Raw genomic sequence first — 144,179 nt, forward strand, 5'->3', positions numbered from 1 at the left:
GTACAAAACTAAAAATGTATAATGTGCAAAGAAATAAATAACTTAAAAAGTAAAGTACTTTAAATTAGCAATTTTAAAAAACAAATCTTTCTTTAATTATAAAGTCTAAATTAATAAAATTTTTATATCCATAACAATTTTTAAACTTTGGTGTGCAAATTATCAATAAATATATTTAAGTATTTTTTTCTCATTATTTAAAGAGAAGTTAAAGCAAACATGCACAATAAAAAAATTGAAAACTGCAAATCATTATTTTACAATAAAAGTGGACACATGCAAATATTCCAGGAATATTACAGATTATTTAGTTGGCATTTAAAGATCATTAAAATCATGCATCCTTTTCGAGCCATTTAAAGTGACCAATCATTTTCATTGTGTTAAAGAATTATGTTGTATTTGAACAGATTTGACGACCATTAAATTTCAAATTAAAAAAATATTGTTAACATTTTAAGAATTAAAAAGAAAAGTTATTTTAATAATATGAAGATGGCTACCTATTAAAGAAAATCAACTTACAAATTTCTTCTGCAATTAAATTTTATTTGGTGTTAAACTTAACTTAAGGTTAACTTAAGTTAAGGTGTTGGTCTTGATAATACAAGAATATGCTTCATAAATAATTCATATGCTAATAAAAGATTATCAAAGTAATAAATTAAAAATTATTTTAAGCAAGCAAAATTATTTAGATTGAAGTTTTATAAACAAACACATTTTGACTGTAAGAAACATCATTATTTATCTAACCTGGGGCTCCTTAAACTTTTCATATTTATAATCTCCTCCATGAATAAGAATTTTTTTCACGACTCCAAAGAAAACAAAACAGTTATATGATAAATAAAAAGAAATTATATTTAGTTGATGAATAACTAATCAAAAGTCTCAACTCAATATAGTTTTTCTTTACATTTACTTTCAAGTATCAAAGAATCTAGCAACTATACATAGTTTATTTAGAACTCCATTATTCAGATGCATGATTCCAGCTGGAGTAAAGACCCAAAGTTAAAAAAGCTCTAATATAACAAAAAAAAAAAAAAAAAAAAAAAAAGATTATATTATTAACAATAATCTAAGTTTAATTGTTAAAACATTTCATCAAAAACAATGCACAAATAGATCATTACTTTTAAGTTACAATAAAAAAATTGAGCTCTTGTGCAATTTGCAATTACCCTATTTGAATTTTAATTAAAATAATTTGAAATAAAGAAGATTTTATAATACATTATATATCTCTGCAGTGTCATTATATAACTCTATTAACATATAACACATGATTGAGCACCTTATGTAAATACTGATGGAATCAAATTTAAGCTTTTTAACTCGCATTAGCTTTGAAAAAAAATAAAAATACTGGAACTGATTTTGTGCAAAACTAGGATTAAATTTTTATCACTGATTTTCAGGACGAGTAATATTATACTATAAAAATAAAAACTTTCTTTCAATGAATTAAAAAAATTTTTTTAAAGCAATCTACAAAATAATCTGTATCACATCAAAATTTCTAAAAGAAAAAATAATTAATCATATTGTCACAAATACATAATTCAGCTTGATAGTCAGTAGTATTTTGTAGATACAAGTACAATAACTCCAATAATTATTTAAAATTAACCCTACAGATGCCTTTTCTCGGATAAACCAAACTGTGTACTATTTTGATGTTTTTTTTATTTAGACATTTAAAAGAAATATTTACAGAAATGACTAAAATTAGATAAATTTTTCAGAAAAAAAAAAAAAAAAAATGAAACTGCAGAATTACAATTTTTACTTCTCAAAGCAAAGAAATGGGTCTCTATTAACAATATATTAAAATAAATTTTGCTTCAATAACTTAAGTGCCAGCAATGAATTCAATAGAAAAACAAAAAATTTGTATTCAATTTGTCAATTAATAAAATTAATATTTATATATAACTTTTTGTCATTTAATAATGCATGAATTATCAAGACCCTGTATGAAACTTAAGGTAGAAATATATTTCTTAAAAACTGTTAATAATACATAAATCTACCTCAAGAAACAAAAGCAGTTCAAGAATTTGATGATTTCCTTTTCCTAAATTTTTTAAAATATACAAAACAGGGAATCAACAACTTTTTATGAATAGGTAAAAAATATTTAAAAAATCTTGATGATAAAACAAAAAATGGTAAAGGGAGCATTGCAATTAACATAGCTCAATTTGATATAACATTGATTGGCAACACTGATTGAAAAGATTGTCAAGTGATGATGGGGAGCAAGATTACATTTAACAAATCACAATAAATCACATCAACCACAAATAACTAAACCACAAATGTAACATATGGCACTATTAACAACAAACATTAATTTTTCAAAACAATGAAACATAATAAAACTACAACGAAGAAATCAACTTCTCAAATCCAAACAAAATACAAATTACAATTAAATTGTTCAAGATATAATTACAAAATAAAATATACGAGTTCAACAGGAAGTTTCCGATTTTCCCCTAGTCTCTCAAAAATCACAGTGTTAATATAATACTAAAACATTCTTAAAAAAAAAAAAAAAAAAAAAAAAGCAATTTGAATAAATTTAATTATTAATAATATTCTTAAATTTTATTAAGTACTTGAAAAGTAAGCACATTTTATCTTGTATACAACATATCTTACTATTTTAACATGTGATTCTTTTTGGAAAATAATTATTGAGGATACAAATAAAAATCAGGAAAAATAACACAAACATCTAAAATAAAACTCATTATAGGAAAAACAAAAAAACATTACCACAAATGGGCTAAATAATATATGTCAAAATTTCCAAGTTGTTAAAGAAAAATTTAGCCATTCAATTTTATTTGGAAGAATTCCTTAAATAATTAAGAACCTCTCCCCCTTTTTCAGAAAACTGCTTGACAAAAAAAGTACAGCTATCATTTTTCATTCCAAAAAAGAAAAGAAAAGAATATAAATATAGAAGACTTTATCTCTAATACACAGCTGCAACTGAGTAACTCTCCACTGTTTTAAGCCCAATAAACATGAATAAAATACACTAAAAATGCTGAGAAATTTGTAAAACAACTTTCAGATATCTGGATCTCCACCCTTAACAGCATTCTTAATCCCAGCTAAAATTAATGCTTAACAGATTTATGGATAATTGAATTCATATTTTGTTAAACTATATCTAGTAGTCACTTTCTAAATTCTAATAAAAATGTATTCACATTTGCATTTTTACAGAAGTTTTCTGATAAGACCTTAGAATCACAAGGGATCTTGACAGTGATGTTAAAAATGTTTGAACCACCCCCAAATTAATATCTGTCCTAAATAGATGGGGGGGGGGGGAATGCATTTTTACTCAGGAAGAGTTTCTTTAATTTATTTATCAGCATAGATGGGAAAGTAAACTTATATTTAATAAGCAATTTTGAATAGCAAAAACTGCTTAACTTTTAAATGAATAACTAAATGTAATGATCATTATCAGAAACATAGTATGGGATGGGTCAAAATGTTATAAATGCTCCAAGCAATAAACATTAGGAAGGATTGGGGGGGGGGGAGTGAAAATCAAATAAATAGTGAATAAATAAATATCATGCTCCAGTTGCTTTTCAAACTAACTTCTATTGCATACCTAAACACTAAAAAAATACAATAAAAACTATATAAAAACTGCTATTTTCTTTTTATGTTACAATTTTTGTAAACAAATATAATGATGTTGCAATGAACTACATTATTTAAAAAAATAAAGAACCATAAATTTTTTTTAATTATATTTTTACTTGTCTGAATTTTTTTAAAGGGAAAATAAAAACCAAAAAAACATTTTTTTTTCTTTTTGCATTTAAATATTCATGTTAAATTAATTAATAAAAGATTATAAAAAATAAATATTTCTATTTAAAAAAAAAATTCTGCAAATATGAGCATGAAGATATTTAAAAAAATAAAAGTATGAAGCATTTTTCCATACACAAATTATTTAATGTTTCGGAATGTTTACGATAATAATAAAAAATAATAATAATACAAAAAAAATAATAACATCTACCAAGATATTCTGAATACATTTGTATACAATTTTCTCTGAATGTGAGATTAGAAGCCCAGAGGAAATAAACTTATTTCACAAAAGCTGCACTTCAAATGTCAAAAGTTACTAGCATTTCAGATCAGAACAAATATCAACAAAAGTCATTTTTAGCACGGGGATCTTTGAAAGATACAAACATTACCTTATTGATATTAATTAAAAATTGTTTACAGCATAGTCTAATAAAACAGCTACATTGTCACTACAGAGCAAATTTGAGTTATCATTTTGAAAGCTTTAAGACTTTTTTAAACCCTTGTTTGAGAACAGTATATAAAAAGAGATATCTTAAGCATCTTTCCTTTCAATAATGGCATGTCTTAAAAAAATGAATATGCAGAATATCATAGATCATGATCAATATATAGTATTTTTCTTACATCATGCAGATAAATTATTATGATGTGAAACTTAAATCCATTCATATGATTGATACTTTTAATTTAATTATTAAAATAACAAGAAAAAAGCTTGTAAACATTTTTTTATGTGTTTAAAGATATGAAATGATTTCAAATGCTAATATGAAGCTGTAATTAAATTATAATGAAAACAGATAACTTGTAAGTAAAATGATGATATATAACACATCAAAAGACAAAAAACTTTACTGAAGGTAAACCCCTTTTGAAAATATCTACTTTCTAAAATTAGACAATCTGAAAATAACAAAAAACATTAATTATACAGAGAAAATTAATGTTTTATTATGTTATTTCAATTTTTCTCCTCTTATAAAATAAATGAAGACTAGACTTAATAACAGAATTTTCAAACAACAAGACTAGCATTGTAAAATATTTTTGAGTATTTAGAAATGACAGGTATTAAATTATAAAACAGTCTTTTACAAGAAATTGTCCATAAAGAATTCCCATTTATATTTAAAAACAGGGGGAAAAAACATTCTTTTAAGGAAAATTCTCTAATAATTTATCACATCTCTCTCAAGACAGTATAATAAGGAAGCTTTATTTTGAAAGAATAATTAAAAACTATTTAAAGTTAACATTCTCAGAATCAATATTAGCATCTTTTCACAAAAAGCTATAATTTTTTTAAAAAATTAATTTTGCTTTAACATGCATGTATAAAGAGGACAATTCATTTAAGTCTGGAAATATATTCTGGACTATTAATTTTAAATAAAAATTTGCTTTAAGAACAGTATATCAAATGTATTTTTAAAATGGCATTACAAAGTATTTTGCATGTCTAAAGAAGTTATTTTCATCAAATATAAAACAAACTGACAATAAAACTTCAACAGTGCTCATATATTAAGTAAATTATATATATTTAAATAATTCAGAAATGCATTCACAATTTTAAAGAATTTGAAATTATAGAAAAATTTTTACCACCAAAAAAAAAAAAAAAAAAAAAAAAAAACAGTAATAAATTTTAAAAAATGTAAATAAAAACGCATAAATAATATTTTTCATATGAATGGATCTAAAAATGTTCTGCACAATTTACTTCAAGTATAAAAGAAAACAACACACTACATCTAATCAAAGGAAATATATCCATGTCACTTTTAAAGAAAATAAACTTTTTTTCTAGTTCATTAAAAAATTAATTTTTCTTTTAAGTACAGTTTATTATTACATCGTTTCAGATCAAAATTTTCCAGAAAACACTAATGCTACCAGTTACAAGCATTAACAAATTCTACAGATCATAATAATTTGTTAATAAAATAAACTTTTACTGCTTTGTAAAACAAAAAAGTGGGAATAAAAATTACTAGACTAGCGTATTGAGATCTACAAAAGCAAGAAATAGTTATATCATACACCAACCCTAAAACTAGCAAGCCTTAAAATTAAAATAAAATAATAATAAATCAGAAGTTGAAAATTTTAGTAAAATATTGAAATGATTACAAGAACCATATATTTTCTATCAATACCATGAAGCAACAATGAAAATATGTCTACATACACCAAATGATTTTTTAAAAACTATTATAATTAATATGTCTTTGAGAAGTAACATAAAATAAAGAAAATGTAGGTGAAACCATTCTAGTTATCATCGAAGCATAAACTAAGGGATGGTGTATCTTGAGTATTCAAAATAAATATGGGAAAATAATGCAAAAGTCCACTACTATGCAGGACACCTTTCGTATTGAAAGGCTTCAAAATTAACAATGAATACTCGGCAATTAAAAGCCTGGGTTTTCCTAATGAATTATTTGTTCACAGTTCAACAGGAATCCACACAGGCATGACATACATCACATTCTAGGTACTAAAACAACTAGTAAGTATACAAATCAAAGTGTTGTACATCGTTGTAGAAGCTCTGTTATAAATTTCTGAAAAGGAAAACAAATAAAAATCAATATCCTATCTTTTAAGGAAATGCAATATTAATTCAAGATGAAATTTAACAGAAAGATGAAAAGTAACTTTTTTCAGGTTTTAATTTAAAGATAATCCAGCCTGATAAATAGATTTAAATTTTTAAAAGATTGATATGCATCAAATGTTAGTCTTCCAATATATAATTATTTATTATCACAATATCTCTAATATATAATTTGTTTCATTTTTTTATATATAAATTTATGCATTTGATATTCGTAAATGTAAGAAGATAAAATTTTCAAACTGTACACTAAATAAATATTTTGAATATATATTTTTTGTCATATCAATAAGACTTAAATTTTAATCAGTATTTATTTTTCTTTAAATGAAATTTCATGGGCACATACAAAGAATATGATGGGCAAAAATAAATAAATAATAAAAAAAATGAAGCAACTATTCTAATTATGCAGAAAGTATAGAGAACAGCCACTCCTCTTAAAGTATGTAACACTAAATGTCATATAAAAATTGATGAATAACTATAAGTTTTTTAAATATCATTATTCATTAAAAAAGCATATAAATTTTGCAAAAAATTGGCTAAAACTCTTTCATACCCTTTTAATAGCTAGGGAGGGAAGGAATGAAAATTAAAAAAAAATATGAAGATAAATCAAATTACAAGAAAAAAATTTTTAATCCTCATATTGCATTTTCCCTACAAATTCCTCTTAATTTATAATCTAAAACAAATGTTAAATACAATTTACTGTTTTAAATATACATAATTTGTCTCTAATCTTCTAGAAAAATAGAATAAACTACAGTAGTTTAATTTATTAAAAAGAACGACTGATATGAAAATGGTAAAATTTTTTATCTAGGCAAATAAATAAATAAAAAAGCAAATAAAAAAATTAAGAAGTAAAATTTTTAATTTCTGCTTCATAATTAGAGATAACCATTTTATTTGAAATACAGAAAGGATGAATTTATTTATATGTTATCTTAATTCTATTAGTATGGCAATTTTTATTACTATAAATCTGACACTGAAAGAGGTCTCCATCAAAGGAAGAGTCAGAGAACAGTCTTCTTTCAGATTTACATGCAATACTCCGACAATAAGCTTCCAAATAAGGAAAAGTAAAATATGCTCAGAATAACGTAATATTTCCAATTTGCAAATACATTTGGGAGTTTTCTGCAACTGTACATCAAATTTCATGTGCTTAATGAGATATTTAATATAAAAATTCCATTAAAATCTTATTATAATGCTCTTAAGCAATAGGTAACAACATTCAAAACTTCTTAGTTAAAGAAATTGATATAACTTAAATACATAGATAATAGCCAATTAAAAAAATGCAACTAACTTCAACAGCTTCTTCTGATTGCTTGACACCAACTAATTTATTCTGCAATAAAATTAAAATAAAATGAAGTTCAGACATTTCAAATTAAACCACATGATTACTAATATTAATACAATATATAAGTGGCAGTTCTTAATTTTTTTCAAATTTAGCAATTATTTAAAGTTAATTAATGAACATCATAGTACATAATATTAAAAAAAACATTTGCATAATTTAGTGAATATCAGAAAAATTGAAATATTCTATGCATGAAATTCTCTTTTTCTATCTTTAGTTAATGCTCATTAAATACTACCAAGGTTTCTGATCATAATTTGACAAGAAGAACTTGTAGATTATCTGAAAGATGAAAATTTTTTGCTTGACAATAAAGAAATCATCTTTGTGATTTAAGGCTAAAGTGCCTCCACTATTTAACAACCTACATTACATATATATATATATATACACTAATAGTTGAAAAGTTCAGTTTAATCAACAAGATATTTAAAATAGACAACTGATTTTCACTTTATTCTTTGAATATTAGATGCAAAGCTAATGTACACATATGAAAGATAAATATGTATTACTGATAATACATCATAGTATATAAGAAATTTGGTTCAGTTTTTCAATAAATTATTAGTGCGATATTTTACATAGGTGAAAAGCTTCTCAATAGGACTTTCAAAAGTATTTTCTAAGAAAAAATAGGGAGACTTTTATGGTGGGCTTGATTGTAACCTTTATTTAATGAGAAATAAATTTTATACACTGCATAGCATTTAAATTTTCAATATATATACTAATATTATCTATATAGTTAATCTTTGAATGCTCATTTAAAGAAAAAGAACAAGAACAAAATTTGAGAAAAAGAATAAAAACATTTCAAAAATTCCAGATTTGTGTGAATTAAAAAAAAAATGTGGAATTTCAAACCACAATCAACATGCAATCATCTAGATACATAGAAAATATTTAAGGAAGGATAATATCAAGGTAAGAAGAAAAAACCTGCTAAAACTTTTATTCTGAAATAAAAACAATATAGCTTACTCTTAACCAATCTCGCCTTGCTGACTCAGCTTCAATATCTAGCAGTTCATCTAAATCTATTTCAACTTCATAACTATTAGAGTCCTCCTGCAAAATACAACATAGATTAAGAAGTAGAATAGAAAAGTTATATATATATATATATATAGAAAAGATTTTCACACACACACACACACACAAGGAATTTTAATATATTTAATATATATTTAATACTTGCAATTTTAAAGCAGTTGATAAATATGAGAATAACCTTCATTGTTTCAGAACCACTATTTTGATTTAAAAATTATTTTAATATTTCTGAAATTTTGGCCTAAATATCTCAGAATGTAAATGTAATTTTTCAAAATTTTATAATCTCTTCTATGTATTTAGTACAGCTACAAATGTTATATTATTTTAAAAATTAATAATTCTTAATTTTATTTCAGAAAAATATTTCTTCCAGTTTTGAAATCAATTTGTTAGCAAAACAACCTTTATCATTAATTAATATTTTTTTATAAGAAATTTCACGCCTTTCAAACAGAATTTATCTTACTTTAACTTCACTTCTTTAATAATAAAATATCTATAAACAAAATAGAAAAATATATATATTTTTAAATTACACTAAAATCAATCAACACTAAACATTAAGAATATGTAGTATGAAGGGGGGAAAAAAAAACCATGGATGATGATGATGATGATATCTTGCTCAACAAATTTCTTTTCTCTAGATTCACAGTTGCTTTTTAGCCTTGAAAGGGGAAAAAATGCGTTGAATGATCAAGATTGTTAATGTTTCTAGGTTAAACATGCTTATAATTGTTTCCACATTTAATATGATTGCATAACATGTCTGAATGCCAACTGTTCCAAATTGCAATCAAAACTCTTGGAACAAACACTTAAAAGAATATTAAAAGATACAAAAAAATAAATAAATAAAAATAAGATGAGTTGATTTTGAAGATATTTTAAATATAAATTCTATAATAAAAGAATTTATATTTAAAATATCACTAAAGCAAACTGTTAATAATAGTAATAATAATTTCTTACATTAAATGATAAAATAAACCCTACACTTTTCCCCTTGAACAGAAGGGAAAGGAGTTAAATAATGAAAAAAAGTTAAAGAACTTTTTCCCATTTACTTCAAAAACAGAGACAAATAATTGAAAAAGAATTTCCAACATAAAAAGTTTTTACAATTTTAGCAACTTAGTTATTTGATATCAAAATAAAATTTACTTTACAATCTGCACTCCCATTTTGGAAAAGAAACTGGCCCCAAACCATCTAGCAGGTATACAAGTTATTTAACTAGATCATGCTGGTTTTGAAGCCATAGGCTTCATTATCTATATAAAAACTAAGATTTTAAAATGACAATCAAAAGTCTCTCCCCTCCCCCCAAAAAAATTAGTAAGTAAAATTACAATTCTTACAGAACTGTCATATAGAATTTGCAGTTGATCGTACATCCACATTTCAACACGCAGTCGCTTTTTAATTAAGCTCATTTGGTGCTGTCCATATTTTGCTGTCAGATACTTTTTCTTCCTTTCATGGATTTCTTCATTTTCCAGATCAAAATTGACATGCAACATTGATTTCGGAGGACTCTGTCCAGGTTGTATGTTTTTGACATCCGAGGCAGCTGCCTTACTTGGGAAATTTTGGGGAATACTACACTCCATCTGAAATATTTTACATGCTATACTAAAAGATAATAGAAAAATTATGAAATACATTATAAAAAGTAAAAATTTCAGCTTTAAGAAAAAAAGTAATTTACATAAAAATTAATGAAACACCTATATATTAAAAATATTAATTTTGTGAATACAAGTTTTATTAATCTTGCATTATTCCTGCACATCATTTCAAAATATTTATTAATGAAATGTAGGCTATTAATATAGTGGAAAATTGTTCTATAAACCACACCTTTATTTCGCTTTTGAATTGTTAGGCAAAACGTTTTACCTTTAAGGCAATTTCATAATTATTTGTTAAATAACTTTAACCAGGAATATGAGCACCATCCTCTTAACATCAATGTCAAGACAGAAAAAACGATCATAAGAATGAATTCAAATGTTGTTTAATATTTTCATAAAGGGATTATTCTTAAATGCCAGCTGAAATTTTTTTTTAAGGAGTATGAGTTTTTGCAAGATACAGTAGCTCAATATTACACAAGTTATAGTTATTAGATCTAAAAAGTAAAATAAAAATAAAAAATTTGTACAAATCAGATGTTCGAATAAGTATTATTTAAATTTACGTGATTAGAAAAAGAAATTAACAAATGTGAATAAACTGAATTAATTACATATTATATATATATATATATATATATAAACTTTTTTTAAATTTATGCTTTCAATTTACAACTAGAAGTTTTACAGTCTGAACATTATTACTCTTTTGTTCAACGAAACTCTAAAAAATATCAACAATTTTTTTATAAACTTAATTTGGGATATTCTCAGTTCAAAACATAAAATATCTGTCTCTAGTTTTCTCTTACCATGATTTGGCATACAACTGTGAATATAACTAAACATATTTTTTTGTTGATAATGCATATAAATAATTTAAAAAGACCATTTAAAAATATTAATCTAATCATTTATTTCATTAAATAACTCATCATCTATTAAAGAATGGGACGATTAAGCAAATTGATGTTTTGATGCTATATTTGGCAAATTTTGGCTCTTTAATAATTAATTAATAAGTATCAAAATAAATTATAACCCTGTTCCTATTTTAAATGTTATATGCATTCAGTAAATATCTTAATGTGTGATGAGCACTTTCACTTTAATATGATGAGCACTTTCCAATTAAAAATGGTATTCAAATACTAGAGAGTATCTATTGACATTATCACAACAAAAAAAAAAGGGGGGGGGGGGGAGTTAAATATTTAGAAAGTTAGATGCAGAAACTGGCCTAATTTAAATTTTTAATAAAACAGAATATGGATAAAAATATTCAGAGTAATTTCATAAACTTGACTTTTAAGGCTGAGTATAATAGCAAAATTTCTTAAAGACAGCAAAAGAAAGGGATTCTTGTTGCAGTACAGTATGACTTTGAAAGTAAGAGAAGGAGATAGCAATGTACTTTACAACTTTAAAATGAAAGATTTGCTATGATAATTTTTAAATACTTTTTCAGTGGCTTTGTTTTTTGGCAACTGTATTTTATTTTCACTTCTGGGGTTGATCAGCATTTTCTTGATATAACATTTGAAATTATCTTAGGTAGAGACCTGAACTAAAACATGTTTTTTTCCCATGAAACATGCATTTTAAATGTAATCAGCATTGCTTCAAAGGAAAATATTATAAGATGAATTTAGAGACTTTTCTTTTTGTTGTTGTAAATAAATTAAATACTAAATACAAAATATGATTCCAAAGCTAAACTGAACTGCTTATCAAAAAAAAAATAAAAAAAAAAAAAAAAAAAATACATGTTTAATTACATAAAAGTAAATAATGAAAATTATAGCAATACATTCCTACACAAAGAAAAAACATTTTACTTGCAGTTTATTCTTAATTTTAAGAAACTGCTTATTATAAAATAATGTAGCATATAACTTTTTGTTTACAAAGAATATCTTTTTTTTCCCAAGTGTATTTAAATTCCATGCACTTTATTAATATTATATTTCATGCTACATCAATATTTGTTTTTAAGTAACTGTATGCACAGACATATTAATAACTGGTAAAGAAGGCAATTATCTAGAGGCTTCAATGTCTTTTTTCTGTAATTTTTGACGACTTACAATTTTTTTCAGTTTAAATTTTAATACTTTAACTGGACATATTTCTAATAAAATTAATTTGTTTAATTTTTTTTTTTTAAGTTATTTTTTGGTTTCATGATTTATGAAAATGATTGATTTAATAATTTATAATTAATATTTGATTAAAAGTTATAATTCTAATATTAAAATATTGAGGGAGATTTAATAGATTTTCTATGCATACAAATACCAGAAGAGAACTATTAAAATCTTTATATTTTCATTTCAATCCAATCAAAAGTTACTAGACACTTAAATTGTTCTGGAAATATTTGTATTGAAATAAAATAAAGTAGCTGCATAAAAAAGTCAGGAATTCCAGATTTAATTTTAAGCATTTATGAAAGATAATATAAATCCTCTGCTAGTAAAAATGCATGTATTTAATAAGAAATGCTAATCATTTAGAGTGCCAGCTTTATTTTTTAAAAGTGTTTTGCTAACTACTTTTCAGTGTAATATTATCGCAATGAAATCTTATGCATTAAATTCTAAGTAAACCATACCTAATCTTACTTCGATTAAATTAATTGTCTTAAATCTGGTGATTACCAACGTATTAGTAAATTTTTTTTGTTATAATTCAGTTATTGATTGTTTACAAAACTGAGCATATTTTTCAAAAATACTACACTGTAATGAGTAATTGAAATTCACAGAAAAAAAATCACCATAAATTGTAAGAATTCGCAATAGAATTGGAAAACGTTACTAGTAATTTATGTTAAAAACCATTCAAACTATGTTAGGAATAAAAATAATATTCCATTTTTGTGAGCACAATATATTAATATTAAAACATTCACAGATATTTTAATCTACAAAATAGTAGAGGATTGGTATCTGTGTTATGCGCAAAGAAAAAGGAATATTTTTATAAAGAAACTATCAACAATTAGGATCCTTTTGTATGATATATAAACTGTTACATTTTATCAAAATTGACGAGTTAGAAGAATAACAAAATAAAATTCACAATGATTGTTCAAGCTTTATAAGAATTAAATTTACAGCTTCAATAATGCTTGGCAAATTTATTTAATTACAAATACGATTGAAAAATTCATAACATTTTGTTTAATCTGCTAAATAACTGTACAGCAGTTATACTATTTGCAATTTATTTAATGTTATAAAATTTAATTCAATACTTTCTCCTACGGAATTAGTAAACTAATGTTTCAGGAAAAAAAAAAAAAAGCGATAAAAAGCTTTTTCTAGGTTTCGGACGCGGTAAAACAGCATAAAAAGCAATCTGGTTACGACGGAGTGGACAGATGACCAATTATCAATACGGGTGGTCGAAATCGAAGAGGTTATTTTCAACAATCGTCTTTAAAGGAAGGGAAAATCTTCTAGCTTTTCTCACTGAATGCCCGCATTCAAAGCACTTTTCTGAGTTTGGGTTCCCGAAGCTTAAAGGTTAAATAAAGCCGAAATAAATGAAATTCACAAAAAGTAAAAAGATAACAAAACGGCACAGCTGTTTCACCTATTCAGGCATTCTTAAGATATCAAGTTTTGATCTTTAAAATAAAAAAAAAATCTAGTTATATAAGACATTTCTTCAAGACAGCAAAGAAATCATATACCGGATGTCCGCAGACAACAATTACTTTACCGAACAATAGAAAACACACCCCATGAAAAATAGACACTCGCTGTAAAAGTGTTGTATTTTAAGTATCAAAAAAATGACAAATAAAAGACAGATAGTGTGAAGTAAAAGCGAACTTACTTTACTTGTTGTGTCTTCTGTCTAAAATGCAAATACTATGGACTAAAGATCTAAAAGTTTACAACCGCCTTTCTTTAGCAGAATACAAAAACAAGTTTCTACTTTGGGTGAGAATTGTTGAGTTGTAGGTAGAAAACTGATATCCAGCAAATTAGTTGTTAAAATTTTACAAGTACTATTTAAAAAAATAGAGAAATAAGTTAAATTCTTTTAGTGTTTTCCCTCACAGAATAACCAAGCAATAAATGATAAAAGATATACATTCCATAAGAAGCTCCTTTTTTTTTTCAACAGAAATATGATTATTTTTTAATCTGGAGTCCTTTAAGCAATGTCATTTGTTTGAGATAAATCAACGCAAAACTTAAAACAAATAAGAGTCAGAATTCAAATTCAAAAAAAAAAAAAAAAAAACTCCTTTTAAGGAATGTCCTCTATCTAAGAACAAAAATCAGACTATAAATGCATGATACTGATCAAGATTTAAGATATGGCTGATACTAGTTAGTGATGAATAAAAATATGGGCTATTAGATACAATATCAAGAAATATTTCTTCGAGATAAATATTATAAACTGTAAATTAACTGTTCTTTGATTTTAGCTTTGTTGAAATATTTACTATTTTTATCTATCTAAAAAATTGTATCTATCTAATATATCTTAAAAATTTAAACAATCATTGGGGAAAATCGGGATGAAACTGTTGTGTTGCATGCAAGTGTCAAGGCTCTCCGATGACCGATTCCAACATTGTTTAAAAAAGAGGAAAACATAATATAAGATTACATTCGAAGTTGTGTAATGTCCTTATACTAAATTTGAAGTCAATCATGAATAAGAAGTAGATTCAATTTACATCAAAGTATTGGTATCTATATTCTAATAAGAGGATGCAGAGCATTTTCATGCAACACATTTTCAATTACTTCGAAATCTTATTCATTTATTTCTCAAAATTTTCTTTCTGTCCTTCCTTTTATTTCTCTTGTTATCATTCAGTTATTTAGATAAATTATTTTTATATAATGGGAGAAATTTTGGAGAATGTTTTTAACTTCCAGGGTAGCTAGAAATGAAACAAAAAAAAATTGTGAGTTATTTTTCTTTTAATATAGTAGAATCAACAGTCAACAATAATAATTTAATACTGCTGAAATGCAGAAAATTGAACTTATAATTTTTAATTTAATAATTTTCGTTTGATAAACATTGACAGTCTTTTACAGCAAAAATTTCTAATTAATTTTGAAGTATAACAAGCCATTTTCGACGACCAATTGTTTGCCCATTATATTAATTAATAGGATTAATTTAAATCATGTCAACAGATTGTGATGAATTATATCTGAATACAACAATCTAAAGTAGTATCTTTAATTATATTTGCGCAATAAACATAAAGCATTCTTTTGATTAGCAATTTTTGCAGAATGTTTCCTTTTAACACAGATGCCCAACAACTTATAAAATTTTCAATATGTTTTTTACAAATTTTCTATTGTTTCTCAACTCTTACAAAATTTTTACGATATCGTAATAATATTGCTGGACATTCAAAATATTGAACAGCATCATAGAGATAGCGTATAGTATCTCGTGTTAATAAGGGTGAAATTAAGTATCAAATAGCTATAGCGAAAGATACAATAATTGATCATCGGAAGGAAGGATCTGCCAATGTTTTATTTTGAAATATCTCTCAAAAAAGAGGGAGGGACGATTATAGATAGTGTATCTAGGGGTCATGAGCTCTTTTCATGCTGATCTACAATTTTCCTGATTATTCTAAATATATTAGGAAATGAATTGTTGAAATCGGAACCGCTAACCGGAGTGTGTCAAAATTGTATTTTTCGATGACAGGTAGGGTACCATTAATAATGTATCTAAGATCCTTGAGTTTTCATATGAAATAAAAATTAATAATTTCGATACAATTTTTGTGATTGAGGCACAACTCTGTTGTATCTTCCCCCAAATATGATACAAAATGAAATAGCGTTATTTATATTTCTCTAGAAATTTGATGGTATTGGTGGGTAGATAGATAATGTATCTAAAGGTCATGAGCTATCATGTGAAACAAAAGCTAGGAAAAGTAGACCGAATGGCACTGAGGGATTGGCACTTTGATTTTCCTGATAATTCTAAAATTATGGATTATTCTTTTCTTATACAGACACTATAAAATCTTAATGGAATCAAATGATTTTGAGTATACGTGTTGTATGTGACAAAATTCTTAACTGAGAATGAATAATTATTCCGATTAGAATAACCATATGAAATTTTTCCATGTAGGGTTTCAATATTTTTCGTATTTTATTCATACTGCACTCTTAATGCTCCTATAATAAAATTTATTATTTTATATAATTGTTTTCTCCCTTATCATTAAATACGTCAAATAACAAGGCTTTTTTTTTTTTTTTTTTTACTTTGTAAAACAGATTGTGCAATACTTCACCTTTTCACTTATATTACACGTTATTATGTTTGTTCATTCTGAATTTTTATACTCCAGACAAAAATCATTTTAATTTTTATCATCGTTGTCGATTTCGCATGCAATTATAATTTTGTCATTTGAATGTCTCTGAAATTGATTGCAGTGTAATTTTTTATTTTTTAATAAAGTCCGTCCACATTTATACTAAATCTGATAGAGACCACATAAGCTCTAAAAACGGAGAGGTGATGTGATGTCAAAGATGTTAAATACAAGTGCTTGCAATAGCTGCAAAACTTAAAGAACTAGATAAATAAAAGTTGGTATGTATATTTGGAATCTAAAGTGTAGATCGTTTTTCAGTTTTGAAACAATCTATTTAAAGGGACAATGGACTTTGAAATAAGAAAAAATGGAGAAAAACGCATAATTTTATTTTTATCGTTTTATCACTAAAGTATATGTTTATATTCAAATAAAATTGTGTTCTAAAATGCATTGTCAATGAAATAAATATTTGAAATATTAAGAGGGAAAAGAGTACATCTTAATGACTTTTCTCAAAATGATATTGTAATTACATTTAAATATCTTTGAAGCATTCCAGGTGTCTTAATTTTTGAAGAAATTAAATAAAATTAATAATAAAGATTTCGGTCAAGCATTAAAAGAAAATGGGGTATGCATTTCATGTTTCCAGATTTTTTTTAGATAGTTATAAGTCAATATTAGTTCTGAAAAACATAAAATTTTGACGAAAATTCAGTAAGGGTGCATAAAAAAACTTCTAAAAAATTAGCATTTAATTGGAATTACAAAATTATACACAGTTTTGCTCCAAATAAATTTACATTATATAATAAGAAAAAAAATAATAGAAAAAATTAAAAACTAAGTCGCCTGGAATATTTTGAAATTTTAAAAAATTATATATCTTTTAAATTTTTTTCTGAAATAATATATTTTGTTTCAAAGTGCTTTTTTAAGAAATTTGACGTATTTATATCTTAATATATATAAATTACGTGTCACGTTGTTTGTCCGCGATGGACTCTTAAACTACTTAATCGATTTTAATCAAATTTGCACACCGTGTGCAGTTTGATCTAACTTAAAAGATAGTATAGTCCTTTTTTTGAATTTTTAATTAGAATTTTAATTATTAATTAAAAACTAATTTTCCTGCCAAAAAAATCTTTTCATTTTCCCCACCGCCAAATGAGTACGGCTTCAGTTTTTTTTCCTAACAGTCATGAGGGTAGGCTTAAGATTTTTTGGCTGATTATTTGAAACGATTCTATTTATTTTCTTAATGTTTGATGCATTTAAAATTAAGCATTGTTAATTAATCGATCTTTCAGATTCATTCTTAAGTACTTTTGAATTAAAATAAAACAGAATAAAGGAAATTAAAAATTTCTAATCTGCATAGCGTTACCACAACTGGCGTAGAAAAACTCACGCATTTGCGTTACGTTTCGAGTCCGAATGTTCGAATTATTTATGATCCTATCCGAAAACGTTTCTCAGGAATAAGATATCATTTTCCACAATCATTTTTTAATGCATACAATAAATTTGATACGTTGCAACGGATAAAGTATCACGATCTTATGTTTGAATTTTGTATTACTGTGCAAGGTGGCAATTCTCAGAAATAAGATATTTTATTTGAAAATGATTAATTAAAAACGTTTTAACGGATCACTGATTAATATAACATACTAAAATTCTGCTTTTTTTTTTTTTTTTTAATTATAAAGAAGTTTGGAAAAATACTTGGAGGTGCACACGGATAATTATTACTTTTCGTTTTGAATGAATTCCGATTCTTTATCTGACTGTTTACTAAGAAAAATGTACGGCAATAACATTTGTTACCTTCATTGAATTTTCAATTAAATGATTTTATTTCTTTTGTTAAGGATATCGTAAAAAAGGTAAGTGAACGAGCCAATAATAAGTTCCTCTAATCGGATAATAAAAAAATATTAACTCATTTGTATGTTAAATGAAATTTAATCTTTTTTTTATATATAAATTATTGAAGATATGATAATAAAAAATGGTTACAATAATCGTTTCAGTTTTTCATTTCTTTACTAATAAACTGCATGTACGTATCGAGTTATGTCAGCTATCATCAACTCAGCTATCATTCACTTCAGCTACAATGCTTATCATTATTTAATAAAAGTTTCTGAAACTGATTTCATTTTGTAAATTAATTTTGAATTATTGCAACAGACAAATATATCAATGACGGAATAAATCTCATGACAACTTCATGTGTTTAATATAGAACTTTTTTTTTTTTTTTTTAATCTTTTCTTTAAGCTGAGGAAGCCAGAATCTGTATCACTGAAGTTAGAGGATTTATTATACATCATAAAGGGTTTATACTAAGAAGGAAGGTATTAAGAAGGAACAAATTATTTGTTCATTATTTAACAGTCACAATTATCTGTTATCTCCAAGCGATTCTAACAAATGGCGGTATCTGTTGACTGGATTGAGTAAGTATTCTAACAGATGGCGCTGTGTTAAAAGTACCAACGTTTCACATAAGCTACAATTTAATGTCATAACCACCACCTGCTGCTGAGGCTAAAGTATAAGTTAAATTTATTTCGTAGTAAACGCAATACAGTGAAATTCAATTGTTCTTACTTTTTCAATTTTTGGTATTAGCATAGCCGTCCACGTGTTATTTAGACTGAAGTATAAATTGAATTCATATTATAGTAAAAGTAATACAGTGGAATTCTTCTTGCTTTTTAATTATTAGTGCTTCATTGTTCAACAATCTAATAAAATATATACATCTAAGTATTATCACATAGTTATACTATTATACATTTGCTATACATCAAATCACACTGTATGATATATGTATTTTGATGGTTATGAGGTACTTAAGGCTTCAGGATCAAAAGTTAATTAATATATATATATATATGAAAAAGTGGTACAAAGCTTCTCAGACTTTTTCAATAATTGTACAAATATTTTTTTTTCATTATTTTTATTCAACCTCTATTAAAAATTATTTTGCACTCCTTATTTCAATGTGTTATAATAGCACGTTTTTCACTTTTTTTTTAATATTTGAACATTTAAATTATTATTTTCAGTCGAATGCAATCATAATTTGGGATGAGTGCACACTGGCTCACAAATATTCACTCGAAGCATTGCATAGAACTATGCAAGATTTAAACGGCAATGATAAACTTTTCGGTGGTGCTATCTTACTTTTGTCTAGTGATTTCCGTCAGACCTTACCGGTTATACCTCGCTCTACTTTCGCGGATGAGGTTAATGCATGTTTAAAACAATCATTCTTATGGCGAAGTGTTGAAACACTTCGATTGGCCATAAACATGCGCATACAATTGCAAAATGATCCATCAGCACAAATATTTTCTGAACAATTACTAGATATTGGAAACGGTAAAATAGAACTGCAACCAAATACGCAATGCATTAAACTTTCAGACAATTTCTGCACTGTTCTTCAGGGAAAAAATGAATTGATTCAGAGTATTTTTCCGGATATACAGAGTAATTACTTGAATCATAACTGGCTCAGTGATCGGCTATTTTGGCAGCCAAAAATGTTGATGTTAACGAAATTAACTTCCAAATACAACAGTTGTTACCAGGCGATCTGATGTCTTTTAAATCAATCGATACTGTTGATGAAAATGGTAGTATAAATTTTCCAATTGAATTTTTAAATTCACTAGATATACCTGGAATGCCACCTCATAACCTTCGATTAAAGATTAGTTCACCTATTATTCTCCTGCGTAATTTGAATCCACCTCGATTATGCAACGGTACGCGTTTGGTCATCAAAAAGATCACCGCAAATATACTTGAAGCTACCATTTTAACCGGAAAGTTTAAAGTAGAAGTGATCCTGTTGCCACGTGTTCCGATGATACCATCAGAATCTACGATACCCTTCAAAAGGTTACAGTTTCCAATTCGTTTAGCTTTTGCCATGTCTATAAATAAGTCTCAAGGCCAAACAATGTCCATTTGTGGTTTAGATTTGGAAAGTCCATGTTTTCCTCATGGGCAACTATATGTTGCATGTTTACGTGTAGGAAAACCGTCAAATCTATTTGTGTTAGCTAAAGACAGGTTAACCAAAAATATTGTGCACCGAACGGTGCTAAATTAAATTGAAATTAAAAGTATTTATAATTCAAAATAATAAACATTATTGTCAAAGATTTAAAACTATCTGCCCTACCTACCTCATTTATAAGTTTAAGTGTTACGTGTTTTTACTAACAACTTTGTAATGCACTCATTTGTTACAAACTTGAATACAAAAAATAAAGAAATTTAAATTTATTTTTTTTGTATTGATTTTTGCTCAGTATCAACGATAGTAGAAAATCAATCATGGAGGTCCCCATGTTTTTTTACAAATGGCATCTGTGTAAAAAAGCATGGTGGTCCCCATGACTGGTGTTCTCCTACCGTTTCCCTTGAATAGTTTACTACAATGTAATATAACAAAAACCTTTTAGCCACAGCAACACGTGGCCGGGTCTGCTAGTTTTAATATACATGCAGAGAAAATTTCATAACCCTAAGTGAATAATTCACAACAGTGTCTGATAGCATCCACCGTCCGCTTAAAAGTTGATCGTCTGTCGATTTGTACATTCACATGCATGTAAACGCAATAACACAAAAATGCAATTTTTTAGATATACAAAATTTAGTATGCGATCTGATTACTGGAATTATAAAAAAAATTTTCTTTACATAAAATTTGTCTAAGGGGCTGATAGTTTGTCGGTCTGTACTTTAATATGAACGTAAACGCAATTATTCAAAAACTCAACTGTTTAATAAATGAGATTTTCTATGTGATGCTGTTGCTAAAATTGTTAAAAAAATGACTTAAAATTTTGGTTTGAAGTCGGTCGACAAGGAGGCGTCCAAAATACTTGTTCGATTTTCTACACTACATTACAATACTCACACGTAAGACTGAAAATGAAAAATATAACGGATTTCGGACCCAGTCACAAAAATCCATAATAAGAATTCGTCATCGTACAACGCCACACAAAACCTGTCATTCTAATTAATGTAAAAATCGAGGGAAGAACTTTCTTGCTGTCTTATTTCGTAGCTTTGATGCTTTCTGGCAACAACTTATGAAAACTGTTATTTGAAAAAAGAAACTGCTAATTACACTATCTGAAAATTCAAACAGAAAATAATCATTGAGAAATTCTAATCTGACTGTCTTTCTTTTCTCTTTCATCCCTTTCCTTGTAAGTTCAAAAATTTGTTTTCAATTAGTTTCAATAATGCATTTAAAAATAAATGATTTTAATATTTCCACCGGGCAGCGTGTTTCAATAAATCATGAATAAAAATTCATATTCCTATACACACATTAAATATCTATAAAACGCTAACATTTGCGGCATAAAAATCGCTCTTATTACATATCGTCGAATGACAGCAGACATATAAGTATAAACAAAGTACTATACGAATGTTACAGATTGCTTCACTGAACGTTTTTACAGCTGCACTCAATTTAATGCTTCTCTAATTAATGAAGCGGCAAAATATTATCATGTGAGAGCATGATGTTGTTTTCCTTTGGGATTGTTGAAGCCTCAAAATGCATAGGCAGAGAATAAAGGGCAGGCTTGTAAGAAGTTATAGCCCGAAAAAGCGGAAAGAAAAAATGGGAATCAACGCGGAACAGCGAGGTGAGGTATTCAAAGTTATATATATATATATATATATATATATATATATATATATATATATATATATATATATATATATATATATATATATATATATATATATATATATATTAATTTTCCTAGACGGCAAAGGAATTTTTGGAATTCAAATGATTTTGATTGGGGGAAAAGTCCATTACTTTTTACTTTTCTAAGAGTTGACATTTGCCGCAATACAATAGTCACATGATAATTCCAAACTAGTTTAAACTGAATTTTCCCAAAATAATAATAATAATAATAATAATCTGGCCTGGAGGAAAAAGTTTTGGAGCTCGAACGATTTTGAGATGCGGAGGTAGGGGGTGGTGGCGGCAAACCATCGCTTTCAAAATATCGTTGAATGCGTAATCAGATAGTCACGTGATTGTTGCCAACCGGTTTAAACTGGCTTTTGAAGGAAAAAAATAAAATTCTGGTCTCGAGAAAAAAAATTACACAACTCGATTGATTTTTATATGATCAAAAACCAGCACTTTTCTATATGTGGGTGATTATGAAATATGAGTCATGTGAGAACATGGTGTTGTTTTTCTGTCCGATTGATACCAAGAAGTGACTTAAAAAAAATAATCTTCTGGCATGATAACTTAAAATTTGCGATAGCAGATTTCAATTTTTTTCTGATTATTATTATAATAGAATCATTCTAGAGAGGGCACATCAGAAACTCTATTCACTCAGAAGAAGGAAAATGTAAAAAAAAAAGAATGAAGAAATAGGCGTTAAATAAGCTTAATCGAGCCTGAAAATAGTCTTAACTATTGCCAGATAGATAATCGCTATGGTTTACCAGTGGAAATTGATGATCTTTCAAATTTTATCTTTCAAAAGTATTATTTGACAAAAATAGTTTTTACATTATCTTAAAAAAAAAAAAAACCTTTCTAATAATATCGATTTCATTTCTGCACCATGTCTTCTTTATTTTTAATATTTTTTTAATGTAATACACGGTTTGTAACAGTATACTTTTAAGGTTATGAAATTCAAACTCATGCATCAAAACATTCAGTGGCATGCTTTTGCCAGTATTAAAATTAAGATAAAAATATGCTTTCTTTAGATATTAATTCTGAAGTAGAATTTTTCATTTCTGCTTTTATTTCGTTGTAAGAATACTTTTTTAATTTTCATGCGTTATAATTTGTTTTGATTTATCCAATTAAATTAATGTTTTTCGGTCTTACCAAATAACAAAGTGAAAGTTTTACAAAATATGCATTTCATTCTGCACATCTAAAAAGTCAATATCTCGGCGAACAAGTTAATCGCCAAAGGTAAAGGCTAGTTTGTAAATATATTTAATGCTCGTTTAGTTTCATAATGCAATGGAGGAAATCGAGAATGTAGTTAGGATATGCAAATCCTTTTGTTAACGGATAGTTGCAGTTTTGTGTAAGATTTTGTGCTTTCAAGTGTTCTTAACGAGCATACTTCATATGCAAGAAAATGAAATCAAGTACATTAATAACTTATTAATGTGAAATAACGATTCCTTAATTGAATGCCACACACACACACACACACACACATACACACACACACACACACACACACACACACACACACACACACACACACACACACACACACACACACACACACACACACACACACACACATACACACACACACACACACTTCTATATTTGCTAGTAGAAAAAGTAGCAATCAAATTGACTTAAAATTCTAAATGACGCTTGTAAAATAATAGTTTAATATTGAATTTCGTTTTATTTGCCATTATTAAATGTTTCTGAAATTTCTTTTTCGCTTTTGGAATTTTTTTGACAGGCAGTTCGGAATAAAAATGCTTTGGCATTTTTTTTTTTTCAAAAGTGCGAATCCGCTTGATTTTGAGTGTGGAACAGCATTAAATTCTTTGATTCAAGAATAGATTCGTACCATGGATTATTTTCCAAATTTTATGAGCTTAAAAATTTTTTTAATAATTCATTGAATGAGATGGATACAGTCATAAAAATATGCTTAAATTATAAAAATTAACAGAATCGAAATTTCAAATAGAAATGCTAACATAATTTATTAGTGGATCATCAAACAAAATCTGCCAAGCTTTAAAATTTTTCATTGCCACATCTTAACAACGGTTGTTAGCGCTAATGGAATAATCTTAACATTCAAGCGTGGTGATAAGGGGGACGCATCGATACGGTTGCCGGCGTTCTTGCGTAGGGGTAGCGCATCTTCCCCGTGATCTGGGCGTCCAGGGTTCGATTCCCGGTTCAGGCATGGTTGTTCTTCATCTGTGTTCTAACTGTGAGGTGTGTGAATGTGCCCCCCTGTAAAAAAGGGGTTGTGCAAGCGAATGTGTGAGTTTCGTCTTCATATGAGCTGGAAGTTAGACATCTGTTCTCGGGTGCTCAGGAGTCTTTACCCTTAGAAGCTACTGCACCCCCTTTCCGTGTTTACGAGGACACGACATCATTATCGATACGTTTATGTTTCGAAAGACATTACAAATAAATTACACATATGCACACTATAAAAAATATGGAAAGCAACGTTAAAATTCAGCAAAATTCATCTCAAATAAAGAAAACATCCAATAATTAATGTCCAGCTTTGATTAAAAATATCACTAGTAGATTAGAATAATGTTGAACAATATTGCTTAGAATTATTAGAAAATTTTTTATATTAAGATAGGATCTATAACTGTTAAGCGATTAAATTAAACAAATTAATAAACATTGTACTATATAAACCAGTTCTTTTAAAAGAAGAAATGAAATTTCATTGCTGTTCACTTACTGCATTGCAAAAATTTATTTCATTTAGTTCTTTTCTAAACAGAATCACTTTATTAAAATCATTTTTAACAGTCACTTTTATTAATAAATAAAAAAATAATTACTTTAAAATTCTAATTTTTAGTCTTTACTCAAAATTTCAAAGCCATGGAATCTCGAAACAGTTTTTCTTTAATTCCCTAATAGATGATGCTACACATATAAAAACCATATTTCAATAATATCAACCAATTTATTGACAGTCAGATTCTGAAAATTTAAAAAAGTGTGATGTTATGTTGCCTGTACTTCAGATCACATAATTTCAAAATAATAGCACCTTAGGAAGCTAGTAAAAAAGCGATTCAAAAACTGTAGCCAAGTTTTTATCTGCCAAGTTTATCTGCCAAGAAAAAATCCGTCATAAATTTAGATAAATATTAAAATGGCAGTATAATGAAAAATTAAAGTATGAATATCACTTGCTAAATTTCTTATGTACATATTTATAGGTACTTAAAAAAAATAAATTCTGCAACAATTCAATATTCTAGGCATTGTATCTTCATTTTTAAGTTCTTATTCCTTAAAAAAATCTAATCTATTTTGCCATAAAGAAATTTCTATTTTCTAACTCATGGAAATTATGCTCCAAAATTATTTTGAGAAGCACTGTTCCAATGAAATAAATAAGAATTAAGATGATACAAATCTCAATTAATAAGCTAAAATGATTCAGGCTTTATCTTAAGATGCTTTAAAACTCAAATTTATTTCAGAGCAAGCAAAGATGAAATCTTAAAGAGTTCTAGAAGATGAAATAAAATAAACTTCTAGCAGAATACAGAAAAAGAATGTACTATGAGCGATTTAATAAACAATAAAAACAGAATATCGCTCTCCATTTTTCTACTTTTGTTTTTGCCTGGCCAACAACAGATTGTGAATTTGCAATTATAAAATCAAGCAGCGTCTGCATGAATCAGGTTTAACGTGCCCGATACAAGTACCAAATAAAAAAAAAATCGTTCATCTTATTCTTAAAGGCGTAAGCGATACTACTCCCCGCCCCACCTCACACACTTTGCCCAAACGATAAAGCCAATGAAATGAACAGTTAAGATTTCGAAAAAGAATTATGCACGAAAGCCGCAGCAGTGAATTTATCGCTTGGCCGAGAGTGATGTAACACTAAGCCTTCGAATTCGAAGGACGCGATAAGCAAAGTTTGCTCGCGGCTTGCAGACGATTCCTTTTCCGCTGCCAGTGCATCCTCGCATGCAATTTATTAATTGGTTTTTGTTTGAATAAATATTAAATTAAAATGGCGGATAAGCTGCAAACGTACCAAATCACCATTTTCACAATGCTATTCGTGGGATATGCATGCTACGCCTACAACCGAAAAAGCGTTTCGCTTGCCATGCCCAAGTTGATGGAGGAAGGCCTGGATAAAAATCAAGCGGGTAGGTATGAATGAGTGTCCCTGACTGAAAAAGTAGCACTTGTTATTTTTTTCCCCCTTTCCCTTCTTCCTTTCTCTATCCTTGGTTACTCCCCCCCCCCTCCTGTGAAATTCTTAATTCAGTTCTTCAGCTTTTGTAAACATCCGAGAACCTGTTTATAAAAACGAACTATTTAAAAAATAAATATTCTTGTTTTTTATACACTATATATATATTTTTTAACTTGATTTGTTTTATGTTTTTTAATACATAATTTTATAATTATTTATTTAACTTACTTCTTAATGCACAAGAGTATTGATGTTTTGTACACTTGCATATGTTTGAATGCTATAAAATTTATACTATATACGTTAAAATTTTCAGATCTTAATGATGGTTTAATGGCTGCATATAATTAATATTTGCTTCCATATCTGTAACTGCAGGTAATAACGAAATTGAGGAAAAAATTAATTTCAAGATTTCTTAAAATTTTAATGAATTATAAATTAAAAATTAATAATTAGGAATGAATTAAAATGAAAAGTGTTACTTTTTATTATATTAATAAAAGCATCATTTTGGAAAATGTTTTTATTAAATTTATTTATTACAAATGCTTAAAAAACAAAACGGAATCATTGAAAATGTTTTAAACGTTTTAGTTGGATATTCTCACACATTATCACTAGCGTATCAATGAAAAATTAAAAAAAAAAAAAATATTAATTTATGCTTTAACTAGGTAAAAAAGATAAGCTATGTGTTATGTGTGTGTAATCGCACCTTTAGCTATCATGAAATTCGCGCGGCATCACAGCAGCCAATCATATGTGTGCATTTAAGAAAGCGAAAGGGGCCAAACAATTGAGCAATTCTTAATGTTTCTTTTGGCCTTATATTTAGAAATAAAATTTCAAATAATTGTTACTTTGAACTTGTCTGCAACTTTAATTGATTTAATTAATTTATTAACTTGCAACTTTAATTTATTTAAAATCTTACTCTTGTTCTTTCAGAATTTCTTTGATTTCATTCCACTGTTTAGTTACTGAGACTACGCTTGCGTTATGCTTAAGAAAAATTATAAATTATTAATGTTTATTAATGCATACATTATCTATAAATATCAATATCATTATATAATTATTCACTACATAATTTTTGTTAACAAAAGAAAAAAAAATCATAAATAATTTTATCGTTATAGTCCGAACTTCTACACAAATTTTCTTGAATTTTTGTTCAGAAACAATATGAAATCCGCTAGAAATTTTAATGACGGTATCCGGACAATTCTTTAAACCTCTATTTAAGCATTATTTTTTTATATTTAAAAAAGATTCTCTTAATGTTTGGTTTTTATTATATAGAAATATAATAAATTTTTGAAATCAAACTATTTATTTGTACAGCAATCTGCATTCTCGACGCTTAGTGATTTCTATACCATTTTTTAAAAATGTTCGTTAATAAGCTACGGAGAAGAACAGCTTTCGACAGATTAAAAAAAAAAAAAGTTATTCGATCGAGCAATATTACGATTTGCTCGTTCGGTATTTTTTCGAAAAACTATACGATTTAGAAAATGATTTTGTGCATCTGATATCCTTATTTGAATTACAATTGTTATTAGGCTAAAAGAAGGGTTTTGTATGTTATAATATTAAAAAATAAATTATGTATATATATATTGGCTTATGCGATACTATTCCATTTGTACTAATATTAAGCTTACTATTTTACTTTCTTGTATGTGATGTTTGTACCACATTACCGAACGCAAAACACTGAAACATAAGGAGTGTTTTAATGAAATTTTGTGACAGTTAATAAATTTTTTTACCAATTGTGGAATTGTGAATCAATTGCAAAATAAACATTTCAAGATATAATTATTTTCAAAAAATATCGTAGGAAAGTTCTCATGCTGAATTATTTCTAAACCATTTATCTTATTATAAAATGTTTATTATTCGAATATATGTCAGTTATGCGCTGTAAATTTAACATTTAAATGGAATCTGACTAATTTATTGATGACGAAATTCGATTTAGTCCAAAATTCGAACAAAGGAAAATGTATGAAATGAGTACAGTTAAAGATAATGGAACAATTGAAATTAAAAATGCAAATAAAGAGTTATTCTTAATATTTTAGCAGTTTTCATAGATAATAGATAAATAATAAGTAATTTTAACAATAAAACATGTTTTAATGCTATCTTTAAAATTATTAATTTTAAAAACAACAATTTTAATAAAGTTGCTAATTTAAAAAAAATTATAGCATTTTTAATGCAATAATTGTTACATTTAAAGCGCGAAAATATTTTTTAAACAACGAAAAAAATTTTAATTGCTTTTTTTTTTATTAAATACAGTATGCAGCCCCCGAATGCATGAAGAGGACTTCCAAAAATTATTCACTGATGATCCGTAAGGATTCACGGTTCGGACATAGCTAACGAGAATAATTAAACAATAATTTTTTTTTAGTTTTTGCTTGAATTAAATGAAGCAAATTCAAAATTTCATTGTTAACAAAGATCCAGAAAATTCCTTCTGATTTGTTGGGAAATCCGAGGGAATAAAACCGCTCGAATTATCCATTTTTACTTGTATGCAATAATGAAATCGAAATGAATAAAATGGTAGTTCACTCTCGACTATATTAACTTTTGCGAAATAATTTTTGTTCTCAACTTCGAGGAAAAAAAAATATCACATTGCGTAAAAGCAGTTCTCAAAATACAACAGAAAAAAAAAGTATGTAATAGTTTAAATTAATGATTGCGGAGAAACAGTTACAACACTTAACTAAATGTGTGGTCATTTAAAAAGGCATTTGCTTGGAAGGTATTGCGTTACGGCGTTTTGTGTTGTAATCGAAGAACGACGAAGCTCTTCAAATAATAACACTTGTCTTCTTTATTCAGCTGATAAGCGAATGGCGTTTGCGTTTTAGATAAACGGAAACGGGTCACTCACTGTTCGATGTATATTTAACATTTATCTTAAGTTACGATTTATTTTTGTTTTTATAAATATTGTGCGTGCAATTAAAAAGCGAGTGTTATCGGCAGGGTTCTTTCCTCTTCTTCCTTCTACTATGTGCGATATAAAGGGTATTTTGGTCATCTGCACATTAAAAAAATTATTTCAGAATTCCCAATTTTTACTTTCTTGTAAAGTACAAAGTATATATAGAATACAGAAAGTATCGAAATCGTCAAAAATTTTGAAACTCCAGATTTTGTCGTTTTTGACCTTCGTGAGTTGAAAATGCATTTTAAGCATTATGTTTGACTGTCTGTCTGTGACAGAGATAATTAAAATTAATTAATTTCTAACAAATTTTGAAAATAATCCATTCTGAGGAACTTTGCCGCCGTTCGAATACAACCCGATCATTACAAAACGAAGATAGCTAAATGAATAAACTTCGGTTCACAGATTTAACATCTGTAGTGTAGACACCAATCGAATCTTGAGCCAAATCCAACCAAGATTAGGACACTTGTTGATCTACACTTTCAGAAGCGATACTTTAAAAACACAATGACTTAAATATATCAAATTTAGTATGTAATTCTTTTGACTGCAATGATAGTATGTAATTTAGAGATGGGTCGATTGGAAAAAAAAGCGTCTGAAATACATTAAAGAGTATGGGAGAAGAGAGAAAGAAAATAAAAAGTATGGTGTTAAAGAGATCGCTGGTTTATTATGTTATTTTTTTCTTCTAACATCTATATTTTCTAAGGAAAAAGATTGTTTTTGATTGTAGCCACAATCACTTTGTAACAAATAAATATATTCGTATTTTTACATTGAAGGAGCAGCTACGTGCAAGAAATTAAATGCAAGAACAAAAACATTTACATGTTTTTTTTTCTCTTGGTCATGAGCGGTAACACCCATCTAATAAAAGATTAAAGATTTTTTATATATTAATGTAATACAGCATGAATGGTATTACGTATTTTAAATCAATCTCTATAAATACAGCTCATTTTTATTTTCTCTATTACGAATGGTGATTAGAGAAATTGACCTCGAGATGTTGACAAATTCCACATTTTTAAACTTCGCAAGCACGAAAAAAAAAAAATTTTTTTTTTGTCCCTCGGTTAGTCCATTTAAGAACGCTATAACTCAATACCATAAAGAGCTACACACACTAAAAAAAAAAATCGGTGCTCAGTTTTTAGATTAAAATTGCAGCTTTTCATTACCAAAAATTATAGATTAGTTTACAGTTTTCTGCGAAATCCATCTAACGTTTAAGTATCGTCGGTAACAACAGTAATTATGAAAGGTAGCGTTTAACACTTGAAGTCAAAGCTTGGTTATAAACATCCATTTTTAAAATTTTTTAGTTTATAATGAATGATAAAATACAGGTATTTGCAAATAGGTCAGCAGCTATCAGTTTTGTATATTATGAATTAGAAACAGTTGAAGTTGTTTTTTGAATCTTTCTTTTCATTCCTAAAATTGAACTAAAAACCTGTCTACTTCTTGTGAAAGGATATCGAAGGTTTAAATAAATTATGGAATGCTCGATTGCGAATATCATCGAAATGTGATATTTTAATAAAATTAAATTTATTACTGATGTAAAATCTGAAGAAAGATATGTGATGTTATTATTATAAAACATCATATATGTTTCTTAAAGTATTTGTTTTTAAATATCTAAACGAAAACGCATAACGATGCGAAAATCTGCTTGTTCTTAAACAAAAATCGATTCGTTTAGAAAACCATTTTGAGTAAAATTATACCCAAATTAGCATAACACATGAGTAAAGGTTCAAATATTACATTGAACTAATTTTCATTTCAATTTAACTAAAATTTTATCAAAAAATATTGAATATCATAATTTTTTTTTATTACATTTATTCTAAATAAATTATTTTATAAATAACATCTTAAAGATATATAGCTACCAGAAATAAATAAAAATAAGTTTAACAAAATTTGATAATTATAGATACATTAATATAATAAATGTGTAATTTTAATATTATAGTACAAAACTTCATATATAAAAACCTAAAAAATTTTGTAAATGTGGATCTAAATTTGTTAAAAATACGTTTTTGCAAAAAATGCAAATAACCACATTTTATATCATACGGGTTTTTGTTGTGAGCATTTTTGAAAGTTAATTTTTGAATGAATGGCTTTTGTAATCTATGTATATTATAATTTTCCAAATCAGTGAAATACCCCCAGTTTTATGAAATTGAAATTAAACAATCGAGTTTTCGACGTTTGTCCAATTTTTTCTTTAGTGCTAGTTTATCCTCCCCCCCCCCCATCTTAAAAAGTTAGCTAAAAAGCGTTATATGAAAGACGAAATACAATGGAAAAAGATTATGTTAGGGCAAAGGTTTAACAAGTCATGATGGAGAAATTAATTAACATTTTCTTTTTAGATGTTTTATTTTATTATTTTATTATTAACTTTTTTATATTTATTAAAGATTTAAAATACATTTTTTAATTTCTTAAAACGTAAAATCTTTCTCCTTTTTAGTTTCAGGCTTCAAATTATCACTAAGTGACTGCCTATCACCGATCTTAGAATTTTGATTAATAACGTGTTCCAGTGGTTCGCCTTATCTTTATACTTTTACGTAAATGAAATATAGAGAAAGTATTGAAATCGTATTGAATTTTTTTGTTTTAGATTTATGATATACACAGATATACAACCGGTGGTAGTTGTCTCCTCAAACCTTTCTCACATATTCTCAAATAAAAGTATCATACCTAGGGATTGCAATACCGGTATACCGGGATACCGAATACCGGTATTTTCAGCCATTTGTACAATTTTGTAATACCGGTATTCACAAGTTTAAATACCGGTTTTTCGGTATTTACTAGAAATTTTTAAAATTTCTCCACTATATGTTCAGGTATCGCGAACATAGCAAAATAGTATGCGTTTTTGTTTTTATATCTCCATAATGGACGAAATTAATTAGCTAATTAACGGCTTAATTAATTGCTTAAATCTAAATTAGCGAAACATGGATTGTCCCTGAAAGAAAATATTGTATCCTTAACTCCTGATGGATCAACAATTATGAAAAAAGTTGGAAAGTTGATTGGTGCAAATCAGCAGTTGTGCTATGCACATGGAATTCAATTAGGAGTAATAGATGTATTATACCAAAATAAAAAAATAAAGAACAGAAGAATCCAAATACTGTGGATATAGAAATTTCGGATTTCAACTTTGAAAAGAGTAAGAGTGAGAGTGATATTCACAATGAAGATAATGACAATGTAATTGTTGAAGAAGATATTGCTAATGAGGATGAAATATTAACCTATCAAGAATTGCTTCCTATAATTTATAAAGTTCGAAAAATTGTTAAGATATTTAAACGTTCCCTATAAAAAGGATATTTTACTAAAATATATACTAACTGAAAATAAAACAGAATATATGTTAATATTAGATTCTAAAACACGTTGGAATAATTTACTCCTAGTGATGGAACGATTTTTGAAACTGAGAAGTCCAATACAAAAAGCAATAATCGACTTAAACCTGTAAATTAATTTTTGAGATAGTAAATTCGACTTAATATCCAGAACTATATCAGCTCTACTTCCAATAAAACTGACTATTGAGGCATTGTGTCGGAGAGATTCTAATTTATTAACAGCTAATCCAACAATAAATTTTATGTTGCAATCATGAAAGCACAGCACACATTACTATCTGAAGAATTATATATTACATTGAAAAATCGCACAGAAGAAAGGCATACCGAAATAGAAAATGTCTTACGATATTTACATAATTAGAATGATTTTAAAAATGAAAATAAAAAACAAGAAAAGGAAATAACCAATTCAAATCTGATTAAGTTTAGAGAAATTTTCTTAAAATTTTTTACCCACAACCCAATCCACATTCAGAAGAATTCGGTTCAATTATCGAAGATTATGATGTCACTACTGTCGATAGTGAAAAGGAATTGTCTCTTGAACAAAAATTAGAATTAGCGATAAATAAAAAAATTTCAACGAACCAAAATACAATACAGAAATCAGCTATATCCAAAACCATCCGACGAGAACTCGATTTATTTGAAGATGAGGGATTTAGAGGTAAATACTTGGAAAAAGTGTATTGCGCATTGCTAACAGTACCATCAACTAGCGTAGATGGCGAAAGAGCGTTTTCGACAGCTGGTAATTTTTACTGAAAATTACTTTTCAGGCTTAATGAAAGTACAATTGATGCATTATGTTTTTTAAGATCACATTTCAAAAAATTGTAATAGTACTCCAGACTGAATAGTGATATTTACACTTTTTTTGTGATTTAAATAAATAAGATGTTTCTTTACTTTTTTGTGATTATATACTGTTATAATTTATAAGTTACAAATTATTTTTTGTGATATTTACACTCTCTAACAAAACTGGCAAATAAAACAAAGAAACACCTGTGTTTTCTTTCTTTTTCTAAAATTTCTAATACCGGTATTAAAACCGGTATCCCGGTATTAAGATTTAAAAAATACCGAATACCGGTATTGAACTTTTGGTCCGGTATTGCAATCCCTAATCATACCCATCCCCCACAAAATGCTGTGGACCTTGGGCAAAGCAGAAAACGCCTTGCCTGGCATTGGAGTGCAATGGTTATGAAATATTAACTTGAATGGATTTAGTATATTTGCTGAATCTATCGTGTTATTCTTGACGAATTTTTTTTGGCGATTAATCCATGCCATGCGTTTAATAGTATTCGAAAATCGAATTTGCGTTTTAAACGCGTTTTTTTGCAAAAGATTGATACCTAAATTTAACACAGAACAATAATTTAGTCACAAAATGACATACCAAATTTGATATATTTAAGCAATTTCAGTTTTGAGCTATCGCGTTTACATGCTTCTGAAGGTACACATTGACAGACATTCAAATTCTTGTTGAATTTGGCAAATTTTAATTAGTGTCTACAATAATTGCGCACATTTGATAGAAATCTACAAATTTGATGTAAAGACCATACACCAAATTTCAGCCGCCTGACTCGAGGAGGTTTTTAATTATCTTTGCCACAAATAGACATAAAGCTGAAAATATGTTTTTTGAACCCTGGGAGGTTTAAAACATGGAGATTCATCAAAATCTCGAGTTCGAATTTTTTTATGATTACAATACTTTCTCCATACATCGTTTGGGGCTGCGGTGGAATGATGGTGAGGTCTCGACTTCAGATTTCAGGATTTCGGGTTCGAGACCCGATTCCAACGAAGAATCGATGTAATTAAGTGTGTCTGGTGCACGTCAAATCCGAAAGGGGCAAATGCCTCCCTCTGGTGTAGTATGGAAGCTTGTAGAGGAGTGTGCCAGCTCAAGTATCGCTTTCGTCATCTGACCGTAGTTCAAAATGACGAGGTCCTTCCCAAAATAGCCCTAGTGTTGCTTTAAAAAACGAGACGTTAATATAATTAAACTAAACTATACTTCGTATACGAGAAAGTAGAAATCTTAAGAATTTTTTAATCAGAGGATTATAAAAAATAATGTTTCCAGATTCCAGGTAATCTGGAAACGTGGAGAACCATCCAAATACCTAGGACCTTTACCTTTACCTTATATAAATACCTTTTTTTATATATAATCTAATATTTTCTGTTTGGATACTTGGTATATGAGAAACTAAAGAACTATGTAAATACGTTCCCTCCACTCGACAGCTGTTCAATTCCTTTCTGCTGAATTAAAGATCAATGTTAAGGCGGCAGGTGGAAAAGCAACCTTAGTTTGTTCAAACTGAGCAGGCACTTGGGCTTATTTAACTAATAAAAGCTGTATATGTCCTTTCCATTGGAAAGTAATACTAAAAGAGAAAGACCATTTCAACTCTAGAAGTATGAACATTGAAGAGGCGTATTTCATAAATTTGAAGCAATTTTCAAAATCATTAACTCCCAAATAGATTGAAGATGGAACGACATTTTTGCTCTGAAAGGACGGAAATGAAATGATATCTTTTGTCACAACTGTAGAACTTATTTAAAAATTGACAAACACACATTTTCAGGCAGTTTGTATAAGATTGGAAGAAATTGTTTCATACTTTTTAGCCCGTTTTAAAAACGCAGTATATTGATTATTTTAATTGAAATTATTATTTTGAAATAGCTTGTATAACTGTATAATGTATGAAAGTGCTTTTCATATTACCGGAATGAAAAGGAATGTTATTCAAAATAGACACGTTGTTATCAACAGTCTGCCAAACAACTTTTAAAATTGAAACCATATGAAAAGAAATTCTCAAAACGAATTATTTTACAGCACAATAATAACAGTAAGCGAAAAGACATGCAGCAAAATGAAAGAATTTCCCTTTTAGTTTACCAGCATTGAACTATACAATTATTATTATTTTTTAAAAATAATTAATCTAAATAAGTAATACCAATCTATATTTGCTTGTTTGAAAACTGATCTTTTGTGAAAACAAAAGAAAGTAAGAAAAACAATCTATGTTATCGGCAAGGCATATTTGAATCTATCATATAATTTCACGTATTTCGCTCAACAAAATTTTAGAAATTTGATTTACTAAAGATCGAAATATAGACTTTACCATTCATTTCGAGATTTGGAAAAGAAAAATTAAAATCTTATTTAGTTAGCTGTATGAACACTCTATTTCGTTTCGGCCATACGACCTTGCACGTTTTAACGGTGCGTCCACGCACACACACACAAAAGATGAGTCAGAGATCTCTTTTTTCATCTTATGCAATTTTCTTTTTAGATTTTAGTACGTAATTATTTTCTCCACTCGTGTATATTAGGATTAAATAATACTTTAAAATTTGTTGAAGGTATTTTGAATCACCCTATTCTGTCTTGTAAAGTATGTATCTTTCATATAAATGAAGTAAGTGCCATCTGCACTATAAAGCTTTAATGCCAGGACACTAGGTTCGTATCACAGGTGTATGTATTTGAAGCAAGCGGGAAACATTCGACTATAGAAAAGTGTTCTGTTACGAAGATAATAACTTTATGTTATGAAAAGAGATACAAATTGATTGATTTAAATCCCTTTATCAGAGCAGGATGAGAAAGTAGCGTCTCTTTTTCTGGAATTCGGCGGCACAAATGAAATGAATAATTACTTTCTCGGTGTTCTATCAATAGGAATATTTATAACTTTTTGGCACAATGACGTGAGGTGGCAGAAATTGGAACAAGGCTTATCTCACAACGCCGTCGCGGATATATTATTTGCGTCTCCGATATTAAGTTCTATAAAAGGGAACAAGCGCTAAGCACGATACAAAGTGCTAGCATCCAATCAAACTTAAAAACAAATGTAATATTCAAACATTACATAATTTTTACTTGTATGATAGTTGAATTAAAAATAAACCGTTAAGGCTAGTATATATTGATTTTATGATTGAATTTTCGGTAGCAAGAATAATTAGGAAATTACTGATAGAAATAATACCCAAATATAAATAAAATAATCCGTCTATTTAAAATAATAAGAGAAACAAAAGAACCAGTCATCAAAGCAACAACCATTCAACCAATTCCGAAAATTTACGTTTCATATGAAAGCTGCCAACCCCTAAATATGCCATTAATGGACTCCGCCCCCCCCCCGCTCTCCATTGCAGTCAAATGAACGAGATTATTTTAGACATTTTAAATTATTTTATTTATTTGCCTCGAAGTTGCTGTTCGGAATGTTTAATTAAATTTTATACTTCTTTTGAAAATGTTTTATAGCGTACAGAAAAAAGTTATATGTAGTTTAAAAATAGTGTAGTTTTTAAAAATATTGTGCTGCAACTGGCATTTTAATTCATTTTAAGTTGTAAATGAGAAAAGGATTTGCATATTATAATATTTTATATAAAATATTTGTAAGTTAAAAAGCTTATAATTTAAATCTTGAATAAAAAATTCGAAGTGTTTTCCTCACGGATAAATTAATTACATTTTCTCATTGTAAATGAGACAACTGATTAAAATCATTTGAGCAGAAAATCCGACACAATGTTGAATTAGTCTTTGAAACATTTAATCTGTTCTTTCAAAGTCGTCTACTTCCTGAAATTACAAAAATACCTCTCATATGCCTTATATTGCTTGAATGGGCTGTTTTTGTATTGAAACCACAGCACTCTAATATGCGCTAAATTTTATAACTGTAGAATGGAAGAGATTTGTAACATAGTGGACCTTACAAAATTTATAATGATATTACTTCGTACTCAAGTGTTACTGCATATCAATTTAACTGTGGAATGAATCCCACATATCACAGACGAATTAAAATAGGTTTTCTAAAATACTTTATTAACTGCATAGCATGAAACAAATATTTAAAATAAAATTATTATTGTTGAAACAAAATTATGAATGGATAGAAATGCCATCTGTCCGTGGAACTCGTTGAACTTCTGTCTGTGGAATTCGGACAGAAATACTCATTTTTTAAAATTAAGTTTTAAGCATAAATTATTTGACTCATTTTGTTTGATTAATTTAATCTATAACTTGAATTAAATAATTATTTCCTCATAATAAGGACTTTACAAAATAAGGAAAAAAAAAACACATTATCTATGAAAGTGCCAAATACCTTGATCTGTTGAGCAAATGTCCCAAATTTGTAAGGAATTGCAATTATAATTTTCTTAATAGACTTTCTGTTTACAGTCTCTCAACAGCCCATTCTTTGACGAAAATGAACGAGTAGCTTGTTTTAGTAACACGGTTATTCGGTCTTTTGTTTTTTGCTTTTGACTTTCTTTAGATTTTGAGCGGCAGCCAACTTTAGCTTGGCATTAATGATAGAATATTCAAGTTTCACAACTAAAGTGATGAAAGAGTTTCGGTTTCTAGATTTTGACATTTGTGAATTTACCATTTTTTCTACGTTTTGAAAGGAAAAGCAGCGGAAGCAGTATCTTGAAACTTTCTCACGTACTTTCTAGCTAGTCTGATCCCTTCCTATAAAATTTTGGACCTTGACCAGAGCCATGAACGTTACGAGAAATCGGATTTTTGTTTTCGGAGCTACGAACATGAATGTTTTATGTTTCGTAGTACAGTAAGGAAAATCGAATATACATTTTGGATGCTTTTTTTTTGTCGAATAAAACCAAAATCTAACATACAATTACAACTCCAGTAACAAAATCGCATACTAAATTCCCTGTATCTGAATCGTTGCATTTTGGTGTTACAGCATTTTCATGCATGCGAATGTACAAACTGATAGACGACTTCTTTCTCGATGTATTTCGTTGAAAATTTGACAGTTCTGTACTTTAGAACTGTGTACCAAATTTTATCCATCTGGCTCCATACGTTTTGTAGTTATTATTTTTTCTGTCTCGGACAGGCAGACAAATTTCCTATGAATGGATTTTGCTCGAAATTACATAGAAATCTACAAATATGATCTAAAGATTACATACTAAATTTGATTCATTTTAAAGCATTTTTCATGGATTGCCTTCACAGGGAGACATAATTTCAAGAATGACAGACATTAATTTTCATTTTAGTTTTTTAATTAATTAAAATTTCAAACATATCACAGAGAGTTGCACATTCCCACCTTCAAAGACGTATATGTGCCAAACTGGATAGACATAGGTCAATCAGTCTGACTCGCAGAGTGCCAACACACGCATTCACACATTCATCTTTGTGATTGTTAGAGATACAGCAATTTGTTTTGTCTGCTTTACTTTTCTGAAAGTCATCTCTTTAATTGCCTCATGAACGTCTGTTTTTACAGGGCTGATCATCAGTTGCCAAAACGTGGCATATGCCATCAGCAAGTTTCTAGGCGGAATCTTGTCGGACCGCATCAGCGCTCGCATCCTGTTTTCAGTGGGGTTGACTTTCTGCGGATTGGTCACTCTCGTTTTCGCCACTTCCTCCTCGGTACCAGTCTTTGCCTTGCTTTGGTTCCTCAACGGATTCGGGCAGGGCTGTGGATGGCCTGCCTGCTCCAAGATCCTCAGGCAGGTAAGAATGACCGATCTACGAATGACAGTCAAGTTTTACTTATCTGAACGAAATCGAATGTAAGATCATTGCATTTTCAGTGCATTCGGAATTCATTCTTTGGAATATAACTTCACTCTATTCAACAATGGGGCAATGGCTAGGTTGAGCTAGTTTGATTGAGCGCTAAAATGTGTTTTTCATATAGGTGCAAAGCTATAGGCTATTAGTGAAATGATCAGATTTTTGAATTTCGATGAATTAGCTCTCCATGATAGGTAAATGAATGTATGAAAGAGCCGGAACATGCCGGAATCTTTTCAATCAATCTGGCACAAGCTCGCTTTATTCTACTGCATGCAATCTGATGGAATAGCAAGTAGATGAGAATAAGATGAAAGCAATGTTTTATTCTCTTTAAATGTATTATTATTTCAACTTAATGAATACCTTTTTTTCATATACAAAGTATGTTTAATAAAAGCAATTTTTTTTATAAAAAAAATAGTTTTTTATAAGTGTGCTAAAAAAGAAATTTTAATTTCTTTCTATTTTTTAATTCTGAACTAGCAAGCCATTATTATAAACGTTATAGAATCTGGAAATTAAAAATTTTTTTGTTCATTATTTTTTGCCTTTGATTTATAATTTGTTGTTGTTTCATATGGCACTTGCCATGGACAAGCCCGCTGTTACGAAGACAGCGATTTTAAGCCGGAGGGGGAGCGTCTTGTTTTTATGGTAGCACCATCCAGGGCCAAGAGAACGACTTAGCTACACATACGTCACACTTTTTACGGGGCGGACTTCAGAATTTAGACCAGAATCAGAGAACGATCACCACTGATCTAGTGCTCCCAGTAGTATTACTCACGACATGGAGGACTTTGTGACTACGACATATTTTTACGTGCGCCAGCCACTACACACACGGAGAGTCTTCGGCCAGTGGGATTCAAACTCGCAACCTAAAGGACGCGAATCCAACGCTCTACCGACCAGGCTATCCCGGCCCTCCTAATTTGTTGTTACTAATATTATATTACCTCGATTTTGGTTTTGTGAATCCAGGTACGAAAACTGATTCTATCAAAAGCCTCATCGTCAATGCTGGATTGTTGTGCAATTTTAATGACGTTGAAAGTAAAACGTCTATCAAGATATGGCGCTGAAGCAATGCGAGGAGTGACGCCTGAAATGTCGTTCTCATCATTTGATGACTTTTCAAAATTACGGGATTCATCCATATCGGTCATACTGTTTCAATACAGATATTTATGTTAATCAACTAAACTTTCAACCAATTTTCACTTCCAAATGGCGCTAATCGTGGGAAATGGAAACTTAATGATACTTGCAGGGTATTAAAATATAATTATCGAGCATGTACTGCTGGACAGAATTTTAAAAGATTGTTTATATAAAAACTCGATTATGAATTTTCTTCTTTACAAACATGAAACAGATCAAATTAAGTAAAAATTTGTACAAATTAACTACACGTTTGGCATTTTTTTTAAAGAATAAGGATTTAGCTTAAGCGTACACAAATATTTTTTTTTCCATATCTAATTTTTCTCACACTTCATTTCCCGTTGAAATTCACCCTTTTTCTAATTTCCAAGACGCTACGCCTGAATAAATTATGAATTTTAGTATTTGCAGTGATGAAGATGATTGATAATACGTTTCTGGATACGATAGCTGAAACAAAATTCTTGACTAATTTACTAAAGTTTGTAATTAACCAGTCGGATATTTTCACTTCGGTATAGATTTGGTGAATAACGAAAACTCGTCTCCTTGCTCTGTTATGTGTTTTAATTAACGTGTAGTGAGAAGTAATAATTGTGTTCTGGTTTTTTCTCACTGCACATTCTCACCCTTCGTTTAAGTATAGTACACTCCCGACTATCCGGCTCCCGTACTATCCGGCCTAGTTTTCCTTTCGTAATTCAATAAGGAAGGCAAGGCTTGCATTAGCAACATTGCCAAATAATTGGACTCGGGCGGCTGCTACGATCCTCTTATGTACCGTGTGCAAAATACAAGTTGTGACAGGAAAACAGCAGCGTTCTGCTCGTTGTTCATTGTTTCGTTAATGTGTAACGGACCTCAATTATTGCCTCTGTTCCTGGTTACAACTGCACAGTACATATAGAATTCGTGAATTGTTCTTGGACATACTTAGTGCTTTTTTAATTTTACCACAGTGAAGATTTCAAAATGGGTGATAACCTAAAAAAAAGTTTCAGTGACTATGAAGGAGAAATTAAGCACCATACAGCTACTAAACGGCGTATGACCGGTAACTGCTTCTATGATTCACTGGCCGCGTTCACATTCTTCTTGGTTTGAGATAAATGGAGGGCTTAATATTCAATAAGAAGGGAGAAAATACGTATTATAACAGTGAGTTTTGATATAAATCTTTATCTTCTGGTATTGGTGGGAAAAGAAATTAATTCATAGAACTCCGGCCTATCCGCCTTTTGTTATTTGGCCTACCCGATATATTAGGCTGGATGCTCGGGAGTGTACTATATTTGAATTTTTTTCAGAAATAGAAAACTATGGAGAGTGTTAAAGCAAGTACTATTATAAAATACTTGCTTCAGATTTTCAGGACCTGATTTGTATTTATCTTGCAAAGCATTGCCAAATACGAGTAAAAATGAACAGTCATAGCTCAGACAATGAATATATTCGGAGCAAAAGTGTTCTACTTTTTTTGTAAATTTACTCAACATGGCTATTTTGTGTAATCTTCGTTATAAAGCGAAAGGAAACGTGTATGCATGTCGATTTCCTCTTTTTTATTCATTGGACTCAAAATTTTGTATAATTTTAGTATATTGATACATATTCATTGATGTACAGACAGATTCCGTTAAAAATCGATTGAAATCTATAGTTCTATGTGCAGAATGCATACATTTCATCTTACCTCCTTATTGCGTTTTTTAACTATTTCGCAAGAATACGTGTTAACGTATTTTGTGACAACGAAAGTATTAACGGAGAGTATCTCCGTTTCTTATTCTTCAAGGAAGTTAGGAAAGAAATAATAACTTTCTTGCGCAGGATAATTTGCGCCAAAAATTAAAACACATATTATTAAAAAAAAGAACTAATTCGTATGGCATATTCTTTGAAATTCCTTTAACATTTTCGAAATAAGTTTCCTTTTATTTATCATTAATTCTTGAAATTCGGTGGTCTCCGAAAATGCACTTAAAACTGTAAGAAGTCGAACATGAAGTTTTTTTTGGGGAAAAAATCCATTCGTGCCCTTATATATTTTTTTCTAAAGAAAGGAAATGGGAAAGGAAAATGTTTGAAAATTAATCGCAATTTAAAAAGTCTATCGCTGCTATTATTCTTTTTATATTTTGTGCTGTTCTTTTAAACAATGAATGCCTTGGAATCGCTTGTGTTTTAGCTATTTTATCAATGATTTTATTTGTTGAATTTTATTTTGTGTATCAACATCAAATTAAATTGCACACGAGCGACGAGTTTTTAATTTGAAATGGCAATTTAGGTTGTTTTACTTAAACAAAAATTAACTCTAGTTTTAAATATCTTCTTACTTTGAGGTGTTTGCTTTGACTTGATGTCCAAAAAATGCAGTTTAATGAAATGACAGGTTTTCGATGTACCACGTGCCGTGTTGTTTTGATAGCAAGCAACAAATCATGATGCAACCTCGCGATATAAAACAGTTTCTAAGCATACTATTTTATTCAAAAACTGGTAGATATATGATAACGAGTAACTAATTGACTGTTGAAAGGTATTCTCATTTTCCTCCATGTAAAACATAAAAGTAGGACAATTTCCATTGAAAGTGTCCTATACAACTCCCTCCCCCTCCAAAAAAAATTAAAGGTATTGGAATTAAGCCAACAGTTTATCTCATGCAGCGGTGTGCTTTGATCAAAAGAAAATGCTTCTCTTTACTTTTTGTTTTGGCAGACACTTAATGGACTTATCACATGGTTACGATATTTGTTCGTTCAAAGTATATATAAAACATCATATCCTACAGTATCTTGTACTAATAAGGATTAGAAACATTTGACAAAGACACATTTTTTTGGGATTACTCTCTTTTACTTCTATCCTTTCTTTTCTACTTTCTCTTTTTACTTTCTTGTATACGTAGTATTGTGAAAGTATAGTAATCGTCAAAAAATACGAACTCGAGATTTTGACGCATCTACACGTTTTAGACCCCCACGAGTTCGAAAAATTTATTTTTTGGAAAATATTCGTCTGTGAGTCAGTATGTGACAAATATAATCAAAAACGCTTTGAGTCAGTCTCGTGAAATTCGATATACGGTCTTTGCACTCAATTTGTAGACATCTATGAAATTTTGAGCAAGATTTGTTCTGAGGAGGTCTTGTCTGTCCGGCTGTTCGAATATAAGTTAACATGATGACGACAAAGCGAAAAGTAAATGGATGAAATTCGGCACACAGATTTAGCATCTATAGTGTAGACATTTCTCAAATGTTGAGTAAAATCCAATAAAGGGTTCACCATCTGTCGGTTTGTACTTTGAGAAACATATAAACGCGATAACTCAAAAATGCAATGTGTTAAATATATTATATATGTTATAGGATTTTGTGACTACAAATGTAGCCTTTAAGCAAATTTTATTTCAATCGATTTTGAAAAACGCATTTAAAATACTGATTAAATTTTCGGATGTTATTTACCGCATGCCAGGGATTCATCGCCAAATAGCTCGCCAAGGATAACGTGACAGATTCAGTAAAACTGCTAAATTCATGCCAAAGGTTAATAGTCCGCAACTATAGTACGCCAGTGCCATGCAAGGCATTCTGTGTTATAACACCTTTATTAGAGAGTATGCGAGAATGTTTTGGGGAGACCATATACACTGGTTTTCTCTTACGGTTTTTAGGTGCGATTTTCAAAATAAAAAAAAATAAAAATAGAAAAATATATTTGTTGTCATTGAGAAATATTTTTGCTACAGAATTACGAAATGTATTGTGGATCATCATTTTCAAAAATCCTTTTTTTTCAGCAATCCTTTCTAAACTTGTGTTTCAGGTTTATTATTTCAAAGAGATCTTTGAAAAGATGAGGTTTCCTACTGTGAGTGTGTCGAAGTGTTGTACCAGAAATATGTACGACTTGAGGGAGAAATACAGGAGAAAAAAAAGAGGGGAGGGGTTTATAGAATTTTACTTGAACATTTTCCCACATTGTTCATTGCTTATTAAATGTCGAAACTGAAAATTCAGTTAATGTTCAGGATTCTTTTTTCTAAGTTCGAATATATATTTCATGCTAATTATAGGCGAAACTTCTTGCATCTAATTCTATAGTAACTAATACTTCCATTATTTATGTTTTAAAATACTGAATTATCGTCCTCAATTCTGTCCTAAAGTTTTTTATTTGTAATTTGTATCTGATCTTTTTCCAACTTTATACATTTAAAAACTTGTAAATCTGTTTTTCACAATAGCCGATAGATGGCAGCACGAAACAGTATATATCATGTGAAAAACTTCGACAAGAAATTTAACCTTTATTTTATCTCCTAAATTATTTGTCTGTATACACAGCCGGCCTTCTCTGTAAAGGGGACTGGGTGCAAGGAACTATTTGGAGCCCTACATTTTTTTGAAGTAAAAAAAACTACAAATATGATGTTATTGCTTGTTTAGTTATCAAGTAATTTTGATTTGCTATTAATTACTTCAGAAAAATTACAATTTTGTGCAATTTTTTTTCGATGCTTAATATAGTTTATTTAAGAGATCTACACACATTCCTAACCAACAACAATACTTTTTTAATTTTAATTCGTTGAAAGAGTGCTCAGCATTTCTATGGTAATTGGAAATGACAAGAAAAGTTTTAACACTATTAATACATTTAGAAATAATTCTTTATAATTATTATTTAGTATGTATTGCAATATGACATTTGTTTTATTTACGTCCCTTTCATTCAAAATCAAATCTTGTAGCAAACCAATTTCCTAGATTAAGTTTTCATCTACAACCTGCTATAAAAACTTTACAACGTTTTTCTAATTACTGTTTTGCTAAAGTTTTTATATCAATGATTAATTGGCTTACTTTTAAATCTATCTGTACTATAACAGTATCAATTACTGTGTAAAAAATAACATCTAAATTCCTTGATCGGGTTACCTATAACTTCATCTTTTGTTATTTCAGAATAGAATCTTTTTCTTTTTCGAATTCGGTTTTTAGGAAAATGTTTTTAAATGTCTTACTGGACAGCCTCGTGTTCAGTAGATCTTTTAGAGGGTTTTTACGGCCGTGAAGAGAATCTAATGCAAACGCACATATTCACCGTTCGTGCCGAAAGGGTTAATACAATCCTAATTTTACAATTCATAGAATTTGCATTTTTTTACGAATTTTTTATTTGAAAACTAAGTTAATAAATTTTTTGAGACTGCCAGCGGTTCCCTCCTTCAGCTCTGTGACTCTAGGTAGCTGCCTAGTCTGTCTAATCGAAAATCCGCTATTGGTGATTGCGCTTCTGATTCGTCACATTTACATGCAACAAACTGTCCATCCTTTGACAGATTTGCATCAAAATTTAATAAAAATCTGTAATCGTAGATGTTAAAACTGTAATTTCATTTTCCCAAGTTACGTTTTTGAATTACTGCGTTTATATGCATTCAAACGCACAGACCGATAGACCGTCAGTGCATGGTTTTAAATTTGATACAAATATGCTTTATAAAGGCTAAATCTTAATACCAAATTTAATTTGTTTAGATCTTTATGCTTTGTAATTATTTTGTTCAACTGTACCGTTGAATATTTATAGAATAAACCTTATATTTTAATATAATTTTTTTGATAATATTTTGTCACATATTCTTTCGTTCAGTTTGATTGAAACCTCTCCATTTCAGCAGTAAAAAGTTTTATGTTTTCCCATATATATGAGTGTTTGCTATAGCACGTAAAATCATTGTTCAAACTTTCAATATATTATCAGCTTTCTGATGAAATGGGATAAGTAAAAATCTTTTTTTTTTTTTTGCATCAATTTTTTTTTAGTCTCCTAAATATTCTGGTGACCGAAGATTCATGGTAAAATGTGAGTTCAAGTGTATTTTCTACATAATTCAAGTAAATGTGTTAGGATAACGGCTTTATTAGAGAATATGCGGGAAAGTTTTAAGGAGGCAACTCTAAACTTTACTTTGTGAAAAAAAGTCAGTTTCATTTATTTCATTATTATCCATTAGCAGTATGGTAGTATAATGAAGCTGCAAAGAAACAAAACAAAACAAAAAGTTGTCAGTTACAAAGCACTCCCCTTTAAAGAACGCAATGTTCTTGCAAAGAGGGATATCGTACCTTATTTCTTCTTGATATTTTAACATTTGAATGCCCACGATACTCTCTTGATCTTGCATAGACGATGTTGTATGCTATTAACATAGGAATATTTTCAACTTGCAGTAAAGTAAACGGCTCTGCTAAATCGCCGTTGGTGATGCTTATGACTAGAATTTTTCCGTACAAGAAAAATGAATTTAATCTTCGAAAGTTAAATTTAATTTGCATCGAACAAAAATACAGATCAAAGTTTTGATGAAATATAATTTAGAAACTGGTATTTTCCGATCCTGAAGCCGAGACCATCAAGGTGGCCATTATGGCCCCATATTAATTTCACTATTTCTAAATATTTGTAATAGTAAATTAAAATATATATAAAAAAAAAAGAAATAAAACGATCTATTTTCTGATACACTAATAACAATATGTGTTTGAAAATTAATTTGTTGCTTTTATCACTTTAACGCCTATGTTTTCTTTCTGTGTAGTGGTTCTCCCCGACCCAGTTCGGCACCTGGTGGAGCGTGCTGTCAGCCAGCGCTAACATCTCCGGGGGTCTTTCCCCTTTCTTTACGGCCTTTCTCATCCTCAACTATGGATGGAGATTCTCTCTCTTCCTGGCTGGTGACGTTTATATTTTCAATTTCTATTAATTATGCTTTTTTTTAGTTTAGGACTTTTGACGTACTCTGCATACTTTATCCCATGCATTGCAAATGTATTACCACGAAGCTAAGTAAATATAACACAATAGAGGAATTTCTTTACTTTACGAAGTATCCTTGGAGAAAATATTTTAATGTTCAAAAAATGTATAACGAATGCTGATTTGGGTGAATCTGCAGATTTCTGATTTCACGAAGTCCTCCAAAAATTGTTTTCTGAATTATGTCTATCTGTTTGTTGTCACTTATGGCACTTTACAAGCCCGCTGACAGTTATCTGTCAGCGATTTAAGCCGACTGAGCGTCTCTTGTTTTTTCAGTAGCGCCAACTAGGGCTAAGAGTACGACTTAGCTACTTCATGCGTCACATTCGCATGCACAATTCCTGTTTACAGGGGGGCACATTCACACACCTTACAGATGGAACACAGAAGAAGAACAACCATGCCCGAACCAGGACTCGGGCCCGGTGCGCCCAGATCACGGGGAAGACTTGCTACCCTTATGCCAGGACGCCGGCCTATTTGTTGGTAAACTAGCTAGATTAATGAAAATTAGTATGTCATTTTTTCATCTAAATTGTAGTATCTACCCTATAGACTATCTACTCTATCCTATAGACGAAATTTGTCTATAGGATATCCCTGTACATATGGACTCGATAACTTAAAAGTGCAAAATATTTGATGAATTCAATTTATAATTTGGTTTTATTCGCAGAATTTCATATTTGGTTATGATTCTCGATGAAAAATAACTATAAGTTGATTGTCTGTCAGTCTATCTAGAAGGTGATAATTAAAAAACGACTGAGACAAATAACATTTTTTTGGCCCTTAATAATTGTATCAGATTTTGTTTCGAATCGGAGAAAAAAAAGGCTCAAAATGTTATCGCTTCCCTGCACATTTATATTTATTGTAAAGAAGTGAGTTTTACAAATATTTTAATGGATGCCAGGTCAGTGATCTCCTGCCTTGGCGACCATTTGATGATTTGGCAACAAAAGTAAATGGTTTTAGGTTAGGTTTGGTTATATTAACGTCCCATTTGAAGCAACACTAGGGCTATTTTAGGACGGACCTCGTCATTTTGAACCGCTGTCAGATGACGAAACAAAAGTAAAGGTTTCCGAATATATCCAAATCTTGGCGATATTTTCATTAGAACACGAGTTCCAGGGTTTGTTCTAGAACATTTAATGCCCTGCCACAGAAGTTATAAAAACAGAGGCGCACAAATGAGAGGAATAGTAGTCGAGTCCAAAAAGAGAGAAAAAGAAAATAACGGAGTGAATTTTTTCTTTAGAATGTTGATCTGCAGCGAATTCTCTTACTGGGCTTCATACTATTGAGATTGTTTAGCAACGATTTACTACTCTTGTGTGGTTGATTTCTACAAGTGATGCTTTGTATATGATTGGCTTCTGGTTTGTTTCCTTTGTTTCTTGTTATCATATAGAATGAAGCGCCATTATCCATTTTTAAGCCTGTTGGACTTATCACCATAAATATACAGGACATGTTTCTGTAACATTATTATAGTTTATATAACATATTAGGAAGATCAAAACGTGCTACATTTTGTTAATTTATATGAAAATCGAGATAAGAATATTTCTGTTTGTTTTGGCCTCTACAAGAAGACTACTAATGAGAATGAAGACTACTAATGAAGAATTTAAATTTGTAGCATTAGAGGATTCTATCTGTATATATAAACTGTTAACTTAAGTAGCACAAAAATCGATCTTATTACTTATTGTAGAATGGAAGAGTCAGATGTAAACAAATTACTATACGAGCATTGTAGACAACTTCATTGAATATTTAGTTCAATACTTCGTTAATTATTGAAACTCCAAAGTATTATTAGAAGTGTTGTGTACAGGGTTCACCAAGAACATTATTTACTCAATGGAAATCAAGGGCAAAAGAAATTAAAAAGTGGGCATTAAACAAAGTTTAATCAAGTGCGAGAATAGGTTTAACCATTGTCAGATAGATAACTGCTATGATTTATTTATGGGCATTGACCTACCAAAACTATTATCCAATAAAAATAGTTTTCACATTATATAAAATCTCAGAGAATTATTATTTTTAATGATATCAGTTTCATTTCTGTACAAGGCTTACTTTACTTTTTATAATTTTTAAAAAATGTAATACACAGTTTGTAGCTATTAATTTTCAATGTTATGAACTGCTCCATCAAAGCTTTTAATTGTGAGCTTTTGCCATTGTTACATCAAGAATGAAAAAAATTCTTTTTTTTTTTGGAAACATTAATTTCGAAGCAAAATTTTCACTTCTGCTTTCATTTCATAGTATATACACTATTAACTACGTGCTATTGCATATTCAATTAAATTCAATTTTAGTTTTTCGATCTTATTAAATTACACTGTGAAATTTAAAAATAAAATTACACACTCCATATAAATATTTAATGGCCTAAAAGGTCAATAATCTGAGGGAGCAGTTGATTGTCAAAGGCAGCTAGCATTTATAAATAGGTTTTCTCTATGAAATATGAATATGATTGTGCGATGTTACTATCATTGTTTTACACAATGCATCTCACTCTAGGAAAGTAATTAAAGTTTTCGTTGAATTTGAAGAACACCTGGTTTACGTCCTTGCTGTTTCAGTCTTAATATAGAAAGGGAAAGACAATAAAACTGTTTTTTTTCCGAAGGTAAAAGATATCTGATTTACTAAAAGCAATTAGGCTAATCGACGGAGGTAAATAATAAGAAACTCTCTAATGGAGCATTGTTTAGTGCTTTATTTCTTGTTAACACTATCAACGCGACTAATCAACTCGGTAATTTAATGTCTGGCATCGCAGGTGATACATTTTATATCGAGAATTGCAACTTCGTGCGTCACGCTTTCCATTTCTCAATAGAGAAGATCTTTTCACGGAAAAGATAAAAGAAGATTAATCAATGTGTTATCTATTCTTGACACAATGTTATTAAAACGAGACGTCATTAAGTAGAAAACTGAAATGATTAAGAATTTATAGCTACTGGGTTTGTAGAATATTTCAGAAATAACGAAAATATAGCGTTTGAAATTCTGTTTTACCTTTCTATTGAACTACAGGGCCCATCAATGAATCACAGTAGAAATTCATTAATAGGAGTTGGAAGCAGTTATTATTTTTTTTTATTTGAGAAAACGGAGGCTATAAAAACTTTAATAAAAATGTTGCATGACATGAAAAAAAATTGTAAATGTTTGATTTTAAAAACGATAAACATTTTAAACATCCAGATATTAACAATGTTTGTTAAAATTAAATAAAACTAAGTTGCTAATGTTATTAAATTAGTTATTTTTTTCTCAAACTCATGTCTCTGTAAAATATCAGTAAAATTAATACAATTGAGTAAATAATCGCAATGAAATCTATGAAAAAATAGTACACATGAAAATAATTTTATTCTATATATGTTCTAATTAGCTTCTTTTTATTTTTACTAAATATAGAAATTCCTAGCTTATCTTAGTTTTAGAATTATATACATTATACATATGATTGCTAAGAAATCTAGTTCATTAAAATTGTTTCTTTTTTCAACATAAGTGAATAAAAATATTGAGCGAATATCGATCTGTTATTTTTACCATGCATTTTTTTCTTTATAATATATATTAAAGCAGGATTAGAAAGATATTGTTGAAATTGATGAAAAAAAAAGATTCCAAATTTATGCGCTTTTTTAAAAATTTATTCATGTTATATTTATGTCTTTGAACTCGGAAAAGTAATTCCATGCATAATTATTCCCTAAATACCAGAACTTTATTATTGCTCCGAAAAATAAATATACATATATAATTGTTTTAAGTTGAATTTTCCCAAAGTATTAATATACACCTTCTTACCACTCTGTCGCATTCTTAACAAAAAAAAAGTAAATAAAACGTCAAAATGATGTACTGAAGGTCTGATATATTCGAAAGCCTCAGAGTAGACTCTCGAGGGCACAGAATTGATTCGTATAATTGGTTTATTTAAATCAATCCTCTCATTGATTCCCCTGTTCCCCCTTTATCCGAGAGCAAACACAGTCGTCTGTTTTGAATGGCCTGCTCAACAAGTTAAACCAATAATTTTGCCATTATATATTTTTTTCACATTTTGATAAATTTCAAGACCATTCGACTGGAATACTGATCCAGTAAGTGGCAAGTGGAACACTACAGTCGATAGTTAACAAATGAATATGTCAAAATAAAGGAAATATTGCTCCCATTACGATGTTATAATATTTGTGACAAATATGCACTGCAACAATATGTCTATAATTATGTTCATAACACATACATATTAAAAAATTCTCTGATGGCTGTCTCAGTGCTTGATTGCAATATTTTTTCGTGATGAGTTGTGATTTCCAGGCACCATTTCTGTGGGTCTCGGAGTTGTGGCCCTGATCGCCCTGGTGAATTCACCCGTGGATGTTGGCCTTCCTTCTTTCTCGACTGCAGGAGAAAAAAAAGACAAAGGTGAGAGAGTAGTTTTTACTAATGAAAGAAATCTAGTTGGAATGCTTTGCTAGCTTTTCTTTTCGCCACAGAATATTCCCGAATTCGGAACCTCTAGGATTCCTTAGCAGTATAGATGGAATACGAAAAACAATGAGACGTCCCCCCCCCCCGAAATTCTTATTTTTCTATTTTTTTCGTAAAATAAGTATAAAGAATCTTAATCGACAATATATATATATATATATATATATATATATATATATATATATATATATATATATATATATATATATATATATATATATATATATATATATATATATATATATATATATATATATATATATATATATATATATATATAAACCCGAGATTTTTTAGAATTTTCAGGTTTTAGACTTCTATGAGTTAGAAAAATGTATTTTTGGAAAAGGTTTGTTTGACCGCCATAAAGATAACTGAAAAACACTTTGAGCTAGATATATGAAATTTGACATACGGTCTTTTTGCAACAAATTTGTAGATTTCTGTCAAATTTTGGTTAAATTCTATTTAGAAGAAGTCTGTCCGTTCGGCTGCTCGAATATAAATTAATACCTTTACTACAAAATGAAGCGAGCTAGAGGAATGAAATTCGGTTCATATGCACAATAACATCTATTGTGCAAACACCTATCAAATTTATTCTATCGAATAGTTGACTTTTTATCGGTCTGTACTTTCAGAAATATGTAAACGTCTTCACCTTTACTAGAGAATATGCGACAAGGTGTTGAGGAGAGTACTTCTGTCGACTTCAGAATACGATTTTAAATCGTATAATACATTTATTTAGCAGGAGAAAAAAGAAGTTTTAGAGATGGGAACGATGCTTACCTTTTGCAACTCTAGATGGCATTCTACACAAAATATTGCTGATGTTGTGAACAAGGAAAGAAAATAAACAACAAATATTGTACGCAATGTTTTTTTTTAATTATTATTATTATTTTGAAAATCTAACAAAATGCTATCTATCAAAGGCCTTAACACATTACTTTTGGTAAAATTTTATTCCTTTTCTCAAAACAATGAAAATTAATGTCTATGAACAGTATTCAAAACATCATGTTTTGATTATTTCATGATTATGCCAGTAACTGATTTATGAAATCATTGTTTTACAATTTGGGTCTTATTCAATTTCGTAATACACTTATTTCTCGTGGTCAGTCTGATATTTAAGTTGCTATTATCAAATAATTTTTTAAATTTACGAATAAGCTTATAGTTTTCCGCTAATTAATGTACATTACAATTATAATTAGAAAGCATTCGTTTGTTCAGTTTGAATAGATTCTTGAAAAATTGGACCAATTTATTGCAGGATAATATACATTATATTTGAAAAAAGAATTTATTATGGAATCCATAAACTTAAATTTCTAACAATATTTTCCCACTTATTCAATGTAATTGGAATTAGTTTAGTTTAGTCCCTTTCTGTACTATGGGACGGACCTGGAAATTTTAAACTGCTATCAGATAACGAGGGCGACACCTGAGCTCGAACCTCATCTCCAAACTACCGTTCTACACTAGCAAGAAAATATTTGAGGGCGACGGATTTAGTGTGCATTAGATCTGTGCACACGACGAACCTGGCACATTCTTATGTAAAATACCGAGACTCTTCCATCAGGCTATCGAGGCTACCAATGCTACTGGAAGGATAAGTGATAAAAAATTGTTAGAAATATAATGGCATAGAAATATTAAGCGTGAAATTCATGTTTCCATTTGAAAATTTTTAAAGCACATTTTTTTTCAACATCATACGGAACCCTTGCAATTTTAGGTTTTTTTTTGCCATACTTCTTCAATTTGGATGTGAAATTCATAAAACCACTTTGCATTTTCTCTTTTCTGCACATCAGCAATAAGTCTGATTGCAACTGGAGTGCTATTTTCTATTCATAAAACTCGAATTAATTTAATAATCGAGTAAAATATGATTCAGTTGAACTAGAACTTTGCATTTTATGGTTAAAAATAAATTTGAATTTTTTGATATTAATTAAGAATATGATTGATCTCACCCCCTTAGAAACAAATACGATTTTATTTTATAACGCATGCGAAAAAATCCTACCATATTCATTATTGGTTGAAAAATCCCATTTTTTTTCTTGTAACGGTTGAGAAATTACGATAGTGCCGTTTGTTAAGTGATAATTTGAATATTTTCTTTGTTCATGCATCTCGAAAAATATGTTTTTGTAAGCTAATTCAATCCTACTAACGACTTCAAATTTAATTTTATGTTATTGTGTGCATCAGCTAACAAATGTTGAAATATGCTTTCACTTAGGTGAATCCTCTTCCAGCGAGGCCACCGTCAAAGATTTGTTGAAATGCCCTTCCCTGTGGCTCGTATCTTTCTGCTACATGGTGGTGTTCTGCGCGAAGACTGGCACAGTTGACTGGGGTCAGCTCTACTTGCTGGAGGACAGGAAACACACGCAGTATGTGGGTAAGTTTTTTTTTCTTCTACTCTTGTTATAACAGAGCGTTGAAGTACCTTATGTATTAAATATTTCATACTTCGAGATTGAATATGCTGATTCATTAATAATAATCAGCTAAAATACGAAGAGATGGTGATAGATAATATATGAAAATTCTATTGCATGCGAGCCTTGATATAGAATGTATATCTATAATTAAAATGCTAAATATTTCATTTGCAACTTTTCAATAATTTTTCAATTAATATGATTCGTTTTTATTAATCTGTTTCCTGATGCAGAGCTAAAACTGCCGTGCTAACCAATTTTTTAATGTTTGATGAATTAAAAATTCACTTAAACATTTGAATAATAGAGAAATAAATCGTTTTTACAATAGAACTTGGGGTACTGTGCGAAAAGGGGACAAAACGAAATAGACGTTTTTAATCAATGGATTAAATAAAAGTAAATAATACATCAGATAAAATATTTAAGGCATATTGTATAATACAAATTAACAATAGCACATTAATACAGTTACATTAATATAACAGCATTATAAGTCGTATGCAGTGCGAAAGAAACGATAATTGCCTAGATAGGACGCAATATCAGCAACAGATCATTTAAAGTGGGTAAAAGTTTAGAGGATTTAAAAAATATATTTTTCACAGCCCCTGACCTACCTAACTAAGGTATAAGACCATAAACGGGGAGGCTGGGGCCAGAATCCGCTCAGCAAGCCCGGAAGCCCTCCAAAGCCTCATGAGCGAATTTGTTGAATCAGTAAAAATGTCACAAACATTATCTTAAAATATTTTATCACACAAGACGGCTTATTCCTACATTTCTAGAAGTTTTGACTAGGTCTCTACTTTTTTTAGTGAGGAGAGGCAATGAAATAAAAGCACAACTAAAAAAATGAACACTGATTTGCAAAATAAAAACCCAATGCGATTTTGCGCCACTGATCGCGGCGGATTATTTAAGTTAGTGATATGCTCGCCACGTTGCGGGTCTAACGAACCCAACTTTAGTGTAGAAGTACTTATTTATATTTATTAGATTATTAACCGTTTACGTAAAATGTACATGTTTGTGTAAGGACATGGTAAATGGATTTCCCAATTATATCTGGCCTACCAAATTATTTTGGGTCTTCTTAAGCGAGGCAGATTTCGCATGTTATTTTTTATGCAACAGTGCTAGTGTGCTATTTTGTGAAAGGACAGTCAAAGATTTCTCGTGTAAGGAGACTCGTGAAATGCTATAACTTTTAATCTTCCGCTGCAAAGAAGGGAATATTTGTATTATATATAATAATAATGTTTACAGTAACACAATGAAAAAAAAGGTGGGCGGAGTTGTATAACTGCAATAGATGTTAAATTTTCGCTACTAATCGTGACAGTTGGCGGTGATTGACAGGATAAAATACGATATAAACAGAAAAATTGCCCTCTATTAATAAACTAATGAATGCTCTTGAATTTTCCTTCTCGATATATTTTAATAGTTTTTAATAAAGCACAGCAAACATCTTGTATGTAAGATGAATCGAAATATCAAGAACATCGATGGAGACTGCGTGCCAAATGGAAAGACAGTATTGGCGTTAATTAGCGTGGCGTTTAATGTGTTAATATATATATATATATATATATATATATATATATATATATATATATATATATATATATATATATATATATATAAGAATTTGATTTTTTTGTAAGTTTTCTGGTTTAGTCAAATATATTGAAATTTTTCATGTTCCCTTGTAAGTGTGTGTTTCCTTTTGCATGTTTTCGTTTCTGCAGCGAGTGCCTTCACCAGCAGTGTGGAGAGTGGAGGTTTCCTGGGTGGAATCTTGGCGGGATACTTGACGGATCTGGTCCTCAGAAACCGACCCGCGGACGTGAGTAGAAAATTGACGCATTCGCTCCTTATTGTCTTTAAAGGGCTCGAGTTTCTTCGTCTTACGTTTTTACATGACATATATAACTGGAGAAAGTAATGAAATGAAAGAGAAGAAGAAAAAAAAACAAACACGCATTAAAAAATATTTACTTATATATATATGTAATCTGTTCGCAGGGTCCAATTTTAAATTAATTTCAATTAGTAAATTATATTTGTTTAATTCGAACACATATGTATGCTTTAAAAAATGTGGTCTTTTCGATTGCGTTGTTTGGCACATCGTAGCATAATAATGTTTTAGTTTTGATTCGTGGATCTTTATATTATTTAAAAAATAGATTAATTAAAACTGCTTAGTAACGATGATGTGAGCACACGCACAAAAATTATTTAGCGTTACCGTAATGCGCATCCGTATATGTGTTGTAAGAACTGTTGTAAAATATACTTTAAAACATTGAAGAAAATTATTATAAAATATATTTAAAATATTAAAAAAAACGATTTTAAAGTGTACGAAAAATTTATGAAAATAAAATTGGTATAACTGGAAAGCGACTTTTTTTTTAATTTAATTAAAATTTGGAATAATCTTTAATAAAGATCGAAATAAAATCTTGAAAATCTATTTTGTAACCTATTTTCCAAGAAACAAATACTTTTCAAACATCAGGGCTCTGGGTGTCTTCTCTTTGGATAGTTTTGAATTGTTTTTACATAATGAATGTATCGTGCATTCTATAAATAGTATACCAGACTGTAGGTATTAATATGTCAAAAAAATTAATATCAAAACAGAAAATATATTGTATTGCTGTCCAAAATTAAGTATTGAAAACATTCAGAATTTTCTTCTTCTTATATATATATAAGAAGAAGAAGAAGAAAACTCTTTTTCAACACTTAACTTTACAATGCAAAGCAATATTAGATGGAATAAAAATATAGCTATATGAAGAAAGTATCATATAATTCTTTTTTTATAATCAAGGAGTATTTAAAAGAATGACAAAAAAAAAATCGATTTCTGATAAGTGGAATTTCATGGAAGAAGAATCAAAGAAAAGAGATGCCAATTGCAGTTTAGAAAATACTTTTAAATAACTCATTATTTTAATGTCTTTTAAAAAAATTCACGATTTATTTTAATTGTTCATATCCCTAAAGAAAAAAGAACTCGAATAGTTTTGGCAAATTAAAATTCATATCATTAAAAAATATTGTTCTTACAATATATATATATATATATATATATATATATATATCTTACCTCTAATATATATCATAAAATTTTATGAATTTTAATAATTTAATTTATTTTTAATAATTTATAGAAAGAGTTTATTTTTAATAATTTTTAAATACATTTTTTAATTTTAATAATTTTCATTTTTAAATTTCCAAAAATCAAAAAAGTTGTTTAAAGTATTTGTCATATATAGGAATGCAAAAAGTTCCCTTTGCAATAACTGCTGAATTTCTGACCTGATAATTAAAATATAGCTTCAAGTTCGATAGGTTTTGTGTTCATCCAAATGTTTGCTATGCACGCAGATCTGATGCAGAATAAATGTGCTTGTTCCAAACATCTTGTCCGTAATATGTGTTTAGTTTAGTTTACCTTAATTATAGTAACGCCCCATTTTTAAAGCAACACTTGGGCTATTTTGGGCTTAGGAATTCTGAACTGTGGTCAGATGACGAGGACTACACCTGACTTGGCATCTCCCTTTCCAAACTTCTGTTCCCTACCAGTGGGAGGACATTTGACCCTGACAGATTTAACATATGCGGCGACTAGGGATTGCAATACCGGACCAAAATTTCAATACCGGTATTCGGTATTTTTCAGATCTTAATACCGGGATACCGGTTTTAATACCAGTATTAGAAATTTTAGAAAAATAAAGAAAACACAGGTGTTTCTTTGTTTTATTTGCCAGTTTCATTAGAGAGTGTAAATGTTACAAAAAATAATTTGTAACTTATACAATATAACAGTATATAAAAAGTTTCAAAAAAGTAAAGGAACATCTTATTTATTTAAATTATAAAAAAAGTGTAAATATCACTCTTCAGTCTGTGGTACTATTAAAATTTTTTGAAATTTGATAATAAAAAACATAATGCATCAATTGTACTATCATTAAGCCTGAAAAGTAATTTTGTGCAAAAATTACCAGATGTCAAAAACGCTCTTTCGGTATCTACACTAGTTGGTGGTACTGTTAGGAATGAGCGATATACTTTTTCCAAGTATTTACCTATATATCCCTCATCTTCAACTAAATCGATTTCTCGTCGGGTGGTTTTTGATATAGCTGATTTCTGTATTGTAGTTTGGTTCTTTGAAATTTTTTTTATCTATCGCTAATTCTAATTTTTGTTCAAGAGACAATTCATTTTCACTATCGACATTGATGTCATTATAATCATCGATAAGTGAACCGTATTCTTGTGGTGAACCGTATAGGTTTATGGGTAAAAACATTTAAGAAAATTTACTATAAACTTAATCCGATTTGAATTGGTTATTTTCTTTCATTTTCATTTTCATTTTTAAAATCATTATAATTAAGTAAATACCATAAGACATTTTCTATTTCGGTATGCCTTTCAACTGTGTGATTTTTCAATGTAATATATAATTCTTCAGATAGTGATGTGCGCTGTTCTTTCAGTGACTGCGACATGAAATTTATTGTTGCATTAGCTGTTAATAAATTAGAATCTCTCTGACATAATGCCTCAACAGTCAGTTTTATTGGAAGTTGAGCTGATGCAGTTCTGGATATTGAGTCGAATTCATTATCTGAAAAATTAATTTACGAGTTGAAGTCGATTATTGCTTTTTGAATTGGATTTCTCAGTTTCAAAAATCGTTCCATCATTAGGAGTAAACTGTTTCAACGTGTTTTAGAATCTAATATTAACATATATTCTGTTTTATTTTCAGTTAGTATATATTTTAGTAATATGTCATTTTTTATAGGGGAACGTTTAAATATCTTAACAATTTTTTTGAACTTTATAAACTATAGGAAGCAATTCGTGAATGGTTAATATTTCTTCCTCATTAGAAATATCTTCTTCAGCAATGAGATTGTCATTATTTTCATTGTCAATATCACTCACTCACACTCTTACTCTCTTCAAAGTTGGAATCCGAAGTTTTATATCCACAGTATTTGGATTCTTCTGTTCTTTATATTTTTGGTATCTATTACTCCTAATTGAATTCCATCAGCATAACACAATTGCTGATTTGCACCAATCAACTTTCTAACTTTGTTCATAACTGTTGCTCCATCAGTAGTTATGGATACAATATTTTCTTTCAGGGATAATCCATGTTTCGCTAATTTAGATTTAAGCCATTAATTTCGTCCATTAGGGAGATATAAAAGCAAAAACGTATACTATTTTGCTATGTTGGCGATTCCTGAACATTTAGTGTAGACAATTTTAAAAATTTCTAGTAAATACCGAAAAACCGGTATTTAAACTTGTGAATACCGGTATTACAAAATCGTACAAATAGCTCAAAATACCGGTATTCGGTATCCCGGTATACCGGTATTGCAATCCCTAGCGGCGACGTTTTGCTGGAATCCGGTCCCGAAGCCGAGATCGTACCTCAGTCACCATGGCCATAACGTGGTGACGATGTCCATTCAGTTGCAATCTTTGTTATCTTAGTGTTGCTTCATGCAAGATTTGTCTAAGAAAACATAAATTTCAAACAAAATATAATCGGAAACTTAATGTTTCATGTTTCAGTGGTTACTGAATTTTCCATACCTTTAGGCAAACAAGCAGCGTGGAAATCCCCGGATGCCCATGGCTGCTTTTTTCATGGTTTGTGTTTTGGGATGTCTTCATCTGCTGCAGTTTTCTATTACTGAAGAATCTTCTAAGGTAAGAAAAACTTTATAAATATATTCCTAGACAAAGCTATTGATATAAGATCGTTGAATTCCATAACGAAAGAAAGTAAACATAAACCCCTGAAGTTAAGTAATTTAATATTTAAATAAGATCAGCATTTCCTATTTGCAAAATAATTTTGTACAATGTTTAGCTTGGTCTTGTAAATAATTTATCTATGATTCACTAGTAATTTGGCATTAATGTACTATATTGAAAAAAAAAAGTAATACTAGCACAGCAGCAGTAAATGATATGCACAGAAAATTAGCAATGTATAAATTGAATATTTTTAAAAGCCTTCCCTGCTCCAAAGACTGCGGTTTTTAGTTGTCTTCACAATTTTGAGAACCTTTTTCTCAGACAGGCTGAAATCTTTTAATGATTTATAAGGGGAAAAAAGGCATTTCTATCATTTAATGCTTTGGTTAACATTGTTATAATTAAGAGAAATGAATTTTTATATCTCTGAAAGTGTTAACCAGATATGTTAAATTCAAAAGTATTTCTCAAATAAAAAAGGGCAGAATCGAGAGAAAAAAAGTTTTTTTTTGGTGATTGAATAATGATTACATTCATAGATAATTTTGAATTCGATATTCATACTCAATCAGGATTTTGATTTTGTGCTAGATTTCTAAAATTATCGTATGCACTGTAAAAACAATGTAATCAGATCCCCCAATGGATACAAACATAAATATTTTTCAGAATGTTGAAGGTTTTTGAAATTGAGAACAATTAAAATTCTATAGTTTGCAAATGAAAAACCTTAATGATGTTTATAACCTAGATACTGTCTATCTATAGCGACATGTGAAAAATCATTTTACATGATGCAATCAGTAGGAGCGATCTGCTCGAAATTTTCTCGCATATTCTCCAATAAAGGTGTTATCCCCCACCCCCTCTTAAATCGTGGACTTTGGATAAGACCATGAATCCTTACATGGCGTTGACGAATGACATTTACGAAATATGGATGTTTAATGTGAATCTAGCATTTCTACTGAATCTATCGTGCTAATATATATTTTGAGCACCTTTCATCCGATGGATGGAAACTGAAATTCGACACAAAACTACCATTGCAGTTATAAGATCACATGACGAATTTCATTCATTTAGGTCATTGGATTTACGTGCCTGCGAAAATATAGACCTATAGACGGCCATCCCTTTGATGAGTATTTTTCAAAATTTGATAAGAATCGGCATTTTAGATGCTAAACCTGTATATCATGTTTTATCTACCTTTACGTTTGTAGTTATCGCGCTAATTTATATATGGATGACAGAATTTTTCTGAATGGATTTCGTTCAAAATTTGATAATCTACAAATTTGGTCTTTGTTTTCTCTCAAAAAGTTTGGAACATATTATTGCATAAATACCATTTTTACGCCACTTCAACACTCTGAAAATTAGCTTTTCATTTATGCCATTTTCTGCATAAATTCGTCATTGATTTCAATAAACATATCAAAATTTATTATTCATCATTAATATTATAATTTTTTTTATTATCCGTCTGCTATTAAAATTATTAGTAATCTTTTATATTTTAGACCTCATCTAGTTCGAAAAAAACATTTTCGACGTTATGTCTGTCTGTAACAAAAATAACTGGAAAGTGCTTTTAGTTATAAAGATGAAATTCGGTCTTTACACCCAATTTGTAGATTTCTATTAAATTTTCAGGAAAAGTCAATTCAGAGGAAGTCTGTCCGTCCGATTGTTTGAAGGTAAGTTATCACGATAACTCCAAAAAAAAAAAAAAATGCAGAGAGTTAGATGGATAAAATTCACAAATTGAACGTCTATAGTGTAGACACCTATCAAATGTTGAACGAAATCCAACATCTGTCTATCTGTATTTTCAGAAGCACGTAAACTCAATAATCCAAAAATGCAGTGACTTGATTATATAAAATTTGGTATGGGATTTTGTAATTGCAATTATTGTTCTGTGTGAAATTGCGGCTTCAAATAGGTTGGGAAAAATGCGTCTGAAACAAAAAATCGATTTTCGGATACTATTTATCGCAGGCCAAGGATTATTCGACAAAAACATAGTCAGTGATTATACGATAAATTCAGTAAATATGCCAAATTCACGCCAAATGTTAATATTTCGTAACTATTGCACGTCAAAGCCCTGTAAGGCATTCGCTGCCTTACTTAGAGTTCACATTTTTTTGAAGGAGTTGGGGGATAGCACTTTTATTAAATAGTAGGTGAGAAAGTTTTGAAAAGACCACTCTAGCTGACGATATAATGAATTTGAAAAGGAGTGGCATATTTTGGAGCTAATTGATCTACGATTAAAGGTATTCCTTAAATACGTTTCTGTTTACTCTACGATACTTTACATGCAAAATGGTTCATACACACTCTCGCCGGCGTCCTGGCATAGGGTTAGCGCGTCTTCCTCGTTATCTGTGCTTCCTGGGTTCGAGTCCCGGTTTGGGAATGGTTGTTCTTCCGTTGTTCTATTTGTGAGATGTGTGAATGTGCCCCCCTGTAAAAAGGGGCTGCGCATGCGAATGTGATGCGTGAGTAGCAATGTCGTACTCTTGGCCCTAATTGACACTACTAAAAAAACAAGAGACACTCCCCCACCTGCTTAAATCGCTGTCTTCGTAACAGCGGGCTTGTCCATGGCAAGCGCCATAAGAAACAACAACAGAAACACTCTCGCAGACTTTAAAGACTAAACTTGAAATTTTAAACTTATGAAAACTGAATTTCGTTATAGCTTTAAGTGCTAATATTAAATATTCCGCTACTGATTTAATTCTATGCTCTGTGCATTTTGTTGCCTTGGGTTAAAATATTAATTGAATGCTGACTTTCCAGCTCTGGATCTCCACTATCGGTTTCCTGCTTGGTGCCGGGTTTTATGGACCTATCGCCATCTATGGTGTCGTGGCCTCGGAAAGTGCCCCTATTCATTTGAGTGGCACTTCTCACGCTGTGGTTGCCTTGGCGGCAAACAGTGAGTTTCTTTTCTTTTTTTCTTTTTTTTTTATTTTGGTTTCCATTTTCTGTGAAAATCTGATTTTTGGAGGTTTGCTTTCTCTGAATGCAAAAATTGAGCTGTCATTTTATTTATTGATCCAAAATACAAGTGCAAAATATAGATTTCTTTTGATCACAAAACTTTAGCAGAAAATGGCCATAATCAATCGTAACGCCTTTTTATTACTGCATCCCTTTGTTCTTTCTTTTTTTATATCCTCCAATAGACGACAGAGCAACTGCATAAATATATTCAATGTATCAGAAGTTAATTTTTAACAAACTAACCTCAATGAAGGAAAATGCTCAAAGTAATTTTGGGATTCTCTAAAATTTCTCTTCAAAGGAATTAAAACATTTTTATAAGCTATTTAAGCTTACTAATACAACACATGAAATATTGAAGGCTAGAATAACAGATGTTGTGTCTGGTGTTACAAAAAAAGTGGTGGACAACACGAGGGAGAAATAGAATACTATCAAAGAGAAAATAATAGATCAAAATTGTATGAGAAGAATTCATTAGAGACTCAAAATATGATGAGAGAATTTTTATTGAATTGGCTGCGGGATGATAAGGTGGCATAGCTTCACATAGTTCTAAATTTGAGGGCAGATTTGTTATTACACCAACCTTAATGAGTTTGTCCAGAACTACTCACCGCTCAAGTAGTTGAGAGATTTGGCTGTATGGAAACGACCAGACATATCGACATCAACTCTATCGTGAGATAAAAAGTTTTGAAAGCGAGACAGTCGTTACTGCCGGTTTTTCTTGTTAGAGAATGTTTTATGGTGTAGTGTTTTAAAACTTTTCTTATTAACCCTTTGACTTACAAATTTACTTCCCAATTAAATGACACCTTTTATGTGGTTTATTTCCTATCCCCCTATTTATTATTGTTTTAATTCCTATAATTATACAAGGGCTTTTGAAATATTGATACGCTTTTAAGGGATTTTTGCATTTTACATTATTTATTCTTTCACTTAACTGCAGGTTTAAAATGAAAAATACAGTAATTTGATGCGCGAGTCAAACTCTTCATTATAGGAAGGATTTGATTCATTCATGAAGGATTTAATGGAAAGTTAGTGAGGATAGACAATTATAACTATTGAATCATGTTTGGATGTCATGAGCTTTTAAATGAGACAAGATTTGATGAAATCGTACCAGTCATTGGGGGAAGGAGACTGATTCTTTGCTTTTCTTTGTTTTGGTAGGCATTAAGTGAATTATTATTAGCATTATTATATAACTCCAATTGTTTAAATTAATCTGGATTCTTGGAGTTTTACTGTCTGTCTAATAGAAGAAATAGATAGGTAATGTTCCTGTTTAAAATGATGTTTGTTTTTAAAAATAGTAAATATTGTGATCAAGATTATATTAATAAGGTCAATTACATTAGAACATTCAATGTGTTTCCCATTCGTTGCTCGAAGAATTTTATGTCTGTATTCTAGTTTACGCCACGTATTATCTGAAATTTTTTCTATAAAATTAGACACAATATATGTTATCCTAGCTTTTAATGTTTCATTTTCACGAAATGGTATGCACAATTTTTTTTTATACAACTCGAAAAGAAGAAATCAAGAGCAGAAGAATGTGGCGTGTTCCGTCTTTTCCATTTCAGTTGTGATAAAATTTCTTGTTTTGGAAACGATGAGTTACAGACACCACTGAAAAATGCCTTATGTCTAGGCAAATAGAAAACATCTGCCTTTAAACGGGAACGGTCGATTTTGCTTATGGAATCTCAGAAAACATCATTTCCTCTCATTGACATTATTTTGTTAAGTCATATCACTGACTCTACGAATCGCCCGAAGGCACACGGATAAATAATACTGAATGACCAGACCACCGCAACAGCAACACTGGTGGGAACTGTGATTGAGTCCTAAGGGCCACCACCGGCCAAAGTACAACCCTTCCCTAAGGAAGTACGTCCCGTCATCGATGGGAGGAGCGAAACCCTCACCTTTTCGTGTACCCTCCAGGGTGACGAGATCCAACCACTATGCCGGAAACATCTAATCCTCATTTCGAGGTGTCCCCTGGAGGGACACCATTTTGTTAAAATGTAACTTTTAATTCATTGCTTCCGTTTATTTACTAATTTCGTTATCTGTTTCGCGATTAAACAATTTCAAAAGTATGGCTGTGCAATAAAAAATTGGCACCATTTTTAGTACTTATTTTGCTCCAATATTTTGTAATCAGAGATAATTTTCAATTTCATCAAAATTTCATTAAATGTTCAGATAGTTAATACTCTGTAATTTTTCTGTAATTAATTTTTTGACATGATATTTGTTGATATTGGTTGTTGATTTGATATCTCTTTTGTATCCTTCAGTTGGTGCCATTATTTCCGGTCTCCCCTTCAGTTACATCGCCAAATACTACAGCTGGTCCGCCATCTTTTTCATCCTGGAGGTGACTACTGCTGTCAACTTGGTCATCATGTTCCTTTGCAGAAATCTGAATTACAACATGGCCAAAACTAAAAAGGACTAAAAGTCGAACTTGTTATTGTTTTAGAATTGTGTTTAGTTTTAACGAGAAACTGAAACATATCAGCTAATTTGTGTGTATTTATTTGCTTTTTGTGCAAGAACTAGTTTGTATGCCATATCAGCGTTTTTTATGTATATTCTTGGGTTAGACATGAGAGCACTGTACTTTCATCAACCTTCATGATTATAGTCAATTACGATGTTTTAATTGCTTAAATATAATATTAAATTAGGTTTTATTGTTTAAATATAATATTCAAACCAGTTTGGCGAGTTATTACTTGAACCAAATTATGTTTGGTGGCAGAACTATGCCTTCAGGCCTACTCTATTTTGCATTAGATAGTTTGCAATGATTTCGACCATTCAGAGTAAGTATGATGTTTAATCTATATTTATGAACATCACACAAATACAAACAATGCTGTTGTGAATTTTTGATTTCTAATTTATTATTTTAGAAGAATATTGAGAATTCTAAGTAAAATAAATAAGAAAACAAAGCAGCTAGTTTGTTATTGTATTATGAATTGATAGAATTTTTAATTTCATTCCTATTTGATAATTTTATTAAAAATTGATGATAAAAAAGTAATGAGGTAATTAGCATCATCAAATAAAATTAGTAAAATCAACTGCATAGTAAGTAAAGGTAATCATCGGGAAAGTAAGTAAAGGTCTCTTTATTTGTTGCAATAAACATTAAATAGTTGACCTTTTTCCAGATATATGATGAAAAAAGAGTGTTGGTAATGTCTAAATGTGTAAAACGTCACAGTGAAACTTGACTAGTTTAAAAGTTTTGGATTCGAATTTGTAGGCAATTCGAATATTTTCCAGATTTCTGGAATTATCTGTTAACATATTCGCAAAATATACTGTCATCTCGAATTCATTCTTACTAATTTGAAGCCAAATTAAAAATTACAAATTGTTTCTATTTATGAATTAAACTCGTCATTTAAACGCGTTCACAGTTTTTTTTTTGTGTGTGTTAATATTCGTATGATTTTAATTTACTCCAAGATTTGATTTTAGTGCTGCGCATTTTCTTTTTTAAAGCATTTTCTAACACGGAATGTGAATTAAATGTTATTTCCAAGTTTTGTTATTCATTTGTTTTATTCAAGGTGTTATATATTGTTGATTTTTTTTAAAATTTATTTTCTTAAGCCATTTTATTGACTATCATTACATTACTTTATTATTCATTAATGTATTATTTATTAAAAATTTTGAATAATATTTATTGCCATATTTAATTTTACTCTATGCACTATTTTTCCCATTCCAGATTTTCTTAGTTCCAATTTGCTTATAAATCGAATTTTTATAATTGATGTCCCGTCAGCTTCGAATTAGCCAAATTCGACACAATAATTTCTGGATCTCCGATTTCCCCCTACTTTTTTTTTAACCTGAATCGAGTGCCCTATGTATAATAGATAATATACAAACCATTTCTTATTGTGTTGCGAAGCATTAAATGATATTCTTCATTTATTCCTCTTTGTTTCCTTCGAATTTGTTTTTCTGAAAAGTTAATCGATGATAAAAATCAGTAAAGAAATTTGCTTCATTAAATAGAAATTAGAAAGAAAATCTGAACAGCAAGCGAAGGTTTTTTATTTTATTCAAGAAGCTTTTACTAGCTCACATATTTTGAGATGCTGGAAGAAAAATAGCACTTAAATTGTCCCATTTCTTGATACACTTTCGATATTATTCCATTTAGTTGTATGAAATATATTTATAGAGTTCACATAAATTTATCAACTATGAAATTATTTAATGAAAAGCAATACTCTTTCAAAATGGATATTTTCTATATACAAATTTCGGTAAAAAAATATAGCAAATAGAATATAGATTAAAAATAAAATATGATTAAAATATTAAAATGTCCAGAGTTCATTTTGTGTTCATCTACATTCCTGATGTAAGCTCAATGATACGTGATATACGGATACTCTTTTGATTGCTATTTTCGAGAAGAAAAAAACTTTTTTAATTGTTTCTATAAATATTTTGCTTTATTGCTGAAAATAAACTTTTTCCTGAACTCTGTTTTGTGTGTTTGTTTATATTAAATGAAATATTTGAGAGATTGAATATACTGAAAAAATTCCATAGAGCTTTAGTGGTTATTGGTACAAAATTCATTGATGCCTTGCTTTCTACCTATATACGGCAGAAATAAAGCGCCCCAAAGCGAAAGTAAGAGTTGGTTCCAGTGACTTTATTCTACGATAGCGAGATGGAGGTTGATATGCATGACAGATGGAAATCTGCCATGCATACAAGGTGTCTCAAAAACCCTGACCGCGGCTTTTATTCCTGAAATAGTGATCATAGATATATACTGTAAATTACAAAGTTGCGTAAAAAAAAAAAGAAAAAAAAAGGTGCAAATTGCTATGAAATCAATTAAAATTTTCAGGGGAATAAACTTTAAAAAAAATACAAAATTTAAATTTTTATACGGCAGAAAATACCTACAATGGCACTGGCGTGCAATAGTGTAGTTGTTCAAGTAAATTTTGCATCAGTCCGTCGACTCTACGAATAACTGATTCGAACATAATAACTGGTGTATGCCAGTTATTACATAGAAATATTGTCTACATTGTTGGTTTTGGAATATACAGCTATGGACTTATTGTTCATACATTAATAACCTTAGTATTAAAATAAGGTAAAAATGTCAACTTTTACTTAATGCTTCATTTTTCCCGTTCCTTTCAGATAGAGTAAGAATCCTGTAGTTTGCTAACGCAGACCGTTCTGTAAACGTACTTCCTAGAAGAATTCCGTGAATTCAGAAAATAACATTTCTCTAACATTCTTACTATTACATACAAAATAAATCCTCAGCATATCCAGACATTCCTAGTAATATGCCATTCTTTTAAACACATGAGTGAGTTAATAATTTTATTTTCTTGTTCGGCATTTCAGTACTTCTTTGGGATGTCATCAATGTTTTGTTTCTCTTCTTTTTAAAGTCAATGTTGTCTACCAATCAAATTGAGTAACATAATGTGCAATTAACAAATTGCTTTCAATTCATAATACTCAGATGACGTTCTATTAAAACAAATATTTACATAAAGATCGTTTTTCTGTATTTCTGTACTGAAAAAAGATTTTTGGGAATAACTGTTTTAATTTAAATTTGCGATTAAACCCTCTAAATTTAAAAATGAACACATCTTTCCAAATTCTTTAGTTAGAAATGTAAAATTTTGTTTATGCATAGATGAATGTAAGAAAAATGTTTTACTTTGACACTTTTACACTATGCGGAGCACCTGGAAAAGTAAATTTTTTAAGAAACTTTTTACTACAAACCTTCACAGAAACTAAAGTATTTTCATAGAGTTTCCCACTTATTTAAAGAAACTTTGTAATTGGAAGCATATGTCTAGGTGTTTTTTTTTTTTTTGTAGGGTCACTCTACATATGAATGAAATAATGATAAAATAACAAATAGTGAAAATAAATATTTATAATTTTATTATTTCTGACAGTTTCTAGAAAATATTTTATAAAAATAAGACATTTTTATCGAAACATATAATGAATGTTCTCTCTCTGAATAATCTGGAAAACGAAGGAACACTTCACTGTTTCTTGTTTTTGCATGATATCTTCTAAATATTACTTTCTTTTTAAAGTCAAAACTTTCCCGAGGAAAGTCCTACAAATTCCTATGCTTCTATACAGTAAAAAATTGTCCATAGTACTAATCATGGCACTCGTCAATACTTCTAACTATATTACTTTCGATATACAGATTTTTAATGGAAAGGCTGTTTCCCATTTTATACGAAATGATGCTCATGATAAATATTGAGTAAAGCAGGCGCAGCCTGATTATTTTTGATGAAACAAGTGATACATCGAGAGTCACTTAAGTTTATAACTTCGCACATTTTTACAGCTTAAAGCTCATTTTTTAACACAAATTAACAAAAACGATCATTTTCTTGACGTTCTGTAGATCTTCATTCAGTTTTTTGTAGAAAATATAAGCAGTTTGATGTTTTATGTACATTACGCTTTGCGAAACTTTCTTGTTCCCTATGATGAATGATAACTTTGATGTTTCTAACATTTATATATTTTCTTTTCAAAAATATCTGCTTTCAGCAACATTCAAATCAATGGGTGATATTGTGGTTTTAAGTTTGGGCTTTCCGAACTTAAGTATACGAGGTCTATTCTGGAATTTCTTCACGACTGATCGAGTACTTTCAAAATCGCCAACTTTTTCATTGCTGTTTTGCGGGTGATCTGTTTCTTCGTCGAATTCTGGTGTTGTTGTTTCAGGTGTCGTCTCTACCATCTGGTTATAAGATTCGGTTGTAGAAACAAATTCGGTAGTTAATTCCATCGGCCACGAAGTTGAATGCTCATATTCTGGCGAGGAAGGCTGATCTGTCGTCGTGTCAATAGACTGAAAGTTATAAAATTCCACATTTTCGTCGCTGCGAGCGACAGGGTCTTCCGTATCCGGATTAGCTGTTGTAGTCGTTGTCGTAGTTCTCGAACGGAGCTTATTTGTAAACTGTTTTTTCCCTCTTGTTATTGTTGGAACTTTAGAAACTCTTACAGATTCCTCTCTTAATAGGGGAGCTGTTGGTGTTGTCGAAGAAGTACGAGGTTTTAAGGCTGCTGGTTTCCTTGACCTTTGTCTTCCAAAAAGATTAATCCTACTGCCGAATTCTTCCGATTTTGCAGAAGCAGCAACTGTCACAACTTCAGGTACGGGGGTGGTTGTAGTTGGTTTTCGAGAATTGGAACTTGTTTGTTGTCTCCATCTGCTGGATCTTCCAGAAGTTGTTTGTGTTGTGACTTCTTTATCAGTTGTTGGTTTATTGACTGTATCCCCAGAAGTATGTTCATCTACACTGTAAGATACTGTAGGACGTGGTCGTCGAGGCTTTTGCTTCCTTTTTCGTGTTCTACGTCTTGTTGTAACTTCTGGAGTGCTAGAGGTAACATAATCCTCTGCAGCGTGTTCTTTATTACGCAAGGATTCATTATTTTCTAAATCTATCTCCTGAATTCTATTTCTAGATGTTGAGAAATGTTCTGGTTCTTTTGTAAAAGAAACTGGAGTTTCATCTCTCAATTCTGAAGTTTCCGCTATGGTTCTGGGTGTTGTCGAAGGTCGCCGAGGAGGGGGAGGAAATGTAGGGAAAGTTGGAAAAGTGGGTCTTGGTGGAGGAGGTCTGCGTTTTGTCGTTGGCCGCTGAGTTGTCGATATTTGGACAGTTGTAGGTGGCAACTCTTCCAGATCTTGATACCTATTTGCCTCGATATTTTCTGGTGCTTTGTATTCTTCAATTATTTCGATATTTTCATTTACAGAAGGCCGAGTATGGTAATAGGTTTCTATTTGTGGCTTTTGGGTCATTGGTCTAAATCCGTTTTCAGCATCTGGTCTTCTACGACTGTTGGAGTCTCTAACCCTTGCGCTTGACCCTCTGTTGCTCGGTCTTCTTACAGTTACCGATGGAGTTGTGCGTGGTTTACTTTCCGAATCATCTACTGTGGAAATAACATTGACGTAGTTTTCATTTGCTGGATAGTATCCTTGTGGCCTGGCGTAGTCATTTGGCTGATAGTGCCCAGAAACATCGGATGGTGGCCTTTCTATCTGAGGTTGAGACGGTCTTTCTCGTGGATTTTCTCGATACCTCGAATTTGTTGTCGGAGGAGATTGCGTATAATATGAATTAGGAATGTCATTCACAATATTGGATGGGGGAGGTCGTTGATAATATTCTTCTTCTGTTGGTCTGATTTCCGAAACTATAGGTATAGTCCTTACGTTCACTTGTCTTTCATCAGGAGGGGGAGATGATCGATGTCCATACTCAGGGAGTTCTTCAATAACATTTCGGACATCTGTTTCTTCTACAGGTCTCGATCTGTGACGATTTCTTTCATTTCGTGTTGATTGTCTTGTTCTTTCTCTTGTTCTACTTGGCACTCGGGGTTCTTCTCTTGTTCTGGTTGGAGACCTAGTTTCTTCCCTTATCCTTGCTGGTGCTCTTGTTTCTTCTCTTGTCCTAGTAGTAGGTCTAATTTCCTCTCTTATCCTGGTTGGTGGTCTTGTTTCTTCCCTTGTCCTAGTTGGCGGTCTACTTTCTTCTCTTGCTCTGCTTGACTGTCTAATTCTTGATGAAGGAGGAGGTGTTGTAGGTGAATGATAGTAAGAAGATTGTGGTTGTGGTCTGGATGAACCTCTTTCCCGTTCAGACTGTCGAGTACGTTCTATATTCCTATCAGGAGATGGCTGCCTTTGGATGTACTTTATTTCTCTGGGGTCGTTTTCAGTATTTTGAGGTCTAGGTCTGCTTCCTTGCCTATAATCCTCAACTAAAACAGTCGCCGGGCCAGAAAGTGTTTGACCATATTCTCTTGGGATTCCATTTTGTATTGGAACAGATGATGGTCTTTCAGGTCTAATTATTAAATTCTCTGGAGAGTATCCTGGTTGATATAATCTTGAATCATAAGGAGAATATTGTTCTGGTTGTTCTCTTTCCCTTGGGACTGGTCTACTTGGAAGGCTTCTTGGAGGATGTAGCTGCAATACCTCTTCAGTTTTTTCTGGTATTCGTGTTGGTGGGTCTGGTGAAAGCGGTCTTGAGTTTACTCTTGATGGCGTTTGTGGTTGAGAAACTGCAAGGTTCTGTATGTTTCCACTTTGGTGCCTTGTTCTAGAAAATATATATTTTTAATTAAATATACAAAAACATATGATAATTTTAATAAAAAAGAACATTGGAAATCTTTTTAATTACACAGTCTAATTATAAGCATGAAAATTTTACAAATGCATTGACAAACCTTTTATAAATTAAAAGTATGAAATAATGCGTTGTAAAAACAAAGTCCTTTTAATTATAAGCATGTATTATATTGATTAAGCAAAATTACTTTTATTAGTTTATTTGGTTTGTGGAGGGCAAATGAACGAATATTTTTTTAAACAATAATAGTTTTAAAATGACTTTATACTCTGTTATTTTTTGTACCATCTTATTTTTAATAAAACAATTTTGAAGTAATAAATAATAATTCAAACTATAAGATCTTTTAATAAAATGATAAATAATTCAAATTAGGTGTACTCTAAATAAAGTCGCGGTAGATCAGAAGCATTCTAACGGCGTATGCAGGCCATAAAATAATGCATGTTTTAAAATTATAAAACCATAAAGCATCCAGAAAAGTCGGTATTGTGCTGTATATGATGCTAATATCGTCAAAGAATGTTCATAAAAGATAATAAGCTCTAATGGGCTGAAATCGACGAGACGAATGATTTTAACCAAAGATGTATTAAAATACTGAGAGGTTTTCTTTTTGGTGAAAAAAAGTGTATGATGAATTAAATATTACAAGAATTAGTATTTTAGTATTTTGTCGAATTGGTTTGCAACAATAATGATGATAAATTTTAAATTTCATTTATTGAATCGTCATTCACAAAGATTGTGAATGCGATTCAATAAATGAAAATGTTTAAAGATTTGAAAAAATTCTACTGAATGAAATATTTACTTTTATACAAAAAACTGTTACTTAATCAATAGTTCCTATTTTGCTTTACAGATTCAAAATTATAAATTATTGTTATTCTGCAGTTTTACTTTGAAATTACTGCTGCTTTTACATATAAAAGCTAACGATATATATCTCTATTTGTAGAGTACAGAATCGTTCTATAATTTAGGAATGAAACAATATTTACCTTTCTCGTCCATAAATTGTAGGATCTTGATTGTTGGGCTGGACTGGAATTGGAATTCCAGAACTGAGACCTTCGTTTCGAACATAACTTGATTGTGGTTGTGATTGAGGCACTTCCTGAGCACTGTAAACAGGTCTTCCTTGATCGTTATATCTGACGTTCTGCGTTTGGGGATCAGGTAGAGAGGGTGGCTGTTGAGAAATTTCTGAGGGTGGTACCAGACTAAATGGTGACGGATCCCTTTGAGTAAATGGGCTGTTGAAAGAAGAGGATCCTAATCCAGGAAAGCCATTAAAAAAGGGATGCTGAAATCCGGAATATCCTTGCTGTTGATTACTAATGGTAGGCCTTTCTTCACGCGTTCTTTCTTTATTCTGATCTTCGATAATCTGAGAATTAGATGGACGCTCGGGCTGCCTTGTTCGGGGAGGTTGCTGTTGGACTGGTGGTCGCTGTCTCTGCTGGCGTGCGGGAGGTTGCTCAACAAGCAGTTGAGGACGTTCGAGTCCAAAAGGTGGAGAAAATGGTTGAAATCCATCTTGAGATCCAAAGAAGTAAGGCGGTTGTTGTGGCGCATTTATATATTGCTGTGGTTGAAAGGGGAATGTGGGCAACTGAAGTCTATTGGTGGATTGTGGTGAATAAGGAGCAGGTCTGTGGCTTTGTGTATTGGATTGGCGAATTAAGTGAGGTCTTTGATTTTGGGATTGTCCTTGATCTGCATTTCCTCTGAGTTGTTGACGGGGTTCTACCTCAGTTCTAATTCCTGGACTTTGAGGATGAACGCCGTTATTTTGGTCTGGAGCGTAATAATAGATATTTTGTTGCTCTGATGTTTGCTGTTGGCCATTGGAGTGGGAAGCACGTACTGACTCTGTGGGAGACGAATTTCTGTTTTCATTATTTTTCTTTCTTCGACGAGTTTCTATCGTCACAGGGACGACTGGAACGTTTCCTGGGACAAGCGCTGGAGCAAATGGGAGCTCTATACTGTCCTGAAAAATATTAAAAAATAAGATTTATTAATCATGAAGTAAACTTGTCAGTTTTAGTAACATCTCACTTGTCTAAGCTTTTTTAAAATTATCTTAATCTTTTGCCGTAATTGTCAAAGTTCTTTGTAGAAATCATCGCTTTTAACAATTACGAAAATTTCCATTTCCTAAAGGTGGACTTTTCTTCATTCTAGTTTTAGTTTTAATAGCTTAGAACTTTCCTGGCTTATTTCAAAGCATTTTACTAACGGTAAAAATCTGACTAAGTTCGGCGACGAATTAAAAAAAATAATGCATTATTTTTATAGTAACTGAAAAACTATAAAAATGTGAAAAAAGCTATTTATTATTTGCCAATGAATGGTTATGTCAGTTTTTTACCACTGAAGTCAAAAAATAGCTTTAAATGATCATAATTAGAAGATAATTATATATTTTATCATTAATTTTTAAAAAAACTGATTAATTAATGAAGTTTTATCAAGGTTTTCATTTAGGAAAAAGAGAAAATTTAAAAAAAGGAAAATATTTCATTTTTTTTACATATATCCTTTTTAATCTAGAATTTAATAGGACTTAAGATGCCTATTATTTTAATAAATAAGTATTCTATGGTCATTTATTTAAAGAGGCCGCTAATGACTTTTTGCTAAAATTTCTCTATGTTTTGAACTGAAAGTGTCTTTACAACATGACTAAATAAAGCTAAAACCCGCGATCAATTACAACCACGAAGTTATTCGCCGAATGCGTTTTGAATTTTGTGAAATTTTATTCAATTGCTTTTAAGATATTATGTTTTCCGTGATCCAATCATAGAGAAATATTCATTTTTCTGAAAACGCATTAATTCATCTACAATAGATATTCTGGAAATTTTTAGTAGAATTACTGACATAAGCAAAATAGCATAAAAATTTGTGGCTGGTCAGATAGAGAATAATATAAACATTTCAATTATTATTTTTGGAGAATTTTGAGGTAAAAATAAAACAAATCATTCATTTGGTTGATTACATCCTGATTTCCAGTTTCAGTTTTGCCTATCGCTCATAACTGAAACAATTGTAACTACAGTTCTATTTTACTTCCATAAAAACAAAGACTGCTTCATAATCTACAAAATGTGGACTTTATTTTTAGTTTAAAAAAAAATCGGGGAAAAAGCACCTTTACAAGCAAGGCTACCCTAATGAGCAATTAGCTGTGTTTGTTTTCTATTGATTTTGGAACAAGAAAAAAAAAAGTGGTATTGTATCGAATAGAAGTACAGCTTCTCCCCGACTTTTTCTACTTACAGCCACAATAAATGAATTTAAAATATAAAAATAAACCCTAATTCAATTTTTTTTTGCAATATGTGCATTAGAGAATATATATCATTAATTTTTCAGGTTATGTACGAGAATTATATATTTATAAGCTAAATTATTGAGTTCTATGTCCCTTTTTTATAACTATTTGAATAATGATAGTGTTGTAAAATATAAATAACTCTAGTCTATATTACAACTTGTCAGCCGAAATAGAATTCGGTTGAAAGTTGAAAATGCCCTGAACATGAAAATGCGACTATACCTGACGTTCTTTAGGTACCTCTCGAAAAGCACTCAGCGATTCTGGCATAGTAGTGTCTGGAACTTTGGCATAAACGATAGCGTATGGTCGATGGATAGGCTGTTGGACAGGAACAGTTCGTTTCTTTCTCGGATGCTTTCCAGGAAGAATCTTTTTGTCAGAGCTGAAGAACAATTTTTTCGATCTCCTTCTATAGGGACTGTAGTCATTATCACTGGAATCTCTGCCGTCCTTGTAGATTTCCACTAAGAATGGACCCTCTTCATCGATCCTTTTCTCAATTCTGGGCGAGACGTCCACCAGGGCATCCTTGTGTTCAAGACTCGATGGCAATCTAGATCTCCGACTGAAAGTTGACGGTCTTGGTCTCGAGGATGAATTTGAGATCACGTCCAGGTCCTGGCGTGTTTCGATTTCTTTTAAGAAACTGTTGAAGACTTCGAAAATACCGCCAACTTCTCTAGAAGTCAGAAAGGATCCATCTCTATCTTTTCTGTCGTCTTCAGAACTTAAAGGGGTGGTTGAGGGGCTGGTTTCGGATGATATGGCTGGTTCAGGAAGAACTTCTGGCAGCTTGAATTCTGTTGCGCTGTTCAGAGCAGATGCTGTGGTATCTTTCGATGGTTTGAAGAATAAGTCTTCAGGCAGCGGCAGAAATAGCTCCGTGCCATCACAAGCTTTGGACGCGATATCTTTGAGGAAGCATATTCTGTGCTTTTGATCGCCATTGGAACATGGAATAGTCACTCGCGTCCCATCCGTATGGCAATAGTGAAACACTTCACATTTGAATCTGGGGTCGGCATAGTATCCAGGAGCTCTTTTGTGGCAATGGAATGATGAACTTACATCGTTAGAGCGAAATGACGACTCGTCTTTTATCTGTAAGCGAGAGAAAGAAAGGAAATTATACAAAATGCTTATTTAAATTGATATATTAATTATTTATTGTCTTAGAGTTATATTTCTAATTGTTTTATGTACGTTAACTGCTTGAAGTACTTGAAAATGTTAAAAGAAAGCTCAACAAAATAATGAATCATTAACTTCAGATAAACTCATTGCAAAAGCTTGAAAGTCGAGTAGGCATGAGTTTGATAAAAGTAGAATTTATGTTATGTACTTCGAACGTATTTCATAAAGTTTAAATGGGCATAGAATTGCAAATTTTACGATATTTTATATGATGAACACGAAAATAGTCACATACCTTTGAATTAGTTATATATGTGCGTTTATTCTAATCATGTTCCAAAAGTTAATTTATAGACTGCTAGCGATAGACATATAATTTCAATTAGGATGGTACTTCAAATAACGTTAAGGATTATATTTTATGTCAAATAAATGTATTATTTACAATATACATTTGAAAAATTGAGAATTGAAAAATTTTTATACTGTCCTCCAGGTTTAATAATAACCACATTTAATAAAATAGTCTTGACACTCAACATTCTAAACAATTAACTTCAACTAAAATAGATAGAATAATAAAAAAATTGAATATTAAGATTTTAGATGATTTTGGGCTATTCCAAGGATGCGCCTCGAAGAAAATTCGTCAGTCAGAGTAAAACACTTCCTCGAAGCGCCTGTTAAAGGACTCAAAGCAATAGGTTAGCTTCATAACTCGGCCAGTTTTGATTACAGAAGCACGAAACTTATTTTTCGGAATATCGGAATACAAGTAATATTTTATTAAAAGTATTTAACAGTACCAAGGAACTAAATAAAAATTTAGATGTCATAATTTTTTCAGCAATATATTTATTGATTCTCGCAACATGACATAAGAGAGCAATAATTCAAAAACATAATTAGTGAAAGAAAGGAAATTTGGTGCATGATCCTGCGACTAAAATTGTAGCTATATATCAAATTTTGAATCCATTGAAAAAAAGGTGTCTAAAATTATGTGCACGGTTTTCTAGGCCCGTCTAAATAAACGTACAAAGATTTAACAGCGAAAGTGCAGATCCATATCAAATTTTGACGGTTAAAGGGTTAAAAGTCTGTCGGTCTGCGCCTTCTCATTGATGTAAAATAACTTAAAATGGAACAACTTAGAGGAATAAATATTTAACATACACAAATATGGTTAATGATTATGTATTGACCGTACATTCAGCAACAATTAATTGCTGAAAATTCGCTGATCACACTCTAGATTTAGTAAAAAAGCTGGATTCAAGCCAAAGATCAATGTTTCGTAAATATTGTTCGCCACTGCCATGCAGTTACTATTCAAGTATTGTTTTATGTACAGTATTACAAAGCATTCAATTCTCATGTGTGGAACTCTGAAAATAAAAATCTGAAACTTGCGGCATTTACGGCTTTGCCCAAGGTCGACCCTTGTCAGCGGGAAGAGAGAGATGACATCTTTATTAAGGAGTTTACGATAAAGCTTTCGGGAACTTTTTTTTTACTAATTTTACGACCATTCGTTTTGGTTTCTTTCAGAATGGAGTAAAATTATATTTTGTTTTTCTGAATAATGTACAAGAAAATATAAGCAACCTTTGAATGAATTAATTTTTATGGTATGAAAAAAAATAGGGCACACACACACACACACACACATACACACAATTTCAGACTTTGTGCAATAAAGCACAAAATCAAAACAATTATCCTTATTGATTTATTGATTTTCAATTCGGAATTTAAATTGCGTTTAGAAAGATGTAGAAATAATAAAACTTGCGAAATGCATTCACAATAGAAATTAGAATCCCAAAATGGTCAAATCAGTGTAAAAGTATTTTCATTCAACTGTGATTTAAAACACAAGCACTCTGAGGAAACACGGCACCAACTCAATTCGCATCTGATCCAGTCTTTAGTAACGGATGGCTGGGCTCGCCACCCAAAAATAGAAATATTTCCTTTTGCCTTCTTTAACAATGCATTTTCCGATTTGGAATTAATAAAAAACAACGAAGCACTTTCTTATCATAAGCTTTTAATAAACGTAATAGGAGTTCAGTGACTCAGAGGAATAAGGAAAGGGACTGTTGGCATTTCCTGTCAATTTTGATTTGTTTATTTAAATATACCTGAATCAAAATTTATGAGTGATTTATTGCGTCACCCAATTTTTACAATCACGTAGGTGCAGAAAAATTGAAATTGTTAGCCATTCGTGTAAAACTGCATAGTTCAAATTAGAGGGATTGTTCTCCCCTCGACATCTTCATTCACTTACATAATATGATACAGTTTAAGTTCAGCTTCTGGCAAATAGACTTGCCGTGATGAGATTTTGTCAAGTATTTTAGGAAAAAAAAAGTAATTTTGATATAAAACCAAGAACCAAACCTTTTCCTTTCTTCGGGGTTTTTGAATTATCATATTCACAGAGATAAAGAAACAGATATTTACAATCCAAATTTTTTTTTCGAACTTAATGAAGCGTAAAATTATGTAATTCATCAAAAAAATCGAGGTTGAATTTTTTAGCTATTATTGTATTTGTATTTTGCATAATTTACTTACGAGAAAGCAAGAATAATAGAATCAAGACTTACGCATGGAGTTGAATGAATGTATGCGTCGATTCATGTAACTGCTGAGATGATTGTAATTTCGATATAATTAATGCATTTCAGTAAATGTAATCGTGACGTTATATAATATATATTAGGTGTATAAATAATTTTGGTCTGTAATATCCATTCTTAATAGAAGGAGTTAACAGCACTGCTTGCCTGCAAATAAAATGGAAAGTTGTATTTGAAAGGTTGGGCACTCACGCACCACACTGTTCTGTTTAGGATTCCGTGACTAGCACTTTTCAACGATTATACTTCATTAAAGAGTGGTAGGTATATAGACGGGAATTCATTACGCCTCACAATTCCGCGAATTATCTGAATTCCTCCCATTTCTAAATGTAAACATGTCCACCTTTTATAGTAAATATTGCTTTTACAATATACATTCTTTAATTGCAGAATGAACACTGCATCTTGCTAAAAAAACACGTCTAAATCTGTGCCAAAAAATAGGATATGCTGAAAGTTATATTACTTCCTTTCATTACAAAGGCAACTGCATCAGAAACTCATCGGTTGCTTTTGGATATTTAGGACGATATGCTCTATCAAATAGAACTTGCAAAGTGTGGTTTTGGTGCTCTAAAAATGATAATTTCAATGAACATAAAAGCGAGACAAATAAAAATTCAAGTAGCAGGTTTGAAAGTATTACTCGAAGGAACGATCAATGATGAATGATACAAGCAACAGCTGATTCATTTGAAAGAATGATTGGAGGAGTAATGTCTAGAATAGGGCGAAAAACATGAAAATAATGATTTCATTACAAACTCGACAAGGGCCTCCCACATGTTACAAGTGAAAGAAACTCTAGAATTACTTTGCAATACCAGATGTTGCTTTACCAGATTGCTGTTTGCTTCGCACCATGCAGAATACCTTTCCTGGAGAAGGGTATTCTCACGTAGGTATAGGCTTGAAAACTGGATTGCAAGGGAAAAAAAAGACTTCGAGAAATTTATATGTTGTCCAAAAGATGAACAAATATTATTATTTTTGAAGAGAAATAGTTTGAATAAATCTATCTTCTTTCTATAACAAAGAAGTGATTTTTCTAAATAAAAAGAACGGAATCACATTAATATACCAAATAATTATCTAACGGCACTGCACTTTAGCTTAAGTTATGCTGTAACATAATGTCTGAAGGGTAAGTAAAACAAATATCCATCCAATGCCAAAAATTTCTGATAAATAACAAAAGCCACATCTTTTTTTTTATTTTAAAGAATGACCATTCAGTTAACAATCCATCATTGCAATTAGAGTAATTATATTATCTATACTGAAATTCGTATCACAAAATACAGTAAAGATCCATTCTTATGGACTGACTCAAGACGACATATAAAAGAAAAGTCATGCAATCGAAAACTCAATAGAGAACTTAGGTTATTACAAATTTGATGGTACGAGCGCGATTTTATTAGAATTCATTTTAAAGGTTTTTAAAACATTGCTAGTGTATTATTACATAATATTGAAAGCAATAATTAAAATGGAAATTTTACATTCAAAAACCTTTATTGCCTATCGTGATCACTAATTATGTTTCATATTTTATGCTATTCATGTGTATGCAGGCTGCCATTTAAGTTAAAAAAACTTTCATTGTCTTCTGTTGGGCAGATTATAAGTAAGTATACCATTATGAGTTGAATAAATTTGTTGAATGATTTTTCATTGCTTTTTGTCAAAGAAAGTAAGTCTGAAGTCTTCCAATGAAGTCTATGGCGTCTTTCAATTTTTTTACCGAATCAATTTGCTTTAAATAATGGCAGAATGATGATAAATAAAATTAAACAATAATCTTAGAACTTCTTTCAAGATTTTCGTATTAATTCTTACGAAATAAACAGTAGAATATAAAAAATAAACTTCTCTTTCATTTCCATGATTCTTATTTTAAAACAATACGTATTTCATATCAAAATTGTTTCTCGAAAATAGAATTCTGATAAACGTTTAAAAATTTAGCAAAGATTGGGAAGAAATGTTAATTGAAGATTCAGAATTGTGCTCAAAGATTTCATTTGAATTCATTAGATAATTTTCTCAGCTGGAAATTTGCATTTCTTTAAATTGTAATCTTAAAGTTTTATGCAATTTAAAGATGGATTACTATTTAATGCTAATTAATTATTTAGAGTTTAAAATACACCAATAATTAAAAATACATTAGAGACTATCGTTATAGTGATTCATCACTCTGGAATTATAATTTTAAAACTGTTATTTATATAAAGATATCCTTAAAATTAAAAGATTGGACTGGTTTAATACACTTGAAATATCATTAAAATTAGAAAAGGAATATTTTTTCTCTTTTCATTATTCTATTCTTTATCCTAATGATCTTTTCAAAGACATAACCCTCTATAGAAACACCTCTGCATTATATAAAACAAACGATCAAATTAACGAGCAGTTATGGAGAAAGACATTTAACACTTCCTGCGAAGGCTCTCTTATTGTTAATATCATTGTTTTCTATTCATCATTCCTCAGTGAAATCACTATCATCAAGTCAAAAGAAACTATTCGAGAGGAATCTCGGAAAAGGCCGCATGAGAGCGACAATAGGCACAAGGAAACTATCGAGGCCATGGGACCTCATTTTTGCCAACGCCCCAAAGCTAAGATACTCATTAGAACAGTTTTCCTTTTCGGCACTTCAAAAAAGGCGCTCAAAAATCCATTCCGAACAAACAACAGAGAGAGAGAGAGAGAGAGCGAAAAAAAATGAGAACAAGGTCAGATTCCTGCAAATTCAGATCGCATCCGAAATCCCTGCTATGCAGCTATAGTCAATGCAAGTAGGTCGGTCATCCATTCCAGCGCTCTGACCCTGAACTTGGTGGTAAAGCAGCACGATGCGAGCTGCTTATTAATCACTTGCCGATAAAAACCAACTTTCTTGTTGGAAGTCGGTGGTAGGTGTCAGGGAAACTTCTCGTGTCATCAGCCCCGTTCGTTATCGACTGCTGTTAGATGGATTCCGAAAGCAGATCGAGACGATTGACTGCGTAAGAAACAAGACTGTTTTTCAGTGTACGACCAGGATCTGTTGAAAACTGATTGCATAATGTGAACATACCTCTGAAATGAGTCTTGTTATCAATTGAATGGCAGACAATAACGAAAACGGGGTATGTTGTTTGCTGACGGACATTCACATTTGCACATTCCATTTCATATTTCTGTAACTATTTACAAGGTAGCTATAACTTTGCTATTAGAAGTTTGAAGATATGTATTCGGTTCTCGGTCTATAAACTTTGGTAATTAAATTGGTTTTAATAGCCTTTCATAAATATTTGCATTGGAAAGTATTTCATGTTTGCTATACTCTTATAAAGGTAAAGAATAAAGAAAATACAAAAAAAAGTCCCTATGCAGAGAGGGTATAAATGGTTGAAAAAAAAAACTGAACAATATATTAAAATATAAAATCAGCTAGAGAAAATGTGTCACGAAACACTGCTATTCAGTTTTAATTTAAACAAAATTATCATACAGGACTTGAATGAAGAAGTAACTATTAACTTACTATTAAGAAAATTTTCAACTTTCTTTTTAATTAAGAAGATCTAGTATCAACTTATCAATTATATTACTTTAAAGAAACAAAGTTGATAAAAAAATTATATGCTTAAATTGGTACTACTAATAATTTAAGAATTGAGATATTAATAGTAGTTTGGTTAAACCAACTGTAGAAATATAAAATGTGAGTTTTTATGGGAATTTATTAAGGAGCAGCAGAACTTATAATGAAGACCCTATCAATCGAAATATGATTCATTCTACTTAATTGTACAGGGTGATTATGAATGGATATTTCCACTTTGCATGTCTGTTAAAAGACAACAGAAGAAAGAACAGCCTTGTTGTTCGGAAATCAAAAATAACAGCTGAAAGTTTAATTTCAATACAGTTGTAACTGTACAGTGTAAGCCCCCCCCCCCTCCAGTTACTCCAGAAGGATACTAAAGCAGCACGATAACTCATCCCACATTTTTTTTCATGCTTAGTTTGAAGCTTTGAAAGGATGCACATATATGATCATGCCGTTACTTGATTTCTTTTTCTGGGGCTATAACGAATTGCAGGTGTTTGTTCCCCTTCTACGAACAGATGTGATAAATTTGAAACATACATATCTGTAGGCTTTCAAAACATTACATTTAAATATGCTTGATATCACTCGCATTTTTGGTGTGCTTATAATGAACTCTTATAACTGTGTTAAATTTAAATTTGCAACTTTTTTTTTTTTTTTTTTGTAATTTCTGATGAACAAGAAGGCATACGTTTTCTTTTCTTTTAACAGCTCTGAAAAATTGGGATACAATTATAATTACCATGTATAATGTGGAAAATGCTTCAGGGAAAATTGAATATTTTCTCTTACAGATTCATAAATCTATAGATGGTAAATTTTTTAATGAAAGTGAGTTTAGGAGTCTGAATCATATTTGCCTCATTTCTATTTCTTGAATTTCCTAACTTCTTTCTAACTTTTTCTAATTTTAAACTGTTAGTTTCAGCTGAAATACTCGATCAAAATCTTGTAGGATCTTCACAAATTAATACTGAAAATGCTGTGCTTAGATTTACAAAAGATTACTTGGTTTAAAGAAAGTATCAATTCCCACATTTAACATGTTCATTATCATAACTCATACCTATGATTCACACCTAAATAGTTAGATGAACGATTGATATAGTCTTAGGACGTAATGTCTATTACCTCTTAAGACGAGGCCAGCTAACTATATGTTAGATGTGGATCAAAATCGTGAATCAAAGGCTTCAGAGAGAGCTAGTATGTTTAAGACTGAAACACCAGACGATGATGTGCATACTCACATAGGTGCCTATTTTACCATGTTGATGTGTGATCGTTCAGATTATGCGTCAGCAAATCAAAATCTGAAATCATCTCATGATCTTTTAAAAAAAATCATAGTTTAGTAAAAATAAGAAGGTGAAAGTTAAAGGCATTTTCACCTTCTTTATTTTGCATCAAACTGAGTTTAGTGTTCTGAAGAATGATAATTCAGTATTGTCAGTGAACTCGTTTTGTGCTACAAATTATTTTTCCAATTTAAAAAAACTTCTTTTTTCAAAATTGGATAAATTACTTGAAAGTATTTTCTATTTACGGATAAACGCCATGCATTTTTAGAGATTTTTTGTAAAACTTTTTAAAGTCCTCTTAACCAGGTCAGAAGCAAACTAAACTGGAAGTAGATAATAGGATTTCAGTGAAACAGGGATGCATTGTAGTCTACGAAGAAGGAAAAGACAAACATTCAATAATTAACGCACTATTTATGCACTCTAATTAACTTTCTTTAAAGCTATTAGCAGTATTTAGATCACTTGGTGACAGAAACACAATTGCTTTTAAATTAAAGCTTTTTTTATGACTGACTGCTTTAAAAATATAAATGCCTCGATTTATGTTTTAGAGTTAAGAAGGAATTATTTGAGTTAAAATTATTTTAACGACCCTAATTAATTAAAAACAATTTTTTTTAATGAACTTAGATAAATACTTTCTGTAATAAGCTTTGATAAAGATATTTTTAGCAAACTTTGCAAGTTTTTGTCTTGAAAAATAAAGATCGTGTGACTTTTATATTTTAAACTTGAAATATGGTTAAAAAAAACTTGTCAAATTTCTAGATACTAAAACACAGAAGTCACACATTAATTAAAAAATATAATAAGCGGAAATTTCTAATTTTTAGAAATTCTTGCTACATATATTTTACTATTCTGAAATCTGCACTAATTATTAACTAATTCTCTTATTTCCCTCTAATTATAATATTTTAAATTAAATTTGCATTTATGATTTTTCTTTCTTGTTCATTATACGTATGAACAGAGAATTTCTTACGACTTCCTATCAGCGGAAGCTCTTTGGTAGTAAATTGAAATAAAGATTTTCCGGAAATATTTCTAAAGAGATCAAAATCTGGACTGACCAAAACTCAGACCTATCAATGTTTAATGGACTATTTAAAAACCATTTTAATTTAATTTAACATATTACTAATTACTAATTTTATTTATTAAATCATAAAAGTAACGAGTTATTCTATCATACCGATAACTGAAAACCTTTACGTGAATATTGTGTGCTAGTTTGGAAAAAGAAGGTGACTAGGGTGTTGTTATTATCATCTAACAAAATAATGAGGACGACAAGATTAATCCTCCTGTAGCTTCTGAACGGAGTATTAATTTAACAAATAAAAGCAGCTATACAATTTTAATTATGCTTGTAACGGATGTCTTGCTTAAAAAAATCGAACAATTGTAATTTTTGAATAAATTAAGAAATATAATGTAAATTGCAGGTAATTCATCGGTGGCAACTTTGAGCAATACTAACACTCTTGGTTTGCCATGCAATTGAAGAAAGTTGCACAGAAATGACATTTATCTGGTTGTTAGCAAGGCGGTAAAATCCATGAAACAAGCACATTACAATATTTAACCTTATAACCTTTGTTATGGATATTGATAGCAAATGAAAGCTGGTCGAGAGGTTATCGACTCTCGTAACGCTCAACGGTTTTTCTCAGCCTCAACCATTGAATAATTTATGCAAAAGTCTTTTGTTTAGCATCTCATTACAATCTCATGATTGATGAGTCACGACTCGAGGAAACTGCAATCACCGAGTGTAAACAATCGGGATTTCTGTCTGCGTTGCTGGGCAAAGGCGTGAAAGCAAACGTGTTTCTCGAAACTGATTAGTTTCCCGGTTTTTTTTTCAGTGAAAACTATTCCGTTTAGCTGTAACCGGGTCTCCGATAGCTCGTCTTTGTTCTCGATCCCTTTGTTATCGCATGTTTTTATTACTTGAAAACTTAAGATTCGGGTTAGTCGATAAAAAACCGAATGCGCAAGTAAATGATTTGCTGAAAGGCAAAATGCAACTTAGCTTATTTGTGTGTTTATGTAACAATGCAAAAAATGTGCTTCCAAATTCGATGTCATTCCATTATAAATATGTTATATATATAGTTTTTTTCATTACGGTTAAATTTAGATAGACATCTAATAAAAAAGAAGGCCTGTAAGCTGTACTTGCACTACTCTTTTCCTCCTTTGGGGAACGTTTTGATGGGTAATTTTATTGTCGTTACATTTGCTAGATCCTAAATATCAAAATCTTCTTCTGCAAAGCTTTTATTAATACATTTGTCTTAAAATTTTATTTTTGAAAATATTTAGAACTACAGTGTTTCAGATATTCCGAGCTATTTTAAAAAGCATTAATTTGAGAAGAATTAAAGATAGAACCATAGTAGTAAAATGGAAATGAAAGCGTATTTTTTTGTCACTAAATTAGAGTTCACTCTTTAGAGAATTTACAATTTAAAACTTTGGACAGTAAATATAAATTTGCGATAATATTATATTCAATAATACTTCAGGCGTTTTTCTTGTGTGTATAGAATTACTCTATTATTCTTTTAGGATTGCTTTCTCTTTAGCCTATACTTTTTGTGTCCCAGTACATTATAAAAGTACTTGTTAAATTTTTTGGATAAAAATTCAGGAACATTCTTTCATGATTTCCAATTTATGAATAGAATTTTAATGTATATCACCGGTAATATGCCCTGAATTTTCTTAGTTATATTAACACCTCGTTTGGAAGCATCACTAGGATTCTTCAGCGATGGACCTCGAAATGTGCATTGGAGGACGACATCTAAGCTGGTACCCCTCATCAAATTTCAGTCCAAGTTAACGGGAAAATATTTGGCTTAATTGATAGAATGGTTTTGACTAATCGGATTTAATGTGCACCCGGATCGTATACATGGTGAATCTTTAGTGGAATGATTTCGAACCTGGACTCCTCGGGCCCCCCAGACCCAGACCTCACCACTAGGGCAGCTCGGCTTCTTACATATCCTAAAAGAAAAGTATGCTGCCAAGTCACCAATGACTGAAAAAGCAATATATTAAAAGACCGAGATAGTGTCGGAATGGTTGAAACTATGTGTTATTTATGATAAAAATGCTATATGAGCTGTCATTCATTCTGGAGTTAAAGGAGAAAATGCACTTTTTATAGCCTAAATACTTTTTTCTGAAGGTATGTAATAAGGTGAGCATTGGAGAGATATAAATATGATCATGAGCATTGTCTGACCCAAGAAGGGAAGTTGAGAGCCGTTATTTTAAGAAATGAAATGTATGCGTTTCCTAAATTTGCCAAAGGGAATAAGGACCTCATTAAGTGCGTCTCAAGCGGAAGAAGCACGCTCTACTTATCTCAGATTACTCTGTTGCAAAGACGCTTTGCTCGAGAGGCGATGAAAGGAAAATGCACGTTAACGCCTATCACTTACTCCCGCGGCAAATCTGGATAAAATGTTCTTATGAGAATGGAAGTCCATTCAATGCACGAATCTGTATGGCCGCACGAAAAAATACCGTTGGATTGTTCACAATCTTAAAATAAAGGGACTCGCCGCTTTGGGTAACTAAATTTGGCTCCTGATTTTATATTGAAATTCGATTATGATACTGATATACAAAATTCAGTATCAAAATTGTAACTGTTTATGAAATTTTGGACTGAATCCGTCCATGGCTGCCATCCTTTGGTCTATGTATTCGTGCTTATGTGTACGCATCAAATCAAAAGCATAAGTTTTTTTGGGATAACATTTGATGTGTTGCAAATGAATTTGTGGACCTGTATTGAATTTTAAACACAAATGGTCCAAAATGCATGCTGGATTTTCTTTACTATAATCGTGTGTTTGTTTGAATTGTTCTGGCGCAAGAGCCATGGTTTTGACTATGTTGCGCCAATTACTATAATATAAATCAGAAAAAACACCATTATCCAAGAATGCGGAAAAGGGGAGGGGTAAACATTGTCACATATTACAAATTATAATTAACATTTGTCGTATTTATTTCTCATTATTACTGTCTTAACAGAGACAGATGTATAAAAAAAGAAAATGTATCCATAAAGCAATACGCGTTCATTTTCTCAAGCCAAGCCATGCACATTCTAAGACTCTGATTAGTGAGCTAATTGTCGTCAAAACAATACAAGGACTACTGGAAGAATTGTTCCATTTAGCATTTCCATCAATTCAGGTGACAACCCAAGAGGGAAATATGAAAAGGAAAGTTCTAATGAGTGTTTGTGTTAAGAGCTCTAATCGGATTATTCGATTGGAAATACTTCCTCTCCAGACTGGGCTCAGAAAAAATTATCTTATCTCAGGTTTACATGAAACTGAGCCACAGCTTAAGAATTTTTCCCATTTCCGAGACAGAATTTGATTTTAAAACAGTATTTAAATACAAAGTTTCTATACTAATGAACTATGCACAAACAGTTTTCAATACAATTTTACTAAGTAAATGTTTAAGGAATCTAAATTAAATGTTTCAATTAACACGTTGAATGCATGGGGTTAAAGGTGGCTGACCGGCAATGAGTTTGTTCATAACACCATGGGGCTCACCGGTGACCGGCGAAGCTAAGATTACTAGAAACACATAATCTGAATGAAGCTTCATGAAATGAAGAGATGCATAATGATAAATTTATAGTTGGCCAAACGGGCAAGTCTTGTAAAATTATCTTGACATTCAACAAGTTAATATTAAGAGTTAAGCAATCCCAGCCGAAATATTTTGGGAAATAAGTAAACTAAAAATTTCTTTTGTCATTGTTGCTAAAAATATCATTTGGGAATGTTCTTTTTTCAGTGCTTCGTATAATATATCACGTTTTCGTTTTGGCTTCATTTCATAGTGGCAAATAATGAATTTTCAGAAGAGTATCTCTTTTTCAGAAGATTTGATTGATTTGGCAAAAGGCCTAATTTCAATTTTTGTAATGTACCCTTATTTCACCGTACTAAAACACACAAAATGAGCAGCATAAAATAATATGAAACTCGGACATTTTAGCTCAACAAATTGTACTTTTAGGGAATTCCTGACATTGTTCAAGGAATGGAAAAATTTCACCTTAATTTTCTTTTTTTCTATTGTTCACTGTATCAATTTCAGTACTTTTTATTAAATCTTTAACATATGAATCATGTGTGCTAAATTTTGATGATTAAATATATCTCAAATTATATACTTCGCATTGAATCAAAAACGTTTTATTGGAATTTTTGCAAGCAATATATACATAAATGTCACCAATAATATGGATTACTATATTTTCTAATTTGCATTCTAAGTATAAATTATTTTATATGATTGTTTCAAGAAACAATTATTGAAGTCTTTCCTTATTATTTCAGGAAATGAAGAAAACGAACTTTTATTTAATTACATTTTTATAAATGTGAACAAGTTAAAAAAATACAGATCTTTGATAAAACTTTGAAATGAATTTCAATTTGGCAACAGTAATTAAAATGAAAATAACTCATTTTTTTTCAAAAGAAAGCATTTAATTTTTCAGATTGCTTGGTTGATTTTTTACCTAAATAGAGAATGCAACCCATGCTCTGCAAGTCTCAAAGAATACTATTTTCCATCAACGCTACTCTGTTAGTTTCCATCCTAAGTTTCAGATTCAGTCCACCAGCTTTAACAGGAACAAAGCATTATCTCGTAACAGTTTGTACAATTTTCTTTTCTCCTTCACTTTATTACGGCGATGTAGAGCAACTTTCTTTATCAAAACAACCGTTAAGCACGCTATTTTTTAAGCACTCTCTTCAAATGAGTTGAATGGAATATCCGTTTGAGAATCAGTGCTAGTTACTTGGCTACACAATAGAGAATGGCTTCTTAAAAGACATGCATGCAATAAGGCTTCGTTTTTTAATGAAAAAGGCTACTTAAAAGCACATTTCGAAATATACAGTTCTAGAGAAGGCAAATTCTATAATCGTAAAGAGAGAAACTGATTGTGTTGTTTGTAAGGGCGATGTTTATTAAAAAAACTCTATTGCGACCTGGAATTCTGCTTAGGCAATCAGGAAATAATTTAAGATAAATATTCGATCTCAAGGAAAAAGAACTTAGCTTTTTCAGGATAAAAGATATGACCACATAAATGCAAAAATCGAATTAAAAGAAATAAGTCTCGGTATCTGATTACGTTTTTAATCTAAATGAAAAATGTAAATTTTTGTACAATATTTTTATTTTCAAGCCTGGTAAGTTCGAATTTTACCTCCAGGAAAATTCCATAAATGATGAGCTAAGGGATAATTTTAAATACTTTTATAGTAACAGATAAAATAAAAGTAAACCAAAATATGAAAAACTCAATTAAATAAATTACTTTTATGGAAAAATTAAAAATATAAATACAATTGCTAAACAACTCATGGAATGAATCGATTAAATTTGTCAAGCAGAAACCAATGAACACGGAACAATTTTTAAAAATTTAAGAGAGAAGATATTTGAAAAATTAATGGACTAAACATTTAAGACTGAAAAGAGTGTGGTTCGAATCAAAAAATTTAATAAAGTTGCCAAAAATAACATTCTAAATGATGCTTTTTTAGAACTTCTTTTAACCATAGCATTTTTTTTACTAATATTATAGATTTAAAAGATTTTTTTAGACTAAATTAAATGTCTGGCAATCCAATCTTTCGATAAACATTTTTTTTATTCGTTTCGGATAGTGCTTTTCTAATGATTAAAATAATTTAAAAACCTTCAGATGTTTATTTAAAAATCTTAAATGCTTTTCAGGATGTTTAATAACCCTGCCATTAAACTCATTCTAATCCCAGGATTTGCGTAATCTTTAATCCTTCGCCAGTTGATACCAAACTCGTAAAACGTTCGTCACAGTTAAAATGCTGGTTAAAAAGCCATCATTTTGGAATGAATATCTTATTAGATATCAATTATTAGACCTTTATTAGATAATGAGGGATCCGGTTATTGAAAATAATTTTTCATACAAATAAAGTCCCATTTTCAGCTGCTTTTTTAAATGTGTTCAAACATGTTTCCACATCATTTCATACCAGTAGTGATGGTTCGAAATTCCATATCTTCAGTTCAGTTATTGATCTATCCAAAAATTGTCTTTTTGTACTCATCCATTAAGTAGTTTTCATCGAAGCAGTCTTAGTTGCAAGAATACAAGGATTATTTAATTCTACAAAAATATTTTTTCCACAAGGATATTTTAATTCTTTTGGAGTAATTATTCGGTCCTTACTTGATTTATAATCATCGTTTTCCCATTATTTTCAAATGATTTTGTTTCAAAAAGTCACTTAAAATAATGTTTATTCCAAAAATATCTTTATCATGGGCCTCTATCCTCACGATAATTTTTGGAATGAAAACTAGTTTCTCTTGGAAAAAAGGAAATTTAGCCATGTACAACAAACTGGATCACACCAAAAGATGCTATTTCTAAAAAAAAGAGCTCCTTCCAAATTATTTCAGAAAATTAGAAGAAAATCCGAAGATTCACTTGCAAACATTTCACATATTACGATATTCTGAAATTGATCTGAGTATGAGTAAGAGAAGATAATTTTTGGGTAGATCAGTAACTGAATTGAATTGCAAATAATAGTAAGGAATCACATTGAGTTTGCTAATAACACCAAGCTTCATGCATAAATTCAATCTGAATATCAATTTTGGAGGATACAATGAAGTCAACCTATGAGATGCATTGGGCATTATCTACGGACTACTAAACTGCACAAAATTTTTAATCTACGAACAGGAATTTATGGGGAAAAAGTTAAAATCAACTAATCATACATTTTCTACAACTTTCTTTTATTGAAAACTTTCTGGAATCAATTCACTATCGTCATTAAAGTTCTCTGGTTCTTCGACAATCATCAAATGAAACCATGCTGCATTCGATAAACAACCATCTTAAATGCCATAAATCTGAAACGATACACATTCAAGGAAGAATAATAATCTAAGGTAAGTAGAACTTTTCATCCAATTGTTGCGTTTGAGAAATGAAACTATATTTTATGTATTTACTCTTTTAGAAGATTAATATTTATCTGTCAAAAATGCAAGTACTTATTACTGAGTTTATTCAACTTTTAATTGACAAACATGACAAATTGTGAGCTATTTAAAATAAAAGCATGGAGCATTTTACCTATTTTTGGCAGGAATAATTTTAGAAAAGTCCTATTTTCCTTTACTGATATCGGAGTTTTATAATATTTTTTTTTCATAAGTTGCTTCACGACTGGGAATGATTTTGGTAATAAAAAATATTTTAGAAGTATTGTGATATTTCCTTTTTTTCGTGTACCAGTAGTTAACATGCAAGTCGATAATAAATACTACAATTTAAAAATAAATCTAAGATAAGGGCCCTCATAATTCCGGAATCTTTCGTAAGATTTGTATTCTGATTACTGAAAACTTTCCCTTTGAAAGACATTTTAAAATAAGAGAAACAGGGAAAAAAATGAATCCGTCGAAAATCAATAAACTACCAAATATTCATGTTTCCCATGATTTGAAGGCGTATTCCCTTGTGAATACGCTCTCGAATCTTCATCTAATAAGATGACCTCTTCTGTGTTATCTCTTAAATGCAAGAGAGAAGGGATAAACTAATTATACAGTAGATACGAACCTGATTAGGATGCCAGTGTGAATCTTATTTGTCTACATGCGTCATACATAACGTTGCTTGCAAGCGTTGCAGTACCGTTCATCTGTATCTTTATAACATGGTCGATTTTCGAATTCATATGAGTTTTCTGACTTCGTAAACAAACCCATAATCAAAGAGAAATGTTTTTAGTGTTTCTATTAAACGTGGGGAAAAATCTGAAATTTTAATCTTCTTAAACTTTTCATATAAAAACGACGAAAAATTGTGAAAGTACAATAAAGAAATTAGTTTAATGAAAGGAAGGATCTTTATTACTAATGCTAGCTCCAGCTTTTTAGATCTTTATTACTAATTGTTCCAGCTATCTACCGCATAGCTGGAACAATATTACTTGTTATGCATCTCAAAAACGATGTTAGAAGAACGATGTCAAGAGATTGACATCACTCCAGTTAATTATCTGTGTTTGCATCTGCGCCTCGCTTTGTTCATTACTCTATTTCGTTACATAAACTTCGAACAGCAACAATTACACGGCCGACCGAATAGCAACTGCATTGCGTAAGCCTTCCTAATGAACGGTGTAAAATCGCCATTCATTTTCATCACGAGCTTTTTTACTGATGTGGATTAGAAAGACTTCAGCGATTCCCCTCCGGTAACATAAAATGCAAAGATTGCTATCTATTAAGCAATCATTTATCTCTGCTAATAATAAAAGGTAATTTTTCTGTGTTAGCGATCCGAGACTTTTTGAAGTTTTAGTTATCATTTTTATTAATTAAAAATGAAGCGAAATTTTGACGACTCATTTCTACTTAACTTCCAAAGATATCGCAGCACAAAATTGATTTTTATACCGTTTTACAATTTAAACCAGCAGGAGTGGTCATCTCAAAACTTTTCAGTTATCCTTACAAGTGTTACAAAAAAATTTCTCGCCTAGAAAACGCCTTGTATGGCATTGACAAACAACATTTACGAAATATTAATCTTAGACAGTAACTCAATATGTTTATTCAATATAATGTATGATCCTCAGCGAGAAATTTTTTTGGTGACTAATCTCTAACATGCGGTTAATAGTATCCGAAAATCAATTTTGTATTGTCGACCCGTTTTACCCAATAAGATTGGAACAAAAATTTCAACAGAACTGCTATTGAAGTTACAAAATCACAAACCAAATATGATATATTTAAGCCATTGCATTTTTGAGCTATCGCATTTACATGCTTCTGACAGTACAGACCGACAGACGTTCAATCCCTTGTCTAATTCAGTTCAAAATCTGATCGGTCTAATTTAAAGACATTAAATCTGTTTACTGAATTCTATCTATCTGGCTCTCATCGTTTTGTAGTTAACTTATATTCGAACAGCCGGGCTTTCTCTGAATAGAATTTGCTCAAAATTTCACGGATGTATGAAAATTTGGTGTAAAGACCTATACCAAATTACATCCGTCCCAGCTCAAAGCGTTTTGGAGTTATTTTTCTCACAGGCATAAAGGCGCAGACATTTTCTGAAAATTCGTTTTTCGAACTCAGAAAGGTTCAAAATGTGGAGATACACGAAAATCTCGAATTCGAGTTTTGTTAGTGCAATGGAGGATGCAGAATTATACAAAGGTTATATTTTCTCATAAAAACCAATGAAAATATAGAAACAGTATTAATACCTGTCCTGACATTTTTTCTTCAAATTTTTTCTTCTAATCATACAGAAACCTATTTCAGAATTAATCTTTTTTTCTTTAGGATTTCATTTAAATATTTGACGCTTACTCTCTTTAACCCACATAATGCAGTCTATTTTTATCTATAAACCGAAAACGGATCCTGTTTTAAAATTTAAAACAAAGGCGAATTCATATCTTCCTAGAATTATTTTTAAGAACTGTTATCTTATCGCATTCATTATTTTACAGTTGTTCCAGAAAATAGTCTTGTTTGAATTTTTTATTAGATCACTTTTCTTTGTTGACAGATTGAGCTGAAATTCGCAAGACAGAAAAATGTTATTGGATCTAAAATCTGGCACTTCCTTCTGAAAAAAGTGGCGAAGTGTGCCATTCAATGTCTTTAACGCACGGCCGATTTGGGCGAATTTGGTTAGCCTACCGTGGAGAACAATGGACCGCACGCTACAATTTCGCTTTCGGTTTCAAAACATGACATGCTTTCTTGCAAGGACAGCTCCATACTGACATTCTTTATCCCATTGATTTAATTCTTTTCACCTTCAAAACAAAATACTTATGGATACTAATTTAATGTGTCTTTTCGAAGCTGTTAACTATTTTCGACCTATTTATGTCAAATAATCTAATAATAAGGAGTGATATAAAATAGTTTGTGTATCTCGTGTATCTAAACCAAGGAAGACTAAATGCATCATGCGAACTGCCACATCTGCAGTTAATTTAAAGTTTTCTCTCAAATTATTAAAAACCTACTTCCAAGAAATTATGGAAAATAAAGAATTTTTAAATGTTATAATAATAAATGTTCAAAAATACGATAAAATGAAAAATCAAATGTGACAAAAATTGAAGACATGAAAAACATATTATGGAATTTTGCTCATCAGAAGAGCGCACATCCATGCCTTTCAAAATACATGCTTATTCAACACCAATGGCCTGCCATCAAACATTAAGTATGAGCCTTTAGTTTATCAAATCTTATATTAATTATTTATAAAATCCCTTATAAAAGTTTTCTGCGTTTCATTTTTAACCCAGTAAATGAATGCATTTCCGATGTTAATTATTACTTATTACAAACTGGATCAAAGAAGAAAAAAATAAGAATGCTTTCTGCAACAGAAATACTTGTAAATCAATGCTTCGCATTTCTCAATATAAACACTGAAAAAAAAAACCCTCGCTTTTATCTTTTCATTTAGGGAGTTTTGAATTTCACTTGCCAACATATCCAATGAAAACAAATACTTTCCACAAAATCTTCACAATAGATTTTTTTTCAATTATTTATTAAAAATAAACACCCTAGTTTTGGTAAGTGAATTTTAGCAAATAACTACTGCACAGACTTATCTTTGAATAAGAAAAATATTATATGCATCATAATTACTAAAATTTGTCACCTGCATTATTTCCAATGACAATAACGTCAGCATTCTGTAACAGTTATTTCAAAATTCTTAATAAAGAGGAAATTATCACAATATTTCGATATTCAGTTTTATTAAGATGACAGTACTATAAATAGAATTGATGAGTTATTTGAAGAATTGAAAATTCTATCTTGATTTTTTTGCTTAGGTTTTCAATTAGTTTATTCGTCGATAAAATATTCATGTTTATATTCGTTAAATTAGATCAATGATTTTATTGAACGTTATTTTTTCATTAGAGGAAGGAAAGAATATATTCAAGAAATATTCAGTCTCTTTATATGTCTGTTAAAGTACAATTTTTAGAATAAAAATTCTATTTATTCTCCAATCATTAAAATAACATTTTTGCATTCGAAAACATGCTCAAAATTCCTTTTAGTTTTCCTCGATTCAGAACAATGCCATTTCCTTGCTCTTTGAAAGCAAATCACTTCTGTTCATAAAATAGAAATAATGCCCGAGAAGTGCCTTACTTTCAGTTTCGAGATTTATGCTAATGCTATATGAATTCAGGAAGTTCTAAAAGACTGCGAGGAAACTTTAAAAACTTATTGTGCATTAGAGCAATTCTGGTTCAAGAAAGAGACATCGCGAATGGTCATTGGATCACCAACATTGCCCATTAGGACGATATTCTGAAATGAAAGTGTAGCGAATATAATCAATCGCAATTGCTGTCCCAGAAAGTTCTAAAACTGTGAAGCAGCGGATGGTCAACTTCATGTCAGTACTGTCTGTACGATTTCCTTTATAACAATAAAGCAACCCTTGGTAATTTAGTTTCATTGGTACAAGCTGATACGAAACACTACTTCGAGGAAAAAACAAATTCCTCTAATTTAAATAATTGCTTACTGTGATCGACTTAAATAGAATACAAAATGCGATGAGATCTTGGACAGCGATTCGAAAAACTTTTATTTAAGAGGCTTTCAGGAAAAACTACGATTTATAATGATAGTGTGATTATTTCATAAGAAATTTTCATCACTGCCTAATCAATCACTACCATCAAATCCTACAGGACACACTTTCAAATTTATATTATTATTAATAATTATTTATTTGATATACAAATATGAGAAGCTATTTTGCATAAACGCAGCTCTTGAATTCTTACTTCTGATACTCATATAGATGAGGCTTAAAACTTCTTACCAAACATAAGAAGTTTTGAATCATATAATTGTTCTATTTGGAAGTGTAAATCAAAGGAGAGAGAGAAAGACATAGTTCTAGTGGAATCAAACCATTGTTTTATACGTAAGTTTCTGATATTTTGGAAAAAAATGCTATAAGATGTCGATAGTTATTAATCTTTGTTAGTTAAGACGTTTCAAAATTTAGCACACACATAATTATTGGAGATGAAAAAAAAATCATCTATGAAAAAAAGGAATCTATGAAAATCTATGAAAAAAAATCATCATGGGAATATAGGACTGGAAGTGATTTTCGTACGAGCTAGAAAATAAATGAAGGTTCAGAAAGATGCAGCTAATGGAAATTCTTTAATTTACATTTGGACAGCACACGGTCGTGGTACGTTTCACAAGAACTATTTAAAGTTTACAGATTGCGTAATTCATAGTTGTATATGGATTAACATAACTGTTCTACAATCTTTACAACTACAACAGTTTTTAGTTAACACAACTATGAATGACATCGATGAAAATTATTACTCTAAACTTGGTTTCGACATCTAAGCATTCGTAAAATATTGCATGCTCTTCATAAGCGTCCAGAAATTCGCAGTGAAATTCATTGGAGCGGAAATTCAACTATAACGCTGCTGGACATTATCCCTACAGCTCATGCGCCGAAGTCTGTTTTAAATGTAGGTATCTACGGCTGCAATTCTTTGATATTTTGGCTTGGTGTTTTATATTTCTAACAATTTGCCCACTTAATTTTGAGTCCCCTTTTAGAGTTTATCATTCAATTATGTGCATAGTAAAACTATCCAAGATTAATTTATTTTTTGAAAAATGAAAGATATTTTAAAAATAGGCGAACCACACGTAGAATTATTTCGTAATAAGTGCAGAATCATAAAATCAACCATGCTATCTTGACGGTAAAATACATTAAAATAATTTTTTTTTTTGAAAAATGCGCTGCCTCTATATATTTCTGACAAATTCGATTGAGACAGTTTCTCAATTTGTTTTATAAATTTAAGTATGTTCATGGCTACAGTAATTTTAAGAGTTAGCTTAGAGATAACGGTAAAAGAGATAACGAATTCATCTTAATCCTTTAAAAAGATATATTTTTAGTAATTATATGTTAAAATATGATATATGATATGTTAATATATGTTTTATAATTATATGTTAAAATATGATTAGAACGAATTTCAATTAAAAAATGATTCAATACATTTATTATATAAAATTAATTTAGTTAATTAATAATTGATAAATCAAGACATCTCGTTATGGTGTGAAACATGAAATGCAGATGTTTTTGTTTCATCAAAAACTGTTGCTGAAATTTATGCCAAATTTATAATGGATGATTTTGGTTGTAAGTATATTTTTCACGATTATAAAAAGGATTTTAAAAAATTAAATGAGTGGTTCAGTTTATTAGTATGCAATGCGAAATCATAGAAGATAAAGAATTTGACAGATTTAAAATACCATCTCAGCCATGGTATTCATTTCAGCCTCGAGAATTTTCCAAAACTGATTTAAAAAGAGTAACTTTATAATTAAATAGCTTTACGAGTATTTAATCTCTATGTATTATACATGTATAACTCTATCATATCTAATTCGAATCCCCTTAAATCCCAATTACCATACGGGTATTATTTCATCTTCAAAATTTTGACAGTTTCCTTTTTATAGCCGTGAAAGAAAAGAAATTAATGCTATATTGTTTATTATGATTTTCACAAGAAATCCTATTCAAATACTTTAATGACAGTTTGTCAATCATTCATTCAAGAAAAATCATTCAATTCATTGAAACACAAAGTGTTCTTATATAACGCTAAGAAAATAAATTAAATGGAATATTATATCCAGAAGATATCTAGTTCTTTTCTAATCCCATTAAATCATAACCCAACCATCAGCTGTCGAACATGCATCGTCCCTATCGAAACCGTAATTAATTATCTTACGATCCTTCCCCTTTAAGCCACCCTAATTTTTGGAGAGTCTTTTTGTTTGAAGTCTTTCATCACAACCCAAAATTAGTCAAACCATTTATACTTCCTTCTAAATTAGCTTCTATAGACAAATTTCTCCAGTTTTAGCAATTAAGGTCCCCTTTTAACATTCAAGTGAGTATTCCAGTCAAGCAGGCAAAGTGAATCACTTACCACACGAGTTTTCTCTGATGCGTCCACATAGAGCGAGTTGTGGAAACCTGTGAATGAAATAAAAATTACAGCCATCATTTTATTTAAAATATGAATAACTTATTTAAAGAAAGTTAAAGTTGAATAGTTTTTAAATTAAAAGAATAGACTCAGAGGCCCTTATCGCGATAGTTTGAAATATTTATGTTTGCTGTTTGAAAATTGCCATTTAAAGCAAAGGTTGTATGATTAATACTAATTTGCCGCATAGGCAGAGATAAATCAGACATCGGGGATCAGTCATCCCATTACATATTATGAGTAACCCAAATGAAGAGGAAACTGAAATAGCTGATTTCAATTTCATCTTCATTCCTCTATTGAAACATTAACCGATTCATTAGATTCGGAGATGTTATGTATTAGATCATCTAACATGTTGTATTTGCTCATGCTAATTTCATCCAAACGCAATTTTATAAAAGCAAACATTCTTTTTGTTCTGCGGAATTTCAACTCAAATCAGAAGAATACTGATTTTCCTGAATGAGACTTGACCTAGTTTAATCAAACCATTAACAATTATACTTTCCTTTTCTGTTCATATAAGCCAAGAGCTTTTAAATTAAAGAACCTCTAAATTTTAATTCAATACGTGTGTTTGTTATTTAGTTTCACCACGTGTTTTTCAAATGATAGCGAAGCGAATAATTTTATATAAATGAATTGCATGTCGTAAGAAACGAAGATTTCGAATTTGTTCTTTACTGAAAATCGTTTCAAACATAATTCAAATTCGACTAAATATTATTCGATACAACATACATTTGAAAAATGAGCTCCTAATAGAATCGTTGCGTACCATTTTATTGATGGTCACATGCAACAAATTTTGATTAAATACTTCTTGTCACGGTCTAATTAGGAATTAGAAAAACATGTTAATTAAACAGACTGCATAAATCAATATAAGCTCAAAACTAATTTTTAAACCTTTAAGAAATCAAAATAAATTCAAAAAACGATTAAGGCTGCATATACTAATCAGAAAAATTATACATGGATAGGTTTCTTGTTTGCTTGCTGTTTTGGTTTGTGTGGTTTAAAAATACTAAATAAAAAGAAAGTAAAAAAAAAAACTTTAACTTTATGCAATCTTATATCTTTCAATAAATCCATTAATTTTCCATTAATAATCTATCCATTTTTGATTAAAAAAATTCCTTAGCTTGCGAAAATTGAATCTTTTGATCAGATTAAATATTTTGGATATTTTGATGAAACTGGTAAATTTTTCTATGTTCTAAAATTTTCTAAAAAAATATTCTTGCATCCTTGTATTTTCTTAAAGTCATCACTTCTTGAAATTATTTTTTGCTTTTGTTTTTTATATCAATACAAAAAAAACATTGTGTTTTTTGTTTTGTTTTCCAGTAACGTAACAAGATAAACATTAAAGTAATCTAAGAAAAACGTACAATTTGAAAGCATCAAAATCACTAATTAATAATTTAATATTGCTTATCATTTTGCTTCAAAAGAAATAAACTATGCTTTTACATGAATATTTAGAGAAATAATTTGGGGTATATTTTATGTAACTGGAAAAATAAAAACTAGTGTTTTCTGAAGAAAGTCCAAATATATTTTTTTATAATTTATTGTTTATTTTACAAACGTTAGGAGCTTGTTTTTGAACTTGTTCATTGATCCAAATTCATCTTCTTACGGTATTTATTATTGATCGTTTATTCTCTATTAAACTTTAAACGTATTAACGAAAGTATAAGAAACTTTTTCTCAGAGAGTTTTTTTTTTTTTTTTTTTTGATGTAGCATTTTAAAAGCAGCGTAAGTTTAATAATATCAGTATATATTATTTTTAGCCTCAAAAATGTTGATTTATTATTTTTCCGGGAAAGTTATTTTTTATTTTATTATTTTCTCCAAATGATGGATGTAAGAAGAAATACAGAGTCCATTATTTTAGCAAGCGATCAAAAGATATCATAAACTGTTTTTCGAATTTATAAGAATGTAACTGCCTTTAAAAAGGCAATATAAAATGATTAAAGAAATAATTGTCTGCAAAAACTTTACCATTTTTATCAACTGGCTTGTTTTCAGATGAATACATTATTTAAAAGTTACGGTAATGGTGCCTTGTAAAAGATAGATCTCACAATTGTATATTTAGCATGTTATGATATTATTAGGAAAATATCCGAATTCTTTGCACAAATGTATTATGCAAAAATCACTAGAAGAAAAGATTAGCCTTAGTCAAAAAGAGCTGAATATGATACTAAATGAAAGCAATGCCAACGGCGAAGTTTTTATTTGTGTGTGTGTGTTCCCAACGATTTTTGATTTATAAAGTTTTATTCTACACAATCATTATTATTGGTTTTAAAATCTAAATTCTGATCAAGACAGGAAATCAGCAATTGTTTTCCATGAATTTATTCATTTTTATTCACAACGCAATTTCTTAAATGGAGGAAGCATTTCAACTACTAAAAGGCCGCGGTTCTACCCGAAGAACTGTCGTGTAAGCGGGTCTTATACACGCTACATCCTTCGAAGTGAAATATCCTTCTGCTGGTATGGTGGGAAGCATGGACAGGAGACCATCTCAGGTGTAGTCCTTCTCATCTGACCGCAGTTCAAGAATATGAGGTACTTCCCAAAATAGCCCTAGCGTTGCTTTAAAAATGGGAAGTAAACATAAGTACAAAATACTAAAATGTATAGTCAGCTCATATATAGGCAGGTTATAAGATTGTTTCTGCAATGGCTGAGATAGTTAGAAGGCGAGTGATGCAATCGACCTATTTTTCAAAGGGTACAGAGTTCGATCTTCTGATGCGTGGAAATTTGATCGCTCTAGGATGCATTTGTTTGACTAAATTTGTAGTGTAGTTTACGTTTTAATGGTGTATAATGAAATAATTAAGGTAAAGTACTTACCCAAGCAGATGGTGCTAAATACGACTAGTCTTAACATCTTCTTCTTTTTCACTCGTTCTACTTCTGAATGTATATCATCACCTTCCCCTGATGCAACTGGTATTCATTACTAACTGCAAAGAGATGAATAAAAATTTTAGAACAGTTTTTTGAAATACTCTATTATCGTACTAAATAGAATACATTTTAATATTTTTTTTATTTTTTTAACTTTATAAGATTCTCTGGTTTTTACAATAATGAATTATAACTATTTTTTATCAATATCAATATCAGGTTCCGCCGTTCGTACAGAATTAAACTTTAATCAAATTAATAAATTAATTTATTACGTTCTGAAAATATTAAATAATACGCTGTCAACCAGAATACAGACATATAGAAAATTATAAAAATAATAATAAAAAAAAGTCGCTAAGAAACATGTGCTGTATGACCATTCTGAATAACTATATCAATATAAATCATAAAGAATTCCTATAATGATCATATTTGGACTTTCTAAATTGAAGATAATAAAATGAGCATAATGTACGTTACACTTATAGTTCATTACATAGGATAAGATGAATGCCGTTTCAAAATGAATATGATATTCATTTAATAATTTGTTAAAGCTTTGTTAAAGTTTATTTTATAAAAGGTTAATGGTCTCTAAGAAATACAAACCTCTATTAAAAATTCAAGGAACATCTAACTTGATGCATGGTTTTCATGTATTGAAAAGTAATGATTTTACTGAATTTTAAATCTGAAACGCTTAACATAAATCTTAAAACATTCATTGTAGCGTAAAAACGTTCAGATCTAAATATTAAATTCCAAATCTTCTTAAATTATAAAAGTTTTATAGTCAATTGTAAAAGAAAAAGTTAATAAGAAAACAGAATGACCATTCGTAAGGTCGTACGTATAGAAAAAAACTAGTTTTTATTGAAAATATTTCCATACCATTCATAAGTGGATTATTTGTTATTCATCAGTGGCAATAATTAATTTTATAACTACAAACCACTAAAAATTTTCACGAGGTGTAAAAAGATCATTTACTATTATATGATTTATGTAACGTTTTCTTTTCTTTCTTTGCAAACAAGTATTTTTCTGAAGCAGTAAATGATTTTGAATTAAAGCTGAAAATGAAAATGTGGCAATCTGCGTACAAACATAATTTTTGAAAGAAAAAAATGGCAATTACCTACTCAATTTTCCATTCCTTGATTTATTAGAGATCATATGAATTAATTTTGGAGTCGCGAAGACTTTCATAGAGTCATACATTTTCAGTTCTTTCAAAATTTGTAAGTAATAATTTAAAAAACTTTTTATAGAAGGTAAAAAAGATGTGAATAAGATTTATTCTATAGCTATTTTAATAGTATTCATGATTTAATGGATTCAGTGATGACATTATGACCAATTCTAAAATACATCTCCACAAATATAATTATATGGCCTAACATTAAAAAAATCAATTACTGCAATTTTCCTAGATTTAATAATTATACTAAAAGTCAGACACAGAATTAGCAGTGCTTTTATACTGCATATCTGCACCATAATAAATTATTTTAGATTCAGTTTGCTTTTATAATATGGAAATTCATAAATTAAAATTAAATCTCCAGTTACAGAATTCTGTCCAGTAAATATTCCATTCTCGACCCTATGGTTACGGCAAATTTTTTTAATTAAACGTCAAACCTTTAACTTTTTTTCAAGTGGAACTTCGAAATCTTTTTACTCAATAAAGAAATTCGAGTATGGGAAGAATTAAGGAAATCATGGCATGCTTAATGAAAAATAATTTTTAAGTCGAAAAATTCATTTGGTTACTAGGATGATACAAAACCTAGAGTCCAAATCCCAGTGCACAAAAGTGAAATTTCTAATATTAATTAGCTAACAACATTTAAAGTGTACTGCAAATAATAATTTTTATTTCTTAAAGCACTCTGTCAAAGTGCATGAGATTATCTACTGCAATTTTCATTAATAAATCAATGACAATCATGGTATGAGATATTCTTAATAAAATAAAGTCCGTCTAGACGGATATGTCTTCTAGAATATATGCATACAGGGTGATTCGTATAGAATGGGACAAAAAGAACAGCAAAGTACTAGTTATACAATTGATTTATTTATCTGAAAGAAATTTATTTTGAAACTACAATTATACGAGTTTTAAGAAGAATAGTTCGCCGCCGTCATTATTAAAATGGCATCATCCACGAAGGAAAAAGCATTCTGTGTTTTGGAATATGCCAAAACATCTTCGCTTATTGTCCTACAAATAGACATTCGCGCGATATTTAACAAAGAACTAGTGCATCATTACAATATCGGACAATGGATGAAGCTGTTTCAGAACACGGGATTCTTATGTAAGAAAACCATCCCAGGCTGAACACCAGCCGAAACCGAAGTGGATGAAAAAAATTCATGAAGACGTTTCACCCAGAAGTCTCGGGAAAAGTTAGGCAGTCGTGAGAGTGCAAAATTGCGTCTTAAACGATGGTGTAGATGTAGTGTGTGTTATGGAGACGCGGTGTGTTTTAACTGATGGATGAACTCATTAACTATGGATATTCTATGATGAGTGTAGCAGGAACAGGAAAACCGCACAATTAATTGCTCTGCCAACGGAGGAAACACACATAGAGCAGCTATAGAAATTTGGATAATTGTAATTTCGTAATAAATTTATTGCAGCGTTCATAAGAATGCTTTATTTTTATCCGGTTCAATATAGATCACGGTGTATATTGATGGACATCCATATTGAAAGTATCGTTCTTTTCCACATTTAAATAACATCCAAACATGACTTTCCAACATCTCAAATGACGACATCACGCATGCAAAATTAGAAAACCAGTATTGTAAAATATAATAAAACAGAAATTGGAATAACGTTCGTTTTCTTCAAACAAAAGAAAAACAATCTTTCTCAGAGTCGGCCATCTGTGCGATATAATCATTTCAGTGTCATTATCAGGAGGAAAACACAGCTGGATTCTCACCTCGCTTTTAATTTTGGTTTCAGATTAAAGACAATCCCCAGAAGGCATTCTCAACGCGCAGCTGCTGCGAGAGTTATTCTAACTAATTAATGTTACTTTCACAGGTAAAACAAAGCCAAGAGAAACGCGTCAAATAAACGCCTGAATGTAGGTCATTTATCTCTACAATTAATGCGTCTGCTTATAACCTAAATTTAGAGCAAAATAATTTTTTTTTTCTGACGCGGGAATCAGTGTGAAAAGTGCGCAAACAAACAGTATTCCGTGACCTTGCATTCTATTTTTTAAACCTTTCTTCTAGAATCTAGATTGACGTTGATGAATGTCAAGTTTTCGACGGGTAATTGTCGCTGAGCGGTGGAATGATGACCCAGAAGCATTGTCGTATTCTAAAACATAGATTTAAATCTGTATTTCTGTTGTATGTATGAAACATGCATATTTTTAATGTATAATTACTACAGGAATTATCTCCCTAAAGTATCCTCGCATATTTTCTAATAAAAGTGTTACCCCCCCCCCCTTCTCAGGTAAAAATTTGCAGATCATGGGCAAAGCAGAGAAAGCTGTGCATGTTATGCAGTCATTACGAAATATTAAGTTTTGGTGTGAATACTTTTACTGGATCTATCCTCGGCGAGGGTTTTTTAAAGATTAATTCCTGGCATGCGGTTAACAATATCCAAAATGCATTTTTTCCAACCAATTGAAACCGACATTTCACAGAGATTTACAATTGGAGTCAAAGAATTAAACACTAAATTTGATAATATTTTAGTCATTGTGATTTCGAGTTACCACGTTTAAATCCTTCTGAAAGTGCAGAACGACAGCCGTTCAGTCTTTTGTTGGATTTGGCTCGACATTTTAAAAATGTCTACATTATCGACTTTAAATCTGTGTACAGAATTTTGTCCATATATAGCTCTCTTCATTTTATAGCTATCGTTGATGATGATGTCGTGTCCGCATTACCACGGAAAGGGGGTGCAGTAGCATCTGAGGGTAAAGACCCCTAAATACCCGAGGGCAGAAGTCTGACATCTAGCTCATATGAAGATGAAACTCACACATTCGCTTGCACAACCCCTTTCTACATGGGGGCACATTCACACACCTCACAGATAGAACACAGATGAAGAACAACCAGGCCCGAACCGGGATTCGAACCCGGGACGCCCAGATCATGGGGAAGATGCGCTACCTCTATGCAAGGACGCTGGCTATAGTTATCGTATTAACTCCTATTTGAATAGCTGGACTGATGTACTTCCTATGAATGGAGTTTGCTGAAAATTTGATAGAAATGAACAAATTCGGTGTTAAGGCCACACATCAAATGTTATCTGTATAACTTTGAAATGTTTTGCTGCAGAAATGCAGACAGGCAGATATAATGCCGAAAATGCGTTTTCGAACTCAAGGAGATCTGAAATGTGGAGATTCATCAAAAAATCTTTGGATTGTTTTTGACGATTTCAGTACTGTCTTTATAATTCGTTTACGCGAATGTAATGATAAAAAAAATATAAATTTCGAAATCCATTAACTGTGTTTTAAGATACAATAATACATCTAACGGAATAGCGAAGGTTAATAAGAAATAATAAGTCTTATTTATCTGTCTTCCTTATTTTTTTAAAAATTGAAAGAAAAAAACATTTTTAAAAACACAACACAAAAATGTTATGAATACTATAAAATCTGAAAATGTTTTGGCCATAAAAAAGTATTTCCATTAAAAGTAATTGAAAAACAATTTATACATATATTATTTCATATATGTGTTATATTTGTCTGAAATACGAAACTCCTCGAAAAGAGTTTCGAAAATTTTCATTGAAACTGAATGAATAAAATTGAACGACATTAGAAAAGTAAGAGTGTAAAATTATATGCATAATGTAGTGATTAAGTGTAGTGATGCCTATATTGAAAATTTTAATTTTATTACACTCAAAACAATTTTATTTTCACGAAGTGCTTCCGGCTTTCTGTATAAAGTTTTCATCCACTGAAAGCTGATATGCCTGTAGCTATTGAATAAATTTCAACGATTTTGTTTGATTGATAGCAAAAAGAAATGATGGCTACTTCTGAAACATTTCAAACTATTTCTTTTGAAACTGTAACCAGAAAAGAATGATTATATTTATTGAAGAATTATAAATTTTTTATATCTCCTACTTTTATGAATTTTTAAAAGTAATAACATTATGTTTGTTTCTGTCGTAAATTTCAAAAATTGTGATTTTTTCTAGGTAAAAAAGAAAAAAAGAGAGAGAGAGAGAGAGAGAGAGAGAGCTAAAATTTGTCGGACAAGCACTTTATAGCAATAATTTATGTCCCTTACCAAAGACGTTTTTTTATTTTGTGTTTGTTTTTTCTCTCCACTCTATGTCAGAACATTTAAACGAATTTTAACCACTTGTGGTGGTAATAAATTCCCAGGTGCCCGTGTCAAAACAGTCCGCTGTAACTCGCAACGAGGCCACACAAAGTGACCGTACCTAATAGAAATCGTAAAAAGATTTATATTTTCTAAATGAATAAATTTTAGACTTAAGACTGTGCTTTTATAAATAAAACTGTGTTCCGACCAACAATCTCAGATCGACGGGTAGCGTGTATCATTTTTACTTCTGTCACATTTGCCTGCTGAAGTATGTAGCACGTCGTTGGTGGTTCTGTAAAAAAAATATTTCGATGTGTGTAGTCGTCATTCCACCGCAAATAGTTAACCCATCATAAAAATAATAATAAAACTTCAACAATTGTTGAAAAATTCTATTAGATTATGCTTTAATCATCATGCTATTTTACCTTCTAATTTCATCTTAATCATTGTTAACTCTATCATGAAAACTTACGAGTAACTGAATGATTTTAATTTTTTCATTGTACGGAATAGCAATGTGCTGAAGAATAACTGATCTGAAAGGCAACATGAGCAAATTTATTTTATATCATAAGGGGTCAAGAATGCTTTTATTAGTAAAATTAAAACTTCAAAATGAATTCTTTTAAATACATTAGTTTTTGCTTGCAGTGGGAGAAAATCGAGTTTTCGTTGAATAAAAGTATTTCTTCCCATTGATGGTTTTTGATGGTTGTAATAAAAAGTTAGTTTAGTTCGTTAATTTTTCTTTTTGCTGAAACCTAACACCAAATTTCATCAATCCAGTTCTTTGTATTTGTAGTTAATGTACTCGCGAACACAAGGAGAAACAAACAAGCATACATAATTATAAAAAAGTTATTTGTTGATAAGAAAATTGATTATGTCGAAAGTCTTTAAAATCTAAAGGTAAATTTATTTTCGCGGTAACAGTAAATTCACCCTTTGCTCTCTCCTTTCATCAACCCTCAAGAAACATGCTCTTTCGGGATTACTACGTCATCCCAGTTGGCCCTATAGTTATGCATTTTTGCTAGTAATAAGTAATTATAAATACATTTATTACTAAAAGTAAATTTAAATTATTTCAAATTGCATGAACCGTTAACATTCATTTTTCATCTACTACTAAAAGATAAATCATGAATTTCTAAAATTTTAATTTTCTTTTAGCAGATCTATATGCGCTATAAGAGCATAGCGTGGAAGCCTTTTGCTTCGCAAGGACAAAAACTCTTTACATTTCTAGTTCGTTCATTCCACCTTAAAAATCGTCAATATTTCCGTCTTATGAATGATTCTTCAATATTTTTATTTAGCCTAACTTTTCGTTTCCTAACATTTCGCCTCATAACCTAAACTGCTTTTTTTTTGTATTACCCAACGACACAGAAAAAAAAGTTTATTCAGATTTTCCGCCAAGGTAAAATGTAAATAACCCAAATGACGAGTTGTTGTTACATAATGATGAAAAAATTTGGCCTGATTTCACGTTCTTATAAATGGTTTATATATAGATTTTGCTCTTAGAAAAACTGTTTAAAATTGATTTCTTTAAATCGGAATATTCCCGGATAAAAAGCTGACAGTTTTAAGTTAGGTTTGATTTTAGTAAAATAAATACATAAGCAATAAATGAAAGAATTGTATAACTCAAAATGTTATCATTAAAAAATATTTTTAAGTTTAAAAGTTAAAAATCGAGTCACATTTATTGATTTAATTCTATTTTAAAAGACGCCGTGACTCACAAATTTCATTTAAGTTATAATTTTTTTTGCTCTGAACCATTTACAATAATCAATCAACAAAGAAATACAACGTACAGAGATTTCCTCATGAGCAGTGACATTTTCTGTTATTGACTATTACTCTGATAATGAAGTTCAGCCTCTAATTCCTTTTACTTTCCTGTAGTCTCAATTTCACCTTCTGAGAGACACTCTTTCAGGACTTTAACCTCACCCTAAAATGCTTTAATTAGAATCAACAAACTAAGACTTGATGAGAGTCACAGAGAAGGATTCGCAAGAGGAAAAGTAAGTAGAAATAAATATTTAGTTTTAGCGCGAAGTAGAAAAAGAAACAGAAAGCGCAAATAGTCGATTCGCGGCGTTAATATACAAATATCACTTTTAAATGGATCAGAAGAAAACTAACCCATTTTACTCCCATTATGCGAAACCATTCTAAAGTTCAAATCGCTGTTTATCCAAGATGGCGCTCAGTATCGCGTAACCTCGATCCAGACCACCTACGCGTACATTTCATTGAACAGCATCCTCCCAAAAAAGAATCATTGAGAACGAATAACATGAACATTTCCTCTACAACCGATCCTTTCATTAATTTGATTGTAGGTACGGGAAACAGTGGATTAATGAAAGAAGGTGAACTGAGAAGCGACTTAAATTTTTTTTCTCACTCAATACCGTTCCATGTTCATTTTGTTCAAAATACGAAATGATCCGCTTCAGAGAGAAATGAATCGAATGAATGCATTTGGTCAGAATTCATTTCTTTCATCTATTTTGTGAGGATAGATATTGAAAAAGTATTTTTAATATGACGCACGCTATTTCAAATAACTTAGAACATTACGAAGTATCATCATGTTACAGAAAATAAATGATAGTATTATTGTTATTAATTATCTTACTTTATTAATTATCAAGGCTCATAAGTAGTAAATACAAATGAATTTTATCATGACTTTCACGCATATAATGGCCATTCTATAAGCCGGCACTTTGTTAAACAAGCTTCTTTTGTTAGATGGACATTTCTGAATAGTTGAATGGGAAGAAAAGGAAAAAAAATTCTTTGTGGATGCCTAAGGCGTCTCCGCTATGCAAACAGTAAGCTGCTACTGATTTCTTGAATTGTGTTTTATAATAATTGTTTTAATGTACCCGTCTTTGGATTTTAGTGATATTTATTTCTCAGCTGATTCACTGAGATACTTAGTTACGAAAAACTAGTTGAATCTTTCACACGTAACTGAAATAGACATATCAGCAATGCATAATAAATTTTAATACGCATGTAATGCATACTATTTTAAAAAATCTTATATAGTTTTATTTATTTTGTTAAGCTTTTCCTAATTTTTAGCCATTTCACCTAAAATTTGAGCCTTAATTTTAAACGGGAATTAGAAAAACTTCAAGTAATTTAATAACATTCTTAAAGAAACTAAGAATGTCCATAAAAAGATAGAATGATAGAAAGAATAATCATCAAGCGCTAAACTGCACAGCAGAGTATAGTTCATTGTTTACACGATAGGAATTATGTAATGAAATTTTTTTGTTTTAGAGAAAAATTCCGCTTGCGATTTAAAAAAAAAAAAACTTCAAACAAATTGAAGATGAAGAAGGCTGACATCATTTAAAAATGAACAACGTTTAAGCATTTTTCATCATTACTTACTTCAGAAGCTAAAGCTTAACTAAAATAGAATCTTATTAAAATGCGAAAAATTTATTAACTAATTTAAACAGAAACCTAATTAAATTGGGCAGATAAATCGTGTTGTCAAATCTTCATTATTAACAATGCTGGGGAAATCAAGGATGAAATGATTGTTGCAGTATGAATAATTACTAGAGTTACGGCATAAATTTTCCAAACGATAACTTACCGAAAGTGACAATCCACGAAATTTCAGCTGCGACCCTACAAAATGGAAATTGATTGATTGATTTCATGATCGAAACTCCATTTTCTGCCATTATCCAAACGGTGGTCGCTTGGAGAGCATCTAAACGATTTGTAAATTTTTATGAAATTCAGCGCCTAGACCATACCTTAATCTCAACCAACAGCTGTTACTAACAAAAGGTTAAAAAGTGTTAACTGTAACATACAGGCAAGTATTGAGCAGAGGAATTAAAACTTTCTATTTTATTATACGAAATAAATTTAAAAAAAAAACATTATATAGAGCCATTATATTCATAATCATATTCATTTTCCTAAATCCATATTCTTGAATCCTTATTCTGAAAAATGAATATTAACAGTTTCTTTTAATTAATCATTAATATTGTTTGTAGTCTTTCTATGGAAAATGTTTTAGCATTTAAGCATATTAATTTCCTATTTAGAATAAGTATGCCACCTTTCAAGGCTATCCTTGAGTTTTTAATTACCGAAGGATTTCACATTTCTGTACTTATCAATTTTCATACTATCCAGCGCTCTTATAATATGGTTTTCATATGGATTGATGCAACAGTCCGACAATTTTCCAGTAAAATGACATTGCATATTATCACGTTGCCTAAAAACATTGATTTTCATATAAAACAAGTGAAAATGGCGTTAGTCCTCCAATAAAACGATATTTTACGACCTGAACTATGGTCCAATGTAACAATGAACGAATTTTCCGAGTAAGAAGGATTAATCTATTCAAAGTTAATGATTTCCATAAAAGAATGACCGAATCTCGTATTCTGAAATATTACAAACAACATTTAATTCCATTTATCCGTTTTATTGAACACTTTTTATAACACTTAAAAATTTCCATTAATTCATTCGATTTCTAAATGAGCGTTCTACTTTATTTTACAAGACTAAATGCATTTTCTCTTTAATTTAGAGTAAAGAAATTATATTTAAATTTTTTAGTGACGTGATCCGTTGAACTCCTCCTATATGTGGGTGGTTGGATATATCTGCAAAATGGAACAATAGTACCATTTTCAGTTTATGAACCATAAAATACATATAAGAAGGAAACGCAAAAGATAATGCAGCCCTACGATTGCCATCATAATCCTTAAGGTTAAAAAATAACCGCTTAGATAATTTTTAAGATATCTCTTCGTCATACGCATGTTTAAAAAAGGCCCAATTCCTCATCGTTAACAAAAGAAACCTTGTATTTTAGGTTTTTCTTCGTGAGGGTTAGAAAGGTCTTCACGCAAATGCAAACTGGTGATATCGCATATTATCTGAGCTACCAGAACTACAGATTTCCCTTTCAGAATTAATTTTGCATTTTACAGAATGAATTCGCTTGTTTTGAAAACAAAATCAAGGTATTTAATGCATTCGTTCAATGAATGTATTGAAAGAACAATATATTCACTTCAGTCAAGGATATCAAACACATTCTTAATATCAAAAGGCGTTTTGATATTAAGCATGTGCTATGTATTTCCGTTAAGGAGAATTTGTTTTTTAAAAATTATTTGTGCCATTACAATAGGATGCGAATTAAACTGCTTGTGTGAAATTTAACCCAGCAGTGTTCCCATGATTGCTTTTTCACTATTTGATTAGCCATTTACTAAAACTTTCTGGATTATAATTTTTTCCCAGATAGATTAAAATACTCATAACTATCTTTATTGTACTTAATTTTTATGAAGAGAAGAAAGGGAAAAAGTAAGAAAAATAAAAGCGCCAGTTAGTATTATTTAATTAAAATTTAAAAGAATACTAATTCACTAGGTATTAATTAAATTATTTGTATTAATAGGTAAAAATTAAAATCAAGGCTCTACAAAGAAATATTTAAGATAGAAATGATTGATTGTCCATTTGTCAAATAAAAGAAATTAAAATCAATAACTTTTTAAAAAATTGATTGTAATTTAGAAAATGTTTGTCTTATAACTATTTATTTCTCGCTATTATGTGAAAATGCACTTCTGCTCCCTAAAGAGCTCGCACTGAGCCACATTTGATAAAGGGCCGCCATTTTGCATAGCGTAATAAATAGCGATTTGTCATACTATCCTGTACAAATGCAAGTTATCGAACACCAGTTTACAAACTTAAATCATTAACACAATCCTGCCAAACTAAGTAATTTATACCATTAACTGAAAAGATCCCAATAATCACTGAAATGTTCACTTAACTTACTAACCTGGAAAAATGGAGATGCTGCCCACATTTCACTGTGTTTCGTAACACTTCTAATCGTGAAAAAAGTGCCAAAGGAGAAAATGAGTAATTCGCCAATTAACGGAATTAGCTGATCCCAGTTCAGCCAAGGATGATAAGCTCAATGTTATCAACCTCTTTTAAACGCTCCATGGAAGTCAGACGTAAGAATGGCACATAGAACTGCTCTATGCATTTTAAATATCTGATAAATAATAAAGTGAAATTCTACAAAAAATAAATACTTAACTTCCAATGAAGGAAAGGAATTTACGCAACAATTATTCATAGATTATAAGTAGTAATATTGAAATTTTAGACTATTCATATAAATATAAAGGAAATACAAAATTAACAAATTATCTTATCCTTATTCCAATAAATTTATCTTTTATTACAGTTAAAGTTAAGGCTGAAGCGGGCTGACCAGGCTTTCTTGTAACAGTGTGGATCTTAAATAGTGTATTATTATCTTAAGCTCTAAAAAACTACGTTCGGACTCAGCAATGACTGTAAGAATTTTTAATGAAATACTTAAATGAAATACATTAATGAAATACTTTCACAAATAATATTACGAAATACTTTAATTTTTTCAGAGAAATAATTTCTACTAATGGCTTGGCTCCGGATGTTTCAAATGAAAAATTTTGGAAACTATCATTTTCCATGCTGAAATAATATAATTATTATAATTAAAAAATTTTAATGCAGATAAGTGAAATTTATTTCTGACGAAGTTTTATTATAAATTGTTTAATTTTGCAGTAAAAATTAAGCATGAAATAAACAGGGTTTGAATTAATAATCTGAAAACATTTTACAAATAAAATTTAATCTGATTTACAAAAAAATAACACTTAATAAATTTTAGTTATATGCTTATTGCTTAACCAACCTTAGGATGATGCTGGAAAGGAATGTCCGTTAATGACTTTAAAGCATCTTACAGCTCTACGTGAAAAATTATCAAGGAAAAAAAAAATGAATTGCACAAACATTTTTTTTCCTTTTTTACTTATAGACAAACTATTGTAATCATCAGAACATTCAAACTCGAGATTTTGACGAATCTCCACATTTGAAACCTCTGAGCTCGAAAACCACATTTTTGGCATTATGTCGGTTTGTCCACCTTTGACAAAAATAACCTCAAACTGCTTTAAGCTAGACAAATGAAATTGGATATATGGTCTTTACACCAAATGTGTAGATTTCTGTCAAATTTTGCGCAAATTCAATTCAGCAGAAATCTGTCTGTCGGACTGTTCGAATATAAGTTCATTCGATAACTTCAAAACACAGAGATTTAGAATGGATAAAATTTTGTGCACAAATTTAACATCCATAGTATAGATACATATCAAATTTTTAGCCAAAACCAACAGGGGTCAAACGCCTAACAACATGTTCTTTCGGAAACATGTAAATGCGATAGTTCAAAAGCACAATGATTGAAGTATATCAAATTTGGTATGTAAGTTTGTGACTGCAATTGCAGGTTTCTTTTAAATCAAATTTTGGTTTATGTCGATTGGGAAAAACGCGGCTGAAGCACAAACTTTACTAGAAAATATATGAGAAATCTTTGATTAGATTACTCCCGGGGATTATTTCTTACCATCTAGAGTATAATGAAATGTAACACGTTCTCATAATCCGGTATTTAGCGTAGTCTGGAGTTTTCAAAAGGTGAGTGGGATGTGTATAAGGGAAAACAAAACGTTGCATTCAGTTGTCAGCGATCCTGGAGAAAAGCAATTAATAGGCTGCTAATTTTTGTAATTGTTCTTCATTCTCACTAACTTTAAAATTAAAAATCTAGTTAAAAAATGTTGCCACAAATTTCAGTAATGGCTCCATTTCTGTGAAACTAGTAATTTTTATTCTTAAAAATGTTTTAAGAATAATGATACATTTTTTTCATGAGCCTTTGCTGATGTTCTGGCACTGGTTATTGATGGTTAACTTTTAAATTTTATTATTATTTGGTTACTTTTAAGTATTCGATTACTTTTGCTCAAGTTTAAGCTAAAATTAATTTATTGTGTACTTTCAATTTAAAGTATATAATTTAACCAGGTTTTGAGAAGATTGTGGTCCCCATTTTGGTGGAGCACATACCTCTCTTAACAAAGAAGGATATGATTCGAAAATAAATCTTTGTGAAAATTTATTTTCACGAATATTTAATTTCAAATTTATACCCAGATGATTGTGAAAAACGCGTGTTAATGACAATGGTTTTATGTTGATAATTTATTATGCAAATATCGAATGTTTCATTTACTTTAAAAATTATTGTTATTTTTTTTTTTTTTATAAAACAGTTGTAAAGATAAGGAAATTTTCATCCAGTATTCACCACATGATTTATTTATAAACTTATATTTGTGAATCTGACGTTCTGTGTATTTTTAATTTTTGTTTTACACTATTTTAATATTTCGTTTGCTTAATTTTGAGTTTTATACATGGTTTTTAATTCACCTAATATTTAATGTTATAAATAGGTTCCTGCTGTTTTGAGGCATTGTATTTTTTTCTGATATATTATTTGTATTAGTATCTTAATTGTTTATCTTTCTTCCAATAATGCAAAAGCCACTTTCATAATAAACGTCTTTTATAATAAACAAGATTATAAATTTCACAAGTGGAAATTATAATGACGTATTCTGCATTTCATGGACGTTGTCAATTGCAAAATATAATAATTTATCATATATCACGAGTTCGGTGCAAGCCCCTACTTAAGTGAAGTAGCAAATTCAGCAATCAAAAAGTGATTTTATTTAATTTATTAATAAATGCTTAAAATGAAAGTGATATTTTATTTATTTAATATGTTATTATCTTTTAGAATGAATCTTATAGAATTATAATAATGTAAGAGAAAACATGATGTTCTGTCTTGATGCAATTTAAAGATAACTTTTTTTTTGTTTCGAAACTGATTTTAAAAATGTGATTTGCTATAAGTCAATAACTAAACAACATAACTATAAAATGAAATCTCATCGAAGTCTTTTAACTTAAAAGTGGACCAACAGTTATGAAATTTTTACTTCAAGTTTGACGATTAAAACCATTCACTAATTTATTTCAATTCTACTATAAAATCAGCACAATTCTAATATGTTTAATTTCATAGGATGACATCTGGCAGCAAAAATAATGAGAATGTAACATTTTCATAAAAAATTGAACAAAAAACTCTATTACTTTTAGAGAAATTATGCTAGTGATATTTAAAAGAAGTAAAGATAAAGAGGGTTGAATTCCCCCTTGTAAGAGATTAAACTAATTTAATTATTGACACAAAGTTATCTATTTTAAAAGAAGTAATTTTGAATGCTGAAAGGTGTGAAGAGCAGTATATAATAAAGCAATCAAGAGATTTAATAAAAATATTCACAATGCGGGTATGAGACTTTTAAGTAATCAAAGAATGAATTTGAATACCAAAAACTGATTTCTCTTATATTTGCATAATCATAAAAGGAAAAAAAATATATGTTATGAAATATTGTAACAAAATTTAAATATCGGGTGAGTTTTCAAGTAGAATTAATTTATTCCATTGTAACACTCAGTGAAAGGAAGAAAAAAAAATATGAGATCACAATTCTTTGATAAACGTTTTTCCCAGAACTATCTAAAACGAATTGATTGATCGAATAATAATGCGCATAATATGATTACAGTCACATAATCTATTTTTTATCTGAATATGCCCTAAATTTAAAAGCAAACATATCTAACACAAAATCAACTTTAAATGTAGTTTAAACAACAAATACAATTATTATTTACAGATATTTGTTATCTCTTTTATTTAAAATATTTAAAATATCAGAATTTGATAAAACTCTAGTTTTATCAAATAGTTAGTTTTTCTATGTTTCGAGTTTTGAAATTCAAATAAGTATAATCAAGCGTGTGTGCAATTTTTTTACAAAATAAAAAATGCATATATTTAAAGCATATACTACTAGTAAACGATATAATTTAACCTTTAAATAATTATATAAAAAAAGATCTACTATCGAAAAAATAGAGAAATAAAGATATGAGATAGGGTAACAAGCAGTTTTATCAATTAATTGTTGTTTCAATTTCAGAGAAAGCGAAAAGGAAAAAAACTTAATTAATTTCTGCAAAATTTCTTCTTTTAATTTCTGCTTATATCATCAATTATCAATAAAACAAAATAAAGGAATCGGTTTGAATTTTCCAAATAAATTTTACCTTACATATAAATTTTGTTCTCTGATAAAAAAATATCTGTAGAGTTAAATCATATATATTAAGAATTAAATTTTCTAGTTAAAAACAAATAGTTTTTCTGCAATAAAATTTTCTTCATGTTTGTTTTTCATCGTTTGAAATTTCCCTTATTTTTTATTTTTCAAGTTGTTTTCATATTACTCGCATGTTTTGAAAAATGTGAAAGAATGAAGAAGTCTGATGAAACTTCAAAAGGATTCGATAAATAAATTCGAAAAAATAATTCGAAAGCTATTCTTTTTTAACTGGACTTAAAATAATAATTATAATAATAAATGAAATAGAAGTAACGCTGTTATAGCGAAGGATTTAAAAAGATCTAAACAAAATTATTGGGCAATGAATAAATAAAATAAAGAACAAAACTAAAATATTCTTTTATTTTCCACGAGCAAAGAAAATAAAAAAATTACCGTTAAATTCCAATTTCGAAAGGTTTCTCTATGTCCCCTCAATAGAAATATATAATGTGTAAAAACAATGATTCAGGACTAAAGCATTTAAATAGCCTTAAAGTTCTTAGAATTTAGTTTTCTTACACTTGATATATTGTACACCTAAGAGGCAGCTTTTATCTATTTAGTGTAATTCGAGCAGTCTTAAAATATATACTAACGCATATTCTTACACAAATATATACTAACGCATATACTTACGCAAATATATACTAACGTATATATTTACGCAAATATATACTAACGCATAGTTACTTGCGAATATGTCAGAAAAAAATGGAGAGAGAGAGCTCTTAGTCTTTCAAAATCTTCACTTACATGTTGTTTTTTTCTTACTATTCAAGCGATCTTTTAGTATATCATATAAATGCCATTAATGCAAACTGTCCAACAAATTAATGGATTTTTAAGAATGCTTTTATCAAAAATTCTTATTAGTATATCTTTCATAGTAAATACAATAATATTCTCTTTTTGATTTTGATTGGTTGTTCCCGATGAGTTTTAAAGTATGGAAGTTTTTTTATCATTGGTAATTTTGACTTGGTAATTTTTAAAATTTCTGAGATTTATAGCCTTTTTAGTTCAAAAGAAACATAAAATTTTGATACACTATAAATTTTATTGCAACAAAAGTTTCTTATTTTAAGAAATATTTTTGACAGATTGAATAATATCCCAACCTAAATCTGAATTATTTCAAAAAATAATGTTTAGCTTCTCGTTCTAAGCAAGAATCATTCAAATATCAACTAATTTAACTTGAGGTTTGAGGATTCCATTTTGTTTCACGGGCGTTGGATTTCATGTGCAAAATTACAAAAACTGTTATAATAATTTTTTGCGAAGTTATGCAGACGTTATGGAATGATACGAATATATTCTCAAATCTGCTCCGTTCTTAGTTATGTCACTTCAAAATTCTCTTTGATCTGTGCTCATTTCTTTAGATATCTGTTGTCTTGACGATCATATTAATTTTAGTTCATCTCATATTAATGCAATTTAATTCTAATCGTTATAAACCAGAAATTACTTCTTTTGCAAAGTGTTTTATAAAAGTTTCAGAAAATAGCTCTAATTAATAGAAAGTAGACACAATGCATACTCAAAAGGAATATTTTCTGAATGCTTTCAATCTAATATCAAAAAACTGGCAAGAGCAACGAAAAAAATGTTATGCTATGTGTAAGAATAATGTTTGTGGACAACTACAGAATGTTTCTACAAAGAATGAATCAAATAAATGTATGATAACAATTTGTCTGAATTAATTAAATCCCCCGATATTTTTATAAATAAAGTTTGTTGTTATTGTAATTCTACCTAAATAAATATTTTTTCAAAGAAAATTTGCAATTTCTTTTACATATCTATTTGATGAATCTTTTTAGAAAGGGACGTTGGTAAATACAGTAGTATAGAAAGGGAATATTCTAAACGAGTTTTATAAAACATTTTCATTACTATAGAAACTCTCATTGGTTTGAATGAACATTCTTTACACTGAAATATGTGACAGTGTTACAAATAAAGTCTTTTATTATTAAATCATTTTAAAAGCAAGACATTTTAATGAAGATATTCAGTCTCTTTCTTCCGTCAATTTTAGGGATCTTCAGAGAGAAATATCTGTAAACTTAAATAAAAAAAAATACTTTGAATCGTTTTTTGTATAAAGGCTTTCAGAGTTTAAAAAAAAATGTCAAAACATTCATTGTTTTTGAAAGGATATTCTTCACACTAAAAAGCGATGGATGACGATTACCGAGAGAGAGCGAACCTACCTTGAGATATCCTCGAGCGGTGAACTTCTTGGTGGCTACACACTTAAGGCACTGACTGAATGAATGAAAGAGGCAGGCGATCGAATGGTTCGTGCGAAGGCACGCAGTCTAGTTTTTATAGAGAGTGTTTCGTGCTGGCCTACTTGCCTGGCCGGCCGGAACGCTGCCGAAAGTGAGAAAGATCTGACGATGGAGAAGAGGTGAAAGGGTCCGAGAGCCCTCCAGTGAAACTCGCTTTCGAGCCGATTTCTCTTAATATCAGTATCATCGAACAGGATGTTATGCGAAGCAGGAAAACTCCTCAGGGGAGGCTTGAAAATTTGTATAAGCATATTCGGAAATGAGTCAATCTGATAGTATGTGAACACAGTATCTCAACTAGCTAGAGACATGAAAATTGGTATGTGGCTCTTTGATCAATTAAATCCGAGTTGATTTCGTATAAAATTTCAATCCAAAGCCTCAAAGAATTGATCTTCTGTCGGTCTGTCAGTTTGAAAGTAGATATTGAATATGTTACCTCGAGATGCAATGATTTCAATAAACGAAGTTCGGTATGTGATTGATCAACAATATTGCCATCAAATTTTGCACCCAATCCGCAGGAAAGAAGACATTTATTATCTATATTAGGTTTAAACAGAAGAAATTCGGTATAACAACAACTTTTGTCATCAAATTTTGCACCCAATTTCCAGGAAAGAAGGCATTCATTATCTCTGTTTGGTTTTCTATACAATATTGTGAAGTACAAAACGCGCGATATTATGCAAGTGCACGGGAAATTCAAGTGAAAGAAGCTATTTTAAAATTTCCTTTATGAAAATAATATAACAATTTGAAAATGGGAGCAATTTAATATCTAAATTTTCCCATCGTATGCTTTAATCAAGACAATTTGTAAAAAGCGCAAACTCTGTGGCTTTCAATAAAATTTATTCTTTACAATACAATAACTTGCTATAACGCTCGTTGTATCCTAACAGTGTCGTAAGAAGAAATCAGATTTTCTCTTCAATTTGACTCGCATCTGATTCGTACGGAAAGTACCAGGGATTGTTACATCCACAAAATTGTCACTACAACATTTTTTTGGGTTCTTGAACAGATCTCTTATGTCCAACACAGAATCATGATAAGCAATTTAACCGGAATTTTATTTCGAGCATGATTGCCTTTTCAGACACAAATTTTGTGTTTATCAATGAAACTGTTCAATCACAGTGAAAGAAAACTTTGAAGGAGAGGATATCAACCTTTGAAATGATCAGTTTTCTCTCTCCCTCCTTGCTTTAAATCCGAATGAGCACCCTCTCTTCTGATTATAGATGATTGCAACAAGTATCCAATAGATGACTTGTTGCAATCATTTTTAATCAGAACTTTGGATAGCAATCAACCGAGAGGAAAACAGCTTACTCTGAAAAAAGCTGAATCATTTAGTGTTTAGTATGCTTGGACACTGTTCCGTCCAACTTGTTCGCCCCGGAATATTGATTTTGCTGGCTGTTAAATTGCTAATACGGAATATATTTAATTAAATTTCTCCTTGCTGTTTAATGAGATTGAAATACATGAATTAAATGGAATTAGACTATCACTGCTTGTTATATGTTATTTCGTAGAATTTTTAGTTATTTCATGATGTAATTGATCATGATTTATCATTTATTTCATAGTGATTCCAGTTTTTCAGGATATAATTTATCATGATTTATCAGTTGCTTCATAAAAGTTCTAATTATTTCATGAAATATATTATAGGAAATAATAGAATTTCAGCTTTAATGATGCAAGTCATACCGATTGCCTATCTGACGACGGTTAAACCCAATTTCGTGCTGGGTAAATTTTCTGTTTCACACCAGTTATCTTGATTTTTCATTTACATTTCATTCTTCTGACTGAATGGAGGTTTCATTGTCTCGTCAAACATTTTTTTGAGCATTTCTAATTGCAGATCTATAAATAATTAAGCGAAGCTACAAATTAAACATAGCTGTCAAACCATCCAAAGAAGCAGTCTGAAAAAGTTAAGTCTTAAGCAGTCTTAAGCCTCAAAATTGATTGGCTTAAAATTAAGAATCCGATGTTTGTCTTAAAGTTGTGATATTTAAAACTTCACATCTCAGTCAGATTTTGTCGTAAAAGTTATAAATGTTTTCTTTTATTTAAAAGCTGAAGTCGAGAATATTTTATTGTATATGATTCCTTAGGAACAAAAGACAGCATAATATTTATATTTCATAATTTTTTTCGAAACAAGTTATTGATTGAAACAAAATAAAACATCACTATTTACGTCATTTAAGTTCTTTTGAAAGTAAAATTAAAAAATGAAATTTGTGATGAATATGAGAAATTTTTATTGAATAATTCTTTGAGATATTATATAAATTATTTTAAAAAATATGCCGTAGTTCACGTGACATAAATGCTGAGCGGTTCTATTTGCTGCAGTTATATTTAAAAAAATGTTTGGCTTCAATAAATCTTTTTTGTATTTATTGGAATTTAATAAGTTAATGGGAGCTGATAGAAAATTAGAGAGACGCTGTACAATAAAAGAATGGCGTAAAATTGCCATACTAATGGGAGTTACATGATTATCAAAATTTGAAGATTAAATATATTTTGTTGAAGGAATTATTTAAAAAAATGTTAAATAAAATCTTTAAATGGAAATTTTAGGGAATATTAATTCTGTCGAACCACGAAAAGTGGCTAGTAAGCAACAAGACTGATTTCTGAGCTGTGTTCGATAGTATGATATTATGTTATTGAATACTATTACATATATTTTTATTTTTGTGTACCTTTATTATATTAAACAGACTTCATAACAATTTTCTTGCGCTTATTTCAACTCCATTTACGTAACTTTCTTTATGCAAAATTTATATACATAAATACAGATGAAAGTATACAAAACGTTTTCATATTGTGAGAAAAGCTTCAGAAAACTGAAGCTTTGAAATTGAGTTTTCTGCAGTATGTTTTTTCAGTTTGATTTTATCTTTTTATGAATGAAAGCCTTTCTCTAAAAGATGAATTGAAAAACAATAATACATATTTTGTAACTGTACTTTAATATCATCTTTATGAAATGTAGCTTTTAAAATCAAATTTAGAATTTTAGACCTGTGATAACATATCGAATTAGTAATAAAATGCAGAATTTTACTGTTACCCTGTAAATGAAATGAGCGTGGGATCGCTGTAATATAAAAGAAGTGGAGCACGGTATGTGCAAATTAAGTTCTTTGTTCTATACGAACATCTTTTACATAAGAGAGTCCCCTGATGACTCATTTCATTCCCTTTGCTTTGTTCTCTCAGTTCTGTCCTGAGCATGACTTGTGAAATCATCAACAGCAATGAGCTTTTTTTTATGAATAGTTAGCAGTACAAACGGTGGCATTCTGTTAAGGAAATGTTTATTACGATTTCTTCACCGTGGTGATGGTTATAATCCAATTGTAGTGTGAATGATTAAAAATCGGTTTTGTTCACTTACCTATAAAGAAAAGAATCTAAAAATGATTGAATTAAAAATAAAAATGTAAAAAACATAGCCTGCATTTCGACATCCTCAGTAGCTGTTAAGTTGTGTGCCCTATATTTGAAATTTTATTTTTCTTTAAACTAATTTTTTTTGAATATATTGACATCATTTAGGCTAAATTTTCCCAAAGAATATTTCTATCCAATGGTTTTATGGTTAACTATAAATAATGGTTAAATGGTTATTTTCTAACTCTTGTATGCGATTTGTAATTAAAATGTTTTTTCCTTATTTTAAGATCGTATATAAACTAAAATGATTCATTTCAGAATTCTCGTATTTTATAGACAGGACGTTCCAAAAAAGTGTAACAAACTTTTATTTCTCAAAATATTGTGCCAGACGCATGCTTCTAGTTACAAAATTTCTTTAAATAAAGTGGGAAATCGTAAGAAAAATATTTGGCTTCTGTAAAGGTTAGCAAAAAGTTAAAAATATTTATACTGTCCTTATAGTGTAAAAGTGTCAATGTGTAAAATGTTCCTCCTATATTCATTTATGCTCACAGAAATTTACTTATTTATAACCGCAACTTTTGCATAGATATGCTAATTTTAAATTTAGAGAAACTAATTATGAATTGAGATGATACCCCAACATTTAAAATGCCTCAAAGAAGCACTGGAATGTCGAGCAAGAAAATAAAATTATTTACTCGCACTTGTGCATTTTCTAAAAGAATGGCATATTTCGGTCACAAGGGATGTTTGGATATGCTGATAATTTATTTTGCATGTAATAGTAATGCTGGTCTAATTTTAGAGGAATGCAAGTGTCATTTTACGAATTTACGTTATTCATCTAGAAAATATATTCACAGTACGGTTTAGCTACCAGGATCCTTATTCTTCCAGAGAGGAACGAGGAGGATGAAGTGTGATACAAAGATTAACATTTCGGTTTATTTTAAAAGTTGCCTCCATGCTATAGTACGAACAGTCATTCATGAACTCGACATTCCAGAAACGACTGTGTAGACAATATTTCAACTTAATAATTGGCATACATCGGTTATTACATTCAAATCAATATTTGTGAAGTCCATGGACTTTTAAAACTGTTGCATGAATCATTGTACGTTCGGCGTTTACAATTCAGTTGTATCTTAGATAAAAAGAAATGCAATTTGGCAGGTTAATGTTTAGTTAATCTTGAAAAAAAAATTAATCTTCGTAATCATTATTTAATTATCAATTAGGGAAGGGCAAAAATCAATTCTACGAGTAAAAATTTATCATCAGTGACAACGATCTATAAATGTGTGTTGTGGCTATGGATTGCAATACCGGACCAAAATTTCAATACCGGTATTCGGTATTTTTTAAATCTTAATATCGGAATACCGGTTTTAATACCGGTATTAGAAATTTTAGAAAAAGAAAGAAAACACAGGTGTTTCTTTGTTTTATTTGCCAGTTTTGTTTGAGAGTGTAAATATCAAAAAAAAAAAAAAAATGTAACTTATAAATTATAACAGTATATAATCACAAAAAAGTAAAGAAACATCTTATTTATTTAAATCACAAAAAAAGTGTAAATATCACTATTCAGTCTGTGGTACTATTACAAATTTTTGAAATGTGATCTTAAAAAACATAATGCATCAATTGTACTGTCATTAAGCCGGAAAAGTAATTTTGTGTAACGCTCTTTCGGCATATACGCTAGTTGGTGGTACTGTTAGCAATGCGCGATATACTTTTTCCAAGTATTTACCTCTAAATCCCTCATCTTCAAATAAATCGATTTCTTATCGGATGGTTTTGAATATAGTTGATTTCTGTATTGTTTTGGTTCGTTGAAATTTTCTTATTTATCACTAATTCTAATTTTTGTTCAAGAGACAATTCCTTTTCACTATCGACATTAGTATCATCATTATCTTCGATAACTGAACTGAATTCATCTGAATGTGGATAGGTTTGTGGGTAAAAAATTTTAAGAAAATTTACTATAAATTTAATCAGATTTTAATTGGTAATTTTCTTTTCTTCTTTTTCATTTTCATTTTTAAAATCATTATAATTATGTAAATACCATAAGACATTTTCTATTTCGGTATGCCTTTCTTCTGTGAGATTTTTCAATGTAATATATAATTCTTCAGATAGTGATGTGTGCTGTTCTTTCAGTGACTGCAGTTGCCTTAGCTATTAATAAATTAAAATCTCTCCAACATAATGCCTCAATAGTCAGTTTTATTGGAAGTAGAGCTGATACAGTTCTGGATATTAAGTCGAATTCACTATCTGAAAAATTAATTTACAGGTTTAAGTCGATTATTGCTTTTTTGATTGGATTTCCTAGTTTCAAAAATCGTTCCATCACTAGGAGTAAATTGTTCCAATGTGTTTTAGAATCTAATATTAACATATATTCTGTTTTATTTTCAGTTAGTATATATTTTAGTAATATACTCTTTTTATAGAGGAACGTTTAAATATCTTAACAATTTTTTGAACTTTATAAATTATAGGAATGAACTTTATAAATTGCTTCCTATAATTTATAATTCTTGATAGGTTTATATTTCATCCTCATTAGCAATATCTTCTTCAACAATTACATTGTCATTATCTTCATTGTCAATATCACTCTCACTCTTACTCTTTTCAAAGTTGGAATCCGAAGTTTCTATATCCACAATATTTGGATTCTTTTGTTCTTTATTTTTTTGGTATAACACATCTATTACTCCTAATTGAATTCCATGTGCATAGCACAACTGCTGATTTGCACTAATCAACTTTCCAACTTTTTTTCATAACTGTTGCTCCATCAGTCGTTATGGATACATTATTTTCTTTCAGGCATAATCCATGTTTCGCTAATTTAGATTTAAGCAATTAATTAAGCCATTAATTAGACAATTAATTTCGCCCATTATGGAGACATAAAAAGAAAAACGTATACTATTTTGCGATGTTCGCGATCCCTGAACATATAGTGGAGACAATTTTAAAAATGTCTAGTAAATACCGAAAAACCGGTATTTAAACTTGTGAATACCGGTATTACAAAATTGTACAAATGGCTCAAAATACCGGTATTCGGTATCCCGGTATACCGGTATTGCAATCCCTTGTTGTGGCATTTTAAAAAACTCTTTGATCCTATTTTGTGCAACAGTGTACTGAATGATTATCTATATATTCAGATAATATTCAGATAATCTTGATTGGCATCATGTGTAAACTAAAGGATGAATTGGTTTTGGCAAAACGTGCTCTTTAGTTTTTCTCCAATAAATTTAAAATGCCTGTCCTTAAATCACAAATAACGAACTGGATCACAAATGCGAAAGTATAGTTAAAATAACGCAACTTTGTTTAGGTATCGAAGGTGTTAAATTCACAAATTTTTAAACACTTACTTCAATTAACGCATTTTCCCACTCTTTAAAAATATGTTGAAAATTAATAAATAAGCTATTATTTTCTGATTCTGCTCTTTTAATAATCTTTCATGATACGTATATTATTACTGAAAATAACAACGAAAGTCCCACTGGTCAGAGATATAGAAAAATTGTCTGGGTCAATAAATTTATCTTTCAATATCTCAGCAAATTTTATGGATAGAAACAGGAAATTTTGTTCTTTATAGATGAGGGTAAAACTCTTTTTCAAATATGAAGACCAAATAAAAATTCTATTTTTTGAACTTTCCATTATTTCTCTTTACAGAAATCAAAGAATTTTCATGCATTTGGATCTTATTTGATGAATCTTTGCAATTGGAACCATACGTTTAGTTGCAATAATTGAATAATTAAACATTTCTTTCCCTTTTTTGAAACACAGATATAAACACATAGTTTAATTACATGAAATGTGTCAGTTTGAAAACACGAATGTTCGAATAACAACTGCATATTCCACTTTTTTGGCACTCTGTGTTTTGTGCAGCATTGCCAGTTCTGAGCACTGAGCTAGAAAAAAATTAAATAAACGCATTAATGTTAATTCAAATTATGCAATTATGAAATCATAAATGTTTTTATTATTAAATATTATTATTTACAGAAGTAAAGAGTCATTATGGTAGATTTTTTTTTTTGAAGATCGCCTGTAATTCTTCATTTTTTTTATCTTTAAATAGCTTTCTTTGGTTATCAGTTTACTGGTTGTATTTAGTTTAAATTAAACTTTTATGCATAATTTGATGTCTAGGATTCCTTCAACTAAGTATTTTTAAATGTTAAATTAAGATTTACATTTAAATTATATTATTTTATTAATCTTATTCGTATCCTTCCTATTATGAATCCGAATTTTGTAGCATCTAATTACACATTGTGTAATGTGGAAATTTCACCTTATTTCTCAAATACGATGTCTAATGAATTCCTGCATTAAAATTATTTTTATTTTACTTTCATGAAATGAGATGAACTAGTAGCCTGTTAGGTGAACTGAAGCATGCTAATAATTCAGTTAAGGTATAGTTAATGCAATCTTTCAGCATATCAGATATATTAATAGTTTTAAATCTTTGTTAATATTACAAGAAAAGGCAATTTTTTATAATGATTTTGGGAAAGAAAAATGAACAGAATAATAATTTCTTAATTTTCAATAATATCTGAAAAATGCTCAGTTAAATATGTAAAGAGACATTAACATTAAATTTCAACAAAGAAAAGTAGTGTTGCAAATATTACATAAAAATTCTATAGATGATCGAAATGCAAAATTATTTCGTCGAATTTTAAGATAATGATAATTTACGTGATACTAATTCCAAAAACTAAAAAACAAAAAAGGACAAAATTTGCATAATTAATTAAAATTAGAAAGAAATATCTCCGAGATATACATTCCTATCCTTCAAAACATATCTCAGTAAATTTCGCAGCTCTAGGTCCAATGCTCTGCCTGAAAAAATTTAACTGTAATTGCAGTACAGTTGATGAACTCTAATTTTATTTGAAACAAAAATAATCAGATATAACTTCTAACTCAAATGGGTTCGTCATTTACAACTTATTTCTTTCTAAAAATATCCTCGTTGTTGAATTTCGACTGCAAACACAAAACTATAATTTTAAAACTCATTCTGCAAACTTCAAGAGTAATTCGTATGTAAGGAGATACTAACGTGATTTAATTCTCAGTTATTCCTCTGATTACCCTTCTATGATATTTCTCTCACGCTGGACAAAGCTGTGAAAGAGATGATCATCGAAAACAATGATGCGAAGCAGTTCAATTTCTTTTTTCGACGAGCCGACGAAGCTCACGAAAACCGATGTTTGTTTCTAAACAAACCGTTTAACCTAGATTTCAGTGCTTCCTAAACATCATTTTATGCAATCGTCAATAATTCCACTTAAAAGTGTTTTTTTCGGATAATGGCACTTAAATTTTTGAGGTATTTCGATGATTCTTTTGGAAAAATATCACATTCAATTTTGAAGAAAGTTGGTATTGTAGGATTACAAAATTCTCTCTAAAACACTCACGAACGTGCACAGAAGTCGCTTTTAATATTTACTGTCGAATGGCAACATTAAAATATAAACAAAGCGTCGTACAAACATTTTCGATTCTTCATTGAATATTTTTACTGCTGCATTTAACTCGAACTTGGTCTAGCGAATCAAAGGAGCTAAAAAATATTAGAAATGTTTCGGAGAGTATTTGCTTGTTTTAAAGGCTCACCTTGTTACTAAAAAAATCTATTTAATCTGAGGAAGAAAGAAATAAAAATTGTAGAAATAAGTATCAATAAAGTTTAATCGAGGGTTAAAATAGGCTTTACCGCCACAAACAAAATAAACAAAAATCTAATTATAAAACAATATAATATTTAATAATTAACCTTTTACAAAATATTATAAAACAAAAAATCTGCTCTAAAATTTCTCTATTTAAGTATCAATTATAATGTTTCCGTACTCGAAATGCAGGGAAAAAAACCTTTTTTTAACCTTTCTTTCTTTTCCTCTCTCTCTCTCTCTTTTTGGCTAAAACTTTTTTCAAACGTTTTTAGTTTTCGTAGTTTGATTGTGACTTTATTTTTTAGCATTGAGAAAATGGAAGCACTGTTAAAAGGTGACTTTCGCGACATAAAACTCAATTTTTTGACGGAAATATGCGAGAAGGCCAGGGAATTAATTAGAATTGAATAAAAAAATTATTATTGTATCATTTTGTTTATTCTTAAATCAATTCATTCTTCACCCTTCTCTAGAAACCTAGTGAAGTTCAAACACACATAAGCTACTCATCTCCATCTGTTCTGAAAGGAAATTCAGTACTGCTTTTTCTCATTGCTCTTTAATTTATTTTTATTAAATATTGTAATAATAGTTCCTTTGTTTAAAAAACGAAAAATCTATTTTTTTGTCTAAAATCTTTAATAAAAGATGGTAATTATAAAGGAGTATAATAGATAATAATATCTATTAAACCTTATTTATAAGCAGGCATCAGATATAAATCTGAAGGAATATTCCATGCAAATACTTATAACTGATTATCATTATTTAATCAGTTCGCATAATGTTTAGCTTATTTATACAGAAGTCTTGATGTACTCGATTCAGTCGTCGAGGTAGTGGTTGCCACTCTTTCGATACGCAGCAAGCAACACGGCTAACTAATCTGTCCGCTTAATATGTAATTGAGTCACTATTAGAACAATTTGTGGTTCTTTTTATCAACGATTTCATGATTTATCATTCGTTCAAAGTACAGTAAGCATTATAAATGTCTAACTGTTTCTTCGTTCTTGTCCTTCCGCGATCTTCTATCATTATTACGAACATTCTTCTACATTATTAGAAAACATTATTACGATGCCCGTGTTTTCTTTAACCCTATAAATACCTGTCTTTTCAGCCAATCACAATGATTATTTAAATGGAATGTGTCACTGAATTTTTAATCAAACTGAAAAATTCTTGAAAAGCAGAGAGTCAATGCATTGTTGAAAAGATTTTACGAATGAAGCTATCCAGTGTGCCTCGAATTCTGGAAATCTCTGGAACAGATAACATGTAAAATTAAAACAATCAGCAATATTATCGTTTGATATTGAATAACATGGAAACAATTGTAATGATTTGTCGATATTGATTGTCCCATCTTCAAGTCCTATCTTTTAAGTTGACAACATGATTAAGCTGTCAAAATCAATGCGTAAAAAAGTAGTTTAATTGGTAGTCTGGCTATATAAATTTCAATGAAAAAATCGCTTTTTTGAAATAGAAAAGCGAAATTAAAACAAGTTAAATTCACTGTACAGATCGCATGAAGATTTTAGTCATGTTTCCATAAAATCTTATCACATATATTTGCATTATACGCATATTTTAAATAAATCTCTTTGTGACGAAGTACAAAGTTGAAATAATTTTAGAATGATGATTTATTGAATGGAACTGATATGTTAAAAATATATATTTAGATTTTAACTATAGTTAGGTAAAATGGTTTATTTAAAAGACTAAAACTTTTCAAGATAACTAAATACATTTTTTAAAAAGCCCAGATAAAACTATAAGAAAGTAATTTAAAACATCTTCTCCTGCTTAAAGTTTGAATGATGATATTTATTAAATATGCAAACTAATTCTTATCTATAATATTGAAATAAAAAATACATGTGTGTGTCTGTCGTTCGCGGGAAATGAATAGTAACGACCTAACATTAGTCTGGAGTCATTGCATAATAGTCTGGAGTGTATTTCTAGGTCAAATGCACTATTCTCAACTTCAGATTTTATTCTTAAAATATTTAATTAAATAGTGAAAATAATGTAACATGTTCTAGCTTTTTACCAGTAACTTCGGAAATATTTTTTGCACAAAAGTTATTGTTCTACCATTATAAAGAATAAAAATGGTCTTTTTAAAATAATTTAAAATTCATTGTTATGCAATTTTTCTCTAAGCTCTATTCTTTACAATTTATTTTAAACGAAATTTGTAACAACCAAATTCAAATCAATTTATCATTCCATCAAAACTTTCTCTAAAATGTTTCTGATACTTTTAAAGTTATGATAAGAAAACACAATTTTAGTTAAACTGTAAATGGAAATCGGAATTTTAGATCCGCTTTTTACTTTCTCGTATACGAAGCACAGAAAAAGTACTGTAATCTTCGAATTTGAGATTTTGAGGAATCTCCAAGTTTTAGACGTCCCTGGGTTCGAAACACTCATTTTATAAAATGTCTGCCTGTCTGTGACAAAGATAAATTAAAAACTCTGAATTAGGCAGATGAAATTTGGTATATAGACCAAATTCGTATATGTTTATCAAATTTTCAGAAAAATCCATTCAGTGAAAATCTGCCTGCCCGGTTGCTCGAACATAAGTCCACACGCTTATTCCAAAGCGAAGAGAGCTAACTAAAATGCGGTACACAGATTTAGCTCTATAGTATAGACACCTACCAAATTTTAGGTCAAATCCAACAAAGGGTTGAATGTCTTTCTGTCTGTACTGTCAGTAACATACTGAAAAACGCGTTGACTCAAACATATAAATTTTGGTATGTGACTTTTGTAAACAGCAATTGCAGTTTTGTGTCACATTTTGGTTTCAATTGGTTGGGAAAAAACACTTCTGAAACACAAATTCACTTTTATTAGAGAATATGGAAGAAAGTTTTGAGGAGACTACCTCCTCTCGTTATTTTGAAGCATGCGTGTCTTTTACTGCAGTCGCAAAATAAATCAATAACGTTAGTTTTATTATTATTCAATCTTTATCATTGATTCTATTAAGTGTGTAAGGGCCTCCGAATTTACTTTATCGCATTCGTTCAATTTCATTCAGGTCCTATTTATAGAAAAAAGATAGTTGCGTAAAATTATTTTATTTAATTTATAGGATAATCCTAACCAATGAGTGATTTTATTCAAATTTTTAAAACCAATCATCTTATAAATGCTTCTCAAACTTGAAAGGAATTTTATGTGGCGTTTCAATGTGATACAATCAGCCAGTGTACAAACAGGTTCGAGAAGAAAAATTCAAAGAGCCGAGAGAGGAAAGAAGGAGATTGCAGAAAATGCGGATAAACTGTTTCATTTTGTTGAAAGAAAAGACCTAATCAGTTAACAGATTTTTCCTAAACTTCTAAAAAAGTTTTCCTGATTAATGCACAAAAAAAAAAAAAAAAGAGTCAGGCATTTAATCCTGAACATCTTGGCACAAAGCGTAAAAAGCAGCCACGGGACAAGTAAAGTTGAAGAGTAGAAATCGCAAACTGTAAATTGGATACAATTCAACGAACTGAGGGATGAGCGAATGAAATTGCTGAAGAAACTAAACTGTGACGTTCTGGCAACCAGTTACGGGTAATTGCAAGATGACTATTGAAGAAACCGAATAGTTACGATCTGATTACCGGTAGCGGGTTATTGCAAGGCCGAATAATGACACTTTTGGCGAAAGGAACGAACGCAGAGCGACACCCCTTTTACGAATTAAAAGCAGGAGGCAGCAAGAGCAAAAGATTTATCACATTTCAGTTCTAAATAGGAATCGAATGTTGACTGAAACATTTGATGTTCGATATAATAGATACCAACTAGAAAGAATGAGAAAAGACTCTTTTATTGAAGAAGAAATTAATTCATTTGGGATAAGATTTAAATTAAGTATTAAAATAAACTTGAAGCAATATAATTAAGCTTTATTCTAAATTAATTAATTTGAAAATAAGGATTTTGATCAGTTGAAACCTTTTTGGTCTGCGATGGCTTATGATCACCAACGAACATCTGGAGATCAAAAATATTATATACAGTCATGTGTTGAAATAAATTTATAACAATACGATAGATAAAATTATAATCAATAAAGAAATAGTTTGAATTTGTCCGGGGAAAAGATGGGCGATGAAAAAATTATATATATAATATAGTTTTGCAGATGAGTGGCCCGAAAAAAGACAATTTGGAATTAACTTCAATTTATTTTTCCATGATAGGGCATGGTTTGTACTTGGAGACCAAAGGCGGACAGCATCTGTTCACACCTGAACACAAGAGGAAAAGTGTAAGGAATTTTTTCATCCTACGAGATTATTATAGAGACTCTTTTGATACGTGTCGATTCTGGAAAGGGAATCTTGGGTATCTAAGGAAGTTATGCCTTGGGCGTTAGGGGTTTTTATTTTTTCGTTTGAAGCGTGAAAATTACAGACTCAGCAATTTTTTTAGAGCTGTGTTGAAAATAATTAAATTAAAAAAATTGGAATTTGAATCTTGACATAAGATAAAATTTCTAAATAACGTAATATAGTCGAATTTAAGATTTAAAAAAAATAGGGAATTATGATTTTATATATATAATCAAACGTATCCGGATTCTTTCAGATTGATATATTTTCTGGAATTTCTACAGGAAGGCTGGATGAAATTGCCCTTCAATATCTAGCAGATAAAGAATATGCTAAAATTAACATTTAATGTTAATTATTATCTAAAATTAACATTATTAAATGTTAATTAATAGCTGGATAATAATTAATAATAGCAAGATAATCAATTAAAATTTGGTCACTAGCGCATCAAAGAGACAACAAAAATTGATGAAAGAGCAAATAATTTGGATTCTCCCTATTTCAAAAAAAGCTGATTATGATTTGTGAATTTTCAAAAATTTTCTTGGTTAAGCGCAATAGTTATATTCATTTTCGCAAAAATAGTGTATATATTCAAGAAAATTTAAAGATGGTTTTTAAAAAAATCAAACATTTTTTTGTGTGAATGTTTCTGGTTTATAATATTCAAGACATTCATTCAAATTATTCATATAGGAAAATAGTAGGATACATGATAATATTCCATCGAAGCATTATTTTAAAATTTGGAGTAAAGTCTTTAAATATTGCAATAATTACTAGTATTTATAGTAAATAAGCACCCGATGCCTTTATTTTACTTACCATTTTATTGTGCTAGTTATTAACCCTTTGCAGTGGATGACACCTTTCAAGAGCCATTCAAGACGGTTCAACATTTTGATGCGCCATTTATGCATTTTTTTATCGTTAAAAATTCTACAGAGCCATAAGAAAATGTAGATTAATTTTTCGGGGAAATACAAATTAAAACAATTATGTATATTTATTTTTCTTAGCAATAAATAAGTTCATGTATTAGATGAATAATTATGCATCGAATTACTTTTTCAAGTGCAAAGGGTTAATGTGAATTGGTGCCTTGCTACACTGAGAGCAACTACTCTACAAGAAATAATATTCGCAAGGTTTGGAATGTTTTTGCAGGAATTGTGCAACTTTCTTGAAAAAGAAAATTAGCCAACTCCATCAATATGACGGTTTATTTCTTCTAACAGGTGTTCTGTGGAATTGACTTCAGGACCTTGCAGATGAAATTCCAATTTCTCAACATATAGATATCAGGAAATACAGGTTATGTGCCTGTATTTCTTGGGCAGTATACCTCCCAAGGAGTATGATCAAAGTGAAACAAGGATGTATCTTTTCCAAATTGTTGTCGCAATATAGACAGCATAGAATTGACCAAATTAATATTTAACATTCCCTTTCGGTGTCTTCATCACAGGAACAAGGGGACAAAATCCAAATAATATAAAATATTATTTGGATCATATCCATACGTCCACAAAAATTTTTATTTGAAATAACGCATTGTGTATTAATTATTAGCAGTATACTTCCCACAAGTGGGAAAATCGATGGTGCTCATAGTCAAGAATATCGTGAGTGTAAAGCAAATGTCCCAATTTTTGGATTATCGATTCCGTGAATATTAAACCAAATTGTAGCCATTGCTTGTGTTTGGTGGCCGCTATTGGAATTTCGAAATTTATTTTTTTAGTATTTGTGTAAATCAAGGTCAATTGTGTGTGTTTTTTCTGCGAATTTTTGCTGATTTTTTTTTCAATGGCGAATTAATAATCATTTTTGATTACTTGTACTATAACTTTTATAGTACAGTGCAAGTAATCAAAATAATAAATCCTGCCAGTCATAATATTACATTGCTAGTAACAGTGACTGTAATAAACCTTATTTTAGTGTAATCAGTTTCTTGGTTTGCGATTCCCAATGTGGAGGCCAAAATCAAGTTGAGAGTCAAATTATTCTCGATATCGATTTTTAAATGTATCCATTATCTCTATAAGCTATAATGTGAACACTTTCTTTTTCAGATATTGTACAGAAAGATAAGGAACAAGATTAGAATGAACCACAATGCAATTTCTCCGATAGGAAGTGCATCCCCCCTTAAAAGTAGAGGTAACGCACACCCACAGTATCCACTGGAAATGAGAACCAATCCTCATACCCGAAGCTTTTCTTTCCCATATCTACGGTTCCCCCGGTGGAACTTATTTCATAAATTAAATCCTCGAAGAGGATCCTGCCGTTCTTATCTCACATGGCCGCATAATGCATACTCAATAACGATACGATTGATCTTGGCCACAAATATTCTTTCTTGATATGTCTGCCTCTTTATTGTTCCAATCATTTGCAACATCTTCCAAAAAAAAAAAAAAACATTCTCAATGCGCTATATTCAACAGATTGGAACTTGGTTGACTATGACTTCATTCTATGCATTAGCAGTTTAAATACCAGAAGTAGTAAAAAAAAGTTTACAAAGGAATAGTTGTAATGGGAGTTCTTATGCAATTTTTCAAGTTGACTGAAATTCTGCCTTTTAATCTTAACATTATTACGGACATCATTTCTAGAAGAGAAGCAACATACAAACAATGCTGCACGGGCATTCCACATGTTTCCTTGTTGAAATGGTTGCAACAAACGATTGTCAGGGGGAAATATAATTAAATATATCGTTAAGTTATGTTTATGCAGATTGCTGAGATTTTTTTTTTCTTTTTACTTTGACGCTGTTTTTAAGAAAAAGTTGAAAGGATATGTTAATCATATTGTCTATATTTCTTTCAGTTTATCTGTATATTAATTTTTATATTTATTTAAGACAGTGTGATCACAACATAAATAGAGCTTCATTCAAACCCTTTTAGATATTAGAAATACTTTTTAATTAAAAAATATGCCACGATAGGTATTTTTTTTATTATAAATACACTGACCGCTTTCGGCGACCAGTTTCTTGAATTAGATTATTGGCTGCTAAATAATTAATATGGAACATATTTTTGAATAACATTTGACATTATATAATGCGATTGAAATACATGAATTGAATTGAATGAGTTTACTGCACAAAAAATGGCATATTTGCAAAACAAAAATTAAACTGAAAATCCTACTACGGAGTTCGTTATCCGGGTCCTACTGCTGTCCTACTACAGCAAAAACACGCGATTGAATGTTTTGATAAATGAGTTTGAATTCCATCGCAGCATAAGGAAGTGTTGTCAGAGATAACTTATCAAATTGAATTTAAAATATTAATAATATTAAGAGGAAAATTGTACTGAAATGAAACCGATATCATGAAAAATGTAATATTTTGAATCTTAAGATAATAAAAAGATTATTTTTGTAAAATAATTGTTACGGACGATATGAGCATCAGTTTCTATTAGCATATCACAACGCATATCCATTTGGCGACGTTTAAGTCTATTCTTTGCTTTCGATTAAATTTTATGTTTGAATCCTATTTCTTGAATTCGTTTACATCTTTTCCCCCATCTATGTGGATATACATTTTGGTAACACGGGGAATCATCTTCCGAACATTTCTAAAAATATTTTTCAGTTGCATTTATTTCTAAATCGAAGTGTCGAATTCAGCTGTAAAAACCTTCTTCTATGAAGCTTAGTTTAATTTAGTTTGAGATTAATACTCACTTCTTCTATGAAGCATTCTGAAATTTGTTTTATGGTTTGTTTATATTTGACTGTTAACATCTGACAGAAAATAATACGAGCGACTTCTGTGCCATGCACATTATCGTTTTATATGTGCAGATCTTAGAATTATAGTGCAACCTATTATTGGATAACATGATCAATGGTTGATTAAATCTACCTTCAGACAAATGGTACTTGTATTATTTTTGTGCTTAAAACAATAGCTCAAATGAGTCTCTAAATTTTAAGTATAACGAATTTTTCTCGATGCTCATTGTATCATTCGATGATTACCCTTTTATTTTTTCCAACTTTCCCACAAATTTTATTTAATTACTTCACATTTTTAGTTAGCAGTCATGAAAATCAGTATCTTTTGTAGAACATTCTTGCATCCTCCCCTTTTAACTCCTTCTCTCTTGTTATTCTTTTAAATAGATAATTAGCAATAATGAAACATCCTTTTGAAAACTATGTGAATTCTCTCAGGTTGTTCTGTTTGTTGTTGATTTATACCTTTAATCTGGCTGATGGGAGCGCCTGCTAGGAATTACCAAATAATGTCTGCGAAAGGTGCTCGGAAGAGAACTTTTAGGCGAGGAAAGTCTGTCCACTGTCCTAATTGGAATAGGAGCCCCTCTGAATAAATTAATTAATTGACCATTAATCTACTAACAGGAAAAAGACGATAATTCCGCAGCCTTAAAACCGGTTCATTTCATGACAGGGCGAAAACTAACGGCTAATCATCCAGTCCGAATAATGACACAAGGCTTGAGAGAAACTCCAAGCAGCAGCAGCACTTACTTAACTGTTTTTAGAAAAAACGGTCAAAGGAATATTTACTTCAACTGCCATCTTTTCATCAGGTTCAAAATCAAGACAGTCCTGTTAACGTCCGAGTTGCTATATCGTGCTCCTGCAAGAAGACGTTCGACCATGGCATATGTGGAAAAAAGGCAGATGGATGGACCTACATCAGGAACGCAAAGGAAAGATAAGATCTGTGAACTGAGAGTTAATGGTCGAAAGGTAACCTGGTCATCCACCTCGAGGTTGACCAGGGTGGGGAGGATGTTGGGAACGAGATTGCATAGAATATTTTAGTTTCCCAATTGGCAAACCTTCTAAAAGTTTGTTTGTTCTTTGAGAAAATAAAGAGATGTTTTGAAACTTTTCAGTCTAATTTAATACAAGTTAACAAAACTACAAAGTTAACAATGAAATTTAATTATTGAAATTGTAATCGAACTATTTTACTCAACTTTGGGACTATAATTTCAATTAAGTAAGTAATAGCTGATTTATTCAATGGGAAGTTGGGCATTTTTGACAATACGAGTGACAAGTCGTTGTTGATTCATTTAAAAATAGGTCCCGACAAGCAGCCCCTATTACTTTCATCAGTTTCTCTTCTCTCAGAGAGTCAGAAATTATAATATACAGTATCCATTATCTCATTCCTGCGAAAATGTGCACTAATTAATATTAAATTTATTTTCTAACATGTAGTCATAAATATTTCACCAATTCAACTATTTTGTTAATTGCACATAATTTTTTTTGTCTGAGTTCATATACTATCAATAAGCATTTTCTAAATGAAGTTATATTTGAAAATTTTTGAAGCCATGTAATCGATTTTCATCGCGGCCCAATGCTACCAAAAACTCCGATATGGCAGAAATTCAGGTATATGCGAAATTCTTGAGGAGGAAAGTTCGCTTTTTGAGTTCGACATTTGGGAAAAAGTTTTTTCTTGAGGTCTTTTCTTCAACTTTTTAAAATTATGATATCCCTCCACAAATAGCTTTGATACACCTTGAAAAGAAATTATCAACCAATCTAAACTACAATTTTACCTTTTACGTGTGAGCATGTGGCATATCATTCCTTAACTAAACATGCCACAGGAGTCAGTAGCTTTGGAATGGTAGGATGGTAAAGACGAAGAACAAATAAGTGAAATAAACAGTAAAGAGTGCTAAAATATTGAAAGCAAAACGTGATCAGTTTTGTAATTATTTTATAACTAATTGCCTCAGGTGACCAGCTGGTTCGTCAGGAATTTGGGCTATATTTGATTTCAGATATATATATATATATCCAAGATTTTCCCCAAATAGTCTTAAATTTAAGTCTTTCTCTTTTAATTGTCTTCATTAAGTTCAGCTTATATTGAAGACAATTCCAATGAATAGCGTCGTTGTGCTATTAATAACTTAAATATCCTGTTTATTCATTTTCTAAATTTCCCGATATTGCAACTTTGTCACTATTATTGTTTTTTTAGTCTTGTAAAACACACAAATATTAAAATATAAAACAGAATTTTCCCCCTTTAACTTTCAACAATGGGAGAAAATGCGCGATTCAATGTTTGATGAAACGATGGAAAAGATTTGAATTTCAGGGTAGCAATGTTGGAAATTAGAGAAACTATTGTTGATCAATAGAAAAAAAAATATTTTTAAAAAATTGTCAGGAAAGAATTCAGGAAAGAATCGCTTAGACTATTAAATTGATATCATTAAAAAAGGCAATTTTTTAGATTCTGAAAAGGTATAAATTTCGGAAGTTGTCACAGAAAAAATGTCAAAATTTTACTTAGTTATTTTAGTTAATTAAAATTCCAAAACATTCCCTTCCTTTAAATACATATATGTGCAAAGCGTTTTAGTTCTAGGTCAAACGGTCTGGCCTTTAGAGCGCCAACACACACAAACTCACAACCATCTTTATTATTTATAAAGAAGGGAATTTCTTAGCTTTTATGGAAGTTTGGTTATGTAGCAATGTCTCATGACAATTTTGTTCTTTATTTTATGAGTAATCCTATAACGAGTTTGTGTTTGGAATATAATTATATCATTTCAAATAAAATTGGAAACGAACTAAACTTTGTTCTTTCTCGATAGCAAATTTAACGCAAATGGCTTGGTAATAGTTTGATATTTTCTTATAAAACGTTTAAAGATGTTTGTAGATTGAGCATATTTTATAATTTTCTGCCATAAAAAACAAAGTATTTAAAATTTTCAATTAAATACTATTGAATAGATTAACCTTCCATATACTAAAGGACAAACCGGCATTAAAGGAAACGAAAATAGAATTTACCATTATAATATTTAAAACAATGTTGTGGACAAAATATTCAGACGAAAATCCCCAAGTGACCTTTCGCAATAACATTCTTTACGTGTTTCATTTTCTGAAACAAGAAGATTTAAATGCTTAGAATATTTATAAATTTGTTTACTAATTTTTGTTTCATTGTTAATTCGAATGTTTCTATTTATCGCGAAAGATAATTTAATCTTACTTCCTGCTATTATTTCGTAACTGCAGTTGCAAATAATCTTTTCTTGCACCACTTGAAGATAGAAATGATTTCCGGGATTAGTTTGGGAAATTTCATTTTTTATATGTTTAATTTATTATTGCGTGCTAAAAGGATTCTAAAAAATTGGCGTCATTTAATAACTAACTACTTTGAGAATGAAAGAATAGTTGAAATGTTCGTTTTCTTTTTCATACATTCTTATTTAACTTGATTTGTTTCTTATTTGTAACCACAGAACTTTCAAATCGATTTTTTCTATACTTCATGATATTATTATTTTTTACACTTTTGCTCATTCGCAATTCGGTATTAATATATTCAAGCTTTAATTATCATTTGATCAATTCATTAAAATAAATTTTGTATCCAAGCGAGAATCTTCACCTAGTTCTAAATTAGAGAAAAATGATTTCAAAATTCTATACTATTTACACTAATGGTGCATACATTAAAGGCTAAAAATTCAAAAATAATTCGAAAATTTAGTTTCTAATACACTACTAAAAGTATATTTTTATCAAGGTATATGACTACTTTTGGAATGAATGTTTTGAAAAACGCCTTTGCAGATATCTTAAGAAATCTATTACCTAGTTCCTGAACTAAAAAAATAAGCCGTATTTCTTCTATCCACTCTTTAAATATTAGAGTTCGGCTGATAAATAACATGAAATTTTCGATTGTTTTTGCATTTTGAAGCATTAAAACAACTATAAAATATTTCTAAATGAATATTTTACTTATTCTCTATTCAAGAATTGTAGAATATATTGAGAAATTATTATATCAAATTTGAACAAAAATATATGTTAGATTTTAATTTATGAGGTTTTTTGTAAGAAACTTTGACTATAGAATTTGAGAAAACAATTTTTAAAGATTCTAAATAGCATTAAAGCGTATACATATGCAAATAAGAAGGCAGAATAACTTCTCAAAACATAGACTTGGAAATGAAATTAAAATGGTTTTATAAAGAAAACTGTTCGAACATTAAGAATAGTAAATAAAAAAATTAATACATACTTTAAATTTATTTTTTTATAATTAAATACAATCAATACTTTTGCAATTTTCTTGTGCAATTCTAATCAAAAAGTGAAACCCTCTACTCTTAAAGGTACTGAAATTGTGTATGTGGCTGGATGCTAATACTGACAGAAATAACTTATCTGCGCTGAGGTTAAGGAAAACTGTAATGGCACTGACACTCAAACGATCTATGAGTCAAATAATCTCATGTGTAAATCGTTTTGCTGTTTGAAACGACCGATTAAACGCATCTTTGTGAAGATCACTATTTCCTCTATAGCTGTCAGTTCCTATTTTATTGCTATAATTTGAATGAACACTGTTATATTTTCCAGTGACACAGTATCTTTCGAAAGGAAAACATCCACGTGATTTATTTGGAATGTTCTAGGTTAATGTGTAAGGAAATAAATATTTAAATGTCTGCCGCTTTTCGCTTGTTCTAATTTTAACATGATGATTTTTTAACCGTGACCTAACTGTATTTAATTAATTTTAACTTTATATGTAGAATCCGAAAGCGTAAGAGAAAAAAAGAAAGAAATAAAATACAAATAATAAAAAAGGAATAAAATAAAAAAAAATAATAAAATTATTTTTACACTAAATTTTGTCTAAACATAGTACATTTTGCTGTGAGTAGAAAAATAAACTCGGTTCACCGAAAGTTTTATGCAAATTGATTAAATGAATTTTCTACGTCAAATGATCCATCGAAATTTTTAAAAAAATTTGATTGATTTAGTTAAATTTGGATTAATAAATGAAATGTGCAACATTCAGCTATGTAGTAGAGTTATTTTTAAACGATAAACAATCCGCAATGAAGTACAAAAAAAAAAAAAAAAGACTATCTTCAAATACTCTCCGAAGTAGCTAAGATATTATTCGTTAGGAGATTCAAATGATATGTTAAATTAAATGGAAGCATTGCTTTATATGAGTAAAGATTTGCATGCCTGTTCGACAGAGGATAAAAATTATAAATCTGAAAGTTCGTAACGCGATCACAGTTTTTATTATCCCTGGAGGATATTATCTTTATTTTTTCTAAGATCAGCACTTTATTATTACGATTAGCATTGAAATTTTTAATGTTAACAAGTAGGACAGTATTATCATCAAAAAGATAAAAAGTGCAACCGTTTATTTTAATGGAACATGAGCACATAATAAAAAGTCTTTACAATTTAAATAATTTTTTTAAATAAATATTATTTTTAATATGTCGAAATTTTAAAATAGACTAAAAGATACAAAATAATTT

At 29.9% G+C, this 144,179-nt stretch overlaps 3 protein-coding genes across 4 annotated transcripts; 1 reads left to right on the forward strand and 2 right to left on the reverse strand.

Annotated features, from left to right (window-relative positions):
• Window positions 1-5,491: 5,491 nt before the first annotated feature.
• LOC129976563 (protein phosphatase 1 regulatory subunit 14B-like) lies at window positions 5,492-38,643 on the reverse strand. 2 transcript variants are annotated; one of them, XM_056090204.1, is made up of 5 exons: window positions 38,533-38,643; window positions 10,295-10,546; window positions 8,859-8,945; window positions 7,815-7,856; window positions 5,492-6,437 (listed from the first exon to the last, which is right to left on the reverse strand). In XM_056090204.1, exons 2-5 carry the CDS (start codon window positions 10,544-10,546, stop codon window positions 6,396-6,398), a joined length of 423 nt encoding a protein of 140 aa, XP_055946179.1. In that variant the 5' UTR covers window positions 38,533-38,643; the 3' UTR covers window positions 5,492-6,395. The 2 variants fall into 2 exon arrangements, with proteins under 2 accessions (XP_055946179.1, XP_055946171.1); XM_056090196.1 differs by lacking the exon at window positions 38,533-38,643 and adding an exon at window positions 14,417-14,539 and having other exon boundaries at window positions 5,493-6,437.
• Window positions 26,545-68,422, forward strand: LOC129976554 (glucose-6-phosphate exchanger SLC37A4-like). The gene is made up of 9 exons (XM_056090185.1): window positions 26,545-26,885; window positions 39,700-39,932; window positions 47,785-47,920; window positions 52,377-52,484; window positions 54,817-54,978; window positions 56,776-56,873; window positions 60,686-60,796; window positions 63,665-63,803; window positions 66,196-68,422. Exons 1-9 carry the CDS (start codon window positions 26,744-26,746, stop codon window positions 66,354-66,356), a joined length of 1,290 nt encoding a protein of 429 aa, XP_055946160.1. The 5' UTR covers window positions 26,545-26,743; the 3' UTR covers window positions 66,357-68,422.
• Window positions 68,423-69,848: 1,426 nt separating this feature from the next.
• On the reverse strand, window positions 69,849-121,262 carry LOC129981506 (proteoglycan 4-like). Its single transcript, XM_056092366.1, has 6 exons — window positions 121,161-121,262; window positions 103,301-103,413; window positions 100,353-100,399; window positions 76,700-77,581; window positions 74,127-75,121; window positions 69,849-73,089 (listed from the first exon to the last, which is right to left on the reverse strand). Exons 2-6 carry the CDS (start codon window positions 103,335-103,337, stop codon window positions 70,488-70,490), a joined length of 4,563 nt encoding a protein of 1,520 aa, XP_055948341.1. The 5' UTR covers window positions 103,338-103,413; window positions 121,161-121,262; the 3' UTR covers window positions 69,849-70,487.
• Between the last annotated feature and the right edge of the window lie 22,917 nt (window positions 121,263-144,179).

Source organism: Argiope bruennichi, chromosome 1, assembly GCF_947563725.1.
Source record: "Argiope bruennichi chromosome 1, qqArgBrue1.1, whole genome shotgun sequence".
NCBI lineage: Eukaryota > Metazoa > Arthropoda > Arachnida > Araneae > Araneidae > Argiope > Argiope bruennichi.

Excerpts from the sequence above, each read along its gene's own strand:
- LOC129976563 (XM_056090204.1), bottom strand. The coding sequence starts at position 10,546 with ATGGAGTGTAGTATTCCCCAAAATTTCCCAAGTAAGGCAGCTGCCTCG. Across the intron at positions 7,857-8,858 it reads CAAGGCGAGATTGGTTAAGA|AATAAATTAGTTGGTGTCAA; the intron begins GTAAGCTATATT and ends ATTTTATTGCAG. Across the intron at positions 6,438-7,814 it reads AATCAGAAGAAGCTGTTGAA|AAATTTATAACAGAGCTTCT; the intron begins GTTAGTTGCATT and ends TTTCCTTTTCAG.
- LOC129976554 (XM_056090185.1), top strand. The coding sequence starts at position 26,744 with ATGGCGGATAAGCTGCAAACGTACCAAATCACCATTTTCACAATGCTA. Across the intron at positions 26,886-39,699 it reads CCTGGATAAAAATCAAGCGG|GGCTGATCATCAGTTGCCAA; the intron begins GTAGGTATGAAT and ends CTGTTTTTACAG. Across the intron at positions 54,979-56,775 it reads GAAACACACGCAGTATGTGG|CGAGTGCCTTCACCAGCAGT; the intron begins GTAAGTTTTTTT and ends TCGTTTCTGCAG.
- LOC129981506 (XM_056092366.1), bottom strand. The coding sequence starts at position 103,337 with ATGTTAAGACTAGTCGTATTTAGCACCATCTGCTTGG. Across the intron at positions 100,400-103,300 it reads ATTTAGCACCATCTGCTTGG|GTTTCCACAACTCGCTCTAT; the intron begins GTAAGTACTTTA and ends TTTCATTCACAG. Across the intron at positions 75,122-76,699 it reads AGGTACCTAAAGAACGTCAG|GACAGTATAGAGCTCCCATT; the intron begins GTATAGTCGCAT and ends AATATTTTTCAG.